We start from the raw sequence: 134031 nt of genomic DNA, 5'->3' as shown, positions 1-134031 counted from the left end.
TACCACTCCGTACAATGGCGTTTTAAAACGTTTTATAAATTTTACTTTTTGAAACCGATACCAATAATTTATTTATTTTAGTGCATTGATCGGCCGATAATATCAGCAGCCCGATATTATTCGGACATCTCTAATACAAAGTATTTCAATGGTTGGACTCTGCGCTTTTGCATAATATCGTAGTTACTATGGTAATCTAAGTCACAGCAGCTCAGACCAGGTACCAAGCAGTGTGGGTGGGTAGCATTTCCACAAAGAATTTCCAGAGCGGCCAGCCTGAAATGCGGTTGACAGGGACAGACGTGGAAGGAGATTTTTACAACACTGTTCCAAAGCTTAGTGATATATCAAATATATCAGATTGTAGGTGTTTTGTCTTTTTTACCTTTCGCATTCATATTTCACTGTGTTTGTTGCGTTTTTGTTGATTGTAAAATATGTCGATCAAGAGGGGGTGTGATGTTCATATGTAGTCATATTCAGTGTTTTATCGGTCACAGTTAATATTGTATATCCCACATTCATTATTTTTATGTACATTCTGGGTGTCTCATTCAGTAAAAACATGTACAACTCCATTCTGTTTTGTAAGGTGGTCTGTCATAACGTATTTAGCATTCAATCAGACATTATTGTGAGGTTTTGTGTTAGTGTTTCTAAAAATCAGATATACCGGCCGCCAGATATATTTTTTTCTCTGGCTTTGCCCCCCTTATTCAAAACAATTGCCCAAGGGTATAATTCAACGTCAAAATGGGCCAAGTTGATGTTGAAAGAAAGTCAATACAATTTTGAATGAAGTCTAACGCTTGTCATTTCCTGAAACTTGGCAGCCCTGACTTTACCTATTATTATGGCAGACCTCCAGCTAAACTGTCTCTGTAATTGAACAACTAATACAGCAAACAATAAGTTCAAGCAGTAAAGTCTCTATTTACCCAAGATGACTTGACATCAGAATTAAAGCATGGAGGATTTGTAGCAAAGTGCAGGGGATTTAGAGACAACTGATTGTGAAAGCGAGATGAGTTAACTGTCATATACTGTAATGTGCTGCTTTTAATTATTATTTCAACATAGTTTTACCTATGTCAATTAGCAAGTTTAAAACCCAGGTTCGGTTAAAGGGGAAAGAAGCCTAGCTCTGTGGTTGGATAAAGATGAGGAACTGTGATTTGTGTCCAAAAGAAGCAAATTGTTACTCAAACTACACTTTGATAAATGTTGATTATATTTCTGAAAATCTCACCCGTTTGTGGTGAAAAAACTTAAATGATGATCTTATTTTACATTTAAAACCATTCTGTGTGGTCTAGATCATTGTTTTTCAACCTTTTCTGAGCAAAGGCACATTTTTTTCATTGAAAAAATCAGGAGGCACACCACCAGCAGAAATCATTGAAAAATGAAACTCAGCAGCCGATATTGACAATAAAAATGTGTTTTACGCAATTGTTGTATATGAAATCAAACCATAACCAAGCATGCATCACTATAGCTCTTGTCTCAAAGTAGGACTAGTGTCACGACCTGTCACATCACGCCATGACTTATTTTGAGTTTTTTGTTGTAGTGTTTTAATTATTGTCTTGCGCTCCTACTTTGGTTGCTTTTTCTCTTTTGTTGGTATTTTCCTGTAGCAGTTTCATGTTTTCCTTGAACGCTATTCCCCGCACCTGCTTTGTTTTAGCAATCAAGACTATTTAAGTTGTGCGGACACTATCCTTCTTTGTGGGGACATTGTTGATTGTCGTGTCATGTACGGATGTACTTTGTGGACGCCATCTGCTCCACATGCTGTAAGTCTTTGCTGTCATCCAGCATTCTGTTTTTGTTTACTTTGCTGCCAGTTCAGTTTTATTTTTGGTTTGCATAGCCATCCCTAAGCTTTAATGCCTTTTCTTAGTGGCACTTACATTTTATTTATTTTTGGTTTAAGTGTCAGATACCTTTTTACCTGCACAGTGCCTCCCGCATATTGTGATCACAACAAACATGTTCCCGACATCTACAAAGCAATTAGCTACCTGCTGCCACCTGCTTGAATGGAAGAGTGTTACACGGTTACTTTGCCGAGCTCTCGACAGCACAGACCGGCAGATTTGCGGATTATACTGTAACTACTGGTTTGCAAAAAATATTTTTAACCAAATTGTATCTCAAACAAACTGTGTCTCACAGCACACTGAGTGTGCCGCGACACAGTGGTTGAAAAACACTGGTCTGGATAATAGATATTCTATATGCTTTGGTCTACATTTTGTTCCTCAGTCACTTTTTTAACTCGTTTTTAAATTTATCTGCAGGCTGGCCGTTTATGTTCCCGGATTGACACTTAATCACGCCCCACCCGCATAAAAAGTATAACTTTTTTTATGCACACTGTTTATATACAACTTGAAGTCCTCAAGCTATTTTTAGCTAAAATTGATATACAGTATATAGATTTGCCGATCATGTCAGAAGGGAAACCTGCACACTTGCGATATATCAGAGTTGCTGCATAGAAAAAGACTGCATGTTGCACATTGCTGTTATATGCATGTGAAGATGACCGGTATAGGAAAATAATACTTTTTTCCTTGGTTTTCCTCACAGTCTTATGCAAAGGGGGGAGGAGCTTCACCCACTCTTCTCCAGACTTGACCAATTGACCAATCTTCCAAATAAGGACGACATCCACCTCATGTTGATGTCACAATGTAGCCAGATTGCAAAACCCTGTGGGGAAAAAAGCATGCAAAACTGCGTGCAAGCATACGCTAAAGTGCAAGAACCTTATAATTTGATTATCCAGCTTTGTAAGATTTATATGTCAGAGAAAACAGATTTCATCACAAGTCCCCTTTAACTCTCAATACGTTAAATGCTAAATTAATGTGTGCCCCACCAGAAGATGATGCTGACATTTTTGTTTGAATATCTTTGATAAAGCGCAACACGAGCACAGACCTATGTTTCAACTCCTAACTTGTGAGTTTGTTGTAATTATGTTATCTCAAAGTTGTAATTAAACTTCAACTTTTTCAACCCGCCGGAAGATGATGGTAATATATGAATATTTCTCTTTCAACTGATACAACTTCTGATTGGTGAGTTTGTCATGAACAATTGTGTGACGTTTGCTGGGCATGGTGAAGCGGGTGCATTCTTTCCAGATGCAGATCGGGCTTGGACACAGCTTGAAGGTAAGAAATAATGGTTTATTTAAACTAAAAAAAGACTAAGGAGAGAAACACTGGTACTAGACAGAAAAGACAAACAAACAGAACTAGCATGGGAGCTAGAAAAGAACCAAAAGCGCTAGCATGGGAGCTAGGGAAATAACAGAAAAAACTTGTATAAGGCACAACAGGCAAATCAAAACTACTAGCGTGGGAGCTAGAGGAACCAAGGCTAGGGGCTGAAGCTAGCAAGAATAGAACAGGTTTACCAAAATCGGGAGTCAGCGTCGTCACTTGTTGTGTAGAACAAAAGCTAGGATGCGAGATCGAAACAACGGAAAAGGCAGGCTTAAATAAGAGACAGTAATTACGAACAGGTGTGCGTCCAAAGCAACTAACAGGTGAAACTAATAGGCAACCATGGTGACAGAACAAACCAGGAAGTGCACAAACAAATTCAAAAGTCCACAACACACATAATCCGGCCAGCGGATCATAACAAATTGCTTATGATGCTGCAATTCAACAACCTTTTTAACCCAGACACACAATGTCATTGTGGCAGTTCCTCTGCCGTGGGTTCCCCTGACCACCACACACTGCACGAGAGCCCCTGTATTCTGGATTCAATAATTTTTGTATTTAGTCCACTTTTCAACCTTAGTGTCTCTTGCTTTTTCTTGTGCTCCAGCGTGTGTCTTTTTCTCTCTCAAACTCCAACAGCGTGTCTCGGATCCGGCTGCTGTTAATAAAACTGCTGTTAGAAAAATCATGCCCAGCTGGGCAATCCAGCTGGGCAATCCACTCATCTGCCGCTGGCTTCGAAGCCGGTCCATACAAACCCCGCTTCGCGGCAGGCCCGCAGACCACGCCCCCCTCCACAGTCATCTTTGTTAAATTGGTACCGCCTTTGATATTAATGATGGTGATGATGAGGCAGATATTAAGACATGTTAAAATTGCTGCTCAACAGACAGCCTTTACCCGGAACCAAATAACAGGAGCCTCTGGGGATCTTGCATCTGTACAGCGCTTTGAGGAACTTAAAACGTGGAAAAGAATCTCTGGAAGAGGGCATTGTTTGACATTCTGGTGCGTATACGGGAGTAATACATAAGAATAATAATGATATATTTGACATTCTATTGTTAGTGCAGCACCTGCATACGGCGACCACCTTCAACAAATGTAAGCGTACATAACAACTCGACTTGGAACGCTGTGCAACTGCATTGGTGAAACGAAAGCTGCTATTTATTTATTTTTTCTTTCCCTTTGTCCCGGTGGTTGGGGACCACTGATCTAAAGATTCAATGTGATTTATTTGAAACATGCGTTGAAAATAAAGTGAGGTTAAGGGACAAATAGTATAAAAATCGGGAATTTCTAAGAAAGCAGTGGGCCAGTCTGGACCAAAAAATCCCAGGCCAAATTTTGCCAAAAACCTCTTCAATAAAAATGCCACACGGCAGAAAAAATCACAAGTTCATTTTCATAATCTTTTTTGTCCAGGCAAAGGTTTCCCCCACTAGTTGATAAACTGGTAGGTACGATTCACTTGGAAGGTGGATAAGAGGGTTGTGGCCACAAATGAACCACATTTGACACCTGTTTGAAAATGACGTCTGATTTCTACCAAGCTGAATGATGATAATGAAAAGGTTGTCAAATATAGTAAAAGGCAAAAAGTAAACTGATGTATCATCATTCGGGCATACTCACTAAATGCTCTGTTTTTCTGTAATCTTGTATTTGCTCCGAAACTGTATGTTGTTACTTTACTCACTGTTATAATTACCCTTTGCACTCACCCATAAATACTTATCACGCCAATGCAATAAACGTGTTGTTAGATCCCTTGCTAGATTTGCAATTTGAATGCTTTCAGTTTCTTCTATTAAGTTAAGGTTCAGGCAGAATATGTTGAAGTCGACATGTGTCTTTTTCTTCAGGGTCACCTGACTGCTGTTTATACCTGACTACAGAGGCCGTTTCAGTATCTCTGATTACGGTACATTTATGCAAATTATTTAAGTTCAGGAAAAATGTTAAGCCTTATCAATTTCCGTCTGCAATGATTGTGTGTGTGTGCTTCATTTCAAGCACTGTCAGCATATTTAGGCAGAGCAAGTTGGGTCAAACAATACATTTTCTGCCTCTGTCCCATATTTTTTTGTGTTTTTATCTTTATCAATCCACCAAAGTTTATTTGTATAGCCCTCAGTCATGAATGTCTCAAAGGCTTGCACAAACCACAACGACATCCCACACTAGGATGCCACATCAGGGCAAGAAAAAACTCAATCCAATGGGAACAATGAGAAACTTTGAAAGGGACCGCAGAAGTGGGAAACAGTATGTTGACAGCACATTTCGGATCGGATAATGTTTAAAGTAAAAGTGGACTTCATTGCATTACGTAGTTGTCTGGTTTTTGTAGCCAGCTGTGCATGACCAAAGATCGTACATTGAGAGAGGATGATGTACCGCATGGTGATGTAGAGCCCACATGATGTCCTACACAAAATATATTTGCAGTCAGTCCTTCCATCTTTTTTTGTCATTCAAAAAAATACCGAGGACATGACCTCGGTGTCTTCAATGGTAGTTACGGCCATGATGGTATCAAATTTTTCTAACAGCATTTGATGTTGGCCACCCAACTTTGAAATTGTATGATTCTATACGAGTATAAAATCTTCATTTGTGACAATATGATCACAAATCAAATCAACTTTATTTATAAAGCACATTTAAAATTTACCACAGGGGTAGCCAAAGTGCTGTACAATGGGCAAGTTAAAAGATAATACGAGAACCGAGCAAACACAACATGACACAAACAGAACATGATCAAAAATAAATTAATACAATAAATAAAATAAATAAAGCATGAAAACCGGTTCACAGCAGGTGTATAATGGGGCGCCATTGCAGGATCGATATCACTCAGTGTTAAAAGCCATGGAATAAAAGTATGTTTTTAAGAGAGATTTAAAAACAGGAAGAGAGGAGGCTTGTCTAACACTCAGAGGTAGGTCGTTCCAGAACTTGGGAGCAGCAGCTCGCGAAAGCTCTGTCACCTGTAAGCTTCAGCCTTGTGTCAGGGACCGTCAGTAGCAGCTAATCAGCTGATCTTAGGGATCGGGTGGGGCAGTAATACTGAAGGAGGTCGGAGAGATATGTTGGCGAGGTTGTTTAGACATTTAAAAACACATGGAAGGAGTTAAAATTGATTCGGTAACGCAGAGGGAGCCAGTGAAAGGACGCTAATATAGGGGTGATGTGCTCACGTCTGCGGGTCTGTGTTAGCAGACGAGCAGCAGAGTTCTGCACGAGCTGCAGGCGGGCGAGGGAGGCCTGGCTAATGCCTACATACAGGGCATTGCAGTAGTCTAAACGATTCGAGACAAAGGCGTGAATTAATTTCTCGAGATCATGTCCTGATAGAAGCGGTTTCATTTTTGCTTTTTGGCGTATTTGATGAAAGCTTTTTTAAGCGACGCTGCTGATTTGTTTTTTCGAATTTAAAATCTGGGTCGAACTTTACCCCCAGGTTTGTGACACAGTTGCTGAGATACGGGGTCAGAATGCCTAGGTCAATGTTGGGGGAGGGAGAGCAATGTACCAATATAGTTTCTGTTTTGTCTTCATTTAGGCTCAGGAAGTTAGCTGAAAGCCAGGCTTTGATGTCGTGCAGGCAGTCAATGAGACGTTGAACCGTGTTATTTTGTGCCATGGGAAAATAGATCTGGCAATCATCGGCATAAAAATGAAATGCAATACCGTACTTCCTAAAAATAAAACCAAGGGGGAGAAGGTAAAGCGCAAATAAGATTGGGCAAGGATTGAGCCCTGGGGGACCCCATGTGGTAAAGGATCTGTGGAAGACACAAAACTGTCTATTTTTACACAAAATCTCCTGTCGGCTAGGTACGACCGGAACCAGTTGAGGGCGGCCCCCTCAATACCCACACAGTTTTCAAGACGAGTGATTAAGGTGGCGTGGTCGACGGTGTCGAACGCAGCAGACAGATCTAAAAGCACCAGGACAACATATTTACCAGAATCAGTTGACAGGAGGATATCGTTAAAAACTTTTAGAAGCGCTGGCTCTGTGCTCTGGAGGGTTTTAAAGCCGGATTGGAACAGCTCAGTGATACCATTATCCTCTAAGAAGGGCAACAACTGACCACATGTGTCAATGTTAACAAGAATCAAATAATTATAGTTGCATAATACTTGTAAATACAAAGTCTCCAAGGCAAAAGTGTATTACAAAGTATCCAGTAACAAACGTGTCTGCCACATTCAACTTACTGTTTTTCATGGCTACCATTGTTCTCTGAGGTATTTCGTTTAAATATACATATTTTCGAACATTTAATTTCACACTACAGTGCATCCAGAAAGTATTCACAGCACTTCTCTTTTTCCATTTTCTCTTATGTTACAGCTTTATTCTAAAATGGAATAAATTGATTTGTGTCCTCAAAATTCTACATGTAGTACCCCATAATGACAATGTGATTCTTAAAATAAAATAAAAATCACATTTTTCTCAATACTTTGTTGATGCACCTTTGGCAGCAATTACAGCCTCAAGTCTTTTTGAATACGATGCCACAAGTTTGGCACACCTATCTTTGGGAAGTTTCGCCCATTCCTCTATGCAACACCTCTCAAGCTTCATCAGGCTGGAGGGGAAGCATTGGGTTTCATCCAAGATGTCTCTGTACATTGCTGCTTTCATCTTAGTCTAGTCAGGGAGGTGACCAAGAACCCAATGGTCAAACTGTCAGAGCTACAGCATTCCTCTGTGGAGAGAGGAGAACCTTCCAGAAGGACAACCATCTCTGCAGCAATCCACCAATCAGGCCTAACTGGTAGAATGGCCAGACAGAAGCACTGTCTTCGTAAAAAGTTTGCCAACATACACCTGAAAGACTCTCAGACCATGATAAACACAATTCTCTAGTCTGATGAGGAAAAGATTAAACTCTTTGGCGTGAATGCTGGCGTCATGTTTGGAGGAATCTAGGCACTGTTAGTCACCAGGCCAATGCCATTTTTACAGTGAAGCATGGTGGTGGCAGTATCATGCTCTGGGGATGTTTTTCAGCAGTATGAACAAGGAGACTAGTCAGGATAGAGGGAAAAACGAATGCAACAATATACAGAGACATCCTGGATGAAAACCAACACTTTCCATCTACCCTGATGGAGCTTGAGAGGTGCTCCAAAGAGGAATGGGCAAAACTGCCCAGAGATAGATGTGCCAAGCTTGTGGCTGTAATTGTTGCCAAAGGTGCATCAACAAAGTATTGAGAAAAGGCTGAGAATACTTATATACATGTGTTGTTGGTTTTTTTTGCAAAAAAACAACAACAAACCTTTTCACATTGTCATTGAGAAGTATTTTCTGTAGAATTTTGAGGGCGAACTTGAAGGTATTCCATTTTGGAATAAGGCTTGTAATATAACATGCGGAAAAGTGAAGAGCTGTGAATACTTTCCAAATGCACTGTAAAAAAATAACAAAAGTGTGTGCTATGGTTTGTGCTGAAATTTAATCGGAATAATATTAGTAACGGCCAATTGTCAAAGCTCCAAAATCATAGTGAAAAGTTGTATTGGGACACCCATCCATCCATTTTCAACTGCTTGTCCCTTTTGGGGTGGCGGGGGGGTCGCTGGAGCCTATCTCAGCTGCATTCGGGCGGAAGGCAGGTACACCCTGGACAAGTTGCTACTTCATCACAGGGCCACCCTAATTTCTATCAGTAATAAAATACATTTTAAAAAACAAGACTGCACTTGAGCACAATTTATATTCATTTTCATCATTGGTATTTGACAGCTTTAATTGATTAGATCTGACATTATAACAAATATGGGGTCAAAAACCAAACTTCTCTGTGTCGCATGAAAAGCAGCATGCCGTTAAAAGGTTTAAAAATGCAGCATTGTCAGGGTTTAAAGAGACTTTTCCTCCTAAAATCATTCGACACTTTTGTATCAAAAGATATTCGGACGTGAGGAAAAAAATATATAAAGGAGTGGAAGATTACCTTATTAAATTCATTAGGCGCAAAAAATAAAAACAAGTCACAGTGAGTCTTATGAATGTCTTCAGGCCTGTTTGATACAAAATAGTTGAGTGATTAACCACAAACTTTTGTGTGGATGAAGTGGAAAAAGTAACACCTTTAAGATGACGAGGAGTAAGTAGAACGACAATACCTTTTAGGACGGCGCAGTTGGAAGAGTGGCCGTGCCAGCAACCTGAGGGTTCCTGGTTCAATCCACACCATCTACCAACTTTGTCACGTCCATTGTGTCCTTGAGCAAGACACATCACCCTTGCTCCTGATGGGTCGTGGTTAGGGCCTTGCATGGCAGCTCCCGCCATCAGTGTGTGAATGGGTGAATATGGAAATAGTGTCAAAGTGCTTTGAGTACCTTGATGGTGGAAAAGCGCTATAAGAGTATAACCCATTTAACTTTATTGAATCAAAACTAGTTACTGTTTGTCAGTTGCAACCACACCAAAATGACTAAATTTATTTTTCAAACCACGCACACACACACACACACACAGGACCCAGCCTGTCACGTTTATGGCCTCACTGACAGTGGGAAATCCCATACACTCCACATGACTCCACAATGTGACCTTTTACTCCATCTAGGTGTGACTGGAGCACATTACACAGAGAGGTGGGTGGAGTAACATTACTTTAGAACAGGGGTGTCAAACTCATTTAAGGTCGGGGACCACATGGAGAAAAATCTACTCCAAACTAGACTGGTAAAATCACGGCACGATAACTTAAAAATAAAGACAACTTCAGATTGTTTTCTTTGTTTAAAAATAGAACGAGCACATTCTGAAAATGTACAAGTCATGTTTTTGTTTTTTACACTTACATGTTTTGGTTAATAGTATTCTATCTTTATTTGTTGTTATTTATACTTTCTGAATAAATGATGTGATAATGTTCATCAGTCAACTCATTTTTTTTAATTTTCAATCTATCAAGCTAAAAAAAAATGTATATCAAAATCAAATTACAGGATATTATTTATGTAGTTTGATCATTTTCCTCGACTGATGTACTAACATCATGTGGTTTAATTTGTGCATATGTAACATCATCTACACAGATACAAAGAATTGGTATTTCGACATCCAGTGGACACATTTAGAACAGCAGTTTCTGTCATTCAAAATTTCGGCTCATTTTTATACTCTGCAAAAACATCCCGGATAAAACCTGTACGTTTGACACCCCTGCTTTAGAGTAATGTGAGTAAAGTAAAAGGGAGTTATCAAATATAATTACTTGAGTAAGAGTAAGTATTATATGAAACAACTCTTCGAGTATTGGGTAACTTCAAACTTATTTAGCAGCTATTTTTAAAATGGTTATTGGATTATAGCCGTAGCTGGTGTGTGGTCAAGTGGAATTTCTGCAGGCTGAAATGTGAACATTTCTCCAGACACAAATGACAGCACATGATATGTTAGTTTGAAAGTAATTATCAAAGATTGCTGCTGCCTTGTCTGACGCATTGTCCCGTTTTACAGTCAGTATGTTTCTACGTTTCAGGTCCATGGTACCTCATGGACCTGTGACTGTTAATGGAAATGAAATTGATGAAGTTAATTAATATATCTATCTGGGGCAGAGATTTAGCCTGAAAGAAAATAGTCAAGAACAGGAGATAGGGAGGAGAATCAGATTGGGCAAGTGCCAATATGGAAAACTGAGCAACATCATGAGAGGAGAAATACATTAAGCTTAAAAAAAAAAGGTCTTTAATCAATGCGTGTTACCAACCATAACATTTGGAGCTGAAACCTGGGCATTGTCAAATAAAATGGAAAAGAAAATAGCAGCAGCACAACACAACATGGAAAGAAATATGCTCAGAATCACATATAAAGACAGAAAAACAAATGAATGGGTGAGAAAACAAATGTCCAAGACATTATGAGAACTATCAAATTAAGTAAGTGGATGTGGGCTGGACATATCAGTAGGAGAACAGATAATAGATGGATTTCCCTAATGACATCATGGAGACCCATGGATGGGAGCAGAAACAGAGGAAGACAGAGTGAGATGGCGAGATGAAATAGACAAATATTGGGGAACAGTGCAGGGGCAGGGAGCAGCTAGAGATCATTAACTATGGCAGAAACATGCTGAGGCTTTCATCCAGCAGTGGACTGAAAACGGCTGATGAGGTTTTTACGCAATAATTCAGTTTCTTCTATTTTCACACCAACATATGAAGTTCTAGTTTCCATGCTCGTATCACTAAAGAGACTGTTTGCCATACGCAGTGTACCACTCGTACCCGCGGGGGCCATTGTAGTCATTTCGGCTTGTTTAGCATGCTAATAAGCTCATGCTTAACTTAAGTAACTTTCAAGCTCTGGTGTTCTGTCAATATCTGCAACCCACCACTACTGAGCATGCACACAAACGCAAATATTTCAATTAGTTACCTCGGACAAAATACCCATTGAAAGCAATTGCCTCATGTGCTTTGTTAAGAAATAAGTGATTTTAAATGATCTTTCTTTCAATCAATCAATCAATGTTCATTTATATAGCCCTAAATCACTTGTGTCTCAAAGGGCTGCACAAACCTTTCATTGTATATTCTGACCAGCAAAAATGTAGACATTTACTGCTTTGCAAAGTTCACATTGTATACTAACAGACAGCAAGCATGTTGACAAACACAGCGTGAGAAAGTTCACATTAGCGCAAACAATGGTAGCTTGCATTTGCGCTTTATTCACTGTTCGTATAGGAAAATGAATTTCAGTGCAAACTAAGGTTGCATTTTCAACGCCGAACTACGGCGAGACGTGCCCGACTACCGAGCAGCTTGTGTGAAACAAAACACGACACCACAACATGACGTGGTAGTGCAATTCAATAGACTCCACTATCAACTTCCGAGGAAGCAGCCAAATTGGACAGAACACTGATAGGCCAAAGTACTTTCCATAGCTACTGTATGTGGTGTTGGTGGTAATGTTTTAATGTGTTCAAATGACACTGGTGGTTATTAGGATCACCAGAATTACACAAAAAGACCACTATTTTAGTCTACTGTTAAGACTACTTAATGTTAATACGAACACTATGCTGTAAATTATTTCAATTGCTGGTTTACATATCAATAATGTTGTCTTAATTTTTGTATTTGGATTTGTCATGTTTGGATCACTAAATAAAGTATAAATAGCAATGTTGTTGTAGATAATCTGAATAAATAAAATTTCTTTAAGTCATATGTAATCTACCGCTAAGTATTGTTACCTGCCGACTAACAAACATACACATATTATAAAGGTAAAAACACATGAAAACAAGAGGGTAACATCAAAGAACCCAAAAGACAGTTAATACAACCAGCTGCCACTTCTACATACAGCTACAAAAGTAAAACACAACAGATGAATAATTAATACATATTGCGCATATACTGATAGCACAATACATAGACGAACAACACATATTAAACACGCATTCTGTACACCGTGGTGACCATTGCAGTGCTACATGCCTTCATCTGTCGCATAAAACAGAACCAACAAAGCAAATAAGAGAGCTGATTCCGTGCTGATGAGCGAGAATCTGTCCAGGGAGACCCAAGTGTCAGATCTATACTCATTGAGCCAGGGCTCTGTGAAGCTCGTCCATCCTGATGCTCTGTTTGCAGTAGTGTAGAGTGGTACTTCAGACTATTTACTTCAGTTTTTGGTTACATCTCCTAGAGTGCAATAGACTTTGACACAATTAAAAACTACAACCACCATAAGAATTTAAACACCTCTGTTAAAGAAGACATTTTATTTTTCCTTTAAAAAGAAAAGGCTTAAAGAATCTGTACATTGTATAACAAACACAAGTGTATTTAAATTTAGTTAGTCTTTAGGCTAAGAAAAAAATCTAATCAGAGGAATTTTCAAAATCGACACAATCTAGCAAAATTAAGGAAATAAATTATAAACAACGAAACAGACAGAAGAATTTCATTGTAAGTCCAAGACGGGAAGCAAATTGATGAAGTCTTCAAAAAGATCAAAGATGGTCATATAACTGTGCAGTAATTAGTTCTTAAATGGACATAAGTCAGAGCTATTTTCCAGTTACATAAAGACGAACAACTAAAACGATCTAAAATTCCTCTCTGATTGGAGCGCAGCCAGAGAAGAAACTGTCATGAAAACTTGTGAGGAGTCGTTTCTTCTTCTTGAGGAAGCTCACAGAGGTTTGGTCTTCCTGCTGATCAACTTTCTTCTCTTCCTCTAGCAGGACAGGCTTTGACACTGACTTCAGGTCTGTCTGGGTGTGTCTTATGTCTCCGATTTCCTCAAGCACCTGGGCAAAAAAACACTTTTATGAGGCACTTTGACTTCCGACACTTAGCGAGGAGACCATTGCTTCAGGGAAGAGCTTACCTTCTTGGTTGGCGTGCACGACGGCGGCCTGAAGAAAGTGGTGTCTGGACTGGCAGTGGTCTGGTCTTGAAGAGATGGAGAGTCTTTCGAAACATTTTCAACCTGACTCGCATTCTAAAACAAATAAAACGAGTCCAACACAGCAAAGTTGTCATTTGCGTCTGAGGAAATAATTACACTTTAGAGAGACAAATCCATATTTTTTTTAAAAACATGTTTAGGGATACTGGTAGACTTTGTGGTACAAAACCGATCAAGTTAAAAATAATAATAATGTTCTTATTATAACCTACATTTTTTTTTCCAAATTGATGAATCTTTTCACTCAATTTGCTTGGTCCGTAGAAAAAATCTGGCCTTTAAACCAATTCTGGATTGAATATAAAGTGTGTGGCGCCTTCAAAAGCATGTCAGAGGTTTTCTTCCGGTCACTCACAGTAACCTGCTTAAACATTGTTCAAAGTTTGGGGAAGTAAGCAATAAAAGATGTAAAAACCTGCTCACTTTTAGGTAATGGTGTGAGCAAAGTCATCAAATCTTGTGATTATTTATTCACGCACGTACCCACACCTACGGTTGGTTACCTGTACAGTTGCACCCCTAGTAAATAGAGTGCTAGTATTGCCAAAATAGATAGTAATACCTACCTACCTACATACATACTGTGGGTTACCTGCACAGTAGCACGCCTAGTAAATAGAGCGCTAGTATTGCCAAAATAGATAGAAATAACAACACTTTCTGACTTGAAACTTCATCATCATTAAATAATTTTTTGAATTTGCATCCAGTGAGTTGATAATGAAAAAACAAACAAAAAATATGCTATGCAAACATATCTGCGATTCTGCGGTTGGACAGAATCGTTCTGTTTGCTGTGTTGACATTGTGGTACATAACACACAAAGAGTGTCTTCATGGGTGAGGTCTGTCAGACAAAAACTTCCTAGGATTTAGAAATATTTATGTGTGTAACAGCCTTAATGAAATCATCAACTGACCTGAGCAAGCGCCTGGCTGTCCATATTCCGACATTTCTCATGATCACACTGGCAGTTCTCCCCACAGGTCATCTTGCCTTTACGACAACGGCACTGCCTGTTGCCACAGCGACCTTTACACGAACACTGCATGCAAAAATAAATATTTGGCAGTGTTCTGATTGTACAGACATGTACTGTCTCAAAAATAACCTCTCAGTAGCCTAGTCTTACCCCAGTGGCTTTTGGCCTCCTCGAGACTCTGCGTCCCTTCTCCAGTTTCTCAGGATGCCACTCGTCCTCTTCGTCGTCGTCCTTCTCGTCGTCGCTGGAACACATCAGGTCTTCAATGTTGATCTGCGGTTTAGCTGTAGTGAAGCGCTTCCCTTTAGGCTTTAGAACACAATCATGGAGGAAAATCAGTCACACATTTGAGAGAAGACAATGGTTTGAAAGACATACCTTTGGAGGAAGGTACTCAAACGTATCATCCAAGCTGTTGTCATTGTTTGTGTTCGGCATAAGGACTTTCTTTCCTGCTGCTATACTGAGCAGCGAGAGTTTCTGTAGACAAAATATCAAATCATTAGTACAGATGAAAAGAACACTTTTTGCACCGACAATGTACCATCTTCAGTGACTTTTAGTTTAAATTAGATTGCAGCATAAATCTGGTCTTGCAGTACTGGATACATTGTTTAAAAAAAAAAAAAGTACTGTTTTCTTGTGGACACTTCAATAGAACATGGTGGACAAAAGACCTATCAACATTTTTTTATGGTTAGGAGTGTTAACTCAATGACGACAACCTTCTTCTTTGTAGAAGTATACTTTACTCAGTGTAAATTCAAGGAACACAATAACAAACTGGCCACCGCCGTTCACATTAACCGACTGCCAACCGGAGCCTGCGCATAGAGCAATGCATGCTGGGAGGTACCGTAAATACACAAAAAAAGTGGCTGAACCTTAAGTACCATAAAAATGCGCAATGCAAAAACAGAACATTTACAATCTCCCACTTTTCTTTTTTTTAAACACAAAGTCAGTCTGTTATTAATGTCCATAAGTATAGAAATGTTAGACCATGGTGACAAAAAAAAAAAAATCCTATACAAAAAAAACTGTCCACAAATGAATAGTCTCTATTTCAGTTTCCACTCTCCAACACTGAGTGCCTTTAGGAGCTGATGTGCGGATGCACTTCGTTTTGTCAAACAGTCAGCTAGCTGCTTTCCTGTAGGTGCCCAGAGTATCTGTTTGATTCTTTTACTCTGAAGAAGTTCTTTGATGCCCCTTATTTCAAGGCAGAGCCTTTTCTCTGTCACTGACTTAGTAGACTTGATGCTGTCGGCAAGGGAGTGGTTATCAGTGACACACACTATTGGTAAGACATGATGTGATACATTCCCTGTGGTAAGTTCTGCATGAAGGTCAGATAAAATAAATGGCACTGTTAACAGCATCGGCAAGAGCAAGAGTTTTTCCAGCAAGAGTGCTTTGTACGACTCTCCTGATCTTTTTTGACTGCCAATACACAGGTGAGAATCTTCCTTCGTCACCCATCAGCAGAATGAGATGTCCCTCTTGAGTGCCTCCATCTGGAAGGTTTCTCAGCGAAGCATCGCAGAACAATATTAGCTTTAGAGAACTCTCTTTTCCCAGGTTCTGAAACTTCAGTGTCATTTGTTCTGATTTTAATTTTCTCACTACCTTTTTTGTGTCATGTAAAGTCTGCATGCACAGTAGCATGTTTTATGTTAGCTGCAAGGATACATGTATCAAACATAATGTCTGGTCTACTTTGTCTGGCAACCCACAGAAGTTGACCTTTTTTTTAATCTCAGGTCATCAATTTCACTTTGTCAAAAGAGCATCCCGTCTCATGGCTCTGGAGATATCTATTTGAAATGGCTGGAGATTATGTATGTAATTGTCCTGATGCATACATGTCACTCCATTTGCAGTGACATACTCCATGACAACATAGCAACAACTGTCATGTCCTTCTCTGCCCACTTGAAAGACAGATTGCAGGTGAGGGATTACTGTTGTTGCGAAAATCTGTGAACCACCCCAGATGAAATTAACATGACAAGCAAGCACCCCAGACACAATACAATTCTTATCCAACCAATAAAATAGAGCAGGGTCAACTTGTGACATCTTTCCTCCAGTTTGCAACATTGTTTCTTTAACCTTATTGTACCAATACAGAGATGCATCATTTAGTCCATAAACACTTTTGTTTAGCTTCCATAGAGTTCCCTCACTCTTAACTTCAGGTGGTGGACAAACAAAAATGTCTCAGGATAACTCATTTCCTTGAAGGAATGCTGACTTAATGTCCATAGAGTGGGGTGTCCATAGGTTTTGACATATCACAGACATGAGTAGTCTAAGAGACTCTGAGGCACATGTTGGAGTCTTTTTGGAGATCTTTTGTGTTTAGCTCTTCAAATCCTCTCGCCACGAGCCTTGCTTTTGGAACTACGCCGTCTGGTGTGTCTTTGAGTGTGCACATCCATCTTGTGGAAATTAATTTTTGTCCCATGTTTTTTACTTCATCAGTTTTTTATTCACATCCTTTGTAACAAGTACATCCTCGTGATCAGATGGCTGTTCCACCATGTCCAATGACTGAATCTGCAGCGTGTCAACCTGTGAAAGGTCAGCTGACCTTTCTGTGCCAGTGAGGCTAACTGGTCTGTGTACTCCAGATTGTACCAGTCCTTGTGTTTTCCAGTTTGATTTCCCGCTCGACCATCCACTTTTGCTGTGTGTGAAATTCCAGTGTTTCTTTCCACATACTTAATGAACTGTCCTGCCTTTAAATTAATACTTTGGTCTGTTCTTATAATAAGAGGTTGTCTGTCGGATGGATCATTATCATGCTCATTGCTGTCTCTGTCATTATTAGAGCCCCCTGCCACATTTTCTGTGTCAGGTACACTGTCTACATCACTAGATACAGTATCGGGTAGATCTTCAACATGTTCAATGTCACATTCTGCTCCAATAAGTTCTGTCTGGCTTTCTTGGCTGTCACGAGACATGTCAGTGCATTGATCTGTGGCCTTGCGCAGTCTACAGCGATGCACCGGGACATAGGAGCCTCCATGTCTAACAAATATTACCACCCCGTCTCGTCCAATTACCACCCCAGGCCCTTTCCATTCATTGCAGTCAATTATTTTGTAGTACACCTTATCTCCAGTTTCGTAGTTTTCATCTGTGCTCCGAAGCTGTGTGCGCAGAGCTCTCCTGATTCTCTCAGAGCAGTAAATGCCTCAGTAAATGCCTCAGTAAATGCTGTCCTTGCTTCATGTAATGCTGAAATGTACTGTCCTACCCATTTACTCATGGCAGTGCTCTCCAGGGCAGGCGGTTTATCAACCAGCACAGAAGGTAAGTTCGGGTTTTGTCCAAACACTAGCTGGTATGGACTAAATCCATGCACATTGTGCATTGTATTCTTCGCCATCAATGCCCAATATAGGGCTGCTTTCCAGTCACAACCAATGCAATCTAGGGCTGCTTTCCAGTCACAAACACTGCTTTTCTTCACTTTTAACAGGATCTCTGTAAGGGTCTGGTTATGTCTTTCCATCAATCCATTACTCCATGGACAGTAAGCAGCAGTGGTTTTTCACTTCAATGTTAAAGTTCGCAGCCATGTCTCTCATTTCCTCATTATTGAATTCACCTCCATTGCCACAACAAATCTTAGATGGGGCTCCATACACACTCACACAGGAATGAATAAAGGGCCTCACAATTTCACTAGATTTTTTTTTGCGGTCACAGCAATGAACCTGGTGAAGTGATCAATCATTTGGAGGGACCACACATTTGGTTCCAGCTCGTGTAGATCTAATGCCACACTTTCATTGTATGTTGAAGCCATTGGTAGAACAACTGATGGCTTTGGTTTGGGCTTGTTGTACTTGAGACATGTTTCACAGCTGCTTACGATGTCCTTCAGAATAGAAACACTCATCATCATTACTTCTAGCAGTAATTAGTACTTTTTTGAGTTTATTAACTGAGGCATGTCCAAACTGCTTGTGAAGTTTCACCAATACTTTGTGTTTTTCATCTTTAAACATGCCATCGCTCACGGCCACAACCTCATCAGTTTGGGGTTCATTCTCATGGGTGGCTGTGCAATCTCTGTCCACTATGCTTACACAGTAGTGTCCTGAGGATGTAATCTCAAGAGGCACTGGTTTCTGAAACATTGTGGCTTTATCATTCTTAATGTCAAGCACTGCTTTTGCCCTCTTAAGTGATGTTTTACTTAGTAGTAAAGGAATGTTCACTCAGAACACCTCAGTCTCTATGTAGCACCTGGTTTGGCCTATTTTAGCTGGGACTTTTACTTTTTTTATGGAATGAACAACTTGTCCATCACCAAACTTAAAAGCTCTTCTACTCTGTGTATTTTCCTTTTTTTTTTGTAACTCTCCTTCAGTGTATGAAAGTAATTGTCCAGTCATTTTTCACCACAGACTTTTCTGGTGCATGCAGTGTCAATTACAGCTGAACCTAGGGCTTCTACCATAAATATTTCAGTATCAGATACTGACTCTTTAGAAAACAATGTGACATTGCACTCTTCAATTGCTTCTGCCTCTTTATTTTCCTCTGTCATTTTTACATGTTTAGCCTTATTTGGTCAGTCCATAGCCCAGTGAAATGTACTCTGGCAAATTACATACTTTGACCTCCTACCGTACCTATCTAGTGGGTTTGAGCCAGTCAATAGCGCACTCTTTTGGTCGGGTTGGGAACGAAATTTCCTTTCGTCTCTTTTTCTTTGATCCACATAGAAAGCAACATCTTCATGCACATGAATTCTCCCGCTGCATGTGGGCGGCTTCATATTGTCTCCAAAAATCCTTTTTAGAGCCGACTTCATCAAATCAAATCAACTCAACTTTATTTATAAAGCACATTGAAAATTTACCACAGGTGTAACCAAAGTGCTGTACAGGTTTGGGCAGGTTAAAAGATAATACGAGAACCGAGCAAACAACACAACACAAACAGAACATGATAAAAAAGAAAGAAATAAAACATAAAAACAGGTTCACAGCAGGTGTATAATGGGGTGCCATTGCAGGATGGATATCACTCAGTGTTAAAAGTCAAGGAATAAAAGTATGTTTTTAAGAGAGATTTAAAAACAGGAAGAGAGAAGGCTTGTCTAACACTCAGGGGTAGGTCGTTCCGGAGCTAGGGAGCAGCAGCGGCGAAAGCTCTGTCACCTCTAAGCTTCAGCCTTGTGTCAGGGACCGTCAGTAGCAGCTCATCGGCTGGTCCTAGGGATCGGGTGGGGCAGTAAGGCTTAAGGAGGTCGGAGAGATATGTTGGCGCGAGGTTGTTTAGACATTCAAAAACAAATAGGAGTTTACATTTGATTCAGTGACACACAGGGAGCCAGTGAAGGGACGCTAATATAGGGGTGATGTGCTCACGTCTGCGTGTCTGTGTTAGCAGACGAGCAGCAGAGTTCTGCATGAGCTGCAGGCGGGCGAGGGAGGCCGGGCTAATGCCTACATACAGGGCATTGCAGTAGTCTAAACGATTCGAGATAAAGGCGTGGATTAATTTCTCGAGATCATGTCCTGATAGAAGTGGTTTCACTTTCGCTATTTGACGTAATTGATAAAAGCTTTTTTGAACGACGCTGCTGATATGTTTTTCGAAATTAAAATCTGAGTCGAACTTTACCCCCAGGTTTGTGACACAGTCGCTGAGATATGGGGTCAGAGTGCCGAGGTCAACGTTGGGGGAGGGAGAGCGACCTGGACCGAACAACATAACTTCTGTTTTGTCTTCATATAGACTCAGGAAGTTAGCTGAAAGCCAGGCTTTGATGTCGTGCAGGCAGTCAATGAGACGTTGAACCGTGTTATTTTGTGCCATGGGAAAATAGATCTGGCAATCATCGGCATAAAAATGAAATGCAATACCATACTTCCTAAAAATTGAACTAAGGGGGAGAAGGTAAAGCAAGGATTGAGCCCTGGAGGATCCCATGTGGTAAAAAAGCTTGGAAGACATAAAACTGTCTATTTTTACACAAAAACTCCTGTTTGTTAGGTACGACCGGAACCAGTTGAGGGCGGCGCCCTTAATACGCACAGTTTTCAAGATGAGTGATTAAGGTGGCGTGGCAGACGGTGTCGAACGCAGCAGACAGATCTAAAAGCACCAGGACAATATATTCACCAGAATCAGTTGACAGGAAGATATCGTTGAAAACTTTTAAAAGCGCTGACTGTGTGCTGCGGAGGGTTGCAAAGCCGGACTGGAACAGCTCAGTGATACCATTAACCTCTAAGAAGGGCAACAACCGACTGTAGACAACATTCGCTAATATTTTTGAAATGTATGGAAGATTAGAGATAGGTCTAAGGTTAGAGAGGAGAGAGGGGTCGAGGCTTGTTTTTTTTAAGTAGGTCGTACCAATCATCAATCAATCAATCAATGTTTATTTATATAGCCCTAAATCACAAGTGTCTCAAAGGGCTGCACAAACCACTACGACATCCTTGGAAGAACCCACATAAGGGCAAGGAAAACTCACACCCAGTGGGACATCGGTGACAATGATGACTATGAGAACCTTGGAGAGGACCACTTATGTGGGCAACCACTGTATGTTTAAACTCTACTGGAACTATTCCAGATGAGAGGTTACTATTGATAATGTTAAGGACACTTGATCCAATAATAGCAAATACCTCCTTAAACAGGCGAAGTGAGAGGGCATCTGCAGGAGAACCAGAGGGCTTCATATGACTAACTGTGTCTATCAAAAAAAGAAAAGGACACCGGCTCAAACTGATGGAAAACAGAAGAGAAATGCAGAGGAACAGAAGGGTCGTATGAAGACTGGGATAAACTGGCTCTAGTTGACACAATTTTGTCAGTGAAAAAATGGAGACAATTTTCACAGAATTCAAAAGAAGCATCAAAACCAACAGATTTGGGAGCATCAATGACAGTGTTAATAGATTTGAACAGAACCCTGGGGTTGTTACAGTTAGAAGATATCTGAGATAGATATATATTCATCTCTGCTTTTACAATCATCTGAAAGGAAAACAGGCTTTCTTTAAAAATGGCAAAGGACACATGCAGCCTGTCCTTTTTTCTATGTTCTCTCTGCTCTCCTACATTCGCGCCTGGCTGCATGAGTGATGTCATTCAACCAGGGCTGAGGCGTGGCTTTAGAACGGCTGAACTTTAAAGGAGCGATCGTGTCCAGTGTTTGTAAACAAATAGAGTTGAACCCAGAAACCAACTCTTCAGTATTCAGACATACAGAGGCTGCAGAATTATCATCACAAAGAGTTGAAAAAAATAGAGGAGAACAGAGCAGGAGACAACAAATTAAACATGCGAGAGCGTTGAGGCAGAGCGCACAATTTAACCGGACACTGAGTGGGAATATCAAACGGGATCGGCATATTATCAGAAAACGCAGAGTCGCAAATGTCCAAATTAAAAACACACAAACCATACGAGAGCACTAAATCGAGTGTATGCCCGCGTTCGTGTGTAGAACCACACACAGACTGTACAAAGTTAAAAGAGTCTGACATTCAGGAAGCTCCTGGATAAAAGGTTCGTCTGGGCGGCAGGTGTGAATATTAAAATCACCAACAAGTAGGACCCGATCATATTTGGGCAGGATTTCGGCCAGAAATTCCGAAAAATCATCAGAAAGACCCAGTTCAACCATGCATAGTTCAAAGCTTGAAAAGGAGGATTGCAGGCAGATCTGACCTCATTTGAAGTCATTTTTAAAAATGACTGCTAATCCTCCTCCTTTTCGGCCGGACGACCGCGGAGAATTATAATACGAGCACACAGAGGAAGTCCAGTCCAGTCCGCGGGAGACGAATAAATCCTACAGGATAAGTGTTTTGTTTGGCAGGGATCTTGCTTTAACAAGACCAAACTTAACGGGGGCCGACGCGTACAAGGCCGCTGCTAATCCGGACGGGGCTCGACACAGAGCCCACAGGTGGCGGGAACACCAGGAGCGAGGCGGGCGAGCTTCCCCCTGCAGACCGACGACAGGAACAATCCAGCACCGGGCGGGATCCAGTGAACGCGGGTACAGGAAGAAACTAGGTAGCGGACCATACCTCCTTCGGGAAGCCACGGAAAGTGAGGAGTGCCCTAACTCTCACCAGCTGGCCGCCATGTTTGCCGCGGCACCGGTGGCGCTTTCGCCGGGGGGAAGGAAAGCAGGAATCCGGCCAGGTGAGAAAGCTGACTGGGACGTCGAAAAACCAACGTCGAAGTTGATCATGACCGTGAGAGAGGGACACAGATCCAACAGCGTTTGGCGATCATACGCGAACAGTGAGTTGACAGGGACAACAAAAGACGTGAACAGCACAAAAACAAACAGAGCTGACAGCGAGAGGCAGCAGGCCACAGCACATACTGGCGCCATCTTGGTTCTTGCTGATGTCATGACCCACTATGCACTTCTCACAGCACACCTAGAGCGGACTTCATGCTTGCAAATATAAGTGTTGAACAAGCTGTAAGCGCAAGCTGTTTATCTTTAACATCGAGACTGGCTATATCCAACAACTTGAATGCCAAAACAACGTCGGGAGGAACCATGTCAAATTTGCGAATTTTGTTGTACCTCTGCTCGCACTGAACGATGTAATCCGCCATGGAAACTTTGTTTTCTCTCCGAATCTTGTCAAAGTCCGTGTATGCATCATAAGCGCTGTCCTTTTCTTCTTTTAAGAATACATTATCCAATGCATTTACATGGGTCTTCATCCCATGTGCTGAAAATTGTAATTTTCCTGAAGGAACTCTCCTGACGGAATAAATAAAGTACTAATCTAATCTAATCCATCTAATCCCATCATTTTTGTTCAAATCATCCGAAGGTATTTCCAAAGCTATATCTCTAGCTCTCCCCCTCAGTGATAAAGCAACAGCTAAGGCTTGTTTTTTCTAATCCAGGTCAGTAACACGTATCCACATTTCAAGTTCATTTTTCCAGCTCTCATATGACTTCTTTTCTTAAAACGCAGGAGGGACACTGTAGTTAACATTATTAGACATCCTCTGCTACCATTTGATAACTCAATAACGACAGCCTTCTTCTTTGTAGAAGTATACTTTACTCAGTGTAAATTCAAGGAACACAATAACAAACTGGTCACCGCCGTTCACATTAACCGTCTGCCAACCGGAGCCCGCGCATAGAGCAATGCATGCAGGGAGGTACCGTAAATACACTAAAAGAGTGGCTGAACCATAAGGACCATAAAAATGCGCAATGCAAAAACAGAACATTTACAATGAGTGCTAAATTTGACACTTTCACAGACAACCATCGCATCCATTTGGCTTTTTACTCAACTAATTAATTCAATTGGCCACTACTACACAAAATTCATTTTCATTTCATTTTTATTTATCTCATTCATTGATGTGCATTTAGAACGATAAATAATTATATCACAATTATACAATTTAAATTCACACAAATCCTGAGAAGGAGCAGGAGCAGTGGGAGAGCAGCCGTGCGCAACCCGAGGGGCCCTGGTTCAAATCCCACCTAGTACCAACCTCGTCACGTCCGTTGTGTCCTGAGCAAGAAACTTCACCCTTGCTCCTGATGGGTGCTGGTTGGCGCCTTGCATGGCAGCTCCCTCCATCAGTGTGTGAATGGGTAAATGTGGAAGTAGTGTCAAAGCGCTTTTAGTACCTTGAAGGTAGAAAAGCGCTATACAAGTACAACCCATTTATCATTTATAATTTCCTGCCCCCTTTGACATAATACATTATCTTACTTCATGAATATCACTTAAGCCGACACATATATCCAAATGTAATGAAACAATCAAAAACAAAAAAACACAAGAAAAACACAACAAGTGCAAAACTTCATAAAGTATAAACCAAACCAAGAAAATAGTAATAATATAATATACACCTCACAGAATGATACAGAGCAAATACAAAACCAGACAAAAAATAAGTAAATTAATAAATAAAAAACAAAATGTAAACACTTATTGCTGTCCATATGATCTTATTGTTCTATATTTATATATGTTTTTCAATTGAAATATATTTTTACAGTTTTTATCTCGTTGTAAAGAGAATTCCACAATTTTACCCCATCACTGATGTACACATTTGTTTTAAAGTTGTCCTTGAATATTGTTGTTTGAAATGACCTTTTCTCCTATGCTCTGTATTCTCAGAAGTGATGACAAACATTTTTTGTAAATTTGCTGGTAATGTTTTACTTCTAGCCTTAAACATGACACACAATGTCTGTAGCTTTACTAGCTCCTGTAGTTTCAATAGTCCAGAGTTATTAAATAAAATGTTAGTGTGTTCTAAGTAATCTACTTTATGAATAATCCTTATAGCTATTTTCTGTAATTGATACAATGCCTTTATGTTACTCTTATAAGTGTTCCCCCACACTTCCACACAGTAGCTGATATATGGCAATATAACTGTACAATACAATATGTGCATTGCCCTATAATCTAACATATATTTTACCTTGTTTAATATAAAAATACTCTTAGACATCTTTTTTCGTACATGTGCAATATGAGATTTCCATGTCAGACCGTCATCCAGTATCACTCCTAAAAATCTAAGTTCAGAAATCCTCTCAATATCAATTCCATCTATCGACAGTTTGATGGTGTCCTCTCTTTTCCTCTTACCAAAAATGATAAACTTTTTTTTTTTACATTTAATGATAATTTGTTGACATCAAACCATCTCATAAGTTTAATCATTTCCTGTTCAATAAGTATTGATAACGCTTTTAAGTCCTGTCCCGAACTATAAAAGTTGGTGTCGTCCGCAAATAAAACAAATTGATACCTCACATATATCGTTAATATACAAAATAAACAATTTAGGTCCCAAAACCGAACCTTGTGGAATTCCACATAATACATCCTCATTTGTTCAGATGTATTACCCAAAAAATCCACAAACTGTTGTCTATTATCTAAATAACTTCTTAGCCATTCTAAAACTACTCCTCTCACACCAAGTGAATGCAACTTGGACAATAATATAGAATGAACTATAGTGTCAAATGCTTTTTTAAGATCGATAAACACACCGATAGTGTATTTCCTATTATCAGTTTCTGTTGCTATATCCTCCATTATATTCATTACAGCTGAAACAGTGGATCTATTAGTTCGGAATCCATACTGGCTCTCACTCAACAGCATGTTCTTCTCAATAAAACTGTCTAATTTTTCTACAAATATTTTTTCAATTCCATCCATCCATTTTCTACCGCTTATTCCCTTTCGGGGTTGCGGGGGGCGCTGGCGCCTATCTCAATTATTTTAGAAAATTGTGACAGCAGTGACACTGGTCTGTAATTAGTAAATACATGTTTATATCCCGTTTTATAGAGTGGAATTACTTTTGCTACCTTCATTCTATTTGGAAAAGTCCCTGTTTGAAAAGAGAGATTAAAAAAATTACATAGAGGTTTGATGATACAGTCAATAGTCTCTTTTACAATTATCATGTCAATACCATCACTGTCTGTTGATGCCTTATTTTTCAGTTTTGTTACAACCGATAGAATTTCATTTCCACTAACATCTCTTACAAGCATGGACTGTAGCACTTTGCTTCCCCCTCTCCATCCACTCTGTATATCTTTATGTTCTTCAATACTCTGCCAATTTGGGTCCAACATTCACAAAAAAAGAATTGAATCCATTTGCTACTTCTTTCATATTTGTTATCATCTTATTATCCTCATTGATAAAATAGCTTGGTGGGTTTGTAGGCCCCGATGTTTTACCTATTACCTTGTTCAGAATATTCTAGGTTCCTTTAATATTGTTTTTGTTTTTTTCTATATACTCTTTAATAGTCTTTTTTAGCTTGTCTCATTATTGGTATCAATTTGTTTTTGTAAACCTTATACTTCGTTTCAGCATCCTTTGTTCTTACTTTTATAAAGTCTCTATAAAGTTTGTTTTTCTTTTTACAAGCATTCTGTAGTCCCTTTATAATCCAAGGCTTTTTATTGTAGCTGTCTCTTTGTTTCCATACATTCGGACAATGTATTTCATACAATGATAAATAAATATTAAGAAAAGCCTCATATGCAGCATTTGCCTCTCCCACATACACCTCATTCCAGTCTGCTTCAAATAAGTCCTTCCTAAATTTATTTATTGCCTCTTCAGTCCTTTTCCTTGTATACCTATGGGTTTTCTCCTCCCTCTTTCTATACATTTGACAGTCATAAGTAAGAAACACAGGTAAGTGGTCACTTATATCATTAATTATTAATCCACTTTTTATATTATTTTCTATGTCATTTATAAAGATGTGATCAATTAATGTTGCACAATTTGTCGATATTCTACTGGGTTTGGTGATCAATGGATAAAGCCCTCTACTATATAACACATCCAAGAAGTCTCTTGTTGATTTATTTCTGGGTGAGCTTAGCAGGTCTTTGTTATAGTCGCCACACATGACGAATGTTTTCTTTTCCTTTACCTTACACAGTAATTCTTCCAGACTATCATTAAATGCTTCAACCTTAGACCCAGGTGTCCTATATAAACACGTAACAATAACATTTCTTTTCTTTTCTATGTCTACCTCCACAGTTACACATTCAAATAAATCATCGATTATTTGGACATATGTTAAAAATAATGCAAATAAATAGAGGCTAAGAAAAAAATGTTTGAGGTTTTTCTGCACTTACCTGTCTGAACTGTTCATTCTGTTCCACCAGTTTCTGGTTCTGCTCACTTAAATTACGCAGTTTTTCCAGCTCTTCTTCCTAATGAAGAAATGAGAAGAACCTCGTCACATAGAAATAGGATTGTATTTGAATTTGAACAGTAGTGTGTTTAGAAACTAACCTGGACTTTAAGACGTTGCAGGAGCTCTCTCTCTTTTGGAGTCTCCTCGTCTTTCTGCTTCCCTTCGTCGGATTCTCCGCTGATGGGTTTGCTTTGGAGCTGGTTGAGGAGATAAAAAACCTGCAGAGTGGAAGGAGAATCAAATATTATAGGTTAAAATGCCTTTAGCTAAATCTGAAAAAAGGGGAACTTGAGAGATTAGAGCGTACCTTCTCCTGGTGCCTCTGCTCTAATTCTACTAGCTGCTGCTGGTGTTCCATATCCATGGTGGACATTACATTTCTCTCATCGGCTATCACTTTCCTCAAGTCTGAACCGTTTCCTTTCTCCTGTTGGAGTTCGCTCTCTAACTTGGCTGTGGTTGTTTTAGCAGACACCAGCTGAAAAAAGGGATCAAATATGGAAGCTCTTAAATATTCATAAAGTACTGTGTAAAAGCCACCACTTATTCTTCGTGTTTTGAAAGCCTATGAAGACATTGGCAGCTAAAGAAGTTAGTTAAATCTAAATTTAAATAAATTAGTACATAAATAAGTTCCATCCAAGTGGCCACCTCATTGAAGCATGGAGTTATCTTCATGGATTTGAGCTCCAATTGAGGAACTAACAGGTAAATTGCGGAAAAAAGAGAAAAAAATTGCTATTAAGTGCTGCCACGCAAACCCTGAAAGAAAATTTTGAAAATTAAGACTACATTTCATGCAATTAGGTGCATTTCCACACTATAGTTAACCTTTACATTTATTCTCATATACCAACCCCTTTTGGATTTCTATTTGACACATGTAATGGACCACAGAAATGTTTTTTTTTATTTTTTTTAAGTAGATACTTACTAACATTATTATCATTTAAAATGCAATGTAAAAATTCTACAACATGCATGCAGAGATCTCAAAATTCTGATTTTGTGACCTCTGTTTACAATCCGTCTTGTCAATATATACCTTCTTGCTGGCTACTGATAAAAACTCTAGAACTACGACTGGTTCGGAAACAACAGCGTTTACAGAGCAGCATGGCGTAGTTGGTAGAGCGGCCGTGCCAGAAACCTGAGGGTTGCATGTTCGCTCCCCGCCTCGACATCCAAATCGCTGCCGTTGTGTCCTTGGGCAGAACACTTCACTCTTTCCCCATAGTGCTGCTCACACTGGTAAATGAATGATGAATGATGGGTGGGATGGTGGTCGGAGGGGCCGTAGGCACAAACTGGCAGCCACGCTTCCATCAGTGCACCCAAGGGCAGCTGTGGCTATGAAAAGTAGCTTACCACTTCTTTGAAGCGCTTTGAGTGTCTAGAAAAGTGCTATATAAATCTAATCCATTATTATTATTTACATGGTAATTATCGAAATATGATTGGCAGCAAAGTGGGCAACTGTCAACGTTGCGGCTCGGAGCGGAAATAGAGGCGACAACAAGCAAGCTACCTCGATGGTAAGCTAACTGGCGAGCTTGTGTCTGTATTCCTGAGATCGTGCCCCTGTTCTGCAAGTCAATGCGACTTTGAGGCAAGAGGAACAGGGATTACCTGTGGTTAAGGCGAGCGTTCAACAAATTTTGTTTGGATTGTATTTTTATTAATATTTTATAAAGGAAAACGTGGAAGTGATATTTTGACAGGGAAATAAATGCATCAAAATGCAGATTTTCACAATTTTGCGTGCCTATTATCTATGTAGGCTTGTAAAAAATATTCTGCATCCCTAAATTGGCAAGTGGCCGTGCCTCAAATAATTTAGCACAAAGATGAGACACAAGTAGATACTTTTTTCTACGATGTGATTACCCCCATTTACATTGGCACTGGAGCTTTTATGGAATGCAGTTTTTGTAACCATTCCCACTGACAAACTCCCAAACAAACATGTGCACAAATAAACAAACATGCTGGAAAACCATAATGCATATACCTAATAAAACAATCTTCAAACCAAACTTTAAGAACCTCACCTCAGCTATCAGAACCCTGACTGCACTCTTGGCATCAACAATGTTTTTGAGGCCGTCTATGCGCTGTTTAAGACGTCCCTCACCGTCTGCAGCAAGGACTTTCTGCTGAAGGTCAGCAATCTGTGCATTCCTGTTTGAAGGAAGGTCACTTAGTCTTGATAGAAAAGGTTATACGTTACAAAAATATGAAATATAGTAAGTCTGCCTGTCAACTAGACAGCGATTGATCGGCGCTGATTCAATAATTCATTGACTGACATTAACTCACCTGAGCTCCATCTCTGTCTTCAGGTTTTCCAACTGTTTCGTTAGAGGTGTCTCCAGCGCCCCATGAGTCTCCAACTCAGATAGGATTAGTGTCCGACGCTTTATGAAAAGATACCACACAATAAGAATTGAAAAAATGGGAAAACAAGGCAAAATAAATGTGTTTAAATGTACTTTAAAGGCCTACTGAAACCCACTACTACCGACCACGCAGTCTGATAGTTTATATATCAATGATGAAATATTAACATTGCAACACATGCCAATACGGCCGGTTTAGTTTACTAAATTGCAATTTTAAATTTCCCGCGGAGTTTGTTAACGTCACGGAATGATGACGCATGCGCGTGACGTCACGGACTGTCAGGAAATATTAGCGCAGCACTATTTGCGGTTAAAAGTAGTCCCTTTTCATCGTACAACTAAACAGTATTCTGGACATCTGTGTTGCTGAATATTTTGCAATTTGTTCAATTAATAATGGAGAAGTCAAAGTAGAAAGATGGAGTTAGGAAGCTTTAGCATTTACCCACACAAACACACGATGATTCCTTGTTTAAAATTCCCGGAGGTGAAGCTTTACTATGGATCAGAGCGGTCAAGCAAACATGGTTCCCGACCACTTGTCAACCGGCAGGTTTCGGTGAAAAAATTGTGGTAAAAAGTCGCCTCTTACTGGATATCAGCTGAGCTTGCGCCGTCCATGCAGCTGCCTTTGACTTCCCTCACAGACTGGCGTCAAGACACCCGTGGACAAACCCCTCCGACTATCAGGTACTATTTAATCTCACTAAAACACTAGCAACACAATAGAAAGGTTAGGGATTTCCCAGAATTATCCTAGTAAATGTGTCTAAAAACATCTGAATCAGTCCCAATGCAATCGCCTTTTTTTTTTTTTAACTTTATTTTATTAATTTTTTTGTAGTCCTTCGCTATCAATATCATCATCCACAAATCTTTCATCCTCGCTCAAATTAATGGGAAAATTGTCGTTTGTTCGGTCCGAATAGCTCTTGCTGCTGGAGGCTCCCATTAAAAACACTGTGAGGACGTGAGGAGCCCTCACCCTTGTGACGTCATCGTCTGCGACTTCCGGTAAAGGCAAGGCTTTATCAGCACCAAAAGTTGCGAACTTTATCGTTGATGTTCTCTACTAAATCCTTTCAGCAAAAATATGGCAATATCGCGAAAAGATCAAGTATGACACATAGAATGGACCTGCTATCCCCGTTTGAATAAGAAAATCTCATTTCAGTAGGCCTTTAATTGATGTCGTTGTAGATACTTTGTTTTTCTCTGCTTGTTTTTTTTTCTTTTTTTGGGGGGGTGGTTGGTATGATGGGTATATAAACAAAAATACTTTTGACATTTAGGGCAGACAACAGCTATATGATGTATGTGAATAGGATTTAATGGATAGAAATGTCTGATGCTGGATGTCAACAAAAAAAAAAAAATAATAAATAAAATTAAATGTACTTGTGATCTCGGAGAGAGGCACAAAGAAAGAAATACCCAACTCACCCTGATTTTGGCTGCACGTCGCCCCCCAGCATCAATCTGCTGCTTAAGGTGATTTATCTCCAGTGCCAAAACTTTTCGGTCCTCCAGTAAGTCATTGAGGTGGCGCCGGGCCTCCTCTGTGCTGACCATCACCTCCACTTCATTGAGAAGCCAAGTCTGATCACATAATGACAAACTAAATTAAAATTTAATAGTTTTGTGCAGTAACCTGAAATGATGCTGTTAGTAGCCCCAGCAGTTCTGCTGCAGCAAAATAAATATTACCTTCACTCTTGCAGCCGCTCCCTCCATCCCTCGGTTCTGAGAATCTTTGCGTTTCTCTGCTGCTTCGCTTCTCTTCTGCAGAGCATCTTTGAGTCGCTTGTTTGCAGCTGCAGCCTGTTGTAAAAAAACATTTCCAACTTTTAAGGATATTTTAACTAAACTTAGCGATTTAGCTCACATTCCAGAATTATATAAACCAAGTAGTGTTTGTAAAGGAAATTGCATTAAGGAAAGAAAGAGGAAGTCTGACCTCCTCAGTTTTTCGCCGCAGGACATTGGCCTGTTTCTGGAAATCCCTCTCAAGTTTAAGCAACTCATATTGGCGTTTACGATCCTGTAAATGGTTTCATTCATTAAAAAAAAAAGCAGAAGAAAAAAAGTGTGGCAAATGATTTTTTGGCAGTGTCAGGAAGTCCATGTACCTTCTCCTTGAGTTGGAGTACTTCTCTGTCCTTCTGGCCTTTCCACTGTCGAAATTTCTCAGAGTCTTCCCTCATCTGCCTCATCAGCTGTGTACGCTGGTTTTTCATTGCCTACACATTAAAAGAGTTTACTGTTAAGACTCCAAGATCATGGAACCATCAATCAGAACAATCAAGTTTTATTTGTATAGGCCTTAACCACAAATGTCCCAAAAGGCTTCACAAATTCACAGCGACATCTACTGATCGAAACCTACATTCAGGTTAAGAAAAACAAACAAAATAACCCAGATGGGGAATACAGATGGCGCCGCAGATGAAGGGACCCTCCTTTCAGGGTGACAGGCTGCAATAGATGTTGAGTGGGTGCAGTAAATGAATTGTTAAATTAATATACTTCAATTGATGTATTAAGTTTGAGTCCATCGGGAAATCCACATGTATTAGGGTGTACACTGCCTTCTGCCAGATTGTAGCTGAGATAGCCTCCAGCGCCCCCCGAAGATAGATGGATATAAGTAATTTCCCAGCATGTTACAGGAAAACAGAACAGCGGGTTGACTTTGAAATTATGCATAATTCAAATGCTTAGAAAAGTGGTACACAATAGGAAAATACTACTTATATTGTGTTTTAGTTTAGCTTGGTTTGCAGCTTACATTTAATGCAGGCCCACTTTAACAAGCATATGGCATGTTCACTGCTAGGGATTATAAAATGGGCCCAGCATATCTTTTTGGTACTCTTGCTGCAGTAAAAAAAGCCCTGTAGAGCTTAGTCAGAGTAGCTGAGACGGTCAGCAGAGCGCCCATTTCCTTGGCACAAGGTCTCTCCCAGAGTCATAGCAAGAGCAGGGCCCTGAATATTGTCAGTGGCTCCACACAGTCTCGCCACATATTTTGAACTGTGGCTATCATGCAAATGGTAAGAAAGCATAAAAGGCAGCACCACAAGACTAATCAGCAGCTTCTTTTCATAAGCAGTCAGAATGCTGAGCTGCTGATCAGCAAGTTGCAAACTATTGCACTCAAGCTATAATCATAGTTATTGTTTCAGTTGTTGAATTTTTTATCTATAGGAATCTATATTTACTGGCATTTTTGTAAATGTGCTGCTTCACGTCCTAGAGTGTGTGTGGGTTCCTATATATATATATACATATGTGTGTAGTATTATATGTACTTGTATACTATGTTCTTTTGCACTGTAAATCTTCTCAATCCAGAGAGAAAAACATTCTCACTTTGTTTCAGCTGCAGCTAAGTCACCAAGTTTGAATAGATTTCTCTGTATAGAGGCCAGAGTACCCAGAGGGAACCCACAAAGTCACGGGGAGAACACGAAAAACTCCAGGCAAAAAGACCCCGAGCCCGAGGATTGAACCCAGGACCTTCGTATTGTGCGGCAAACACATTAACCCTTGTTTCACGGTGCTGCTATTACCTACTAAATTCAAATGAATGATTTCACATTTAAATAACAAGAGACAGATTGTGACAACGCGGGCAGTAGTTGCTCCAGTTCACGGCAACCTCTACCTTCTCCTTTTACTTCAGCAATGAAGAGAACACTCAGGCCAGGATACACAAATATCACAGAGCAGTAAAGCTCAAAAGCTTGCAACCATTTGCCACAGCGCTCCCGTTTTTTCTGTGGGTGAATGTTCAATTGGAGTCAATTGTAGAAAAGTTGCATGTTTTTCCTCCAACCCATTTTCATTCAGTTATTTAATTATAGAGGTTGAAGTTTAAAAAAATATACATTTTGTGTTAAAGTCCATTAATGTCAGCAATTCAACTTCAGATGTACAACTAATATGTGATATTAACTCATTATAAGTAAAGTGAGATATGCCAAGCATTTATTTGTTATAAATTTGAAGACAATGGCTTCAGTTTTTGAAACCCCCACATTTTCTGTGAGACTTCCTCCCACATCCAAACACATGCACCTGGGGATTGATTGACAACACTAAATTGGCCCTAGTGTGTGTGTGAATGTTGTCTGTCTGCGTTGGTCCTGCAATGAGGTGACGATTTGTCCAGAGTGTACCCCGCCTTCCGCCCAAATGCAGCCGGGATAGGCTCCAGCTCCCAGCAAACCCAAGAGGGACAAGCGATAGAAAATGGATAGATTGATTTTCAATTGAAGGTTTTCATAACCTGTGAGCCATAATCATCAAAATTATATCAAAAGAAAGTTTGAAATATCTTGAGTTGCATGTTATGAGCCTATTTCATGTATTAGTGTCCCCTTGTAAATCTAAACAAACCTTTGCACCATATTATATTATTTTTAGTTTTACCAGTATATTTTGTAGGGAGATGATAAAGATTCTCTCCTCTTGAGACCTAACTGTTGGCTTTGTAAGGTCATGTTACCTCTGAACTAAACAAAATTGATGCTAATCTACAGTTTTTTTCCCTTTTTTCCCCCCAAAAATAAAAATCAACAAAAAACAGATAAAGAACCTAATTGTTAAGCAGAATTAAAAGTGCATCCAAACCAAAAAAATATAATAAAATCCCACCCAGCGGAGAATAAAACTTTGATGCACTTCATCCTGGACTCCTGCCTAATTACACATCTCAACATTGATGACCCTTGCATGACCAATGTCAAACGACAACGGGAAGAACAATTTCCAAAAACAACACGGCCAATGTTGGCACTATGTTTACTTCTCCGATTAAGTTATTTACGTACCATTCCCTATAAGTTTGAAAAACAGCTCAAATATCATTAAAACATTCCTCATTGCTTTATTTTGGAAAAAAAAAAGAAAAAAGTGCGTCTAAATTGCCTGTCAAAAGTGTGTCAGCAAGTCGTGCACCTAAACGGATTGACACCCAGCAAAAGTAAGGAGATAAAATTGAAGAGAAAGGTTCATCTAATTAATGCAGTTCTTGGTCAAGCCAGTGTAAACTACCCTAAATCTTTTGACATTACGTCTCCGTTTGGAAATTGCTGTGTGGGTTGTCCCCGTGCATGTGTGGGTTTTCTCCGGACACTTCAGTTTCCTCCCACAATCCAAATATATGAATTATGGTCTACATAACATGTAATGGTGATTCTTTGGTCAAAATGTTAATAAAACTTCGACCATCATTAAGCCGCTTTCTGACCATCGCTTCAGAATGCGCCATTTTGTGGGCGGCTGTATTTATGTGGCTCCACTTCGACAGCGCCTTCTCTCCGTCATCTTTGTTTTACCTGGAATTTTTTATGCACTTGCATATCGAGTCTACAGACAAATAGAAGTTTCAACTATACAATACTTTGTATTAGAAATATAACCAGCTGATGATGCATGTGCATGTACAAACCAGTCTGCCCCACAACAAGAGGATAGAGAAAAAGAAGGCGCTTGCGGACTCACGCAAAGCTCTTGAGGTAAAACTTTACTATAAACTGTATGTAGCTATCCACTGAGGTCACCAATAGGAAAATTCATCACAAATCGGGCAAATTCCAAATGGCTTGTTTGAAGGAAGGCAAGATATCTCTATCATGGTGTGACTTAAAATTTTTGGGACTTATGCAAATCCAAAATACACAAAAAGGTACACAGGTACCAATAAGTAAGACAAGTTGGTTTTGAATAATGTGGAAAGACGTTAATATTTTATTTTCCATGTTAGCATTTAAGTTAGCAGGCTGGCAGACTAGTCAGTTTGTGAGTTTATCAAAAGGCAGTTATCATTAATTTTTTTTCCTATAATTTTTATTTGAACAGTAATATTAACCGTTGGCAGTTTTACCGCAATTCTCATTACAGTCTATCGTTACATCCCTAGTTAAAAATGTAATTAAAAATCTACCTGTATTTCCAGCACAAGCTTGTCGACTCGCTGAACAGAAGACTCCTTGAGCTTGAGCAGTTTTGACTGCTCAAGAAGTTTCTTCTTCATGTCTCCGAGTTGCCCCTCCAGCTTCTGCAGTTGCTTTCTCCGCTGTTCACTCAGGCTGCAGGAGAAGGGTGTACGTGACATAAGAACCATAAACCTTGAATGGTCAATTTTAAAGATGGGATGTTAATTGGTATTTAATGGAGGCAGCATACATAGCCTGGTTGGTGCCTTTCTTTGCAGACTGAAGTGCCAAAACAAGCTTCTCTTTCTCCTTTTGCAGAGAATCCACCGCAGACTGTAGAGACTGTACATTATTCTATAGGATTAAATTAAAAATGTTCAATTATGTCGTTTCACTAAATACATAACGTGATTATTTTTAGGAAAAAACTACAACACAAAAGACATCACGAACAAAACTTCTCACCCAATGTTCTGACTGCATGTAGTCCAGATGGTTGTCATTCTGGCACATCTTCTTAACAAATGCCTCCTTCAAACTCAACACTTTGTTGAGTTCAATCAACTCCTTGGAGAGCTGGGCCTGTCGTAGTGCATGATGGGCTGTAAAGCCATCTGGTGAATCTTTGCCAGCAGTTGCATTGGTATTCTAATGTATAAGAGGGGAAAACACATTAAATTAGAAGACCTTAACAGATGTAGACCTTATGACTATCCTTGTGTTTTCTGCACAGCCTGTCCTCATTAGGGGCAAAAGCGAGCTGGAGACTGTCCCGGCTGAATTTGAGTGAGAAGCAGTGAACACCCTAGACTGATTGTCAGCCACAAAAATAGGTGTCACAAAAACAGTTATATAAACTACTGGTACTTGGACTTTCCAATTAACTTAACTAGCATGTTTATAATGTATGTATAAACACAAAAGCAAAGGATAACATGGAAACTTCCCACAGAGGTGTTTTGACAGAGATTCAAACCCAACTCTTCTCACTGTTAAGACAACTCAAGATAGTGAATATTTTAAATTGAAAAAAATAAAAGTCAACCTACTGATGGAGAATCATCAGCTCCATTGTTATTGCCATCGTCTGGTCTATCTGATGCATCGGCTTCTGGAGCAATGGTGTCAATTGAGGCAGCAATACTCGCACTCTCGCTCTTAGAAAATAAATCATATTCAGTTGAACAGTTCACTAAATGAATACACTAATACAAAGATAATTCTCAGTTTAATGCTCACTGTCATATGTGACAATGTGTTAACTCTTCTTATTCTTTATGAAAATCAGTGGACTTGTCTTTGAACGAATTCCAACTTGAATAATACTACCAGTCTTGAAAACATGACCAACAATAACTTTCATACCTTTAGCTCCAAGATGACATCTTGCAGGTTTTTCATCACCTCGACATTCTCCTTCAACTCCTGATCTTCAAGTGTAGACAGCAGTTTCTCAAGATTCACTGTGCAACTGAAATAAAGCCCGAATGTACGGTTGAGGCAGCTATAAAATATCAGGCGACATGATTCATAAAACGTACCTAAATGAACTACTACAAAACTAAAGTTTATGAAAAACAAGTTCACAAACTTACGCTGAATGGTGCTGCAGTTGTTCCAGTTTGCTTTGTAGTTTCTCATTTGTTTGTTCAGTCTATAACAAAATGATATACAACATGGATACAAATTAAATAAATATAAATACCCCAAACCAATCCAACAGGTGGTTAAGGATGGTCTTGAAAGCAGAGTTTTTGTTTCCTTAAACATATCTTCATTAAAATTTAAGAAAATTTAAGCAGTCAAACAAAATACTAGTATGATCAAGCTCAAGAAACTTTTCAAACTAGGTATTTACAAAGTGCAAGGAAGAATAACCTGACAAAAACATCTTGAACTGTATTAAAACATGAAATTATTTTATCCACGTCATTATGTGTATTGTAACTTTATTTATTTATGAGAACCTTGTCTATTTTTGGATTGGTTTAAAAAAGATCTGCTTCTTTCAACTTCCTTTTTGACATGCTGTAATAAAAACTGGAAATGTGTGATGAACCATATTGTAACATGTTCGAAATAAACAAACACTACAGCCATATCTGACCATAATGATCTTCTCAAACATGAAGGCGGTTTGTCCTGCTGCCTCACTCAGCTCCATGCTCAACTTGTTGTTCTCATCCTGCAGAGTGCGATTCCGTTCAAGCAGCTTATTTAAATTCTGCCCAGATTCCGGCCTGTTAAAAAAAGTGCATGTGAGTAACGACTATGACCTTTTGTGAGGTAATATCCATCCTAACTCTATTCATCATAAATGCTGCAAGAGCTGTGTCTTACCCAGAGAGTACTGGTGCAACCCCTCCACGTGCATGAAGTAGCATCACCTGTAGCTCTTGTACCTGTGGACAAAAGGGATGTTTACAGGATCAATGGCTACGCCTATGCAGACAAAATATATCCAAGCCTAGAAGATCCACAGCTGCTTTCCTCCCTCCATGGAAAATTGACAGCTTACAGTGAGTGCTTCAGGAAAAAAAAATATGATTGTGAGGGATGCATTTCATTTCACGTTTAGGCTCATGTCTTTCATAATGATTGTGAACAAATTGCAAAATTCCACAAAGTGCAGTTCCCCTTTAATGCTCCTAAAAACAAATTATTTTGAGTGTGGCACCAATAAGGATTGCATTCTATTATGCCCATGAAAGCTGTTCTAACCAAAGCAAGAGCTTTATTAAATAGAAATATTGTACTTGAGAATCAAAGACATTTAAAGGTTTTGACTTTTAAAAAAATGCACTGTATAGTGCAGTGCATTTCTGCTGCACGATCTATAATGAATAAAAAACAAATAGCAAATTGTGTTTTTGTTGCCTTTTACACACCTGTTGCTTCAAATGGCTCATTTCTGCCGCCCTGGGGTCAACGTTGACAACAGGCTTATTTTTAATCTTGCGAGCTCGGTCAGCGTATCGTAGCGTATTGATGGTCTCCTCCATGTTGGAGTCTGCAGGACTGACGCATGCAATCATCAGTGTGTGGCTGTTGCCTCCCAATGAATCTGGAGGTGAGAAAAAAAAGAAAAACAAAAAAAAGGGACTCAAATGCAAGTTAATTACGTACCATTTTTGTTGTTGGTTGAAAAATTATGAAAGACGATGAAATACGACTTTATTCAACTAAAGATGACAAGCATCCATTTATCCATTTTCTACCGCTTGTCCCTCTGAGTCGAGGGGGCTGCTGGAGCAGTTTGCACAAATTTAATTTGCCCATGTGAAGGTCCTCAAAAAGGAGGATGGGCCTGAGACTGACCTAAAAATAAATCAAAGCTTACCTTGTAACAGGCGAGTGAGTTTGGAGTCTCGGTAAGGGACAAAGGCATTTTTTTTGCTTTCATCCCCCAGGGCGCTGATCACATTACCCAAAGACAAAAGGCCTCGATTGATGCTGATGCCTGAGGATGAAAATGTTATTGGCAACACTATGAGAGGGCATAGGAACTTCCTGCAGCATACATCAGGAGGTGAATGTCTAATTCAAGGTTACACTAAGCAGAAGCTTATAGGTACTGCACCTTCTTTTAAACGATCACCCTCTGCTTTGGTTTTTTTCTGCCTCTCTGAACCAGCCAGATCCACTAGGTGTAGTTTAGAAATTATGGAGTCACCTCTGCAAAAATAACAGTTGACCTCATATGTATATTTTTACAATGCTTCAATTCAGACATAATGAACACATCACATCGATAAATTAAGTTAAAGTTAAAGTACCAATGATTGTCACACACACACTAGGTGTGGTGAAATTTGTCCTCTGCATTTGACCCATCCTCTTGATCTCCCCCTGGGAAGTGAGGGGAGCAAATTCACTTCACTCAGGGAAAATAAGTAATTAAAAGATAAATGGATTAAATTGCTATATATTTGTATGCTGACTTTTCCATTGACATTAATAAGTGTACAACTAAAAAAGGGTGAACCTTGTCTCCCTCATCATTATTCAAAGCACGGATGCAACCGCATGTTTGCTTCCATTTCTTACACTATAAGGACGTAACAATATGAACATTTCATATCACGGTTATTATGACCAAAATTATCACTGTTGTCATTATCATGTTGTTAAATGTGCTCAAAAAGTATGTAAACACAAACACGGGATACTTTGAGCCAGTTTTTACAAATGTAATAAAATTGATTAAAATATAATTTAATTTCATTGGCAAATAAATATTAAATATTGTTATGGTTTCTTAAACATATTTTTCTTCAAGTGTTTAAATATGTTCATCTTCTTCCGTTTTAAATTAGACAAGCTTTGTGTGCATCACTTCCGGTTAGTCAGGCGAGTTCACTTTCTGTTATTATTCCTTTGAGAATAGCCCCATCACGCTGTCTGACAGTAGTATTTAGGTTCAATGTACACAATTGACTAGTTTAGTTTCTCAGATAGCAGTGTGTTTATACAAGTTTCAATTGGGATATGTCATTTCTTAATATGGGGAAAGATGTTATTGACTCTTGTTTTCATGTTAGCATGTAAGGTAGCGAGCTGGCGGCACTAGTCTGTCCATGAGTTTATTAAAGTACTGCAATCAATCGCGTTTTTTCGATAATTTTAGTTTAAAATGCTAAAACTAACAGTCAGGAGTTTCACCATGGTTAATACCATTTACGGTTACTAGGAATCGAAAATGTTTTTTTCACGGCCGATACCCATTATTAGTAGTCAAGGAGGCAATACTTGATTTTTGGAGCCGATATTCATTTACAGTCAAAGTTATTTATATAAGTGTTAATAGTATGCATCAGTAAACATTTGGACCAAGAGTCATGGATACACGGCATTGTGGGTAATTCTTATGTTGCGTTAATAATGTGTTACAGAGCCGATGTTCTCCCGAAATGTGTTTGTTATTCTTGTTTGATGTGGCACATATTAGTAAGAGTGTTAAAGTTGATTTATATCACAATTATCAGTGTGATCTGTATGGCTGTGGAACAAGACCCCTGGTTTACACATAGTAAAAGCAAAAAAAAACTCCTCCGCCAACTTGAAAATGACGACAGGGGAAGCGTCACTCGTGACGTCACGAATTTGACCCGGCGGTAAAAGTAAGCATGCGCTAATAAATTTGGGGAGCAAGTTTGACCCGGCAGTAGAGATGCGTGGATAGGCAATTATATCATCCGCGTCACCAAAGTTGTCATCCACCCGCCGTTCACCCTAACCAACATTTTATCAGAACCGCAACCGCCCGCCCGTTGAAATACATCAGAGGTCGGCCACCTTTACAACTCAAAGAGCTATTTAAACCCGTTTCACATAGTAAAGAAGACAATGGGAGCTGCTAACGTTCTCGCGAATATCCAATGGTGTTCATCCTGATGACAAGAATAAGGGTGTGCTGTGAAGCAATTGCCTTTGACACCTTCAACAACATGTACAAACTAATTGTTAGTCCAGCAACATGTATGCAGCTTCCGCAATCACACGTACAAGATTGAAAGGCATACTGGGTGATACAGAGTACACTGATGGTTGTGATATAAACAATTTTAACACTCTTACTAATATGTGCCACGCTGTGAAGCCACACCAAACAAGAATGACACATTTCGGGAGAACATCCTCACAGTAACACAACATAAACGCAACACAACAAATACCCAGAATCCTTTGCATCCCTGACACTTTCGGAATATATTTTACACCCCCGCGCCCCCAACCCCGCCCACCTTACCGACGCAAATGGCGGGGGGTTTGCTGCTAGAGGGGTGTATAAAGTAGTCAGGGCGGTGTCATGGATGCAAAGGATTCTGGGTATTTGTTGTGTTGCATTTATGTTGTGTTACTTTGAGGATATTCTCCCGAAATGTGTTTGTCGTTCTTGTTTGGTGTGGCTTCACAGCATGGCGCATATTACTAAGAGTGTTAAAATAGTTTATATCACAACCATTAGTGTACTCTGTGTCACCCAGTATGCCTTGCAGTCGTGTACGTGTGTCTGCCACTCACAACATATTGCTGGACTGGCAAGCAGATCGTACATGCTGTAGAAGGCGACAAAGCCAATGGGTTCATAGCACGCCCTAATACTTATTAACTGGGTGACTGCCGGCAGTCATTCTAGAGAATGTTTGGGTCTCCTATTGTCCTGTTCGCTTTGTGACACGGGTCCTAAATGGCTCTTTGAATGGTAAAGGATACCGATCCCAGAACCATGAATATCAAATATTTCCAAATGGTTCAACCGCCACCCGTCCGAATCTAATTACAATTTATTTTTTCGTCGTGTCACCCGCCCGACCTCCGGTTTATCCGTGGGCTCCGCGGATGAGACCGCAAACCGCGCATCTCTACCCAGCAGTTTTCAAGGCAGGCGCATATTACATGCCCGGCGGCTATTCAAGGAAATACGATAGATATATATATATTTATATATATATATATATATATCCATCCATTTTCTACCGCTTATTCCCATTCTGTCTCTCAGTTGAAGTGTACCTATGATGAAAATTACAGACCTCTGTCATCATTTTAAGTGGGAGAACTTGCACAATCGGTGGCTGACTAAATAGTTTTTTGCCCCACTGTGTGTGTGTGTGTATATTATATATATATATATATATATATATATATAGTACATACAATTTATATTTATTTATCAGTGAAAGAGATGTTCTTTGTCAACATGCTTAAGGTGTTTTAATGAAAATACAAGCATGTTTAAAATATAGATTTTTTCTCTCTCTCATGAAGACAAGAATAAGTTGGTGTATTACCTGATTCTGATGACTTGCATTGATAGGAATCAGACAGGATTCACAGTCCTGTTGATAATTACCACACTTTGTCAGAAGGAGAAGAAAAAAAAAGTCCTCCTTCCTGTCTAATACCACACGAAAGTGGTTGTTTTTTGGCGTCATATTTGTCCAGCTTCCATACTTGTTTTTATACACTTTAGCTTGCTAGCTTGTGTGCGCTAGCTTTTTAAAACTGTTATTTTGTTTGTGCAGGCAGGATGGGGTTGGTTTTAAGGGTGTTAACAGCAGGTACGCCGCGAGAGTCTATTGAATAAAAAAAATGTTTCTCGCCTTCCGCTCAGTTGTTTTTTTCCTTATTAATGAGCTCACAGCAGCGAGCATCATCTCACAAGATCCTCGGGTCCCGTGAAACTCAATCAAGGGATGTCATAGTGAATATTGATAACCGCAAATTTTTATATCTATTTTTTTTTTATTGCTAGGTTTGGTGATTGACTGACACACCCTCCACAATTAACCGGTAGATTGCGATTGATCTAATGGGCACCCCTGTTGTAGACTAACCGAAATGATGCTTGAATCGACAGAAAATCCAACACTAACTTGTCTTTCCCTTTGCGCTGCTCAAGTGTGATCGTGAAGATGGCATGAGAGCGCGATGATGCGGCATTCATTGCCGTGGAGCCAACGGTGCGAGCTGAGTTTCCAAGTTCCAAGCAGCTCACCATCTCCTCAGCGGAGACCACCTGCTTCTCAGTTAACCCCACAATCTGGAAAATGTCATTAAATAGAAATAGTTTTATTTCAATATAAACTATAAAGACAGTGTGGCAAAGATCTCCACCATGTTGGTCACCTACCTTAATACCTTCTTTGGGGTCTTCCCGAATGCTCATAGCAGGTTTATCCTTAGAGGGACATAACAAATCCAACACATCCTCATTGTAGACCTATGATCAAAAAGAAAGCACATGAGTAAAAAGTGAATAGACGTTAAATAGAGCTTTAGCAAAACGTAAATGTTAACAAAACCTCCAGATACGATACTGCCAGGAAGAATTCACGGTCAGTCCTCTTGTCTTTTTCGTCATAGACTCTCCTGATAACACGTGGAATAACGCCAACAGAGGACTCATTCTCTTGAGCGGACGTGTACGCTCCCCCCATGGAAAAGGTCTTTCCAGACCCTGTCTGTCCATATGCAAGAACAGTAGCATGGTAGCCTATAAAAGAGCAAATGAATTCTGAGCATATGTGCCAGTTTAGGTATAATTACCTTAAAATAATTATGTACCTTTAAAAAGCCCACGCAATAAGGGAGACACAGCAGTATTGAAGACTTCCTCTTGCTCTGCAGTGGGATCGAATACATAATCATAGGTAAACGCCTTCTCTGTGCCAACAACCACCTGAAAGAAAGAACATGATTCACTCAATAGTAAATAATGTAACCTCTGTATTTTTCTTGTTCACATTCCGTTTAAACTTAAAGAAGCCAGAGTCCTAATTTATTTACAGTTATTGTATTAATCCTGATTGAATTTAAAAAACATGCCAAGAAGAATTTAAGAACTGTAAAATTAACTGACATTGAATACAGACCTGTGGCTCTCCTGGCACAAAAGTGAGGCAGCATTGACATCCCTCATTGATTTCTTTTAGCACCAAAGGACGACATCTCAAGGCGACCCGCACTGGTATCGCTTTCACATCCTCATTGGCCATGGTGTTCGGTACCAATAGAGTCTTTGAAAGAGACAATAAAAGAGCAGTATAAAAGCGAGCGATACAGAAGATGCTTCATGAGCATTGAAAAGATAACTACACTACCTCATAAAATCACAATGGAAAAAAAGAATGTGTGCATATCAGCCCTGAGGCATGCATCACTTTGGCTCATTATCATCTAGCCTTTAAATAGACCTTTTTAGACCAGTTGATCTGCCGCTTCTTTTCTTTTTCTCCTCTGTCCCCCCCTCCCTTGTGGGGGGGTCCGGTCCGATGACCATGGATGAAATACTGGCTGTCAAGAGTCGGGACCCAGGATGGACTGCTCGTCAGGACCCAACATGGACCACTCGCCTGAGTATTGGTTGGGGACATCTCTACGATGCTGATCCGACTCCGCTTGGGATGGTTTCCTGTGGACAGGACTCTCGCTGCTGTCTTGGATCCGCTTTGAACTGAACTCTCGCGGCTGTGTTGGAGCCACTATGGATTGAACTTTCACAGTATCATGTTAGACCCGCTCGACATCCATTGCTTTCGGTCCCCTAGAGAGGGGGGTTAGGGGGGGTTGCCCACATTTGAGGTCCTCTCCAAGGTTTTCATAGTCATCATTGTCACTGGCGTCCCACTGGGTGTGAATTATCCTTGCCCACTGAGTGAGTTTTCCTTGCCCTTCTGTGGGTTCTTTTGAGGATGTCGTAGTCATAGTGGTTTGTACAGTCCTTTGAGACATTTGTGATTTAGGGCTATGTAAATAAACATTGATTGATTGATTGATTGATCATCTTTGCCTGACGTACAATAATTATGGTATTTGTATGAAGTACGGCCAACAATTCCAAAAATCATTTTAAAAAAACGGCATTACAAGCTTTGCAATAGAAGGTCTGGGGGACAAATCTGACCAGGGAATGACACCATACTGGCCCACACCTTCTATTAAAAATTTGGAAGACAAACATTTTTGCAGTAAATTCCTAAAAACACAGGCGTGCTCCTCTCACATTGACATTTTAACCTTGCTAGCAAACATAGAACACTGGGTTCTGGGTTGCGCAACCGCATTTTGCAAATTTAATGTAAAATCAAATGTTTATTGGATTAATCACTATACAGTGTTCATCCACGACTAAACTACTACCACAACTTGGTTTACTATTTATAAAATATAATAATGTAGGGTTACCTGAACCTGAAATAGGCCACCCAGCCTGAATCCACACTTGGTAGTAGTTTAGTCAGTAGTTTAGTCGTGGATGTACACTGTATAGTGATGAATCCCATAAACATTTGATTTGACATTATATTTGCAAAATGCGGTGGCGCATTTTGCAAATTGCGCGCTATTGGTATTGTGCTTACAACAGTTCCAAACCTGTGTTTTACATAATTGGGGTGTTCTTTAAGGCACCCCTTTAAGTCCTCTCCTCTTTGGCAGATAGACAATTGTTTTCGTAATGTGATTTATGTAATTTTAAGGTGTGGCTGAAGCTTGTTTATTACAGATGCAATCAGGAGTGATTTGGTCAACGTCTTTAGTTATACTAGAGGTGTTCATTAGGGTCCCATTTAAGCCTTCTCTTTTTCATCATTTGGGCAGCATTGGTCTGAAAAAACTTGCGAGAGACTCACATTTTTACAGCAGATTGTTATATCTAGAGTGCTGTCATAGAGATGATCTTTGACCAGGGTTTTTGCAGAAAGTCCTTCTGTACTGTAAAATAAATAAACACAACTCAGTAAAGTATCCTGTTGAGGACACATTTTCTAAGGAATAAACAAAATAAGACAAACAGTGAGGAGGAAAAGTCCGACCCCTGGTCCTTGGCTTTCTGGAAATGTGGACCACAAAAACATTTAGTTGAATATTTCTGGTCCCAAGCAACGTATAATCACCTATATGCGATCATTTAAACAATCTGGTACGATTATTTGTACGCTAAATTCTCTTTTTTCATACGTGTCAAATGCCCGGATTAACGTCATCATTAACCAATTCCTGAAAAATCCGAGACAAAAAGTAGAAAACTGATGGACGGATCTACTTATTTTTAACCTTAAATGCGTGGGAGTGCAGTAAATAAAAGCCTTTTCCATGCGACCTTTTCGTTGTTTTAGCTTAGTTAGTCCGTGCATGGCAGTGAGCAGACTTACCGCTTGTCTTTGTCGTGGGTAACAATGTTTAAATTTCACAGAAACGGGTCCAGTATACGCGGTTAATATGTACCAACAACCTCATTAGTCAGCCTGAATGGAAAGCTCACAGTACAATTCTTATCCAATTTGATATTTAAAATCCGAGTAAGACAATTTCGAGTACTTGACTACAATTTCTGCCCGCGACTTTCAAATTTTGAGCTCCTCCCCTTTATTCTTCGTCTTCTTCTTCGTCGACGGCAAAATCACATGCAGGTAGGTCTCATTACTGACACCAACAGGTCAACGGGAGTACTACCAAACATGACTGTGGCGAGTTCAATTCAAGCAAGCTTTTCATCCAAGATGTTAAAGAACCAGCGTTAAATCTGAAATAACACATTTTGCTGCTGAGTGCAAACTTCGGTGGCTGGTAGGGACAAGCACACAACACACCATAAAACCAATACAATGGGGAAATGATCTACCGTGAATTGATTAACGTGGACCCCGACTTAAACAAGTTGAAAAACTTATTCGGGTTCGTGTTAACATTTAGTGGTCAATTGTACAGAATATGTACTGTACTGTGCAATCTACTAACAAAAGTTTCAATCAATCAATCAATGCAATCACATGAAGGCAGCAGGACCAATAACAAATGCAAAACATCCTGTCTAAGAAAAAAATATATGGATTTAGCTGTGTGTTTGATTTATAAATACCATAAGGGTAAAGATGCATTTTGGAATGTTAGCAGGAAGGACTATTGATAAAGGTTTCAACTAAAAAAATAAAACAGTGACTTATAATTTCCGCTCTCATTGGTTGGATCCTTAAACACTTGTGAGCTCCTTTAACTGCTAAATTCAGAATATCCCTCCCTCAGATTAAACATTTTTCCTTGCAAAGTTCCTATGCTGTGTTCCATATAACAAGAGCCATAAAGTTTCAAGTTGGTAGAGGGTGTGGATTTTCAAATTCAACCAACTTGTCAGGTTGGTAAAACAAACTTCTACTATACAGGTAAGATGCATGATTTATAATCTACCATTAACTTTTCTTATCTCAAAAGAAATACAGATGAAGCTCAGGCTTCTTTTTTACTTTATGGCGGGTCACAACCTACTTTATTAGAAACTAAAGATAGCTAGCAGCTACAGTCGCTAGTGGTCGAAGGAGCAGTGTTAGCAAGGCGATGTCTCACAACGCCAGAAAAGTAGTTCCTCTGTGTTAGCTCTTACACGAACAATGTCACTATAGCTTGGGTAAAAGGCAGGTCACGGTATGTAAATGAAGCGTTGTTGGTGGGGTTTTTTTTGGGATGTTTTTTAGAGAGTTTCAGAGGTTGAATAATTTAAAAAAAAAATGTTTTTGCCTGACATAAGGATTGTGGATGATGGGCATACAACAAAAAATGTATTTTCCAGTTGCATGTGTTTTATGGTGTTTTGTTCTTTCAGGATAATTTCTGCCAGGGCCCTCCTTATAAGCAAAACACACTGTACCTAAGTCCCCACTATTCATTTTGTGTGAAAAATCATGCATAAAATGTAATTTAATAAATGACAGGGTTATTCATATGAAATGTCAGCACAAACATATTTCTTGTCCATTTCTATTCCATCATTGATAAGACAATACTGGAAAATTTACCCAAATTTTCTCATATTGTCTCCTCTGGGGACACATTGTTTGTGCTTGGTCTTCATCCATCCATCCATCTTCTTCTGGTTATCCGAGGTCGGGTCGCGGGGGCAGCAGCCTAAGCAGGGAAGCCCAGACTTCCCTCTCCTCAGCCACTTCGTCTAGCTCTTCCCGGGGGATCCCGAGGCGTTCCCAGGCCAGCCGAGAGACATAGTCTTCCCAACGTGTCATGGGTCTTCCCCGTGGCCTCCTACCGGTTGGACGTTCCCTAAACACCTCCCATCCTGACCAGATGCCCAAACGACCTCATCTGGCTCCTCTCGATGTGGAGGAGCAGCGGCTTTACTTTGAGTTCCTCCCGGATGACAGAGGTTCTCACCCCATCTCTTATCCTTTCGGTCATGACCCAAAGCTCATGACCATAGGTGAGGATGGGAACGTAGATCGACCGGTAAATTGAGAGCTTTGCCTTCCGGCTCAGCTCCTTCTTCACCACAAAGGATCGATACAACGTCCGCATTACTGAAGACGCCGCACCAATCCGCCTGTCGATCTCACGATCCACTCTTCCCCCACTCGTGAACAAAAATCCTAGGTACTTTAACTCCTCCACTTGGGAGTCCCATGCTTGGACTTTGAAAAACTTTATATTTCCCCAAGGGAAATTGATCAAAAGTGCTCAGTAATAAGAAAAAACCGATGAAAAGAACACAGGAAAAGTTGGGAAAACAAAGTAAATAAAATAAAACTCAAAAAAACGGAATGAAATCCTGATTGGGGTTTTGCAAATATGCTTTCATTTCATTGTTTTAAAACCTAAATTATTGAACAATTTATGTTCCCAGGGCAGCATATCGTGACGGTGACCTTAGTGCGTGTGCGTCAAACTACAAAGGTCCTGGGTTTGATCCCTGGGCTCAGGGTCTTTCTGTGTGGAGTTTGCATGACTGCGTGGGTTTCCTCCAGGTAGTCCGACTTCCTCCCTCCTCCAAAGACATGCACCTGGGATAGGTTGATTGGCAACACTACATTGGCCCTAGTGTGTGAATGTGAGTGTGAATATTGTATGTATATCTGTGTTGGCCCTGTGATGAGGTGACGACTTGTCCAGGGTGTACACCGCTTTCTGCCCAAGTGCTGCTGGGATAGCACCCCCCGAGAGGGACAAGGGGTAGAAAATGGATGGATGGATGAAATGTATTTACCATGAATGTGTTTTAGTCCAAAACATGCATAAATCACCTTTGATTAATAAAAAAAAAAATGGTTGATTAAAATAAAATTCTGCTTAGCTTGGAGCAGCCCTGATTTCTGTGTTTGGAGCATTTCAAAAACCCTTCAAACCCTGATTGCAGAGATGGAGCACACTAGTCCTGTTTTATTTTAAATGTTTTAACCAGACCAATAAGCATGTTTTTCCCCCCAAATCAATTAAATAATGCCTCTTAAAGGAGACAGCAGATCATAAAACCCTATCTTGCTATAAAGAGTGACAAAGAGTAACCTGCATGGGGGGCTGTGACAGTCTATCCAAGCGACATTCATGCGCCTTAAGATAGATGTGCTTAAAAAAGAAATATTGCGCAGGATATACATATAAGTGCAGTAGAAAGATGTTTGAAAGTAAGTGGGTGACAAATCATTCTCCTTGATGAAATGGGTTTTCAGCCTACCGTGAAAAATGGGCATGCAGTGACTCTCTCTGTTCTGGCTCGAAGAAAAAGGTCATTAGACTGGGAGCCGGAGGAAAAAACAACTGAGTCGAGTTGAACTGATGACAAGGTCTCTGCACAGAAAACAGTTGTCACAGACTGTTTTTAAGTGTGTTTTAGTTTATCTTTTTGCAATGCACCACCACATTGCGCGTTTGCTTTATTCTTAGACTTAGACTTAGACAAACTTTAATTCTTCACCTTCAAAACTTAATTCCTCACCTTATTCTACTGATTATGGAAATGTCAACATGTTTCACTTTAACACACATACTCATCCATCCATCCATCCATCCATTTCCTACCGCTTATTCCCTTTGGGGTCGCGGGGGGCGCTGGTGCCTATCTCAGCTACAATCGGGCGGAAGGCGGGGTACACCTTGGACAAGTCGCCATCGCAGACAGCTACTCACTGTGACAGATATTTTGAGCTCCACCTAACAAGCAATTACAATTTATTTCCGCATGGTGTGGGTGATGAAAACAGAGATCCATTATGAATTCTCCAGGGACACGGCATTGATAATGCGTTAAAAGACTAAATGATGCAGTACACTGCTGATCGTATGACACTGCAGAGGTCACACACTTAAAATATGCCACGGCATCAGACATAAAAGTCCTGGAAGGAGCTGAAACAGCTCAGCTGAGGTTTATGATCCATCTACAGCGATCATTTCATAATGAAGTGTGATTGAGTAGAATAGTTTTTGAAACATACATCAGAGGTCAATGTTTGAAGTGCCCTATACAGGCTCATCCAGCCAGGGCTCCGTGAAGCTCGTCCAACACGATGCTCAACACCAGCTCGGCAGCCCTGTTTGTTCCTCTGTATCTTCATTGGTCCAAACAACTGAGCCATGGCCATACGGCTACCCTGTGGCAGATCCAAAAGTTCACAAAAAAGCACCAAAAAGCAGTGCAGAAGTCACAAAAGTGCCACCCTTTGTTGTGCAGTACCAAAGGGGCCCGAACCTTAAGGTAAAAAACACATGAATACAAGCGGCAAACACAAAGAACACAAAGGAAAACACACAAGAGCACATAGCTCCTGCAACCAGCAGCCACTACAGTGGTGCCATCTTCAAAAACATACATAAGATACCAGTGACATACTGTCAGGGGAGGCACGTTAGGCAGTGACTCACCTGCCACCATGTGGCTTAACCATGAGATCTTCCAAAAAAAAGTAATAAAATAAAATACGTTTTAAAATTTCTCTTCATTTATCCTTTCTATGTGATTTTGGTGTGGTTCCTGTATATTTTGATAATTTTCATGGTCAAAATCGTGGAAATTCCATGTTTCCTAATCAAAACAATGCAGCAGATGAGAAGTGAGGCAGACACAGGCGGTGCCTCCACGGCTAAACACAGTCTGTATTGGGCGTGTGCGTGCGAGGGGGTGCATGCTTGTTGCCACGTGGAAAAGGCAGGTCTTGAGGAGGCAAGTACCTCTGCCTCAAGGTAGGGGGCGATATATTGTCAACTTGCAGTTCAATGCCTCAGCAGTACTCTGACTCACCACACTGGGAGAAGTGGGGGCGCTCAAGCTAGCAGACACAGGTCTCTCCAGCAGAATCCAGAGTTTTTTTATTTTCTTTTTTTTAAAACTGTATTTATAACAGTCATGGCATTTTTATCAGAGTAAGCCAGCGTTTGTGGGTGTTTTTTGTCAGATGCAAAAATATTGTTTAATTTCTTAGAATGAAATTGAATTGAATGTTTCTGCCAATATGGAGGATTATATACTGTATCCAAGATTAAATACTTCTCTAAACTGGACTTTAAGACAAAATGAATGTGATCATACAATCTATGTTTTTAGAAGGATTGCTATTGCTGCTTCAGATACAAACACAGAAAGGTAATATAAACTCACAATTCTTGATTTATTTTGTTAAAAGCAAATGGGACCAACAAGTATTTAATAACAACTTTATCAAATAGTTTTTGGACCCATTTATCATATCATAATATCATTATGATAACGTTTTTATGAAAGCGAATAACTCCCTTTTTTTCCCTCTGTAACTCTAATCTGCAACCTAAATCAACAATGACTAGAGCGGCACATATGAATTTAAGAAAAAAAAAAAAAAAGTACGTATGCCTCATCTGGTGTTTAGTTTACCGCACGTCACTGTTAGATACATAGAATAATTCTGAGAACTATGGTTTCTGATAGTTTATTCCTTACTTCATAGGTGTCAAACACAAGGCCCGAAAGCCCGATCTGCTCGCCACATCATTCAAAATGGCACGCCAAAAAATTTCAGGTGGCCCACTATATCATTTTTTATGTGACCTGCCATGCACATCATTTTATGTGGCATACTAAGTATTATGTGGCATACTAAGTAATTTCCACATCATTTACCTGGCCTACCACATCATTTATGTGGCTCCCCACAGCATTTGTGGCGTGCTACATCATTTTATATGGCTTATGTCATTTAATGTGGACCGCAACCTCCTCTATGTGGCCTACCACATCATTTATATGGCCCACCACGCCAAATCATATAATACGGCCCGCGATGTTACTTTATGAGGCCTGCCAAATCATTTATATGGCTTGCAAAAGGCTGGAAATAATAGGCACTTCCTGGCTGAATGTAAATGTTCTTTCAATGTTGACAGAAAAAAATACTTTGTGTCAACTGTATATGCATATGTCCATCCATCCATTTTCTACTGCTTGTCTGTTTCAGGGCTGGCTGAGAGGAGGGGACTGGGGTATCCTTTGGGCAGAGGGCAGGGGACACCCTGGAAATGTTGCCACAGGGTCAACAGATAGACAGACGGACAACATTCAAACATTATAGGCCAATTTACTGTTTCCAATCAACCAATTACAAAGTTCATGTTTTTTTGGTGTTCGATTCCTGTCCTCAATTTGTGACATAAATGAAATAAATACATGAATTAACAAATAAACAATCAATGTGAGCTAAATTTGTAACATTAATAGGTATAAAAATAAAATAAACAAACAATCACTTAAATTCTTAGAGATTATTATTCTTAGTAAATATTTTAGTAAATTGTGATTTACATAATGAAATTAATATAATAATCTCATGGTAAATTGATGATAATAATTTGGGAATAAGCTGTCTTTATTATTTAATTTAATTGGAACACAATTGAATAAATGAGTTATCAATGTATTTAGTGTTTCCAATCAACTGATCACCAAGTGCATTTTTTTTTAGTGTTCAATTCCTGTCCTCAATTTGTGACATAAATTAAATAAATAAATGAATAAACAAATAAACAATCAATGTGTGCTAAGTTTGTAACATAAATAAATAAACAATCAATGAAGTTCTCATTAGTAAATATATAAGTACATTGTCATTTACATAATAAAATAAAAAAAATAATCTCGAGGACATTTGACAATAATAATTTGGGGATAATCTGTCTTTATTTATTATTTAATTTAATTTGAACACACATTGAATAAATGAATAATCAATAAATGTAGTGTTTCCAAACAACTGATCACCAAGTGCATGTTTTTTTGGGTATTCAAGTCCTCTTCTCAATTTGTGACATAAATTACATAAATAAATGAATAAACAAATTAAAAAAAATCAATGTGGGCTAAATTTGTAACATAAATAAACAATCGATAAAGTTCTCATTATTAAATATTTAAGTAAATTGTGATTTACATAATGTAATGAATAAAATAATTTCATGGTAATTTGATAATAATTATTAATTGTTCAATTTATTTTGAACACACCCTTTCCATCCATCCATTATCTACCGCTTATTCCCTTTTGGGGTAACAGGGGGCGCTGGCGCCTATCTCAGCTACAAACGGGCGGAAGGCGGGTTACACCCTGGACAAGTCGCCACCTCATTGCAGGGCCAACACAGATAGACAGACAACATTCACACTCACATTCACACACTAGGGCCAATTTAGTGTTGCCAATCAACCTATCCCCAGGTGCATGTCTTTGGAAGTGGGAGGAAGCCGGAGTGGCCCTGTGATGAGGTGGCGACTTGTCCAGGGTGTACTCCGCCTTCCGCCCGATTGTAGCTGAGATAGGCGCCAGCGCCCCCCGCAACCCCAAAAACGGAATAAGCGGTAGAAATGGATGGAGGAAGCCGGAGTACCCGGAGGGAACCCACGCATTCACGGGGAGAACATGCAAACTCCACACAGAAAGATCCCGAGCCTGGGATTTAATCCAGGACTGCAGGGGCTTCGTATTGTGAGGCAGACGCACTAACCCCTCTTCCACCATGAAGCACATTAAATAAATTAATAATCAATACAGTTCTTATTAATAAATAGTTAAGTAAATTGTGATTCACATAATGAGGTTATTAAGATTGTCTCAGGGTAACATAATACTTCTGGGAAATTTGTTCTCTATTATTTTATCAAATTTTTAACATAAGCAAAATAAAATAATTCAATTTATAACACAAATAAAATAAAATAATAAATACAAAACCACTGAAGTTCTCAGGAAGTTATTTAATTCTTAACATAATATAAATAATCAATGAAGTAAGATTATCTCGTGGTCATGTGGTAATAATAATAATAATTCTGGGATATCAAATTTATTGTTCGTACTGTTTTGTAAAAGTAGTAATTTTCCTGTAAATGATCAATAAAGAACTAATTTGGTGTCGTCACCAACGTGGTTTGGATCGATCCCACAGTCACGGGTACGCACGCGCGCTGGAGGAACATACGTCAACAAAACACCCACCCCAAAAAAACAAAAAAAAACAACTTTGCGCATTATATACGTAGAGAGGGGGGCGCAATGTATTTTCCTGAATCCGGTTCCGACGTGGCAACGACACAGTACGGACCGACCGAGCACAGGGCTCTCCTACCCGAACGGTAGCAGCCGAGGGACGGCCTGTGCGGGGCGGAAGATTTCCCGCGGCTGACGGACGAGAAAGCGCTTCGTTATGCACCCTCTCATACAGGATAGCAGCCTCTAAACAAAGCTTTACCGCCAACTTTCCGCTCGGCGTTTGACGCGGGTGTGTGTGTTGTTATTGTGCTTCTACCGAGTCAGGATCCAAGAGCATATATATTTATAAATATACCGCGATGCAGGTGCAAACTGTGGGCTAAATGGTCCTGAAATGTCTCGCTTTGCGCCGACGCGGTCCATTGTGCCATGGCAGCCCTGCATTGACAGATGCCATTTTAAGTCTGCGTGGTCCCGCCGTCCGGAATCACAGCAAAGTGTTGTGTAATTGACAAGTTGTAGAAACACCAGCTGGTGGAACGGGAATGAACGTCCACGGCACTTTATGGGTTTGAGGCTTCCTGTTGAAGAGGCAGCTTCACATCTGGACCGCCCGGCTTCTACCAACCGCGGCCTGCTCGGATGAACTTATTTGTTATTTGGCAACAGCCTCGGAGGGTGTCGTGTTAGCCGAGGGAGAATATATATATATATAAAAAATGGTGGCGTCAGCTATAGCTCGTCACGCATATTAAAGCAACGCCAGCGTGACACTGCAGTCTTTTCACCTCATCGCCCACGTCGACGTTCAAAGGGGGGAAATAAGAGTAAAAGTGGAGTATTGTCCGCCATACGTGTCAACGCAGTGGGATTTCTACGTGTGGTCGGCGTTCACCCCTCCCCACCCTTCCCGCGGTGACGGTTATGGGTCGGAAGCGGTGTGTAGGTGCAGATTGTTCCAAGATGGCGGCCGGGTGCTGCGGGGTGAAGAAGCAGAAGCTGTCGGGATCGCCCGGGTCGGGGGGTCCCGGCGGGGTGGGGGCGGGAAGCGGGGTGGCAGGAACCGGACATTGTGGATCGGAGTTGGGGATTGGCTCCTCCGCGACGGTTGCTGGAGCGGCGAGCGTGAGCAGGGCGAACGGCCTTGGGGGACCCGGGGGTAACGTTAGCGGCGGTGGTAGTAATAGTAGCGGAGGCAGCTGTGGACCAAGCACTCTGTCTCCAGCCCCGGCCGGTTACACTTCATCCGGTCTCTCCCCGAATCTCAGCCCAGGACCTGGATTGGGAAGTGGAGGCAGAAAAATGGTTGTGTCAGCGGAGATGTGCTGCTTCTGCTTTGACGTGCTTTATTGCCATCTATACGGATACCAACCTCCGAGAACACCCAGGTTTACGAACGATTCCTAGTAAGTAAATAACTTCATGTCTTGATGTTTTGCTTTTGCTGCATGTTGTAAGAAGAAAGAAGGCTTTTCACCGCTTCATAACTTTGCCTGCACTGTTAATACACCAAACTGTTCCAATTCTAGGAATATGCTTTGTCTAATCATTTTAATGTGAAAATCCCTCCATTGTGGCTTAATTTGGTTGGTTGGAAGTTGGGGCCTTGTCGGAGATAACCGTACTGACAGCACTAGCCTACTGTACCTCAAAGTAACCGTCTTTTTTTTTTTTTTTTACAATCATTTGACATTCATTATAAACACGCAAGTTGAGCACAGACTCTCGTCTTTTATTTAAACCATTTTCACATTTCGGGAAGAATGAACTATAGTACAATTTAAACGCGGAAGATCGGTGGCTAACGTTAGCTAAGCCGTGCTTGCTATTAGCTATTATTAGTTTACCCCCACAAATAGGGTGGAAGTAAATATAATTTACGTGCTTTTATACAACCCCCTTTAAACAGAACACACACAAAACACTTGATGATGAAATAATGTATATTGCTTTCGTGCTCATTAATCCCGCTAGTTCTACACTCAATGAACTCCATATTGCTACATTCTACACTCTATGAACTCTATTGCTACATTCAAAGCTTGGCTAGCTAAATGCAAACATTAACCTGATAAAGAAGCCACATATTAGATTATCACTACCCAACTGGTAACACATGTCTTAAAAGCCCTATATACGGTTTATTGATTTTCAAACAGATAAAGTACACAAGCCAGCAAAGATGCTTCTTGTCAAGCTATCTCCATATCTTGAATAAATACCTGCATTGTGAATTAAACATGCATATATGTATGAGTGTTACTGGTACTTTTATTGTATGATCATAGCCTTCCAATCCCTCTAAAACACTTTCAAAACCCTCCAGCAGCGGTTCTGTATACATAATGACACAGGAGGTCCTTCATACCGACAGCCATCAGACTGCATAATGCATATGTTCCTTCTTGACTGCACTTAGATGTAGAATATATGTAGAATATATTGATATTATTCATATTTTATATATCATGTATGTAATATATGTTATAAGTTATATTATTTATTAATATTATTGTCTATTTTGAGCGAATTGTGGTGCTGAATATCCCCCAGGGATCAATAAAGTACTTTCTATTCTATTCTTTAATGCAAGCCTGTACATAATGTAGTAACAGACATGCTAATAACAATACGTAATATGTTCAATATTTACTGTATTTTGATTACTTTCATCATTCATCCGTGCATTTAAATTATTTTTTCAAAGCAGCGCACGTCTCACTTCGTGCAACATGTGTGTTCCTACTTCCGGAATCAAACACAAGTGTGTTTTATAATCACGGCAAGGTTGACTATTCTTGGACAGATCATGATTTTAAAACCTTAAACTTTTGAAGCTAAATATATACTGTTGCTTGTATAAACTAGCACGAAGGAAGAGCGAGACGTTGGAGCAGACGGAAGCCGGGAGAGGGTGATGAAAGCTATATTGACGCTATAAAACCGCTGTAAGTATGCAACTTGGAACCAAGCTATTTCTACTGAAATTGATTGCTTAGTCAAAATCAATAGGAAACGTCCCCGACCAGTTGGACCAAACGAACTACTGTACATTGAGTGAGTCCCTTTAATATCGATCATGATATACGCAGCACGCCATGCTTGTTATTACAACCACATTACATACACTGTCTGGCTAGATCAGCTGTGTACAAACAAAACATGAAATGTGGGGTCATAAGCTAACAGATGCGGTAAAATGATTAGTCATGTTTTTCAGTCAGTACAAATTGGTGTCATACGCTGTGTTTTGTGCATTATAACCTGAAACGCGTTTTGTGCTGTAAAAGCTAACTTATCTCATTGTAGTTATCTTTTACGGCTCATATCGAAGGACGCCAAAGTGTTACTACAATAGAAAGAAAATTCCTAGCGCCAACACTGATTAGAAAAAGTGTTCCTCTCTGTTCGTTCTTACAATAACAAAGTCGCTACAGCTTGGTTATTGTTTGGGTTAAGGAATTAATTAATTAATTAAGTATTGTTGATGGTTTTTGAATGCATTATTAGAGTGATTTAGAGGTAAAATTGATTACCTCTAGTTAGGGCTGGGTGATATATCGATATATACGACACATCGCGGGTTTGTCTCTGGGATATAGAAAATGACTATATCGTAATATTTGAGTATACGTTCTCACGCAGTAGCTTTTAGCTGCGGGCATTCAGGCTCTTCTTACTCTTTCCTGTCTCTCACAGACAAGCAGGCGCACATTTTTACATACATCACAACTGTCACGTCATACGTCACACACACGCCCTCGCCCAGCAGAGATGTAGCGGCGTGGCTAACGTTAGCTGCTAACGCAGCCGTACAAGAAAGAAGGTGCGGATCTGGTAACAAATGAAGGAACACTTAATTCCCAATAAAACTAGCAGGGGGTCCATCGTCTGGCGGTGGTTCGGCTTCAAGTGGGAATATGTCGACCAGACAACCGTAATTTGTCAAGTGTGGGGCGAAAGCGTTGCTATAAAAAGTAGCAATACTGCTAATATGTAGCATCATTTGAAAAGTCACTCGCTAGAGAATGAAGAGAATTTAATAACCGTAGTAACCTACCACATAGTGAAGGACGAATACTATTTGATTTCCTATTATGCAGTTCATTTTTATTTGACACATAAAGTGCAAGATTGTCAGACATTTTATGTTTTGGAAATGACTTGAAGGTTTGTGCCATTGCTTAATAACTTTAATAAATATACTTTTGGTCAATTGACTTAGTTGTGATTTCCCTCTCAGCATGAAAGTTTAAAAGTAGCATATATGAATGCAGTATAACTAAAGATAGGGTTGGGCGATATGGCCTTTTTTTAATATCGCAATATTTTTAGGCCATATCGCGATATACGATATATATTACGATATTTTGCCTTGGCCATGAATGAACTTTTGATGTATATAATCACAGCAGTATGATGATTCTATGTGTATACATTAAAACATTCTTCTTCATACTGCATTAATACATGCTCATTTTAAACTTTCATGCAGAGAAGCAAATCACAACTAAGTCAATTTACCAAAACTGCATTTATTGAAGTTATTAGCAGGTGAGTTTTCAAACGATGCTACATATTAGCAGTAATGCTACTTCTGGTAGCAATGCTTGTGCCCCACACTTGACCAATTACAGTTGTCTATTCGACATATTCCCGCTTGATGCCGAACCACCGCCAGACAATGGACCCCGTGCTGTTTTTCTTGGGAATTAATTCTTCCTTCATTTGTTACCATATTCGCACCTTATTTCTCTCGTATTATACCTCGCAACACTTTGCTAGCATCACAGCTAACGTTAGCCACGCTGCTACCTCTGCTGGGCGAGGCCGTATACGTATGTGACGTATGATGTGACAGGATGTGACAGTATGTGACGTGTGTAAGAATGTGCGCTCGCTGTCTGTGAGAAGGAGACACAAGGAGTGGGAAGAGCATGTAGTGTAATGCCTGCAGCTAAAAGCAACTGCGTTATAACGTATACTCGAACATTACGATATAGTCATTTTCTATATCGCACGGAGACAAACCCGCGATATATCGCGTGTATCGATATATTGCCCAGCCCTACCTTTAGTTGCATTGCTAGCCACAAGAGACTGAGCCAATTTTTATACGTTGAAAAACAAAAAAATTACCTTCGTCGTCTTGTCTCTCATAATGATTGTGAACAATAGGCAGAATTCAAAAAAAAAGTGCAGTTTCCCTTCAAGCTTACTATGGAGATAAAATATTTTTTATCTACAAGCACAATGCTCTCTGACTGAGACGTTTGACCCCACCTTGTAGAAAGATTGTAATCTGATATGTTCCATGTGTATTTGCATCCTTATAAAAAGCACACAATTGTCTTTAAAAACAGGATTAGGAGCAAACAATGTCAAAGGCATGGTGTAATGTTGAATCATTGTTGAATTCACGGTCCTATATTTCATTTCGTGGTGTATGTCAGACATAGCTGAATGTCATACAAACACATTCAGTGTTAATGTCCCTTTTCAAGTAGTGCTCATGTCAATTATTCAAGTGTATTGTACAGTACAAACTATCCCAAATTAGGAATTACTGTATACATTGTTGTTTTTGTGCCTGACCATTTCAAATACCTACAATTGTTCCATAAATAAACAATGGTAGCTGCAAATACTTTTCACATTCCTTATAAAAATACTTCTCACAACCATGAGAGTGTGACTAACTTTACCTTTTCATAAATGGAAAATCTAGCGACTTCCACAAATGAAAGACCGCAGAACAAACCTTTCCATGGGTCAGTAGTCGTGCCAGATAGAATTTACTCTCCAATCCCAGTGGCCACTGTAAGAACCAACATCCAAATGGAACATAATGTCCTCTGTGGAATCATGTTAAGTGCGTCATTGCATGACAATGTTTGGGCTGGAATGGTGGAATTCCATGTTGCCAATGTCCGTCACCAGTCAAGCAGGAATGTACGGTGCGAGTAATTTGCTTGCATTTGTGACTAAAAATAGGTTGTGCGTGTATGAAAAAAAGGCACATGTACATACATATTCGAATACAGATTTTAACCCTTTAATTTGCATTTTGCAAAGTTGATCTATAGAGTAAAAATTGTGCATTTTTATAGCATTTACGAAATATACTTTAATTATAACCAAATGAACAAGTGATTGACGCGGACGTGTCACTGATCACTGCATTGCTCGCTGTGTGTGTCTCTCTTCTTTCATGCACACTCAGTTTGCAAACACGGAAGAAACAATGTCTTAGTTGAAGAAACTGGTCAGTTAAACCAGTGTTAATTTTCGTCAATGATCTATTTTCACTTGACAAAATTTGGACGATAACGAATAGAAATAAAAGCACATTGACTAAACCAATGACAAAATTAACTGACACTTTTGTCATTGAATAAAAACGAGGCAAAAATGTTGACAGTGACAAAATCCAATTTTACAAACCCCGTTTCCATATGAGTTGGGAAATTATGTTAGATGTAATTATGAACAAAATACAATGATTTGCAAATCCTTTTCAACCCATATTCAGTTGAATGCACTACAAAGACAAGATATTTGATGTTCAAACTCATAAACTTTTGTATTTTTTTTTGCAAAGAATAATGAACTTAAAATTTCATGGCTGCAACACGTGCCAAAGTAGTTGGGAAAGGGCATGTTCACCACTGTGTTAGGGGTGTAACGGTACACAAAAATTTCAGTTCGGTACGTACCTCGGTTTAGAGGTCACGGTTCGTTTAATTTTTGGTACAGTAAGAAAACAACAAAATATACATTTATTGGTTATTTATTTACCAAATTTGTAAACTATGGATTGATCCTTTTAACATTGGGAACACTATAATAATTCTGCCCGCGTTAATCCACATTAAACTGCCTCAAGTTCTTGCTTAGATAAAATAAAATGACACAACTTTTCTTCTACATATAAAAAGCGCAACATTAAACAGTTTTCAAGTCAACTCATCATGCTTAATTTATTACAGCATTGGGGAAGCCTGTAGTTGATTTTTTATTATGTAAATGTTATACTTGTATCAACATGTGATAGCAGGGACCCTGCCTTTCAAAACTAGGCTACTACATTACTAACAATTAATGTAACTATAGTTTAAAAATAGTACACTAGCAATAGGAGAGACTATCCATCCCTAAACACCATGGAGTTCATGTAGGCTTTATGATGTACTTACATTATTATATACACTATCAGAGACAGAAAGTATTCATTTAACATAATGTCCTTTTTTGCTGCTTCAACACACCTCAATAAACACTGTCCGTAACACACGCACACACCGCAAAATGAGCTAATGTTATGCTAAAAGCTAACTAGCCTTCACCTAAAGCCAGGACTGCGAGTGAGCTGAGCTGCAGTTTGTTTCTGGAAGGTCAACGGGCTCATAGTGATGTTCAGAAAGTAGTTGACTTGGAAGTGTTTCGTATAATTTGGGGTGTCCGTTGCTCTCCTGCTAAACCCCTATCTGCTCGACGCTGAAGCGCTGACTAGATGCACTCTGAATACGCACTGCAGATTGGTTACAACAGTAGCGATAACAAGCCAATCAGATGGTTGTGTGGGAGGGACAATGCAGGGTGCTGTGCAGGAGACAGAGGCAGAACGGAGCGGAGCAGCTTGTTAAGACTTTAGCATAGGCGGCTACTTCATATGTTCGTGTGGAACTCCTTCGGTACTCCTCCGCACCGAACCAGAATCCCCGTACCAAAATCGTTCAATACAAATACACGTACCGTTACACCCCTAGTGTTACATCACCTTTTCTTTCAACAACACTCAATAAACATTTGGGAACTGAGGAAACTAATTGTTTAAGATTTGAAAGTGGAATTCTTTCCCATTCTTGTTTTATGTAGAGCTTCAGTCGTTCAACAGTCCGGGTTCTCCGCTGTCGTATTTTACGTTTCATAATGCGCCACACATTTTCGATGGGCGACAGGTCTGGACTGCAGGCTGGCCAGGAAAGTACCGACACTTTTTTTTTTATGAAGCCACGCTGTTGTAACACGTGCTGAATGTGGCTTGGCATTGTCTTGCTGAAATAAGCAGGGGTGTCCATAAAAAAGACAGCACTTAGATGGTGGCATATGTTGTTCCAAAACCTGTATGTACCTTTCAGCATTAATGGTGCCTTCACAGATGTGTAAGTTACCCATGCCTTAGGCACTAATGCACCCCCATTCCATCACAGATGCTGGCTTTTGAACTTTGCGTCGAAAACAGTTTGAACGGTTCGCTTCCCTTTTGGTCCGGATGACAAAATGTCGAATATTTCCAAAAACAGTTTGAAATGGAAGTATAATTGTTTGTGTATATATAGTATATAATTGGTGCAAAGGTTTAATACGTGTGCAAGGATATTTCACATGCCTTTACTGTGTATATAATTGAACTACGTTCATGTTGTGTATAATGTGTATTCCTAATATGTTGTGCAAAGGACATTTCATAATTTTCGGAAGTTCATTTTGTACTTGACATTGTTTTAGGCACAATAACTGCTGAATTTCCCCCAGGGATCAATAAAGTACTTTCTATTCTATTCTAAGTGTTTAACTTCAGCCTAAACCCTTTCGGTCTGCAACATTTTCATTTTCAATTTATGAATTACAACTGTTTGTTTGTTTTGTTGACCATTGACCGAAGAACAATCAACTAAACTAAATGTGGACTCGTCAGACCACAGAACACTTTTCCACTTTGCATCAGTCCATCTTAGATGATCTCAGGCCCAGAGAAGCAGGCGGCATTTCTGGATGTTGTTGATAAATGGCTTTCTCTTTGCATAGTAGAGCTTTAACGTGCACTTGCAGATGTACCGATTAACGGTATTTAGTGACAGTGGTTTTCTAAAGTGTTCCTGAACCCATGTGGGGATATCCTTTACTGATTGATGTCGGTTTTTGATACAGTGCCGTCTGAGGGATCGAAAGTCACGGTCATTCAATGTTTGTTTCCGGCCATGCCGCTTACGTGGAGTGATTTCTCCAGATTCTCTGAACCTTTTGATGATATTATGGACCGTAGATGTTGAAATCCCTAAATTTCTTGCAGCTGAAATTTGAGAAACGTTGTTCTTAAACTGTGACAATTTTCTCACACAGTTGTGGACAAAGGGGTCTACCTCGCCCCATCCTTTCTTGTGAAAGACTGAGTATTTTGTGAGAAGCTGTTTTTATACCCAAACATGGCACCCACCTGTTCCCAATTAGCCTGCACACTTGTGGGATGTTCCAAATAAGTGTTTGATGAGCATTCCTCAACTTTATCAGTATTTATTGCCACCTTTCCCAACTTCTTTGTCACGTGTTGCTGGCATCAAATTGTAAAGTTAATGATTATTTGCAAAAAAAAAAAAGGTTTATCAATTTGAACATCAAATATGTTGTCTTCGTAGCATATTCAACTGAATATGGGTTGAAAATGATTTGCAAATCATTGTATTCCGTTTATATTTACATCTAACACAATTTTCCAACTCACATGGAAACAGGGTTTGTATATAATTTTGTCTTTAAGCAGGTAGGACAAAATATCCAATCACTGTTTTATGTGGGAGAGGAGCAGATGGCAAAGCACGAAGAAAATCCAATTAGAACTAGCGTCTTTGGAAGGGACATTGTTTTAATTTTTTACCTGGAAAGCAAAAATCAATACAAGACCATCAATACAATATTTCTTCTACAGGAAGAAAGAGAACAGAAGACATATGGACACACTTCAGCTTGGCCGCGTCAAACAACAAAACCACTTGTAATCCCCGTGGTTTAAAATGTCCTTGACAAAAATACAACCAACTTGAAGCGCCATCTGCAGACTAACCATAGGGACAAAGCAAGGATTTGGAAATGACTCATACTGTACTGAATTACTATTAAAGACAGTGGCGCAGGAGCAAGACCGCTTATTATACCACATGTCCGAAAATAAATACTGACTTAAAAACAAACTGCTTTTCTAGTAGGCCATGATTCCCTGATCAGCTGAAATAGTCAATGTTTAGCTGATGTTCTGTTTAGCTATTAACTGCACAACTTGACAACACAAAAGAGCATTATTGTCATTTTTCAAGCTAATACACAAAGAAAGATGTTAGATATAAAACACAGTATGTTAGTTTTATAACACTGGTTGCTTTATTTACACGGGACAGTGGCTAAGACGCCAGATATCATGCACAATCAGTGTAGTTATGCAAAGTATAGAATAAAACAAGTTTGTTTATTTATAGTGTAGTTTTACACAACATAGTTTGTTCTTTATATGACCATAACTATGCACACATTTTCATGTACAGTGTTCTATAGTTTTTAAAAAATAAAAAAGATGAATGCTCTTTTGGTTTGGTCATAATTGTCTAAATCCGTGGTTCTCAAACTCACGTAGTAGGCCTAAGTATTCATTAAAAACTAGGCAAAAGTTTAACAATTATATTTAATATTTTTAGGCCACTGTAACAAATACACACAGTTTGAACTGTAAAACTGTTTGAATATAGGAAAATAAAACACTGTACTTTAATCAAGTGATTCTTTGGCGTACGACTAGTGGTACAGGTACCACCGTTCGAGAATCACTGGTCTAAATAGGACCTACATGATACAATGTACACATAACATTTTAATGATGGAACAGGAAATAGTTATGTTATTGAACATAATAGTTAAAATATGATTTCTCTTAAGCTATTCATTCCATATTGCCAACAGTTCATGTATACAAGTTTGTGTATGTAAATAATGTTAACACTGTACAATAGCAGTTCTCATTACATCCTTTTTGAGATTTGAGCATCAAATACATTTTTATGTGCCACTTCCTTTATTTCTTGTCAATAGATGAATACAATTATTTTAACCTTAAGTTTACACACGGCACTTAATTTAATTTTACACTCCGCTCAGAGCAAGTGAATACATTGTACCCTGCCATGCACCAAGCTCTACTAATGATAGCGGAAGTGCTTTACGGTGTTTGAAGGTTACACTAGGCCTTTATGATGGCATTGTGTTTACAATTACTACACCTGTGTACTTTGAATGTTAATGAAAAGTTGATATTTAAGACAATTCATATTGCTCCTAATTTTTTTCGTTGCTACTAAAATTTTTCTGTGCTACTAATTTAAAAAAAATTGTAATAGTGGTGCTACTATTGAAAAAACTAAGCATGTACACTCCTGTCAAGTGATGCTCTCATATGAACACAATTCTGTCTAATATAATATTACTGTGTACTTTATTATATATCACAAAATGATGGACTAGGAATTATTCATTTTCCAAAAAAAGTGCTTAAAGTAACTGTGTTTTTGGGAATTCTATTTGACTGTGTTTAGTTTTTAAGTGTAATCTTCAAGGCTGAACATTCTCTGTTGCTCTATTCATTTTCCAAAAAAACTGCTTAAAGTATCAATCAATCAATCAATGTTTACTTATATAAAGTAACTGGTGTTTTGGGGAATTCTATTTGACTTTGTTTAGTTTTTAAGTGTAATCTTCAAGGCTGAACATTCTCTGTTGCTCTAATGGATTCCTGTCAGTTGGAACATTTTGTGAAAGAATAATGTAATACCAATAAATAGGAATTCTCACTCTATCCTGTTTCCATTGGACAAGTTAGACTGGCTGCAACCTACGATCATTTTATTAGTTGACTAGTCAGCGACCCCCCCACCCCCCATTATTTGACTAGTCAAACAATTTTGCCAATTTTTCAGTTGGACATTGAGTCCACAGCTTGATTACAATTTTTTTCAAAACCTATTCCAGTAAATCTTATTTTAACTAAATAACTGTTAATTACTGATAAATAAAGGGTTTTACTTTACTAAACAAATTACATTCACACTGAAAAATACATTAACAAAGTGCAAGATAATAAATAATGATAAATGATAAATGGGTTGTACTTGGATATGTTGTACTCCTCCCACCCCCACCAAGTACTGTTTTCCTGCTCCGAAGCAGAACCTCCAGGTTCTGTAACAGTTTCTTCCCTCAGGCCGTAAGACTCTTGAACGCATCATAATTAAATTATCCCCTCGACTCCCCCCAAAATGGATTAACTGGCTGGAATAAAAAATGACAATATACCATACATCCATGAACCTGGATGCATATGAAAAAGTGCAATATATTTATCTCTACAGTGATCTATATATTTATATTTGCACCTTATTGATTTTTTTATCCTGCACTACCAAGAGCTAAGGCAACAAAATGTTGTTCTTATTTGTACTGTAAAGTTCAAATTTGATTGACAATAAAAAGGAAGTCTAAGTCTATTGCGCTTTTCTACCTTCAAGGTATTCAAAGCGCTTTGACACTACTCCCACATTTACCCATTCACACACTGGAATGAGCTGCCATGCAAGGTTCTAACCAGCACCCATCAGGAGCAAGGGTGAAGTGTCTTGTTCAGGACACAACGGACGTGACGAGGTTGGTACTAGGTGGGGATTGAACCAGGGACCCTCAGGTTGCTGGCACGGCCACGCTACCACTGCGCTATGCCGTCCCTAAGATGTCTCGTAAACTAGACATTCAGTAGAAAAAGTATGTGTAGACATTACTGTTAGGATTATTGAGCTGCAATTATTACTTAGCAAAAGTGTCAACATGAACATTCCTGGCCGTCATCCATCCATCTCCTTCCGCTTATCCAAGGTCAGGTAGTGGGGGCAGACAAGCCTGGATTTCCCTCCCCCCAGCCACTTCATCTAGCTTCTCCCAGGGGATTTTGAGGCATTCCCAGGGCAGAACGTGAGACATAGTCCCCCCCCCAACGTGACCTCGGTTCCCCTTGGCCTCCTTTCGGTTGGACGTGCCATAAATGCTTCCCAAGGGTGGCGTACGTGGGGCACCCAGACCAGAGGCCCAAACCACTTCATCTGGCTCCTCTCGATGTGGAGGAGCCGTGGCTTTACTCTGAGCTCCTCCCAAATGACAGCTTCTCACCTTATCTCTAAAGAAGAGCCCCGCCACTCGACAGAAGAAACTCAATTCGGCCGCCTCTACTCGTGATCTTGTCCTTTCGGTCACAACCCAAAGCTCATGACTATAGGTGAAGATAGATATAAGTCTACTGGTAAATTGAGAGCCTCTGCCTTTCGGCTCAGCTCCTTCGTCATTATGACGGACCAATACAGTGTCCGCAACACTGCAGACGCCGCACAGATCGGCATGTCGATCTCATGATCCACTCTTCCCTTATTCGTGAACAAAACCCCACGGTACCTGAACTCCTCCACTCGGGTCAAGATTTCCTCTTCAACCTGGAGATTGTGCCCCATCTTTTTCTGGGCGAGAACCATGGACTCTGACTTAGAGGTGCTGATTCTCTTCCCAGTGCTTCACACTCGGCGGCGTATTGATCCATTGAGTAGGGTTGGGCGATATGATTGCAAACTATATCATGGTGTACGTTTTTTATATCTATATAGATAATTATTGATACTTTTTATGATTTATTCAGGCGTGCCAATAAATACAGTAAAACAATTTCCAACTTACCAAGGGTGGTATTTATCAGTAGAGAACATGTATTGTAGCCAGGTAGGACGAGCGCAGCTAAGGTAGTAAAATAATTAAAGTAGATTTGAAGACACTAGTTGGCAGGTGTGTATAAGCTATTGAACACTACACAGACTAGTTTGAGAAGTTACTAATTAACACATTGGAAGTTTCAGGATGTTACAGCACGTTTGCATTAAAACCAACAATACTAAAGACAGGTTTCTGTTATTGAGTTGATATAATAAGATATTACACTTTCTATTTTTACTACATGCAGTGAATCTACAGCAAAACAGAAAGACAGCGCAACCACACACGTGTTAGGAGAGTAGCGTATGTGTGTGTGCACCTGTAAGAATGGCACTGTGTGCTGTTGGATAAGTGACGTCAGTGAGTGAGTGGAAGAGTAAAGAAAGCAAGCGGTAGCATGCAAGTGCATCTGTAGTGACAACTGGCGAATGTGTCCAATTGTGTCCTGCAGAAATATGGATAAATCGACCAAATTTTCACTAGTCTGTGACGTTGTCATTCCGTCAAGGAAGCAGAGCTTAGTAGATGTCAGGGAAATAATCGAATTTTAGATGTATTGCGACTCGGACATGGACGATTATAAAAAATTATTAGTAAATGTCAATAATTGATTAATGTATTGTAAAAAAAGTAATGTAGACAGTTGTTAAATTTGGCTGACTGCAGCAAGCCACCTCACCCAGAGATCCGACTAGCTCCTTTATTATAGGGCACTTATGTTCCAGTTTTGCACACATTTCCATGATGGGATTTTCTTATTACAAATGCCCTGAAAGAAATATCAATATACATACATTTAGGATTCATCAATCGATTCTTCGTCAAATTGTAGCTCCTAAATCTTAATCCTAATCGAATCGTGAGGTGGCCAAAGATTCCCACCTCCAGAGCTTAGCAGAACCCTTGTCGGGTAAAGTGAAGGGTCTGACCACTGATGAAAACATTGGTCCTGGACGGAACGCCTCTCCTGCGCTCCGCGACTACCATCTGGGACTGTGAGCCGAACATCAGGAGAGGTGTAAATCTCGGTAGTTGATACTGTTACGTGTTTGGCTGTTAGCTTGTCCCTCCCATTGGTTAGTAAACACTGTTAACTGATTGGCAGTTAGTGTGTCCTTACCATTACTTAGTGATGCTTCTTTCTGTTTCCTGTTCGCTACGTTCCCAAAGCGCGAGTGACTTCATGAAACAAATTTTGCTTCATAATTTCTGGTTTCCTTCAACCAAATAATATAAATATATATGAATATTCTATTCAACGCATTTTATATTGATTTTGAGTATGTGTATTGCAATATATATTGATATTGTATTATGACCCCAGCCCTACCATTGAGAGCTGAAGAGCCTGGTCAGATGAAGCCAGAAGGGGCTTAGCATCTTCAAAAAGCATATACCTATTCCAGCAGCCACCAAACCGGATCCCATCAACTGCCTGACTGCGTCTCGAAATTCATTCCATAAAAGTTGTAAACAGTATCGGTGAAAAAGGACAGCCCTTCAGATTCCTCTGATTATATTCCCCTAAGATATCAAGACAGAAAGTAAATTAGATATCAATACAAGCATGGAAAAAAAAATCTAAAATTACAATAAAGATTTAACAATAACCTATTCAAGGTAAAAAAGAATATTTAAGAAATGTCTACCAAAGTAACAGTGCAAAGTGTGAAAATGTAAATCTGGAGAAACCTGAGAAGAAAAAGTATTTGCAGGTCCAGTGCCACAAAGATATTATTTAAATATTATTGCACCAAATTTTGTTTTAAATATAAACATTTATTATATTTTACTTATACAGTCCTGCACTTTAGTTCCTACCTGTTTCCGTACATCCGAATAGGCAACAGACAGGTGTTTTTAAGAAAAGATGAGCTCGGTGAAGGAAACTTATTTCGGCCGCTTGTACGCCTGATCTTGTCCTTTCGGTCATAACCCAAAGCTCATGACCATAGGTGTGGATGGGAACGTAGATCAACCGGTAAATTGAGAGCAATCTGTTTGAAAAAAATCCCAAAAACTGCCATACTGTCTAGGTGACTTTTTCTGTTTTATCCATTATTTCTTCGCTCTTGCAGCACTCACTTTTAATTTATTTCGCTCTGTACAAAAAATTGACAAGCAAAAGTCAAGGTTGCTGCTGTTATGCAATTGGCTGTTCAGAGTGTCCTTCCCATTCCACAACCACTTCCTGTTTGGCGAGTTTACCAGAACGCGAGTGCCTATGTTAATGCAACCAACCAAGCTTTATTCTTATTTTTTTTCCGACCCCCTTACTCCCAAAAAAATAGTTATCGAACGTTTTACCAAACGCATTTTATATTGATATGATTACATGTCCATCATGATATATGTTGATATCGTTTCATCGGCCCACCCCTAGTTTTTCTTCTAGTAACTTATGCAAGGTCATATTATGGTCATATTATGATTTTTTTCTACATGTAAATAAATAAATGATAAATGGGTTGTACTTGTATAGCGCTTTTCTACCTTCAAGGTACTCAAAGCGCTTTGACACTACTTCCACATTTACCCATTCACACACACATTCACACACACTGATGGAGGGAGCTGCCATGCAAGGCGCCAACCAGCACCCATCAGGAGCAAGGGTGAAGTGTCTTGCTCAGGACACAACGGACGTGACGGGGTTGGTACTAGGTGGGAATTGAACCTGGGACCCTCGGGTTACACAAATCACTTTGTTGTGGTATATACTAGGTCGTATGATGGTCATAGGATTTTTTTTCTAGATGTAAAACACTTTGTTGTAGTTTACGTCAATTTTCTTAACCATAGGGCCGAGGGACCCCCAAAAATATATTACTCAGCAAAAATATATATTTTTTCTGCTGTGGTCAGTATTTGCCACAACGTTATTCAGTTGTAATTAGGGCTGGGCGATATATCGAATATACCGTATTTTCCGCACTATAAGGCGCACCGGATTATAAGGCGCATATTCAATGAATGGCCTATTTAAAAATGTGTTCATATATAAGGCGCACCGCATTATAAGGCGCATAGAATAGATGCTACAATAGAGGCTGGGGTTACGTTATGCATCCTTTAGATGGAGCTGCGCTAAAGAGAATGTCAACAAAAAAGTCAGGTCAGTCAAACTTTATTAATAGATTACAAACCAGCGTTCTGACAACTCCGTTCACTCTCATAATGAATAAACAGCTGTTTTATTATTTTCCCGGATTCAATAAACACGTAAAAACAGTCTAATACTGTTACGGTAAATCAAACGTTAGTGCAATCACAATATAGTAACACTCGAAATAGTGTAAAGCAATAATATATCAATAACTCATCGTTGCTCAAACGATAATGTCACACAACACACAAAATAAACACTTTATTAAGTTATTCCTCATCCACGAATCCCACAAATTCTTCTTCTTCAGTGTTATTTTCAAACAGTTGGGCGAATACAGCATCCAACATGCCGGCTCCGTCCCGTCGAAGTCTTCATTAAACGAGTCAGTGTTGCTGCTGTTTATGATAAATTCTCTCGCTGCTACTAATGTTAAATTATCTCGCTGCTGCTCTATTCCCGTGTTCTACTCTGTGACTGATGGCCTTGAGTTTAAACTCTGCGTCGTAAGCGTGTCTCTTAATAGGAGCCAATTTGGGGTCTTTACATAAACACAGAAACGGCACGCCTCCCGCAGTCATATATCCCAGCATGCACCGCGCGCTTCTTCTTGTACGAAGGAAAAGGAAGTTGGTGGCTGCTTAGCGTAGAAGAAGCGCACTTCTTCTTCTATGAGGGAAAATTAAGTCGACGGCTGCTTAGAGTTGAAGAAGCGTGCTACGGGGGTAAAATTAAGTCGACGGCTGCTTATCGTAGAAGAAGAAGTGCACTTCTTCTTATACGGGGGAAAATGAAGTCAGTGGCTTCTTACCGTAGTTGCGAGACCTGTTGTGGCTTAATATTGGTCCATATTTAAGGCGCACCGGATTATAAGGCGCTCTGTCATCTTTTGAGAAAATTTGAGGTTTTTAGGTGCGTCTTATAGTGCGGAAAATACGGTACTCAATATATCGCGGGTTTGTCTCTGTGCAATATAAAAAAGGACTATATCGTGATATTCGAGTACACGTTCTCACGCAGTTCCTTTTAGCTGTGGACATTACACTACAGGCTTTTCTCACTCTTGTCTCCTTCTCACAGAGACAAAACAAGAGCACCTTCTTACATACGTCACATGCTGTCACGCGTGCAACGTCACACGCTCTCACGGAGCAGAGAGGTAGCGGCATGGGTAACGTTAGCTGTGATGCTAACGGTGCGGTGCGAGTGGTAATACGAGAGAAAGAAGGTGCATATCTGGTGACAAATGAAGGAAAAATTAATTCCCAAGAAAAAGATCACGGGATCCATCGTCTGATAGCGGTTTGGCTTCAAGCGGTAAGATGTCAAACAGACAACCGTAATATGTCAAGTGTGCGGCAAAAGTGTTGCTACGAAAAGTAGCAGCACTGCTAATGTGTAGCATCATTTGATAAGAGAATGAAGAGCGCTTACTCAGCATGTCAACATCACAGTTCGGTGCCACACCAACAAAATGCCCAAGCCACCATTTCCACATCAACACTGTATGAAAATAATAGTCAACAACAGAAGGAGTTAACGTCCCCAGTAAACCTACCACATAGCGAAGGACAAACACTATTTGATTTCCTATTATGCAGCTCATTTTTATATGACAGTTGTTGAAATATCTTGTGTGACATCATGCACAAAAGTACACTTTATTCGTTTTAAACTACTGTAGTGACGTTCTGTACAAAAAGTGCACTTTAATTTAGTGTTGTTTTGATATGTCATCTTAATGACATCATGCACAAAAGTGCACTAATAGCTTGTTTTAAAGTGTCTCACAATCTTCTTCTTTCTGTTTTGAAATTACATGAATGTTTGTGCCACTGCTTAATAAATGTTTAATAAATACAGTTTTGCTAAATTGACTTAGTTGTGATTTCCCTCTCTGCATGAAAGTTTAAAATGAGCATATATAAATGCAGTATGAACAATAATTTTTTTGATGTTGTAGAAACATAGAATCATCATACTGGTGTGATTATATGCATCGAGTGTTCATTCAAGTTTAATACAAAATAATGCGATATATATTGTGTATCGTGACATGGCCTAAAAATATCCAGATATTAATAAAAGGCCATATCAGCCAGCCCTCGTAAAACACCTTTCCACTGCTTGTGGCAGTAATGACAATATTAAACAAACAGAAGAAGTCTGGAACTCATAGAGAAGTTTCTCAAACGCAAAAAATATGACTCAGGTGTTGAAGATGTATTTTCATTTGTCACCTTTTGATTGACATTTTAACTTAAGAAATATTCATTATTTAAGAAACATATTCATTATTAATTTTATCACCACAATACTGTATGTAATTGTCATTGGAGTGTCTTGTTGTTATTTGCTTAATACTTATTTTTCTAATCAGCCTGACCTAATGTGTTAAATAAAAATCCTTGTGATTAGGACATGGTTTCACATCATTTGACAAGTTTGTAAACTGTAAGTAGGTTAGCTTCATTACTCATTATGGTCATATTCCAGAGCAAAATTACTAATCCTGTCCTAATATTTGAGTGGACTTCAGGGCCCCTCTGTAGTGGAAAAGTTGAGCCCTAAGGTCAAAAAGGTTAGAAACTCCATGATATGTTATGGTGGTTCTTTGCTCAATTTTGCATACGTTCTGGTTTACAGACCGGCTTCAAGCCGCTTTCTGACAGTCTCTTCAGGATGCGCTGTATGTTGGTGGTGTTATTTATGAGTCTTCTCTACGCCAGCCGTGTTGTAGTTTGTAACACATTCATATTTAGTCTACCAACAAATAATACGTTTGAACAATATGCTACTTTGTATTAGAAATGGCAACAGCGGAGGAGGCTTGTGCATTTACGAGCCAGTTGGCCCAACAACAAGCGGATGAATAAAAAAGGAGCTTATTGACTACAACATCAGACTACAGTGGCGGACTCACGTGAAGCTCTGCGAGTAATCTCTACCATATCTGGAGATATCCGCTGATATCACACTTGGGAAAACTCCAAACGACATGTTTAGAGGAAGTACGAAGAAAGGCAGGATTGTTTTATAAATGTCTTTGCTTTGCCTCCATGATTTGACTTCATATTTTCGGGACAAAAACAGGTACTAATATGTAAGAAAAGTAGATTTTCCATAATAGGTCCCTTTTAACTTAAAACACTAATTCATTGGTAAAACCAACAATAAATGGAGAAAAAAACATACAAAAGATTCCTTGCATAAATGACTCAAAGAAATATCTGTCAGATTTGGCCCAAAATCTATTTGGCGATATACCATACAGCTCAGGGTTCCTCCCAGATTGCCAATATACATGTGGAGGAGTGTGGCCAATATGTCTTCATATATACTGTATTTTTCGGCCGAAAATGCATAATAAAGAAGGAAAAAAACATCTATGTCGCACTGGAGTATAAAATCCAACACCAAGAATAGACATTTGAAAGGCAATTTAAAATAAATAAAGAATAGTGAACAACAGGCTGAATAAGGGTACGTTATATGACGCATAAATAACCAACGGAGATCGTCACTGGTATGTTAACATAACATGGTAAGAGTCATTCAAATAACTATAACATATAGAACATGCTATACGTTTACCACACAATCTGTCACTCCTAATCGATAAATCTGATGAAATATTCTTCCTCGATGTTGCTTCTAAACAACTCTGCTAACTCCAAAGGTATGCGCTGCTTCGTCTTGTCGTTTTCTGCTGCATATTTCACTACATCCACCTTGTGTAATGATTTACTTTTCGGTCCAATTTTTGTTAAGCCTTTCTCAGTTTTCATAAGTTACCGCCAACGATGAAATTATCCATTTCAATAGCTACGCCAGTAGCATATAGCAGTTAGCATTCCATGACCCATAATGCACTTCTGCCATGACCCTCCCCCGCCAAATTCTTATTGGTTGACGTGTATATGACGATTGCTGACGTGTGTGTGACGATTGCTGACATTTTCTTCGTCTCTTCCACGAATGAGATAAATAATATTTTTTGATATTATGTAATCTGAAGTACATGATTTCCTTTTCAGTGCCATTTTTGTTCAGCCCTTCTCAGTTTTTATAAGTTACCGCCAACGATGAAATGACCCATTTTAATAGCTACGGCAGTAGCATATAGAAGTTAGCATTCCATGAACCACAATGCACTTCTGCCATGACCCAGCTCTTCCCGGGGGACACCGAGGCGTTCCCAGGCCAGCTGGGAGACATAGTCTTCCCAACGTGTCCTGGGTCTTCCCCTTGGCCTCCCGCTGGTCTGACGTGCCCCAAACACCTTCGCAGGGTGGCGTACGTGGGGCATCTTTACCAAAGGCCCAAACCACCTCATCTGGCTCCTCTTGATGTGGAGGAGCAGCGCCTTTACTCTGAGCTCCTCCCGGACGACATTGAGCTTCTCTCCCTATCCCTAAGGGAGAGACCCGCCACCCGGCGGATGAAACTCATTTCGGCCGCTTGTACCCGTTATCTTTCGGTAAAAACCTAAAGCTCATGACCATAGGTGAGGATGGGAACGTGGATCGACCGGTAAATTGAGAACTATGCCTTCCGGCTCAGCTCCTTCTTCACCACAACGGATCGATACAGGGTCCGCGTTACTGAAGACTGAAGATACGCCTGTTGATCTCACAATCCACTCTTCCCCCACTTGTGAGCAAGACTCCACGGTACTTGAACTCCTCCACTTGGAGCAAGATCTCCTGCCCAACTTGGAGATGGCACTCCACCCTTTCCCGAACGAGAACCATGGACTCGCAACTTGAAGCTGATTCTCATCCCAGTCGCTTCACACTCTGCTGCGAACCGATCCAGCGAGAGCTGAAGATCCTGGCCAGTTGAAGCCATCAAGACCCCATCATCTGCAAAAAGCAGAGACCTAATCCTGCATCCAGCAAACCGGAAACCCCTCAACGCCCGGACGGCGCCTAGAAATACTGTCAATAAAAGTTATGAAAAAATTGGTGACAAAGGGCAGCCTAGGCGAAGTCCAACTCTCACTGGAAACGGGTCCGTTTTACTGCCGGCAATGCGGACCAAGCTCTGACACTGATCATACAGGGAGCGGACCGCCACAATCAGACCGATACCCCATACTCTCTAAGCACTCCCCACAGGACTTCCCGGGGGACACGGTTGAATGCCTTCTCGAATTCCACAAAGCACATTTGGACTGGTTGGGCAAACTCCCATGCACCCTCAAGGATCCTGCCGAGACTATAGAGCTGGTCTACCGTTCCATGACCAGGACGAAAACCACACTGTTCCTGTTGGATCCGAGGTTTGACTATCCGGCGTAGCCTACTCTCCAGTACACCTGAATCGACCTTACCGGGAAGTATGAGGAGTGGGATCCCACGATAGTTGGAACACACCCTCCCATTCCCCTTCTTAAAGAGAGGAACCACCACCACGGTCTGCCAATCCAGAGGTACCGCTTCTGATGTCCACGTGATGTTGCAGAGTCTTGTCAACCAAGACAGCCCCACAGCATCCAGAGCCCTAAGGAACTCCGGGCGGGTCTTCTACACCCTCGGGGCCTTGTCACAGAGGAGCTTTTAAACTACACAAATTATCAATCACGGTTTTATGATAATTTAATTTAAAACGGTAATGATAACCATTAAGAGTTTTACCGCAGCACATCATTAACATTGTTTATCGTCACATCCAAATGATGGATGTTGCAGCAGTCTTTTTCACCAGTTCCGTCTGTTTGCTTTTAGCCATGTTTTTACTTACTTTATTGACAATGGTTTGCGGCGTGTTGTTGTTTTGTGGTTTCTGCGTAGACTGCTTCAACGTGCATAAAAAAATCTCAATCAGAGACTAAATTATCATTTCTTTTGCATATTATTAATGCAGTGGCTTTTAGGGTAGCCTCCTCTATGGAGTTGCTGGCATTTTAATTAGGAGTAAAGCAATCTGTAAGAGGAGACCGTAAAAGTACACTCACCCTGTCTTTCAAATTGATAAGCGGTGATGTTCAATGATTTGGCCTTTGTCTCCCTTTTATTGAAAATTTCTTCTGCAGCCAAGTATCACACGCAGGAGCTCTTTGTAATTCAAATTTGCTAGTGCCAATAGTAAATCTTACAGTGCAAATTTTAAGTGTGTGTGCCCATTTACTGTGAATCAGTTGAGCACAAGCAATCATTTGTCTTTCAGTCACAATTCTTACAGAATAACATACATACTGGTATACATATGTGGTTTAATAATCTCCCCATTTAGACTATGCATGCTTGCACGTTGCAATAACCGTTGCCTTTTATTCCAAGTTTACCAGGCTTGTTTCCAGGCGGTATTTTGTTCCACTGTCCAAAAAGATGTAAAATCCCCTCAGAATGCTGCTTTTTTGTTTTTACAGCCCGCTGTTTGTCACATGGAAAATCGGCAGAGACAAGCGATTGAGGGGTTGTATAGGTACATTTTCTGCCATGAATCTCCACTCAGGACTCAGGGAGTACACCCTTACCAGGTGAGTAATGGCACAGAAAGTTTATATTTTTTCTTGAATTTGCTATTTATCAAATGTGGAATATTTTCATAGTTATTTGGATAGGTATACACCGTATACACATTTGCATTATCATCACTAGTATGGTTGTCTAGGAATTAATGGTTGACTGCAAAAGCACATTATAAAATGCTGAAAAATTGAACCATTTGTGAATTTTTGTATTCTGCAATGCCATTGTATATGGTATATATACTGTGTAGTTATTTACATTGGTAAGCTATGGGTACCCGTCGTTGTGTTGGACATAAGACACACACACACACACACACACACACACACACACACACACACACGCACACACGCACACGTACACACACACCCAAATTGATACTGCCTTATTGGAATCGTTGATTATTTGACAGCAGCTGGCCTAGAAGTGACCTCCAGGAAAGTTTTATCCAGAAATGACAATTACAATTTTAGTCTTTAGAGCATGGGTGTCAAACTCTGGCCCGCGGGCCAAATTTGGCCCGCCGTTTAATTTAATTTTGCCCTTGAGGCAATATCAAATTAACATTAGAGTTGGCCCGCCGGTAACACCAAATTCACTGCTAATACTCACACTTGCCAACCCCCCCGATTTTTCCGGGACACTCCCAAAGTTTAGTGCCCTTCCTGAAAATCTCCCTGGGCAACCATTCTCCCGATTTCCACCCGGACAACAATATTGGCAGCATGCCTTAAAGGCACTGCCTTTAGCGTCCTCTACAACATGTCGTCACGTCCTCTTTTCCTCCATATAAACAGCGTGCTGGCCAAGTCACATAATATATGCGGCTTTCACACACACATATGCGAATGCCACGCATACTTGGTCAACAGCCATACAGGTCACACTGAGGGTGGCCATATAAACAACTTTAACATTGTTACAAATATGCGCCACACTGTGAACCCACACCAAACAAGAATGACAAAACACATTTCGGGAGAACACTCGCACCGTAACACAACATAAACACAACAGAACAAATACCCAGGTTCCCTTGCAGCACTAACTCTTCCGGAACGCTACAATATACACCACCCCCGCTACCACCAAACCCCGCCCACCTCATTTGTATTTTATTTTCGAATTTATTAGCCTGTGGAAAAAGTTAATGTTGATATTTACCTCAGAAGGCTGCAAATAGAAAAGAGGCATTCATTTTTTTAATTAAATTAAATTAAATTCAATATAAATAAATAAATAAATAAATGGGTTGTACTTGTATAGTGCTTTTCTACCTTCAAGGTACTCGAAGCGCTTTGAGACTACTTCCACCACTGATGTGTTTTCGTTTGTTTTTTGAAAGTTGATTTTGCACTATTACGTTATTTAAGCTCTGCCTGTTCCATGGGAGGAAGCCGGAGTAGCCGGAGGCAACCCACGCAGTCACGGGGAGAACATGCAAACTCTACACAGAAAGATCCCATGCCTGGGATTGAACCCAGGATTACTCAGGACCTTCGTATTGTGAGGCAGATGCACTAACCCCTGTACCACCGTTCTGCCCTATTTGAGCCGTGCTTGTTCAATATTCATTGCAAAACTTGTTTGGGTCCCTGTTAAAAGGTTAATTTGTTCAAACTTGGCCCGCGGCTTTGTTCAGTTTTAAATTTTGGCCCACTCTGTTTGAGTTTGACACCACTGCTTTAGAGCATTACTTAACAAAATGGTGTATGCAGCTAAAAAAAAGTTTGCCGAAATCCTGTCCTTGCAGTTCCTGGCCAAGGTCAGACAGTTGCTTTGTCAAATACACAGTCCATCCATCCATTTTCTACTGCCTATTCCCTTCGGGGTCGCGGGGGGCGCTGGTGTGGGTGGAAAATGGAGAATGGTGATAAAAAGTATGTTAATTTGGAGCCTTGTAAATTATATATTAATGCTGTTGTCTGTGTGCCAGTGCCCTTAAAGACAGCCGCTTCCCCCCCATGACAAGGGATGAGCTGCCTCGCCTATTCTGCTCAGTGTCTCTTCTCACCAACTTTGAAGACGTCGGTGATTACCTTGACTGGGAGGTGAGTGACACACATTGCCTATATTATAAGGTAGAAAACTCAGTCCACACACTTTCGAGGACCATTTTGTTTATTCGACCAACTTACCATGATGTTTATGGCAATTAATCCTTTAAAGGGGACCTATTCTACATTTGTGACTTTTCAGACTTCCTTTAAAAATGTTTTACTCTTGCTATACATAATGTAGAAGTGTAGTTCGTGAGTTTTTAGGTTAGCCCTGGTTACATTTTTGAGGACAACCATCGACTTTGACCAGTCGCGAGGGAGTCTGCAATGGTAAGGGGAGGAGGCTGACCAAATGAGCGAATTTTTTTATAAAAGAAACTTAGTATCGTGGGGTTCAATATTAATTTATTTATTATAATTTTAATCTACATTTAAAACACTTATTTGTGGTCTAATAGGTAATTGGATATACTGTAGTGTAGATTTCAGGCAAATGTTTTCATTTTTATAATCTGTTTTTTTCGTCTGTCTGCTAAAAGTTCGTTTGTAGAGACGTTCCCAAATTGTAAATGAAACCACGCCACGCCCTCTCCAAAAGTAACATCATTTGTCCTTTAAAAATATACAAACCCCGTTTCCATATAAGTTGGGAAATTGTGTTAGATGTAAATACAAACGGAATACAATGATTTGCAAATCCTTTTTAACCCATATTCAATTGAATGCACTACAAAGACAAGATATTTGATGTTCAAACTCATAAGCTTTATTTTTTTTTTTTGCAAATGATAATCAACTTACAATTTCATGGCTGCAACACGTGCCAAAGTAGTTGGGAAAGGGTATGTTCACCACTGTGTTACATCACCTTTTCTTTTAACAACACTCAATAAACTTTTGGGAACTGAGGAAATTATTGGTGAAGGTTTGAAAGTGGAATTATTTCCCATTCTTGTTTTATGTAGAGCTTCAGTTGTTCAACAGGCCGGGGTCTCCGCTGTCGTATTTTACGTTTCATAATGCGCCACACATTTTCAATGGGAGACAGTTCTGGACTGCAGGCGGGCCAGGAAAGTACCCACACTCTTTTTTTTTTTTACGAAGCCAGGCTGTTGTAACACGTGCTGAATGTGGCTTGGCATTGTCTTGCTGAAATAAGCAGGGGAGTCCATGAAAAAGACGGCGCTTAGATGGCAGCATATGTTGTTCCAAAACCTGTATGTACCTTTCAGCATTCATGGTTACCCATGCCTTGGGCACCAATGCACCAATGCACCCCCATACCATCACAGATGCTGGCTTTTGAACTTTGCGTCGATAACAGTCTGAATGGTTCACTTCCCCTTTGGTCCGGATGACACGATGTCGAATATTTCCAAAAACAGTTTGAAATGTGGACTCCTCAAACCACAGAACACTTTTCCACTTTGCATCAGTCCATCTTAGATGATCTCGGGCCCAGAGAAGCCGGCGGCGTTTCTGGATTTTGTTGATAAATGGCTTTCGCTTTGCGTAGTAGAGCTTTAACTTGCACTTACAGATGTAGCGACAAACTGTATTCAGTGACAGTGGTTTTCTGAAGTGTTTCTGAAGTGTTCCTGAATCCATGTGGTGATATCCTTTAGAGATTGATGTCGGTTTTTGATATGGTGCCGCCTGAGGGATAGAAGGTCACGGTCATTCAATGTTGGTTTCCGGCCATGTCGCTTACGTGGAATGATTTCTCCAGATTCTCTGAACCTTTTGATGATGATATGGACCGTAGATGTTGAAATCCCTAAATTTTTTGCAATTGCACTTCGAGAAACATTCTTAAAATGTTTGACTATTTGCTCACGCAGTTGTGGACAAAGGGGTGTACCTCGCCCCATCCTTTCTTGTGAAAGACTGAGCATTTTTTGGGAAGCTGTTTTTATACCCAATCATGTCACCCACCTGTTCCCAATTAGCCTGCACACCTGTGGGATGTTCCAAATAAGTGTTTGATGAGCATTCCTCAACTTTATCAGTTTGTATTGCCACCTTTCCCAACTTATTTGTCACATGTTGCTGGCATCAAATTCTAAAGTTAATGATTATTTGCAAAAAAAAAATAGTTTATCAGTTTGAACATCAAATATGTTGTCTTTGTATCATATTCAACTCAATATGGTTTGAAAAGGATTTGCAAATCATTGTATTCCGTTTATATTTACATCTAACACAATTTCCCAACTCAAATGGAAACAGGGTTTTTACACTGTTTTAGATATATATCACGAAGTCGCCCCTGCAACAGCTTAACGATTCGGTTCCTTAACGCTTCCCTTATTGATTCTTATTTGGGAGAAAGACAAAAATAGGTGGATTAGCTTCAATTTTGTTTCGTTTAGAGGTGACATGACCTTTGATAGCTTACAGTGAGGTCACATACGCAGCATTGAGAAAAAAAGGTACTTTTTTTAAAATGGTACTTTTTTATTTATAATCAAAATATTTTTTTTGCAAAATTCAACAAAACAAATAATTTGGAAATTACACAAGAATGTACAATTTACATGTGATATTAACTTATTACATGCAAACTGGGATCATTTTGATGTATGTGGCTTAAAGTTTATGAAAACCTTGAATTGAAAATCTCAAAAAATGTGGGGTTTGAAAAAGTGTAAGCCAAGATCATCAAAAGGGTAGTAATAAAGGCTTGACAAACCTAACTTTGCATGTAATGGTTAATATCACAATTTAGTTTTACATTTGAAGTTAATGGCTGACATGAACGGACTTGTTTCACCTGTATAATATGACAGACAAAATCTGGTGAGAGGAAAACATGCAACTTTCTTCTGACTACAATTGAACATTCACCTACAAAAAATTAGGAGTGTCTACTGTAGTCAATACACCGCAAACTTAGTTGCTGCTCAATATTGCAGTTTTAGCGGTATATCAGGCAATAGCGGTATTAATTTATGTAGTACTCATATGACGGGCTCGCGTTACTGCTGCTGGGATGAGATTGGAGCGGTTCAAAAACACATGCTGTGTTCAAATGTTTATACATATTGCTGGCATGTCCTCTTGATAAAATAACAGCCTTATAATTATTACAAGTGGTGCTAGTGCAATCATTTCTTGTAAAATGTTGGTGTTTGTTTCGACCGGGCATCGCTATCATCTTGAGAACTGACGTCACTACGCGGTACGCACATTGCGTAATGTCGTTATTCCCACCCACAAGAACACATAAGAATACATTTTCTTGACAAAATGGCAAGCGGATCCAAGGAATTGATAAACTGGGAACCGGTTATGAATAGGACTGGGTATTGCCAAGGACCTCACGATACGATACGCATCACGATACTTGTGTCACGATACAATACGATATTGCGATATTAAAAGTTTTGCGATACATGCGATATATTGCAATATTCTACATAGTTAACTGAAAAATGCATTATGCATCTTAAAATCTGAGTTGTATGTACATCAGATGATAGTGATAATTCACGGAACAAACTGAGGCAAATGTAATTCAAGTTACCCATGCCATTTTATTTTAACTATACAAGCACAAGTTACAACATATTTGCATGAACAACACACTGTCTGAAACACATTGAAAAGTGCAGTGTGCATTATTATTAGTCTCCCTGAGCACAATGACACAAAGTGCAGTGTGGGTCAGTGTCCACAAACTGAACTGAAACCTCAGTGCATCATGTTTCTTCTGAACTTAGATTAAATACTCCAAATAAGTGGACGGGAGGACTTTGACAAGGTCCAATGTGGTCTGCTTCGGGTCGGCAGGTTTCGGCAGCTGCGGCTCTACAAATATGCCGGGGTGGTGTCTTACTAAATGTGTTCGCAAGTTTTCGTGTTGCCTGAGTATCTAATGGGAGCGAAACAGCGTTTGCAAAGCGCGTAGTCTTTGTCCAGCTCACTTGTGTGCTCTCTTTTCCTTTGGAATCCAAAATACTTCCAAACATCTGCCTTAAAGTTCGAGGGCGTCTTTAGTTTAAGTTTACCTTCCATGCTTGCTTGTTTTGTTTTGTTTTTGTTTTTTTTCAGCTCCACTGCCTCACTGCAACAGCCGGGGAAAAACGAGAAGAAGAGTGCAAACGCCTTGCAGTGAGGTAGCGGCTCAGCGGAAAAACATGATTTTTTATTTTTATTTTTATCGATATTCAAACTTTGAGTATCGATATTGAATCGGAAGAGAACGTATCGCGATGTATTGCTATATCGATATTTTTGCCCACCCCTAGTTATGAACAAGAACCAGTTTCCGATCCCCATCCCTAGTTGAAATTAAACCTATTAAACATTATATTGTTTCACCTGGTCACAACATTAGGTACACCAGTACCTCCTCCCCTTCTGGCTGAGAGCTTGACAAAATGTCTATATAAGTACGTCCATCTTGCTGTGACGTCACAACGTAGCTACACCGTAAAACCAAGCGAACAAAGTCATCTAAAATCGCATGCAAGCTCTCGTCCAAAATGTGTGAACCTTTTGATTTGGTGCTTTACATTCTTAAGTCAGGAAAGACAAAAATCCTCATAGGTCCCCTTTAAAATCCCCAGAAGAAAGCAGGATAGGACCCCTTGGATAAAAATATAAGTATTCTGTGTAAGAATTGTCTTATTTTTATAGGTGGGTGTTCACGGTATTAGGATAGAGTTTTTCAATGAGAAAGGATCAAAACGCACCGCCACCTACCTGCCAGAGGTCGCAAAGGAGCAAGGTAAGCTCTTGAATTGCAGGAACTTTTGTGGGGCATGTGTGTGCTGAAAATTAGTGAAACTGTCCCACAACGGTTTTACTCAGCAGTAGTGTTTTAAACAAGAACGCAGCTTAAAGCTTTTTATGGATTTTTACAAAATTAATTTTGGTTTGCGAATGTTCGAGAACTGGACGGACTTTCTTAAACGTATTTACAGAGGATTAATTAGTATTCAGCAGGACTTCGAAGCGCCGACTCCAGCTGCTCACTGGGACTCGTTGTTTGAAGATAAATGTGAAATAAAGGAGGAATTAAGCGATTGGAACAAAGGTAAATCACACCAAACATTAACTATTTATTTGGTTACATGCTTTAACAGTAGTCAGTGACGCACCATTTTTGTAGTCATTAACCTCAACCCGGGTGACCCGAATGCTACAGTAATGCTAACAGGTGAACGCTAAATCTGATGTGTTAATTTTGTCAGGATGATGTAAACACTGACAATAATTCTTTATGTATTGTTATTTACAGCTCAAATGGACCATAAGAACTCGACTAACCCTCATGAATTCATCAATTGCTGAAGGGATGACTTTCTGACTGCTGGACACTGTGGACAAAAGCCTGACTTTTTATGTAAAATTTGGTACACTTTGTTTTTATATCATAATGTTGTATGTTATTGCTCTGTATTTTATTTACTTAAAATTTAGTAAAATACATTTGACCTATTGTTTTTGTTTATTTATTTAAATGGTATCAACGTAGAAATTTACTGTACCACTTATCCATAAATCATCAGCCTGATTTGTATAAAATACTCTGACCTGTGAAAATCGGTGGAAACATGAACCACGCAGGTCTACAGGATCCTAAAGTTTCAGGAACTTGAATTAACTGAACTTTTGGTGAAAAAATAGCTCCTATGGCCTACATAACATGTAATTATAATTTGGGGAGAGTCCACTGCATTATGCTCACCTGCTAAACACATTTCTGCTAACCCCACTGTTTCTCCTCTCTGCCTGCCTCTGCTGTGAGCACTGACTCCATGCGCTCTGAATACTCACTGCTGATTGGCTGTTACCGCTCTGAATGCTCACTGCTGATTGGCTGTTACATACGCTCTGAATACGCACTGCAGATTGGCTGTTATCGCTCTGCGTGTAACCAATCAGATGGTTGTGTGGGTGGGACAATGCTGGGTGCTGCCGACAGGTACTGGCAGAGGCAGTACGAAGCATAGCACCTTGTTAAGGCTTTAGTTTTGCACCAAATGATAGTATACATCTATCCATCCATCCATTTTCTACCGCTTATTCCCTTTGGGGTCGCGGGGGGGTGTTGGTGCCTATCTCAGCTACAATCCGGCGGAAGGCGGTGTACACCCTGGACAAGTCACCACCTCATCGCAGGGCCTGATAATATACATTTAATAAAGTCAAATAAAATTAAGGCAACAAGAGAAGTATCCTACACTTCTCTTTTGTGAAGTTAATCTGAACAGCCGATACGGGCATCTACAACAACTATATGATTTGCCTGAGAAGCTGGACAAGACAAAAAATATATATTAATTTTATTTATTTATTTAAAAAAAAATTAGTTTAGGCGGTGGCTCTTTGTTGTTAAGGCGGCCGCCTTAACAATACGCTGCTGGAAATCCTGTGTATGAATGTATGTACCGTATTTTTCGGATTTTAAGTCGCTCCGGAGTATACGTCACACGGGCTGAAAATGCATAATAAAGAAGGAGAAAATACCTATATACGTCGTACTGGAGTATAAGTCGCATTTTTGGGGGAAATTTTTTGGTAAAATCCACCACCAAGAATAGACATTTGAAAGGCAATTTTAAAAAAAATCAAAAAAGTGAACAACAGGCTGAATAAGTGTACGTTATATGACTCATAAATAACCAACTGAGAACGTGCCTGGTATGTTAACGTAACATATTATGGTTAGAGTCATTCAAATAACTTTAACATATAGAACATGCTATACCTTTACCAAACAATCTGTCACTCCTAATCGCTAAATCCGATGACATCTTCTTTCTCGATGTTGCTTCTAAACAACTCTGCCAACCCCAAAGGTATGCGCCGCTTCGTCTTGTCGTTTTCTGCTGCATATTTCACTACGTCCAGCTTGTAATCTGCAGTACATGATTTTCTTTTCGGTGCCATTTTTGTTCAGCCCTTCTCAGTTTTTATAAGTTACCACCAACGATGAAATGATCCATTTTAATAGCTATGGCAGTAGCATATAGCACATAGCAGTTAGCATTCCATGACCCACAATGCACTTCTGCCATGACCCTCCCCCGTCAATTTCCTATTGGTTGACGTGTGTGTGACGATTGCTGACATTTTCTTCGTCTCTTCTGCGAATGAGATAAATAATATTATTTGATCATGTGTAATTTGCCGTACATGATTTCCTTTTCGGTGCCATTTTTCTTGTGCCCTTCTCAGTTTTTATAAGTTATCGCCAAAGATGAAATAATCCATTTTAATAGTTACGGCAGTAGCATATTGCACGTTGCAGTTAGCATTCCAAGACCCACAATGCACTTCTGCCGTGACCCTCCCCAGCCGATTTCTTATTGGTTGACGTGTGTGTTACGATTGCTGACATTTTCTTCGTCTCTTCCGCGAATGAGATAAATAATATGACTTGATATTTTATGGTAATGTGTTAATAAATCACATAAGTCGCTCCGGAGTATATGTCACACGGGCTGAAAATGCATAATAAAGAAGGAGAAAATACCTATATACGTCGTACTGGAGTATAAGTCGCATTTTTGGGGGACATTTTTTGGTAAAATCCACCACCAAGAATAGACATTTGAAAGGCAATTTAAAAAAAAATCAAAGAAGTGAACAACAGGCTGAATAAGTGTACGTTATATGACTCATAAATAACCAACTGAGAACGTGCCTGGTATGTTAACGTAACATATTATGGTTAGAGTCATTCAAATAACTTTAACATATAGAACATGCTATACCTTTACCAAACAATCTGTCACTCCTAATCGCTAAATCCGATGACATCTTCTTTCTCGATGTTGCTTCTAAACAACTCTGCCAACCCCAAAGGTATGCGGCGCTTCGTCTTGTCGTTTTCTGCTGCATATTTCACTACGTCCAGCTTGTAATCTGCAGTACATGATTTTCTTTTCGGTGCCATTTTTGTTCAGCCCTTCTCAGTTCTTATAAGTTACCGCCAACGATGAAATGATCCATTTTAATAGCTATGGCAGTAGCATATAGCACATAGCAGTTAGCATTCCATGACCCACAATGCACTTCTGCTATGACCCTCCCCCGCCAATTTCCTATTGGTTGACGTGTGTGTGACGATTGCTGACATTTTCTTCGTCTCTTCTGCGAATGAGATAAATAATATTATTTGATCATGTGTAATCTGCAGTACATGATTTCCTTTTCGGTGCCATTTTTCTTGAGCCCTTCTCAGTTTTTATAAGTTATCGCCAAAGATGAAATAATCCATTTTAATAGTTACGGCAGTAGCATATTGCACGTTGCAGTTAGCATTCCAAGACCCACAATGCACTTCTGCCATGACCCTCCCCAGCCGATTTCTTATTGGTTGACGTGTGTGTTACGATTGCTGACATTTTCTTCGTCTCTTCCGCGAATGAGATAAATAATATGACTTGATATTTTATGGTAATGTGTTAATAAATCACATAAGTCGCTCCGGAGTATATGTCGCACCCCCGGCCAAACTATGAAAAAAAACTATGACTTATAGTCCGAAAAATACGGTGTGTATGTATGTATGTATGTATGTATGTATGTATGTATGTATGTATACAAGAATATGTATGTATATATACATGTATATGTATGTATATATGTATGTATATGTGTGTATGTATGTATGTTTGTTGTTAAGGCGGCCGCCTTAACAACAAAGCGCTGCAGGAAACCCTGCATATGTGTGTATTTATACATGTATATGTGTGTATATATATACACGTACATGTGTATGTATATACATGTACATGTGTATGTATATACACGTATATGTGTATGTATATACACGTGTATGTGTATGTATTTTTGTTGTTTAGTTTTTTTTTTTTTTTTTTTTTTCCCCTTTGCCTCAGTCTGCACCCCCAAGGAACTCTCCTGACGGAATAAATAAAGTACTATCTAATCTAATCTAATCTGATCTAATGTATATACACGTATATGTGTGTGTGTATATGTGTATGTATACATGTGTGTGTATATGTGTATGTATACGTGTGTATACGTGTATGTATACGTGTGTATACGTGTATGTATACGTGTGTATACATGTATATGTATGTATACATGTGTGCATATGTGTTTGTATACACGTGTATACATGTATATATGTTTATGTGTATACATGTTAATGTGTTAGGGCTGGACGATATGGTCGATTGTTATCTCAATATTTTTAGGCCATGTCACGATTCATATCTTCATATTTTGCCTTAGCCTTATATGTACACTTGATGCATATAATTACAGCAGTATGATGATTCTATGTGTCTACATTAAAACATTCTTGTTCAAACTGCATTAATATATGCTCATTTTAAACTTTCATGCAGAGAGGGAAATCACAACTAAGTCAATTTACCAAAACTGTATTCATTAAACAGTTTAGCAGTGGCACAAACATTCATGTCATAGTCCATCTTAGATGATCTCGGGCCCAGAGAAGCCGGCGGCGTTTCTGGATTTTGTTGATAAATGGCTTTCGCTTTGCGTAGTAGAGCTTTAACTTGCACTTACAGATGTAGCGACAAACTGTATTCAGTTACAGTGGTTTTCTGAAGTGTTCCTGAATCCATGTGGTGATATCCTTTAGAGATTGATGTCGGTTTTTGATATGGTGCCGCCTGAGGGATAGAAGGTCACGGTCATTCAATGTTGGTTTCCGGCCATGTCGCTTACGTGGAATGATTTCTCCAGATTCTCTGAACCTTTTGATGATGATATGGACCGTAGATGTTGAAATCCCTAAATTTTTTGCAATTGCACTTCGAGAAACATTCTTAAAATGTTTGACTATTTGCTCACGCAGTTGTGGACAAAGGGGTGTACCTCGCCCCATCCTTTCTTGTGAAAGACTGAGCATTTTTTGGGAAGCTGTTTTTATACCCAATCATGTCACCCACCTGTTCCCAATTAGCCTGCACACCTGTGGGATGTTCCAAATAAGTGTTTGATGAGCATTCCTCAACTTTATCAGTTTGTATTGCCACCTTTCCCAACTTATTTGTCACGGGTTGCTGGCATCAAATTCTAAAGTTAATGATTATTTGCAAAAAAAAAATAGTTTATCAGTTTGAACATCAAATATGTTGTCTTTGTATCATATTCAACTCAATATGGTTTGAAAAGGATTTGCAAATCATTGTATTCCGTTTATATTTACATCTAACACAATTTCCCAACTCAAATGGAAACAGGGTTTTTACACTGTTTTAGATATATATCACGAAGTCGCCCCTGCAACAGCTTAACGATTCGGTTCCTTAACGCTTCCCTTATTGATTCTTATTTGGGAGAAAGACAAAAATAGGTTGATTAGCTTCAATTTTGTTTCGTTTAGAGGTGACATGACCTTTGATAGCTTACAGTGAGGTCACATACGCAGCATTGAGAAAAAAAGGTACTTTTTTTAAAATGGTACTTTTTTATTTATAATCAAAATATTTTTTTTGCAAAATTCAACAAAACAAATAATTTGGAAATTACACAAGAATGTACAATTTACATGTGATATTAACTTATTACATGCAAACTGAGATCATTTTGATGTGGCTTAAAGTTTATGAAAACCTTGAATTGAAAATCTCAAAAAATGTGGGGTTTGAAAAAGTGTAAGCCAAGATCATCAAAAGGGTAATAAAGGCTTGACAAACCTAACTTTGCATGTAATGGTTAATATCACAATTTAGTTTTACATTTCAAGTTAATGGCTGACATGAACGGACTTGTTTCACCTGTATAATATGACAGACAAAATCTGGTGAGAGGAAAACATGCAACTTTTTTCTGACTACAATTGAACATTCACCTACAAAAAATTAGGAGTGTCTACTGTAGTCAATACACCGCAAACTTAGTTGCTGCTCAATATTGCAGTTTTAGCGGTATATCAGGCAATAGCGGTATTAATTTATGTAGTACTCATATGACGGGCTCGCGTTACTGCTGCTGGGATGAGATTGGAGCGGTTCAAAAACACATGCTGTGTTCAAATGTTTATACATATTGCTGGCATGTCCTCTTGATAAAATAACAGCCTTATAATTATTACAAGTGGTGCTAGTGCAATCATTTCTTGTAAAATGTTGGTGTTTGTTTCGACCGGGCATCGCTATCATCTTGAGAACTGACGTCACTACGCGGTACGCACATTGCGTAATGTCGTTATTCCCACCCACAAGAACACATAAGAATACATTTTCTTGACAAAATGGCAAGCGGATCCAAGGAATTGATAAACTGGGAACCGGTTATGAATAGGACTGGGTATTGCCAAGGACCTCACGATACGATACGCATCACGATACTTGTGTCACGATACAATACGATATTGCGATATTAAAAGTTTTGCGATACATGCGATATATTGCAATATTCTACATAGTTAACTGAAAAATGCATTATGCATCTTAAAATCTGAGTTGTATGTACATCAGATGATAGTGATAATTCACGGAACAAACTGAGGCAAATGTAATTCAAGTTACCCATGCCATTTTATTTTAACTATACAAGCACAAGTTACAACATATTTGCATGAACAACACACTGTCTGAAACACATTGAAAAGTGCAGTGTGCATTATTATTAGTCTCCCTGAGCACAATGACACAAAGTGCAGTGTGGGTCAGTGTCCACAAACTGAACTGAAACCTCAGTGCATCATGTTTCTTCTGAACTTAGATTAAATACTCCAAATAAGTGGACGGGAGGACTTTGACAAGGTCCAATGTGGTCTGCTTCGGGTCGGCAGGTTTCGGCAGCTGCGGCTCTACAAATATGCCGGGGTGGTGTCTTACTAAATGTGTTCGCAAGTTTTCGTGTTGCCTGAGTATCTAATGGGAGCGAAACAGCGTTTGCAAAGCGCGTAGTCTTTGTCCAGCTCACTTGTGTGCTCTCTTTTCCTTTGGAATCCAAAATACTTCCAAACATCTGCCTTAAAGTTCGAGGGCGTCTTTAGTTTAAGTTTACCTTCCATGCTTGCTTGTTTTGTTTTGTTTTGGTTTTTTTTCAGCTCCACTGCCTCACTGCAACAGCCGGGGAAAAACGAGAAGAAGAGTGCAAACGCCTTGCAGTGAGGTAGCGGCACAGCGGAAAAACATGATTTTTTATTTTTATTTTTATCGATATTCAAACTTTGAGTATCGATATTGAATCGGAAGAGAACGTATCGCGATGTATTGCTATATCGATATTTTTGCCCACCCCTAGTTATGAACAAGAACCAGTTTCCGATCCCCATCCCTAGTTGAAATTAAACCTATTAAACATTGTTCAGCCCTTCTCAGTTTTTATAAGTTACCGCCAACGATGAAATGATCCATTTTAATAGCTATGGCAGTAGCATATAGCACATAGCAGTTAGCATTCCATGACCCACAATGCACTTCTGCCATGACCCTCCCCCGCCAATTTCCTATTGGTTGACGTGTGTGTGACGATTGCTGACATTTTCTTCGTCTCTTCTGCGAATGAGATAAATAATATTATTTGATCATGTGTAATCTGCAGTACATGATTTCCTTTTCGGTGCCATTTTTCTTGAGCCCTTCTCAGTTTTTATAAGTTATCGCCAAAGATGAAATAATCCATTTTAATAGTTACGGCAGTAGCATATTGCACGTTGCAGTTAGCATTCCAAGACCCACAATGCACTTCTGCCATGACCCTCCCCAGCCGATTGTTATCTCAATATTTTTAGGCCATGTCACGATTCATATCTTCATATTTTGCCTTAGCCTTATATGTACACTTGATGCATATAATCACAGCAGTATGATGATTCTATGTGTCTACATTAAAACATTCTTGTTCAAACTGCATTAATATATGCTCATTTTAAACTTTCATGCAGAGAGGGAAATCACAACTAAGTCAATTTACCAAAACTGTATTCATTAAACAGTTTAGCAGTGGCACAAACATTCATGTCATAATTTTCCTGAGAGTAGTCCCCTGAAGGAATCAATAAAGTACTCTATCTATCTATCTGTCTCTCCCTCCCTCCCTCTTTATCCCCCCAAAACAACGTGCAAGATTGTCAGAGACATGTCAAAACAAGCTACGAAGATGACATAAATTTAATTAAAATGCCTTTTTTGTACAGAACGCCACTACAATAGTTTAAAACATATAAAGTGCACTTTTGTGCATGATTGTCGCACAACAGATTTCAATTACTGTCAAATAAAAATGAGCTGCATAAAAGGAAATCGTTTGTCTTTCACTGTGGTAGGTTTCTGCGGACGTTATCGCCTTCTGTTGTCGACTATTTTTTTCATGTGGTGTTGACTTGGAAATGGTTGCGTCAGCATTTTGTGGGTAGGGCACCGGCAGGAGATGTTGACATCTAAAGTTTTAAGCACTCTTCATTCTCAAGTGAGTGACTTTTTAAATAGTGCTACACATTAGCTGTGCTGCTACTTTTTGTAGCAATGCTTTTGCCACATACTTGTAACACATCTTCCTGCTTGTAGCCAAACCACCGCCAGAAGATGGACTCCCTGCTGTTTTTCTTGGGAATTCTTCGTTTATTTGTTACAACACCGCTAGCATCAAAGCTGACTTTACCATGGCGCTATGTGTCTACTCCGCGAGAGCGTATAACGTTGCAACACTGACGTATGTAAGAAGGTGCACTTGTTTTATGTCTGCGAGAAGTAGATAGAAGAGGGTGAGATGAGAAAAGCCTGAAGTGTAATGCCCGCAGCTAAAAGCAACTGCGTGATGACGTATACTCGAATATCACGATAGTAATTTTCTATATCGCAAAGAGACAAACCCGCAATATATGGAGTATTTTCGATATATCGCCCAGCCCTAATATGTGTATTTATATGTATGTATATATGTATATATATTTGTGTATGTATGTATTTTTGTGTATGTATGTATATGTGTACATATATATATATGTATGTATGTATGTATACATGTGTATATATGTGTGTATGTGTATATATAGTGAGGTCCACAAGTATTTGCACACCCTGCAATTTTGCAAGTTCTCCCACTGAGAAATTATGGAGAGATCTGAAATGTTCATCATAGATGTATTTCCACTATTACAGACATAATCTAAAAATAAAAATCCGGAAATCACATTGTATGATTTTTTATTTTTTTTAAAGATTTATTTGTATGTTACTGGGGTTCATAAGTATTTGAACGCATGAGAACATCAGTGTTAATATTTAGTGCAGAATGCAATTACAGAGGTCAAACTTTCCTATAGTTCTTCAGCAGGTTTGCATACACGGCAACAGGGATTTTGGCCCACTCCTCCACACAAATCTTCTCTAGATCTGACAGGTTTTGGGCTGTCGCTGAGCAACACCAAGTTTCAGCTCCCTCTGAAGATTTTCTATTGGATTTAAATCTGGAGACTGGCTACGTCACTCCAGAACCTTGATATGCTTGGTATGGAGCCATTCCTTGGTCATCCTGGATGTGTGCTTAATTTTGGAAGACCTAGCTACGACCCATCTTCAATGCTCTGACTGAGGGAAGGAGGTTTTTGGCCGAAATCCCTCAATACATGGCCCTGTTCATCCTCTCTTTAATAAAGTGCAGTCATCCTGTCCCCTTTGCTGAAAAGCACCCCACCCCCAAAGCATGTTTCCCCTCATGCTTCACTGTAGGGATGGTGTTCTTGGGATGATAGTCATCCTTGTTTTTCCTCCAAACCCCACGAGTGAGTTTATGCCAAAAAGTTATATTTTGGTCTCATCTGACCACATGACTTTCTCCCATGACTACTCTGGATCATCCAGACGGCCATTGGCAAACTTCAGACATGGGCTGACTTAAAGGCCTACTGAAACCCACTACTACCCACCACGCAGTCTGATAGTTTATATATCAATGATGAAATATTAACATTGCAACACATGCCAATATGGACAGTTAGCTTACTAAATTACAATTTTAAATTTCCCGCGGAGTTTCTTGTTGAAAACGTCGCGCAATGATGACGCGTATGATGAAGCGTGCACGTGACGTCTCGAGTTGGAGGGGACATATTAGCGCGGCACCACTTGCGGCTAAAAGTCGTCCCTTTTCATCGCGCACATAGTTTATATATCAATGATGAAATATTAACATTGCAACACATGCCAATACGGACGGTTTAGCTTACTAAATTACAATTTTAAATTTCCCGCGGAGTTTCTTGTTGAAAACGTCGCGGAATGATGACGCGTATGATTAAGCGTGCACGTGACGTCTCGAGTTGGAGGGGACATATTAGCGCAGCACCACTTGCGGCTAAAAGTCGTCCCTTTTCATCGCGCAATTACACTGTATTCTGGACATCTGTGTTGCTGAATCTTTTGCAATTTGTTCAATTAATAATGGAGAAGTCAAAGTAGAAAGATGGAGGTGGGAAGCTTTAGCCTTTAGCCAAACAAACACACGGTGTTAAAATTCCCGGAGGTGAAGCTTTACTATGGATCAGAGCGGTCAAGCGAACATGGATCCCGACCACTTGTTAAACCGGGAAATTTCGGTATGAAAATTGTGGTAAAAAGTCGCCTCTTACCGGAGATCTGCGGAGCTTGCGCCGTCCATGCAGCTGCAGTGACTTCCCTCAGACACTGGCGGCAACACACCTGTGGACACACCCCTCCGACTATTAGGTACTATTTAACTCACTAAAACACTAGCCAGAGTTATCCTAGTAAATGTGTCTACAAACATCTGAATCGCTCACAATGCAATCGCCTTTTTTTTTTTTTTAACTTTATTACTTTTATTTTTTTTCTGGTCCTTCGCAATCAATAACCTCAGCCACAAATATTTCATTCTCGCTCAAATTAATGGGGAAATTGTCGTTTTCTCGGTCCGAATAGCTCTTTGTTGGAGGCTCGCATTATAAACAATGCGACTTCCGGTAAAGGCAAGGCTTTTTTATTAGCAACCAAAGGTTGCGAACTTTATCGTCGATGTTCTCTACTAAATCCTTTCAGCAAAAATATGGCAATATCGCGAAATGATCAAGTATGACACATAAAATCGACCTGCTATCCCCGTTTGAATAAGAAAATCTCATTTCAGTAGGCCTTTAAGCAGGGGAACCTTCTGTGTGATGCATGATTTTAAACCACTGATAGTAGCCTTGGAAACAGTGGTCTCTTCAGGTCATTCACCAGCTTCTGCTGTGTAGTTCTGGGCTGATTCCTCACTTTTCTTATCATGAGTGATGCCCCACGAGGAGAGATCTTACATAGAGCCCCAGTCCGAGGTATATTAGCGGTCATGTTTAGCCTCTTCCGTGTTCTAACAATTGCTGCAACAGCTGACCTATTCTCACAAAGCTGCTTCCCAATTGTCCCATAGCCTTTTCCAGCTTTTTAGAGCTCTACAATTTTGTTTCTGGTCTCTTTGACAGCTTTTTGGTCTCACCCATGGTAGCAGTTGGACCTTGACTGACTGTGGGCTGCAAAGGTTGTCTTTAATGAGCTCAAAGGGGTGGTGGGTGGGTGATTAGTTGTGGGGTTAAGGTGGACTTTTTTAAGGTAAACTGTAAGCTCTTTGAGAGTCATCATTCTTGCCGATTCTCATGTGTGCAAATACTTATGAACCCCAGTAACATACAAATAAATAAATAAATAATCATACAATGTGATTTCTGGATTTTTCTTTTTAGATTATGTCTATAACAGTCTACATCTATAACAAACATTTCAGACCTCTCCCTAATGTGTAAGTGGAAGAACTTGTTAAATTGCAGGGTGTGCAAATACTTGAGGACCTCACTATATGTATGTATATATGTATGTATATGTGTATATATGTACAATGGGGCAAAAAAGTATTTAGCCAGCCACCGATTGTGCAACTTCTCCCACTTAGAATGATGACAGAGGTTTGTAATTTTCATCATAGGTACACTTCAACTATGAGTGACAGAATGTGAAAAAACAATCCAGGAATTCACATTGTAGGAGTTATAAAAAATGTATTTGTAAATTATGGTGGAAAATAAGTATTTGGTCAACTATTCAAAGCGCTCACTGATGGAAGGAGGTTTTGGCTCAAAATCTCACGATACATGGCCCCATTCATTCTTTCCTTAACACGGATCATTCGTCCAGTCCCCTTAGCAGAAAAACAGCCCCAAAGCATGGTGTTTCCACACCCATGCTGCACATTAGATATGGTGTTCTTGGGATGCAACTCAGTATTCTTCTTCCTCCAAACACAACGAGTTGAGTTTATACCAAAATGGACACATGGATGATACAGCAGAGGATTGGGAGAATGTCATGTGGTCAGATGAAACCAAAATAGAACTTTTTGGTATAAACTCAACTCGTTGTGTTTGGAGGAAGAAGAATACTGAGTTGCATCCCAAGAACACCACACCTACTGTGAAGCATGGGGTGGAAACATCATGCTTTGGGGCTGTTTTTCTGCTAAGAGGACAGGACGATTGATCCGTGTTAAGGAAAGAATGAATGGGGCCATGTATTATTATTAAATTCTTTAAAATTCTTACAATGTGAATTCCTGGATTATTTTTTCACATTCTGTCTCTCACAGTTGAAGTGTACCTATGATGAAAATTACAGACCTCTGTCATAATTTTAAGTGGGAGAACTTGCACAATCGGTGGCTGACTAAATACTTTTTTGCCCCACTGTACATACATGTATGTATGTACATACATGTATATGTATGTATGTATATTTATACATCTATATATGTGTATATATGTACATACATTTATATGTATGTATGTATATTTATACATCTATATATATATATGTATGTATGTATGTATACATGTATATGTATGTATACATGTATATGTATGTATACATACATGCATACATGTATACATGTATATATGTATACATACATGTATACATATATATTTATACATGTATGTATACATGTATGTATACATGTATGTATATGTATACATGTATGTATACATGTATGTATACGTATACATGTATATGTATGTATACATGTATACGTATACATGTTTATGTATACATGTATACGTATACATGTTTACGTATACATGTATACGTACATGTATAAAGTTAAAATAACAATGGTATATGTATACATATACATGTATGTATATGTTTACATGTATATATGTTTACATGTATACATATACATGAAATCATATACTGTACATGTATACATATATCTATACATGTATATATGTATACCGTATTTCCTTAAATTTCCGCCGCGGCGCTAATTAATTTAAAACCACTAATTAATTTAAAACTTCTTCTCACTCCTGCGCTTACCAAAGGCATGCAGTAAAAGTAAGCATGTGCTAATTATTTTAAAACCTCTTCTCACTCCGGCACTTACCAAAGGCATACAGTAAAAATTTGATTGTGATGTAAGATTGGACCTTAAATCCTACTGAATAGCTCTTAATCTTCTTCCCTTAATGCAATTTCAAATTACCAGTATTGAAATCAGCCTCCTCCATTTTGAAAATGATGACAGGGAAGTGTCACTTGTGATGTCACGAGTTTGACCAGGCGGTAATACTAAGCATGCGCTAATTATTTAGCGAAGCGAGTTTGACCCGGCAGTAATTCAAGGCAGGCGCATACTATAGGCCCTGCTCCAATTCAAGGAATTACGGTATGTATACATGTATTTATACATTTATATGTATGTATACATGTATTAAAGTTAAAGTACCAATGATTGTCACACACATACTAGATATGGCGAAATTATCCTCTGCATTTGACCCATCACCCTTGATCACCCCCCTGAGAGGTGAGGGGAGAAGTGGGCAGCAGCGGTGCCGCGCCCGGGAGTAATTTATGGTGATTTAACCCCCAATTCTAACCCTTATTCCAACCCTTAATGCTGAGTGCCAAGCAGGGAGTAACTGGTCCCATTTTTATAGTCTTTGGTATTACACGACCTACTGTTCTCAGGGCGGACACTCTAACCACTAGGCCACTGAGTAGGTGTATGTATATGTATGTATACATGTATATGTATATGTATGTATACATGTATATGTATGTATACATGTATATGTATATGTATGTATACATGTACATGTATATGTATGTATATGTACGTATACATGTATATGTACGTATACATGTATATGTACGTATACATGTATATGTACGTATACATGTATATGTGTATACATGTATATGTACGTATACATGTATATGTACATATACATGTATATGTACGTATACATGTATATGTACGTATACATGTATATGTACGTATACATGTATATGTACGTATACATGTATATGTATATACATGTATATGTACGTATACATGTATATGTATATACATGTATATGTACGTATACATGTATATGTATATACATGTATATGTACGTATACATGTATATGTACGTATACATGTATATGTACGTATACATGTATATGTACGTATACATGTATATGTACGTATACATGTATATGTACGTATACATGTATATGTACGTATACATGTATATGTACGTATACATGTATATGTACGTATACATGTATGCGTACGTATACATGTATGCGTACGTGCGCGTGTACGCGTACGTACGCGTGTACGCGTACGTATACGTGCGTATACGTGCGTATACGTGTGTATACGTACGTATGTATACATGTATACGTATCTATACGTGTGTATACGTATGTATATATATGTATGTATATATGTATGTATACATGTATATGTACAGTTGTGATCAAAATTATTCAACCCCCACACAATTTTGGTGTTTTAGCAAGTAGGACATTTATTCCGCATTTTTTTTATAGTCATATCAAATAAAGATGTGTCAATTAGACAAATGCAACTTGAATTACATTATATTTTGTAACATACCAAACAGTGTAATTTCTCATAATATCTCATTGACAAAATCGTTCAACCCCTTGATGATCATAACTCTTAAGAACAGAATTCTAATAAGGTCTTTTCAATCAGGTGTTGAAAACATCTTATGTGATTAGAACTATAACGAGCAACAATTAAACTGATTGAAAAAGACTGACGCTCAGCTTCTTGTAGATGGTCAATGGTGTATTTGCAACATGGTGAAGTCCAGGGAGTGGTCAAAGAAGTCAAGAGAGGAGGTAATTTCTCTTCATAAGAAAGGATGTGGTTATAAGAAAATAGCAAAGACATTACACATTCCAAGAGACACAGTTGGGAGCATAATTCGCAAGTTTAAAGCTAAAGGCACAGTGGAAACACTACCTGGGCGTGGTAGAAAGAGTATGCTGTGTGCAACTGCTGTCCGGTATTTGAAGCGTACAGTGGTGGTGAAAAACCCCCGGGTAACAGCTGAGGAACTACAACAGGACATTGCAAAGGGGGGAATGCAGGTTTCGTCCCAGACAATAAGGCGCGCACTACGAGAGGAAGGCCTCCATGCCAGAACTCCCAGGCACACCCCACTTCTGTCTACAAGGCACAAGACAAATAGACTCCAGTATGCCAAAAATCATCTGGACAAACCCCAAAGGTTTTGGGAAATTGTTCTATGGAGTGATGAGACAAAAATGGAACTCTTTGGGCCTATGAATCAACGTTATGTCTGGAGGAGAAAAAATTAAGCTTACAAAGAGAACACCTTGCCTACTGTTAAGCATTGTGGGGGGTCAATCATGCTCTGGGGCTGTTTCTCTGCCTTAGGTACTGGGAATCTTAGGCGCGTTCAAGGCATTATGAATTCTATTTCCTACCAGGATATATTAGCTGCAAATGTCATGAAGTCAGGGACGAAGCTGAGGCTTGGGAGACGTTGGACCTTCCAACAGGACAACGATCCCAAGCATACCTCCAAATCAACATCAGAGTGGTTGCAGAAGAAGGGCTGGAAGACACTGGAGTGGCCTTCAGTCGCCAGACCTAAATCCTATAGAAAACCTGTGGTGGGACTTGAAGAAGGCAGTTGCAGCACGCAAGCCCAAGAATATGAATGAACTGGAGGGCTTTGCCCAAGAGGAATAGGCTAAAATACCTGTAGATCGTTGCAAGAAGCTTGTGTCCGGTTATGTATGACGTTTGAAGTATGTAATTACTGCCAAAGGATGTTCTACTAAGTACTAAAGATGCATGTAACTAGGGGATTGAATAATTGTGTCAATGAGATATTAAGAAAAATTTCCTTTTTTGGTATTTTGTAAAATACAGTGTTACAATTTAAGTTGCATTTGTTTATTTGACACATCTTTACTTGATATGACTATAAACAAAATAGGGAATACATGTCCAACTTGCTAAAACCCTGAAATTGTGTGGGGGTTGAATAATTTTGATCACAACTGTATGTATGTACACATGTATATGGATGTATACATGTATATGTGTATATGTATGTATGTATACATGTATGTATATTTGTATGCATATATGTATGTATGCATGTATGTATACATGTGTATATGTATGTATGTATACGTGTGTATGTATGTATGTATGTATACGTGTATATGTATGTATGTGTATATGTATGTATGTATACATGTGTATGTATATGTATACATGTATACATTTTTGTATTGGTATACATTTATGTATACGTATACATTTATGTATACATGCATACGTATACATTTATGTATACGTATACATGCATACGTATACATTTATGTATACATGCATATGCATACATGTGTACGTATACATGTATTGTTGGAAATAAACTCAAACCATAACATAGATGATTTTCTTTCATAAAGACACAAATATAAGTTGCTTTATTACCTGATTCTGATGACATGCATGGATTGAAATCAAACAGGATTCACAGTAGTGCTGCTTACGTTCACATTTTCAAATTTACATTGTAGAGGAGAAAAAAAAATCCTCCTTTCTGTCCAATACCACATGGAAGTGGTTGTTTTTTTACATCTTTATTGTCAAGCTTTCATATTTGTTTTTATACACTTTACAATAAATAAATTGATGGCAAACTCTGTATCTTACTAGCTTGTGCACGTGAGCTTTTTCTTATTTGGTTAGCATAGGCAGGATAAAGCAGCACTTTTATTTTGAAGACAGGAACTGTGTGGTCGGTCTTTGGGGCTTTGACAGCAGGTGCGACGCAAAAGTATGTTGAAATAAAAATTGTTTCTTACCTTCCTGTCAGTCGTTTTTTTCTTAATACTGAGCTTGCTGCAACTAGTGTCATCTCACAAGATCCTCGGGTCCTGCGAATGTCAATCAAGTGACAAACATGATGTTATAGTGAAGATTGATGATCGCTAATTTTTAGGAATATTCTATTAATGCCTGGCTGGCGATCGACCAACACACCTTTTACTATGTTTATCTCCATTCATCCGGGTTATTGTTATCTCGGGGCATTCAATTGATCACAAGTGGAGTACTTGGTTTGTCCTTGAAGACATTTAGCCGCCCATCCAAATAGGCTTCATCAGTTTGTGCTCATAGATTGGTCAAATCTAGTCCAGCGGCTTGTGCCAAAATCTTCAAAAAACAGTAGGTTGTGCCTGGGCCAGGATGGTTTCGCCCTATCGTAGTGAGAAAAACAACTGTTTTAATGCAAACGGTCAATCCTAACTGTCAAAGCCAACGACAGTCGTTGGAAGTGTGAATTCCCCTCGTTAGCATTGAGGAATCGTGTGGCAGAACGATCGCTGTGGATCCACTATTACCAGTCCAAAATAGTCAGAATCCCCCGTGTAAGCATTCCATTCAGTTGTTAACTAATGGCACACATGACATTCTGGACTAACTCCTAATATTTGTTGGAAGCTAAATTGCAGAGTCTTGGGAATGGTTGACGGACGGTGTTTTATGTGGGTGACAAGTTGTGTCGCAGACCACCACCTCTGTTCAGGGATAGTTTTTCAACCCATTGATGGCTTCCCTCACTCCTCTTTCGTACCATACATCCTCCCTGTCCAGAATCTGTACATTTTTGTTCTCAAAGGAGTGCTGTTTCTCCCTGAGGTATAGGTAGACAGCGGAGTCTTGGCCTCAAGAGTTTGCCCATCTATGCTGAGCCATGCGTTGGCTTAACGGTTGTTTTGTTTCCGAGATCTAATTTTGTAGGTGTGGGGTATCCAGTTTTTAGGATGCACCAGTCTCTGTCTCAGGCTGTAGCCTGGTTTGAAGTGTTCTAGGATGTTGTGTTGGTTAAAATTTGTTCTGAGTTTGTCAGACCTGATACACATGGAATGACAATATTTTTGCATCTGTCACCATTTTCCTCGTCATCAACTTTGTTCTTCTTAATCCTGGAACTTGATGCACTTTTCACAAACGACCCGCTGGGATGACCACAGGTTTTGAGGGCTTCCCTCAAATGCCTATGCTCTTTCTCTTTGGCCTGTAGCTGGTAGGAACATTATCAGCTCTGATAACACCCAGTTTGTGTTCCAGTTGGTGGTGTGAGACAAAAAGTAGGTATTGATCAGTATATGGGGGTTTCCGGTAAACCCCAAAATGGAAACACTCTGTGATCGACCGGTAGCTAGCAATTGACGTAATGGGCACCCCTGGTCTAGGTTCTCTTTAGGCTGCTGTTTATTCACCTAAATCCGTGGAGATTTGGTCGTATTTTGAAATGTTTAGAGGCAAATATATAAGCCATCATGAAACAATATTTAAAATGGAATGGGATCCATACATTTTTAAGAAATATATTTTTTTTAGGATTTAAACCACCATGACGTTACTGTTCGCCACAATTTAACTTCATTCGACACTAACAGTATATAGAGAAGAAAATATTGGATGCACATCATGTCTTTACATCTAAGGGGTCTACAAATTAAGCATTAATTAGTGAAAGACAAAGTTTATTAGTGCATCAGTAAGTAACGTACAAACCCCATTTCCATATGAGTTGGGAAATTGTGTTAGATGTAAATATAAACTGAATACAATGATTTGCAAATCCTTTTCAACCCATATTCAGTTGAATGCACTACAAAGACAACATATTTGATGTTCAAACTCATAAAAAATATTTTTTTTGCAAATAATAATTAACTTAGAATTTCATGGCTGCAACATGTGCCAAAGTAGTTGAGAAAGGGCATGTTCACCACTGTATTACATCACCTTTTCTTTTAATAACACTGAAACGTTTGGGAACTGAGGAAACTAATTGTTGAAGCTTTGAAAGTGGAATTCTTTCCCATTGTTGTTTTATGTAGAGCTTCAGTCGTTCAACAGTCCGGGGTCTCCGCTGTCGTATTTTACGATTCATAATGCGCCACACATTTTCGATGGGAGACAGGTCTGGACTGCAGGCGGGCCAGGAACGTACCCGCACTCTTTCACTAAGAAACTACGCTGTTGTAACACGTGGCTTGGCATCGTCTTGCTGAAATAAGCATGGACGTTCATGATAACGTTGCTTGGGTGACAACATATGTTGCTCCAAAACCTGAATGGACCATTCAGCATTAATGGTGCCTTCACAGATGTGTAAGTTACCCATGTCTTGGGCACTAATACACTCCCATACCATCACAGACGCTGGCTTTTGAACTTCACGCCTATAACAATCCGGATAGTTATTTTCCTCTTTGTTCCGGAGGACACCACGTTTACGGTTTCCAAATATAATTTGAAATGTGGACTCGTCAGACCACAGAACACCTTTCCACTCTGCATCATTCCATCTTAGATGAGCTCGAGCCCAGCGAAGCCAGCGGCGTTTCATTGTTGTTGTTGATGAATGGGTTTTGCTTGCATAGCAGAGTTTTAACTTGCACTTACAGATGTAGCAACCAACTGTAGTTACTGGCAGTGGTTTTATGAAGTGTTCCTGATCCCATGTGGTGATATCCTTTACACACTGATGTATTTTTTTGATGCAGTACCGCCTGAGGGATCCAAGGTCCGTAATATCATCGCTTACGTGCAGTGATTCCTCCAGATCTGAACCTTTTGATGATTTTACGGACCGTAGATGGTAAACTCCCTAAATTCCTTGCAATAGCTCGTTGAGAAATGTTGTTCTAAAACTGTTCGACAAATTGCTTACAAATTGGTGACCCTCGCCCCATTCCTTGTTTGTGAATTACTTAGCATTTCATGGAAGCTGCTTTTATACCCAATCATGGCACCCATCTGTTCCCAATTAGCCTGCACACCTGTGGTATGTTCCAAATATGTTTGATGGGAATTTCTCAACTTTATCAGTATTTATTGCCACCTTTCCCAACTTCTTGGTCACGTGTTGCTGGCATCAAATTCTAAAGTTAATGATTATTTGCAAAAATATATATATATTTAGCAATTTGAACATCAAATATGTTGTCTTTGTAGAATATACAACTGAATATGGGTTGAAAATGATTTGCAAATCATTGTATTCTGTTTATATTTACATGTAACACAATTTCCCAACTCAAGGAAACGGGGTTTGTATTTGATTGACATAACAAGTGCTGTACTGCTGTGATCATTACGCTAATGGGAAAAAGGATACATTTGTTTAAGTTGAGTAGTCTAGTTGTCTCATCTACAATTAATGTCTGCAGTTGTTTTTATGGTGTAATGTTCATATTTTGTGTCATTATTTAGCTATAGATGTCCCTGTTGTTCAGCAAAGTTTGCTAGCCATATCAAGATTCAGTGCTGTTGAGCCTACAAGAGATTTTTTCATTTGGTTCATTAATACTATTAAGGATATTTTATTGATGCTGATGAATATCACCAAAGACGCTATTAATGTGGTCATTCATGTCGAAATAAGCACTTGGCTTTCCTTCACATCAACAACAAAACTTTTAGTTTCTGGTATGAAAATCGACAACTAAAATATGATGGATTGGACCAACAATCACAATATTTATTACTCAGACCAAACATGACAGTTTATTTGCACAATCAGGTCTTCGTAGTAATACTTAGGCATAGCAACCACAGAAGAACACAAACTAATGCCATGTATTGTCCTTTTCTTACAATATTAATATAGTACAGAATAAAACTGATTGCATCAAAAAAAATTCTCAAACAAATCAAATGTTAAAACATTTTACAAAGTGATTGTTGCAGACACAAGCAGTCCGATTGTATTCTACAAAAGGACAGAAGGGATACTTTTAAGAGCCATTTCTTTTGACACACTTGAGTTTTTTTCCCTGACTTTATTACCTTTATGAACCAATTATTTCGGGACTCTAGGAAATTTCTCTATTTGAACGACTGGAACACTGAAGAACAGGACAGCAACACGACATTTTCTGCACACACTCTCACTTGTAATGCTAGGCTACGCTTGACCATCGTATGAATTAAGCCGCAAAGAAGAAAAACGGATGTGACGTCATATGCACCCCTCCTATAGGGCCCCTTTAAAGGTCTCAGGGACCCTAAAGGATCTGAATTTAATGATTATTTGCAAAAAAAAAAAATGCTTATCAGTTTGAACATCAAATATGTTCTCTTTGTAGCATATTCAACTGAATATGGGTTGATAATGATTTACAAATCATTGTATTCCGTTTATATTTACATCTAACACAATTTCCCAACTCAAATGGAAACAGGGTTTGTATTTGATTGACATAAGTGCTGTACTGCTGTGATCATGACGCTAATGGGAAAAAGGATACATTTGTTTTAAGTTGAATAGTCTAGTTGTTTCATCTACAATTAATGTACAGAATAAATCTGATTGCATCAAAAAAAAATTCTCAAACAAATCAAATGTTAAAACATTTTACAAAGTGATTGTTGCAGACACAAGCAGTCCGATTGTATTCTACAAATGGATGGAAGTGATACTTTTAAGAGCCATTTCCTTTGACACATTTGAGTTTTTTTCCCTGACTTTATTACAAAACTATCTGTCAATTGTTTTTTATAATTAAAAAAAAAAGGCACGTTACCTGTCCTTTGTCAAAGAAAACAGTAGTTTTTATAAGGCCAACACACAAACTATGCATTATTTTTACCCCAGAAAAAATTCAAAGTGCAGTATTTGATGTGAAGTAATTGGAGCCTTCAAAATGAAACTAATTCATCTCAACGATGATTTTGATTCATTATTATTTTTTGAGCAATGACAGTTGTAAGGAAAAACAGCCTGCATCGCAGCTTTTATAAGTGTCCTAATTTAAGCTTTTTCTTGTTACATTACATCGGTTTGCTCTTTTATTTCACTTACGTTTTGTTTTTTTGTAATTGTATTTTTTGAAGGTGCCACAGGGCGTCAAATTAGCTGCGGGCTGCAAATGACCCTCAGGACGCACTTTGGACACCTTTGGTCTAATGAATAAAATCTGTCACTCTGGCCACAGAATGGTTGATTTGGTCAGCGCATTAGTTTGATTGTTGTGTTCACACCTGACAGCTGATGACTGTGTAAAAGCACCCTGACATGTACTCTAAATGAATACCTGCCAATGTATTGTTGCGTGGATCTTAATCATTGGTAAACTCCATCTGTCTTCTGTAGGTTGGGACCACATTCAAACCATAGATTCCTTACTACGAAAGGGAGGTTACAAAGCCCCCATCACAAATGATTTCAGGAAGACCATTAAGTTAACCAGGTAAGCTCACGTGGTTAAATTTACTCATACAGCATACACACAATGGTACTTAAGCCACAATATTAGGCACACCACTGCTGAGAACGTACACATGACCCATTGAAATTCCTTTTTTTCTTGTTTATGATGTGGATGGTAAAGTGCTTTACATTCACATAAAGTTGGTAAGGTATTCAATCATTTTGGGATAATTTCCTTATAAAAAAAAACACCTGACTACCATGTAGCGATCATCCTCGACAATGTTACAGATGAAACTCAGTAAATTAGAATATTGTGCAAAGGTTTTTTTTTTTACCAGCAATTAGGTTTACAAGGTGAAACAAATAAATAATATTAGCTCATAACTTGCAAGTCAATATATTTCAAGATTTATTTTGATATAATTTTGATGATTGACAATTATGGCTTAATAGTTTTATGAAAACCTCGAAAGGAAAATGTATTTAAATTTTTGGTTTACAAAAACTATAAACCATTATCATCAACATTATAACTAATAAATGACTTCATTAAACAAATCTCTGTGAAGTCTGATTATTAATAAATCACATAGAATTAAATGAGGTACTCCTTTTGAAAAATACAATACTTGGTTTGGCAGCAATACTTTAAACTTAGGTAAATATTTTAAGGACAAGCATCCAAACCTGCATGAGGGGTTTAAAGACAGACAGGTAATGTAGTTAACTAGCTCCCCCTGTTGTGCATATGATAAGTTAGATGCCCCAAAGAGCAGGTTTGCCCGTTGCCAATTATTAGCAAAGTCAAAACTAATGCAAGTGAAACGACTGAATTTCTTAACAAATTCTTACAATCTGCACTTTTTAAAAGGGGAAATGCACTTTAAAAAAAATCTTGCTTATCATTCACAATCCTTGTCTAAGAGACACATTTTGTTTAATGCATTGTAACTTGTAAAAGACTAGCAAAAGTCAGCTAACAATGGAGGTAATGGAATCCACACTATTCCGCCAGCTAATCACTCAAAAAACATCCGAAAACCTACTTCAAAATTGTATATACGTGCTGTAAATATATACTGTATATAATGTAGTAACAGGCACATTAATAATAACATGAAATACTTACATATTTTGGTAATTTTCAGCATACAGCGGCACATACCTTTTACAGACGCATCACACCGTTCGCTATAACCTTCAACATCTACTACTAATCATGGCAGGCTTCATGAGAAAGAAGAATAGCTGAATAAACTGAGGTTGTGCTCCAATTTTTAGAAGCTGAGTGATAAGCAGATCTAGCATCATGTGCCCTATGGCTAAGTGCTAAACAAGAAATACAAACTACATAACAAAACAATCACTTACTGTGGACTGTCTGCTCTCAGTGGCATGCTTTCTAATGGGATGTTCATATATTGTTGTCTAGATTAAGAACTATTCATAATCCTCACCTGGGTTAAAAAAAAAAAAAAAGGCCTTAAATGAGTGTCTTTCCCCCATCACTAGGATTAAGTGGAATGACACATTGGACCAACTTCTAGGTTTGTGGCAAAAACTTTTTACTATACAAGTAGAGGCATCATTTATAATCTAGAATGTAATTTATCAATTTAAAAGCAATGCAGTAGGAGCTCAGTATGTCAATGGCAACATAAGATAGTTAGCGCTCTGTGACACGGTGCCGCTAAAAGTAGTTCCTTAATGTTAGCGTGTGGAGTGGTGTTTTTTTGGATGATTTTTAGAAGGCTTTTTTCGGCGCCATAGAAGACTCTGGTTAGCTTCACTGGTAGCCACTTCGTTCTTGCTGTCTATTACAAATTAGAGTGCCTAAAAAAAGAGACGTGACTGGTAGTAAAAATTCCCCCCAAAAAGTGCAGTTCACTTTTAGTAATGTGTGTTTAACCCGCTACATGTCTTATCTGTAGTTTTAGCCAGTATTGTTTTTAGTATTTACACATTATTTTATTTGTCTTAAAGGGGAACTGCACTATTTTAAAAATGTTGCTTATCATCCAAAAACATTATGAATGACATGAACACGGATGGATTTTTAAAATTCATTCTAGCTTATAAAAATATGTCCGCTTAAAGCGGAGCCAATGGCAGGTCCTCTATTTTGCCCATAAAACACAATAAAAAAAAACATTCAAACACCGCCAACAACACTCCATTTACATTTCGTGACTTGAATATTAACCAACTATTAGTGATATTATTATTTTAGCGCCAACCAGATAAACTATTTAAAGCGGCGCTGTGATCACTCGTGTGTGTGTGTGTGTGTGTGTGTGTGTGTGTGTGTGTCTATGTTTACATCATCAAGGGGTAAGGTGCTTCCTTTGCTCGTGAAAGTTTATTGTAGATCATAAATCATGATGAACATTCTGAATTTATTTCATCCATCCGTTCATTTTCTAGATAATGTTATTTATCTCACCATATGAAATATAACGTATTACTTATGGAGTATAGGAAGTGAACAAAAGTGTTATCAACTGCTATGTTAAGAAAAAGGGGTAGGCTTAAATAAGCTTTGCTTCTTCCTACTCCTTTTCGAACATGTTGAATAGAGAACCTGGAAATTGTGATGTATAATGTTGTATGCATGCATGTTCGAGATAAACTCAAATCATGCCTTTCACCTGGTAGTAGAAGGACAAGGATGCAAGTTGGTACACTTTGACAGCTAATTTAGAGGTGTTTGGATGTTTTTAAGGGATTTTAGGCACAATAGAGAGACTTCTATAAGCTCCATTATAAGCTGACTATTATTCGCATTTATTTAATTTTTACAATGCATAAAAAAAGCAAAACATATTCATTCTTGTCTTATATAAGGTTTGTGAATGATAGGCAAAATTAAAAAAAATGCAGTTCTTTGCAGACTAAGAGTGGGAACTATAAATTATGAAACATTTAATACAATGTCAATAAAGCTTTTTATTCTGGTTATACCTAATCCTCGATTATGGCTGGCTATATTAAGATGTAAAATTGTAAATAGTTTTTCAGTGCAATAAGAAAAGCCTAGTATGTTTCATGGCTTTTAATTTTTACTTGAATCTTCCCAAATTGTTCTTTGAGTGCAATAGGAAGCGTATGTTTAATGTATCATACTATTTTCTGTTTAAATAAAGCCAACAATTATTTATTTTTGGTGCCCTTTAATTTTAAAAGTATCGAAATACATATTTGTATCGGTACCAATTCAAAAAAGTTTGTATTGGAACAAAACTTACGACAATCTAAATGTGTGTTTTAAAAAAAACATTATTAGAGCCCTCCTGACATGAAATAACACACACATAGTAACGTTTGGACTAGCTTCACCCAATATAATAGCATTAAGTGTATTTTGGGCATTGCTGGACTCACCGGTAACACAAGTATCCTTCCTCTAAGCGTCATTGCTATGGCCATCACCTGGCCTAAGTCCGGACCGATGCCATCCTATACCAACCTGGGCCTATACTTAAAAATATATTTAAGTATTTTAAATTGTGTCTGGGTTTGCTTCTCTTTGACAAGCACAGCTTTTGTAGTGATATTGTTTTATTGAATCATGAAATTCACTTTCTAAGGTGCATGCAAGTTAAGCCATCTTACATGATACTATTCAGCCAATTGAATCTCTGCATTCCAGGCAAGGCCGGCCCATGGCATACAGGCATACAAGGCATACTATACAGTTGTTTATGGACACAACCACGTGATCATATCCTGGGATTTAAAAAAAAAAAAAAATGTTAGATTTTGTTCTTCAATTTAAATCCATCTGTTATCAAATAAGACATCAAAAAATTTATGTAACATAATTTTTGTTGTCAAAGTTTAAAACAACACTCTTTTGCTAAAATGAAAAATGGTTCATTCCTCCTGGTATTGGAAAACCAAGCATAGAAGTTCAATCAACATGGGTGTCCTAATGTCGGCAAAGCTCATATTTATGCATTCACAGGTAAAAATATACATTTGTAGCAGCATCAGACAAAGTTATGTTTAAATTTTCTCTTTTGCATATCTTAGCACTTAACTGTGTTTTCAATTAAATTAAATTCAAGGACCATTGATTATAGTAAGAAACATGCATCACTTGTTTTTAAAGACAGTGTAAGTTTAACCCATGAATAACAGTTATGACAATGCTGTATTGTGATTTTTATTATCCAGTAATGATAATCCTACATGAATACGCTAATCTCTATTTTACACATTGAAGTAAGGGGAAACATGGATATAATTATATTTCACACATTAAGGTTAAATGAAATGTTTATGGTGAGATGTGAGTTGTTAAATAGTTTATAATGAATAAATAATATATCAAAAGCTAAAATGGGGCCAGAAATTAAATATTGTGTAGGGCCACAAAAAACTTATATTTTAGGCGCTAAACATTCCGACTTTAAGTACACAGACTGACAGACGGAGAGAAGTAAAGTGAGTGACATGGAACAACGCGAGATTGTAAGAAGGAAAAACAGAGCAAATGAGACCGAGCAAAAGAACAGAGAGACAAGTTAGCGTCACAGAGCGAGAGTACAAAGAAACCCTATTTAGTGAATTTGCTTTATTTATTTTTTTAAACTTTAGAATTGGAAATTTTAATTGACTGTTATTTGTTAAGAGTTTCTGTTCTTTCTTCCGGGCGACTTTCCCAACCTGTATTCTTTTTTATTTTTATTTTTTAACTTTCATGAAAACAGCAGCCGCGCTTACTCTCTGCCTGAGCAATTCTTAAAAACAAAAAAAACAAACAGCCGTGTAAATCAGGTCTTCAAAATAAAAGCATGACACTTAATCTAAACAAACAACCCATCAGCATAACACATCCTGTCGCTGTAAATTCAGGCCTTCAAAATGAAAAACGCACAATAAACAACAGAGTTGCACCACATAAGACAGTCCAGTTTTTCATCCTGCAAAATTTGAGTGTTTTTTTTTTTCCTGATATTTTCAAAAGATAATGTAGAGAGGCATTTAAAATCCTTTTAAAAACAGCATCTGATGTGGCCTGACCTGTTTCCCCATCCCCCCGTTTTAGGTACCGTAGCGAGAAGATGACAATGGGCTATGCAGACTACATAGCCCACCGCCAGCATCCTCACTACCAGAATGGCATCGGGCACCCTCTTCCACCCTACAACCATTATTCCTGACAGCGAGCCGCATGACCAATCATTGGACCTCTCTGCTGACCTTTTCCCAGGAGAGCCCGCCCCCTCCTGGTCTAGCTATTTCTACTACTGTACCATTTTATGATGATAGTTTCCGTTGTCATGCTAGCAGTCTCCCAAGATGATGTTAACATGGCAACGGGCTCGATTAAGGCGAGAGAATCCACCTTTTTGTTAATGAGTGTGAGTGTGCGGTTTTTGCAGCATACGTATATCTTATAAATCCCTTTTATTTGTGGTTTTTGTCATTTTAACCATCAAGTCCACTCAGTAACCGAATTATGTGGATAAAAGAAAGTCTTTTATTTTGCAACCATATTTTACTTGGAATATTTTTTTTTCCCTTTCTTTTTCTATCAGACTTCATGTAAAGCATGTAGCAGGGCAACCACAGTTCTCAAAGGCTGTGTCATCTCTACTCTGACTCCTCTCAAAAAAAAAAAAAAAGTTTGTTTTAGCGCTTAAACTCTTGTGTAGTAACTTTGTATCGAGTTGTGTATACTCCAAAAGTTTCCATTGATACCATTGATTAGCTTTTGTTGGCTGTTTTTTGCTGGAGCTCGCAGCCTTTTTAGTTTTTTTGTATGTATTCTTCCTTCCGCCTATAGTCAAGACATTTAAGATGGAGTAGTGTTATTTGTTGTGTTGTCCCAGCAGGCGTGGCCATTTTTAGGCTTGTGTTTTTTAAAACGGGGTAACAGCATTTGATTTAGGGAGGTGTCCTGATACCACATGTATGCTGTTTCCGTTTACTGGCAGGGAAGTCATGTGACAGGAAAGCTTCTTAAAGCCATATTTCTCAAGTCGTCGTATTTTGGATGGCCGTGACCTCCAGCGTATTCAACGCAATATATGTATTCATTCGCACGTCTTCGTCTTTTTGATACGTGTTTTGAGTTTCTTTTTGCGTAGGAAGTTCTTTGTGTGGAGACACAACTGAATTAAGGCCCGAGTTTTCGCGGAGCTTCCGTTTGGTTGGCTGGAATTTTTTTTTTGAGAGGTTCTCTTTCCATTTTTTAAATTTTTTTGGGGAGGGGAGGGGGTGTAACAGCCTTTTAGTTTTTTCTTTATGCAAAAAACGTCAAGGGCTTTTTGGCACTTCTAACCACAGCTAACTCAAAATGAACCCACATTTTTCAAGTTATGTTGCCTTAAAACAGATGATTTTTACCAACAACTGACGGCGAGATGATGCTCTGTTCCTGCGTTTCCACCACCGCAGACACGCCACCAACCCCGGGAGTTTTTTTTACGGAGCTTCCATTTCCCGCTTCATTTTCAATCCCAGCACAACCACAACTGATCTGCTGCAAAACCAAACTGACCCATGCTCTTGAACACACATGTCTTTGTGTACACATGCAATGTGTCTAATTGCATCTATGAGTATGAGACCTATGGTTTTCTCCATCATATATATATTATTATGCTTGATTTATGACTTGGACACTCTTAAGAGATTGAAATGACAAATATGGTGCTATCTGACCTCATATTGGGGTGGTCACGGCCCGTGACTGGTCATGCGGACTCATATCTTACTTAAAAAAAAAAAAAAAAAAAGATGTTACATGTAAGGTTTTCTCTTTTGTATATTGCTGCGAAACGCAGCACATTTTTATCACTGAAGGAAAACAAAAAAAACGTAGCCCCCCTCCCCTCCCCAGCTGTCATCAAATCCATTGTGGTGAGTTCCCTATGGGAAAACGGATATTCCTTCACGTGTAATGAAGACATGTCCCAACGGGCTACGGAATGTACTGTTACCAATCCCGATATATTCCGAGAGAATCTTATGTGTGTTACCTTTTTTGACTCTTTGATATATGCAGATCTGTTCTGTGTTTGCCCGTGCATGTTTGAAAGGACAGGAAGTCAGGCGTGAACTTTAACCACACTCGCACGGCCTTGTCTGTCCAGGTGTCATCGGTCGTTTGCCCCTCTCCATAGGTCGGATCGGATTTTCCTTTAAAAAACAAGACTCATCCAGCCTATGCCAAATACCTGACGAGGTGTGAAATGGCGACGCGTTGGTGTGTACCGATGCAGGGCAGTTGCCTGGAATTCTGAGCCGCCTGAAAGAATATCGTAATGGGCCTCTATCCCAGTGGTTCTCCAAAAGTTTTCACCAAGTACCACCACAGAAAACTCGTTGCTCTCGAAGTACCACCATAAAGACAAATATTATAATACAGTTGCGTAGTAGGCCTATGTATTCATTTAAAACAAGGCAGACGTTTTAGTTAAGTGTATTTGATATTTTTGGCCACTGACATGACACACAGTTTGAACAGTAACACTGAATCTACTTAAAATAAAATTAGGCGACTCTTTGCCGTACCACTAGATGGAGCCCTACCTTAGTTTGAGAATCATTCTACCTAAGTCATTGACTGTTTGGGCCAGTGTGGGCCCTTAGAATTGTTCCCCCTATCACAGCAGCGATACCTCATGGGAGATTTGGACTTGTTTCTCGTTTGTCGTAGCAGTTAAGCGTCAATAAGGGGGAAGAAGGCTCGTAGTTCAGCCTCAGCACTTCCTCGCACGGCCATTTCTCGTACTCAGCTGGCGTGGACTTGTCGTGTTTGACTGAACCAAAGATACTGAGCGGCTGTGTCCCAACTTGCTGCTCTTCTGGCCCGATTTCCTGTCCTTCCAACGCAGTCGACTAAAACCTTAATGTTTGTGCGTCGGTTTATCGAGCAACCCAATTTTTCAATGAAAAATCTCACCTGAAGCCGTTCATGGCATCAAGGATGGTTTTAAAAAAGGTTGCATCTTATTTTGTTTCTCGTTATTATTGCTCTAATTCACACATACACACACCCTCACACAAAAAAAAAATCCCATTGTGTGCCTCGTAGCTTTATGGGTTTATATTTTTTCCCAGAAAACCAGCAGTTATTCTTTGTATAAAAGATGGGATTTTTTTTCTTATTTTTTATGCCATTAAAGATGAAAAGCCTGTTTTCGTTACTCTGGACCCAGTAGCTGCACTGGTGTACAATCGCACTGATAGATGAATAGTAAAAATAAAAACGAATAAAAAAATAATAATAATCATGACAAATGAAATAAGATCTACAATAAACTTGTGTTCAATACTTTTTTATTACAGAAGATAAAAAGGACTGTTTTTGTACGTCATAAATTCTTTCCAAAAGAATATTTCGAATCTTGTTTCTGAATTATTTTAGTGGTTTTCTATGTTCTGAATTTTGCAGACACCGACTTCTATGAGAATATGTCGCTGTACACAATTATTTTTTTCAGTTGCAGTGGCCTGACGGGCAGGGGTTTGCCTGGTGTAACTCCCCATACCAACTTTTTTCCTTTTTTTTTCTTTTTGACTTGTTTGATTCTGCTTTGGTAACTTGAACATGTTGATGGATAAATATGAATCGGGAAAGCGCAAATCCCACCCCTGTAGAAGTAGAACCTTCCTCCCTGAATTGCTGTTGGTGAGACAAGACTTGAAATGGGCATTTTGTTCATTCTGTAAGACCCCCAACATAAAAGAAGTTAGGTATACACAAAAGAAAATACATAAAAACAAAAAAAAAAATGCAAATGAGTTAGGGTGAGGATGAAAATATCTAAAAAAAAAAATACATATATCAATGGGTTATCTTGAGTATGTAAGCAATGGATGTGAAGATAATGTAGTTTTAAACATTGTTATTACCTTTTAAAATCATTTATTCAATAAAAAAAGTCAACTCAAACATCAAGAGGTTGTTTTCTTTTTGCGCAGTCACAATCGGCATAGTTACGGTACACATGCAATTTGTCAAAGATAAACGTCCCAGTCTACATTTCAATCTAAAAGTGTGTTAGCTCCTGTTTGTTCTGTAGAATATGTTCTCCATATGAGTTGGTTAAATTGTGTTAGATGTAAATATAAACGGAATACAATGATTTTCAACCCATATTCAGTTGAATATGCTACAAAGACAACATATTTGATGTTCAAATATATATATTTTTTGCAAATAATCATTAACTTTAGAATTTGATGCCAGCAACACGTGACAAAGAAGGTGGCACTAAATACTGATAAAGTTGAGGGATGCTCATCAAACACTTATTTGGGACATCCCACAGGTGTGCAGGCTAACCGGGAACAGGTGGGTCCCATGATTGGGTATAAAAACAGCTTCCCAAAAGATGCTCAGTCTTTCACAAGAAAGGATGGGGCGAGTTACACCCCTTTGTCCACAACTGAGTGAGCAAATAGTCAAACAGTTTTCTTGCAACAATTGCAAGAAAATTTAGGGATTTCAACATCTACGGTCCATAATATCATCAAAAGGTTCAGAGAATCTGGAGAAATCACTCCACGTAAGCGGTATGGCTGAAAACCAACATTGAATGACCGTGACATTCGATCCCTCTGACGGCACTGTATCAAAAACCGACATCAATCTCAAAAATATATCACCACATAGTCTCAGGAACACTTCAGAAAACCACTGTCACTAAATACAGTCGGTCGCTACATCTGTAAGTGCAAGTTAAAGCTACACTATGCAAAGCGAAAGCCATTTATCAATAACATCCAGAAACGCCGCCGGCTTCTCTGGGCCCGAGATCATCTAAGATGGACTGATGCAAAGTGAAAAAGTATTCTGTGGTCTGACGTGTCCACATTTGAAATTGTTTTTTAAAATATTCGACATTGTGTCATCCGGACAAAAGGGGAAGGGAACCATCCAGACTGTTATCGACGCAAAGTTCAAAAGCCAACATCTGTGATGGTATGGGGGTGCATTGGTGCCCAAGGCATGGGTAATTTACACATCTGTGAAGGTACCATTAATGCTGAAAGGTACATACAGTTTTAGAAACAACATATGTTGTCATCTAAGCGCCATCTTTTCATGGACGCTCCTGCTTATTCCAGCAATGCAATGCCAAGCCACATTCAGCATGTGTTACAACAGCCTGGCTTCGTAAAAAAAGAGTGCGGGTACTTTCCTGGCCCGCCTGCTGTCCAGACCTGTCTCTCATCGAAAATGTTTGGCGCATTATGAAGCGTAAAATATGACAGCAGAGACCCCGGACTGTTAAACGACTGAAGCTCTACATAAAACAAGAATGGGAAAGAATTCCACTTTCAAAGCTACAACAATTAGTTTCCTCAGTTCCCAAACATTTATTGAGTGTTGTTAAAAGAAAAGGTGATGTAACACAGTGGTGAACATGCCCGTTCCCAAAAACTTTGGCACGTGTTGCAGTTATGAAATTCTAAGTTAATTATTATTTAAAAAAAAAAAGAAAAAAAGTTTTTGAGTTTGAACATCAAATATCTTGTCTTTGTAGTGCATTCAATTGAATATGGGTTGAAAAGGATTCACAAATCATTCTATTCCGTTTATATTTACATCTAACACAATATCCCAACTCATATGGAAACAGGGTTTGTATATGTAATGCATATATGTGGGTATATATGTATATGTACAGTGAATAAAATAAGTATTTGAACACCCTGCTATTTTGCAAGTTCTCCCACTTAGAAATCATGGAGGGGACTGAAATGTTCACGGTAGGTGCATGTCGACTGTATGAGAGATAACCTAAAAAGAAAAATCCAGAAATCACAATCTATGATTTTTTAAGAATTTATTTGTGTGATAAAGCTGAAAATATGTATTTTAACACCAACATTAATATTTGGTAGCGTAGCCTTTGTTTGCAATTACAGAAGTCAAACGCCAGCGCCCCCCGCGACCCCAAAAGGGAATAAGCGGTAGAAAATGGATGGATGGAAACGTTTCCTGTAGTTTTTCACCAGGTTTGCAAAGACTGCAGGAGGGATTTTGGCCCACTCCTCCACACAGATCTTCTCTAGATCAGTCAGGTTTCTGGGCTGTCGCTGAGTAACACAGACTTTCAGCTCCCTCCAAAGATTTTCAATTGGATTTAGATCAGGAGACTGGCTAGGCCACTCCAGAACCTTGATATGGTTCTTACGAAGCCACTTCTCGGTTTTCCTGGCTGTGTGCTTTGGGTCATTGTCATGTTGGAAGATCCAGACACGAATCATCTTCAATGATCTGACTGAGGGAAGGAGGTTTTTTGGCCAAAATCTCACAATACATGACTGCTGTCATCCTCTCCTTAATACAGTGCAGTCATCCTGTCCCATGAGCAGAAAAACACCCCCAAAGCATGATGCTACCACCCCCATGCTTCACAGTAGGGATGGTGTTCTTGGGATGGTACGCATCATTCTTCTTCCTCCAAACACGCATAACTTAATTACGACCAAAAAGGTCAATTTTGGTCTCATCTGTCCACAAAACTTTCTCCCATGACTCCTCTGGATCATCCAAATGGTCATTGGCAAACTTAAGACGGGCCTTAACATGTGCTGGTTTAAGCAGGGGAACCTTCCGTGCCATACATGATTTCAAACCATGGAAACAGTGGTCCCAGCTCTTTTCAGGTCATTGACCAAGTCTTGCCGTGTAGTCCTGGGCTGATTCCTCACCTTTCTTAGCATCATTAAGACCCCACGAGGTGATATCTTGCATGGGGTTCCACTCCGATTGAGATTGACCGTCATGTTTAGCTTCTTCCATTTTTTAATGATTGCTCCAACAGTGGACCTTTTTTCACCAAGCTGCTTGGCAATTTCGCCGCAGCCCTTTCCATCCTTGTGGAGTTGTACAATTTTGTCTCTGGTGACTTTGGACAGCTCTTTGCTCTTAGCCATGCTGAATGTTTGGGTCTAACTGATTGTATGGGGTGGACAGGTGTCTTTATGCAGCTAAGGACCCCACACAGGTGCATCTGATTCAGGATCGTACAGTGGAGTGGAGGAGGACTTTTAAAAGCGGATAACAGGTCTTTGAGGGTCAGAATTGTAGCTGATAGACAGGTGTTCGAATACTTATTTTCATCTGTATCACACAAATAAATTGTTAAAAAATCATAGATTGTGATTTCTGGATTTTTCTTTCTAGGTTATCTCTCATACAGTAGACATGCACCTACTATGAAATTTTCACACTCCATGATTTCTAAGTGGGAGAACTTGCAAAATAGCAAGGTGTTCAAATACTTATTTTCTTGACTGTATATGTACACATATATGCATATATATATATATATGTATATATATATATATATATATATTATATCAATCAATCAATCAATCAATGATTATTTATATAGCCCTAAATCACAAGTGTCTCAAAGGGGTGCACAAACCACGACATCCTCGGTAGAGCCCACATAAGGGCAAGGAAAACTCACACCCAGTGGGACGTCGGTGACAATGATGACTATGAGAAACCTTGGAGAGGACCGCATATGTGGGCAACCCCCCCATCTAGGGGAACCGAAAGCAATGGATGTCGAGCGGGTTTAACATGATAAATATGTGTGTTTGTATGTAAATGTGTATATATATGGATGTATATAATATATATACATATATATATATATATATAATATATATATGTATATATATATGTATATATATATATATGTATATATATATGCATATTTATATATGTGTATATATATATATGTATAGATATATATATTTATATATATATATATATATATATATATATATATATATATATGTGTATACATGTGTATATATCCATCCATCCATTTTTCTACTGTTCGTCCCTTTTGGGGTCGCTGTATGTATGTATGTATATGTGTGTGTATATATATGTATTTGTGTTTATATATGTATAAAGAGCATTTTACCGGATTAAAGTAAAGTGCTTTCTCTTACCCAAAATCGGATTGAAAAAAAACACTTCATGTTATGATTTGTTTAAACCCAGGAGACTCATTAGAGTGTCCGCCCTGAGATCGGTAGATCGTGAGTTCAAACCCCAGCCGAGTCATACCAAAGACTACGAAAATAGGACCCATTACCTCCCTGCTTGGCACTCAGTATCAAGGGTTGGAATTGGGGGTTAAATCTCCAAAATAATTCCTGGGCACAGTCACCGCTGCTGCTCACTGCTCTTCTCACCTCCAGGGGGTTATCAAGGGTGATGGGTCAAATGCAGAGAATAATTTCGCCAAACGTTTGACAATCATTGGTACTTCAACTTTAATTTTAATTAAGATAGTAATAAAATAAATAAATACAAAAATCCTCTTTTATAGCGTACTTTTTATTGAGAAGTCGCTGTCCCCAATAAAACACCAAAATTAAATTTCATGAAAATATCGCTTAAAATAGTTTTTAGTTTTGTTTCAATGGTATAATTTTAAATATCTTTATGATTAAGTTTAAACAGAAGTTGAAAGACATATTTCATATAGGTTTCAATTCAAACTTGGGCGGAAGGCGGCGTACACCCTGGACAAGTCGCTAACTCATCACGGGGCCAACACAGACAGACGACATTCACACTAGGGAGCATTTAGTGTTGCCAATCAACCTATCCCCAGGTGCATGTTTTTCGAAGTGGGAGGAAACTGATATCAACAGTTTCCTCCAACCATCCATTTCTACCGCTTTTCCCTTTTGGGGTCGCGGGGGGAGCTGGAGCCTATCTCGGCTGCATTCAGGTCAAGTCGCCACCTCATCAGAGGGCCAGCACAAATTATTTTATTGACCACAACACATAAGGCTTTGCAACATTCCCAACGTCAAGCATAGTATAAGTTAATAAGAAGCAATATGGTTGAGGGACTATGATACAACCTCGCAAACAAAACAGTGGTCACAATGGAAACACTGTGTTTACAAAGAAAAAGTATATTTAGGTTTCAACTAAATATTATGATACTGATAGGTTAAATGCATGTTCAATTCCATAAATCATTAACTCTGAAATCTATTTTTAAAAAAAGATTGTATGTCTATTTTATATACACGTGTGTATATATATATGTATATGTATACATATATATATATATATATATATATATATATATATATATATATATATATTTGTTTAAATATTTTTTATGGATTTTGTTGTGAAAAACCATTATTAAAAAAACTTCTTTACACAAGGTAAGTAAGTGTGATATTAACATAATGACATATTTTATATTCATATATGACGGATATTATTTGGTAGTGACAAATTTTCGGGAGAGGACAAAAGTTCCCAAATATTCTGAAAATACAAAATATAAATTGATTGTTCTTTTTACAGAAATGTGTACTTCAGATACTGTATAATATATAAAGGGACAAAGTTTTGAGAATACAACTTACAAAATGTATATGTATATATATATATATATATACATATGTATGTATTTGTATGTATGTATGTATGTATGTGCATACATATATATGTAAATGTACATATATGCATATATATATACATATATGTATCTATATATGTATATTTTCACACATGTATATATATATATATATATATATATATACAGATATGTATATATATACATAGACATATGTATATGTACATATATATTTATGTATTTATGTACTGTATACATACACATGTATGTATATATATATATATATATATATATATATATATATATATATACTAGGGATGGACCGAATGATCGGTAACCGAATATATTTGGCCGAATATGGCAAAAAAAGCCACATTCGGCCTTCGGTGGAATGAGTTAAAACAAGTGTAGGGAACCTATGGCTCTCGAGCCAGATGTGGCTCTTTTGATGACTGCATCTGGCTCTCAGATAAATTTTAGCTGACATTGCTTAACATGATAAGTAATGAATAATTCCGCTGGTAATCACAGTGTTAAAAATAACATTGAAATTATAGAACATTCTCATGCATTTTAATCCAATCACCCATTTTCTATCGCACCTGTTCAAGAAGTTGCATCAATGGTAAGAAGTATTAAAATTATTATTGGTTAACTTTAGAATAACAATGTTATTTAAAAGAATAAAAGACTTATTATACTCTAAAAATGTTGGTCTTACTTAAAAATGCACGCATTTAGTTGTATTCATCCATCCATCCATCCATCCATTCATTCATTTCTACCGCTTATTCCCTTTGGGGTCGTGGGGGGCGCTGGTGCCTATCTCAGCTACAATAGGGCGGAAGGTGGGGTACACCCTTGACAAGTCGCAATCTATGGCTCTCACAGATATGCATTTTGAAATATCTGGCTTTCATGGCTCTCTCAGCCAAAAAGGTTCCCGAACCCTGAGTTAAAAGCAACACCGAATAGTGGCGTGTGAAGCAATGACGCAATTTTTTGACGCGGTGACGCAATCAACCAACGTGCAGTGACGCGGTGACGTTGTAACCCGGCGCCTTCGGAAAAATGTCAGCAGTGTGGAGATATTTTAAATTGTCGGAAAGTGACAAAAGTATTGCAGTTTGCCACGAATGTTCAGCCAAACTGTCTCGAGGAGGTGTCTCAGCAAAGACCTTCAGCACTACTGCAGCAGCTGAAAGGAGAGCTGGTCACAGCACGAGAACGCCCACCCCGTCCGTGGCCGACGTCTTTGAGAGGACGAAAAAGTTTGGAGTTTATGAATTGGACTTATTAAAGCCACTTGGAGACAGTGAAGTGACGCGCAGAGAGAACAAGAATGCGCACCACAGAGGCAGAGTGTGCGCCCTCATTCTCTGACATGTTTGAAGAAATCCTCCAGGAAAACGACTCAGATTCCAGGCAGACGAGTACGAGTGCAACTGCTCAACAGCTGGACTATTACCTGTCAGAAGTCCTCATCCCCTGGAGTGACAATCCTCCAACACAGTGGTTCTCAAATGGGGGTATGCGTCCCCCTGGGGGTACTTGAAGGTATGCCAAGGGGTACGTGAGATTTTTCTAAAATAGCAGCAATTCAAAAATCTTTTATGAATATATTTATTAAATAATACTTCAGGAAAATGTGAATGTAAGTTCATAAACTGTGAAAAACAAATGCAACAATGCAATATTCAGTGTTGACAGCTAGATTTTTTGTGGACATGTTTCATAAATATTGATGTTGAGAGGATTTTTTTTTTGTGAAGAAATGTTTAGAATTGAGTTCATGAATCCAGATGGATCTCTATTACAATCCGCAAAGAGGGCAAATCAAGTTGATGATTGTGTAGAAATCTTTATTTATAATTGAAACACTTGTTTATTTTTCAACAAGTTTTTTAGTTAATTTTATATCTTTTTTTCTAAATAGTTCGAGAAGGACCAGTAAAAATACAATATTTGGCACTGTTATACAATTTAATAAATCAGAAACTGATGACATAGTGCTGTATTTTACTTCCTTATCTCTTTTTTTTTCAACCAGAAATGCTTTGCACCGATTAATGCAGTGGTTGTCAACCTTTTTTCATTGATGTACCCCCTGTGAACATTTTTTTAATTCAAGTACCCCCTAATCAGAGCAAAGCATTTTTGGTTGAAAAAAAGAGATAAAGAAGTAAAATACAGCACTATGTCATCAGTTTCTGATTTATTAAATTGTATAACAGTGCAAAATATTGCTCATTTGTCTTGCTTGAACTATTTGGAAAAAAAGATATAAAAATAGCTAAAAACTTGTTGAAAAATAAACAAGTGATTCAATTATAAATAAAGATTTCTACACATAGAAGTAATCATCAACTTAAAGTGCCCTCTTTGTGGATTGTAATAGAGATCCATCTGGATTCATGAACTTGATTCTAAACATTTCTTCACAAAAAAAGAAATCTTTAACATCAATATTTATGGAACACGTCCACAAAAAATCTAGCTGTCAACACTGAATATTGCATTGTTGCATTTCTTTTCACAGTTTATGAACTTACATTCATATTTTGTTGAAGTATTATTCAATAAATATATTTATTAGGATTTTTGAATTGTTGCTATTTTTAAAATATTTTTTAAAAATCTCACGTACCCCTTGGCATATCTTCAAGTACCCCCAGGGGTACGCGTACCCCCATTTGAGAACCACTGGATTAGGGGATACTTGAATTAAAAAAATGTTCAAAGGGGGTACATCACTGAAAAAAGGTTGAGAACCACTGCTCTAACATATTAGAGGACCAATCGAGACCGCTTTCCTGACTTAGCACAGATGGCACGCAGGTAATAACAGTTTCACATCACTTTTCAAAACATAACTCCCAAGTGGTTTACAGTGTTTTTTAAATTTTGTTTGTCTTTTAAAGTGGTTTACACTTGTAAAAACAAAATATATATTTAATTAACGAATTATAAAACAACATAGGAATACTACAATAAAGTGCATAAGAGAAATTGTGTTTATAACAATAAGCTGATGGGAAAGGGATTGGTTTATTTTCTGTATTATTTCTTTTTATTGCTTGATAATAATGAGCTGAACCTACAATATTGTTTCCATTTCAAGGTACTTGTCTGCTCCATGCACCAGCACAGACAGTGAGAGGCTGTTTAGTGCTACATCCAATGTTCATAAAGAACCTGCCACTGTTCCTGAAGGAATAGGCTAAGTAGACTTATGCCAAAAGGACAATAGTTCATTTGTTATTTGCACTTAGGTTTTTTCAATGCACTTTAATGCATGTTTTTGTTGGAATGTCTACAGCAGGGGTCAGCATAGGTTCAATCATGGGCCAGATTTCTTAACCTTTTTAGGGGGGCTTGACATACAGACACAGTTTTTGATGTTTTTGTCTGACATCTAAGAAAAATTAAAATTATTTTATATTTCCTTTTTTTTATTCTGAAGCTGAAGTACTGTTATTGACAAATCTGTTCTGGCCTGGGATATGTTGTGTACCTGTATAAGTGTAGAATAATTATGTATATATTATCATCATAACTATATGCTTAAGGGCCGTTACTATAAAGTATTGTCAATTTGTGTTGAAGGGTTTTTTCTGTATTTGTGCAGAGCTAGCAATCTGAGAGATTGCTTGCCTTTCTTTTCTTTGAGTGTTCTGTTCAGATACCGCCTGGTGACTGCCAAGGCCAAACTTTGTGTTCTGGGACCAGCACAAGAACAGACTGGGCGATAGCACCAAGTGTCAACATATTTGCAATTTTGTATAATCATATCTTGTCGAGTCCACTCCCCCCTTTTCCCTTAGTCACAATGATGTAATAGGGATTTCCTTAATAAATACAGGAGGCATGCGGGCTGTGCTTTAGAACGTTGTTTTGGATCTGTAACTAGAGTACAGCCCAAAACACGTGTCTCCTCATGAGCTCTATTTAACCCTGTGTCTGCTTGGTTCCTTGGTTCTTGTCTGATTAATAGATGTCACCAGTGTTTGAACTTGACTTTCTTGGTCCTTCGAGCCGGATCCCAACAAGTCTGACGATTCCAGCCGGGTGAGTAAAATTGGAAGACCATGGCACCCACATCTCCCATTGAGGAGCTGATTTTCTTCACCCCGGGCTGGGATCGGAATGACTGACGGGAACTGAGGACAAGAGGAAAAAACGCAGATTTCAGTGAGTACATTTTGAATTACAAAGAGAAAAAGCGTGTAACAGGGTTATGACGCATAAAAGAAAAAAGCGACGCATAGAAGAAGCATGTAACTAAGGGTTGCGATGCATAGAAGAAGCGTGTAACTAAGGGTTGTGACGCATGGAATAAGCATGTAACTAAGGGTTGCGATGCATAGAATAAGCATGTAACTAAGGGTTGCGATGCATAGAATAAGCATGTAACTAAGGGTTGCGATGCATAGAAAAGGTGTGTAACTAAGGTTACGACACATAGAAAAAGCGTGTAACTAAGGGTTGCGACGCATAGAAAAAGCGTGTAACTGAGAGTTGCGACGCATGGGAAAAGCGTGTGACTAAGGGTTAACGACGCATAGACAAACCCTGTGAATCCTAGGCTCTAAACAGGTAAAGAGTTCAAAGGACGACTGAGTCCGCGGAAACAGAAAATTCAGTAAAACAAGTGTAAAAGGTGTGAAGCGTGTAACTAAAGGTTGCGATGCATAGAAAAAGCATGTAACTAAGGGTTGCGACGCATACAAGAGCGTGTGACTAAGGGTTAACGACGCAAAAACAAACCCTGTAAATCCTAGGCTCTAAACAGGTAAAAAGGCCTAAGAATCAGAAAGACGGCACAGTCCACAAAGAATGGAAATTCTTTAAGATTCAACATTGAAAATAAGCCAAATTAAGGACCTCGGAGTCCACGTAAAAACCGACAATTCTAAAACAGAAGAGGCCATAAAAGGACGACTGAGTCCTCGGGATCCGAAAATTCAAGTAGAAGGAGTGTGAAAGGTGTGAACGTGAGAGTGTGTGGGAGTGATCGCCACTAGGCTATCATTCCATACTAAAGTTGTGAGAAGTAATAGTGGGTTATTGTGGAAACTCTATGTAAGACACCTCCACTGGGGGATAAAACCTCCAGCAGAAGCGACGTGTACCACAATAATAAATTAAACCACTATCTTACAACAAAGACAAAAGTAATCCTTAAAAGTTCGGCTCTGTAGGGGACGACGGATTACTCCAAATTCTCGAAATGGGAAAGGGGACAAGTAAACCAAAGGTTAGTCCAAAAGACAAGTTTAAATGTAAAAACTGGAAAGCAAAAGAAAAAACTAATCCAGAATTACTGAAATTTCTCAACCTCAAAAGATGAATTTACCGGTAGTAGGTGATATCGTAAACAACAATCAAGGTTATTCAGCATTACTAGGTCAGGAGACATCCAAATCTCCAAAGACTACACCAAAAGACAAAGAAAATGATCAGAGTGATCATAAGGTCATACTAAGTTAAAAGATTAAGAAAGACGCATGACATATGGTTTTGGATTGTTGTTGATCTTGTTGTATTTTATAAGACTAATTCGTTTTGAATTGATGTGTTGTTAAGGAGAGAAATAGATGTATTAAATGTAAGTTTTATTGTGAGTAGTGTGGAGAAAGAGAGAGAAGTAAAAATAGATGAAGAATTGGGAAGAAATCAATATATATATAAATATATATGTATAAGAATAATTGAATGCAAAATGGAATAAAGTAATGCGTACGACAGATAATGTGGGGATATTGAAATAAGAGATTAAGAGAATGTAGACTGAAGATATACATGTATGTTTGTGTATATAAACAGCGCTGTTATATATGCAAATATGTATATATGTATATTTTTAAAATAATGGAAAAAATAAAAACATAGATTATTAACTATAATAAAAGTTTATATGTATAGCATGATAAAGTGCTATACATTTTTATTAGCTGAGGAAAGAAGAAGAGGGAAAAGAAAGGGCTAAGAGAAATGAAAGTTAAAGTAAAAAGTAAAGTAGCAATGATTGTCACACACACTAGGTGTGGTGAAATTTGTCCTCTGCATTTGACCCATCTCCTTGTTCACCCCTGGGAGGTGAGGGGAGCAGTGGGCAGCAGCGGTGGCCGCGCCAGGGAGCTTATGAGATAGGCCCAGTTAAGAGAAGAAATAGGCAAATTGTAGGGGAAGATAGTGAGGAAGAGGTACAGACAGAAGCCACCACACCCAGCGCTTCAACAATAACAAAATCCAGATTAGCCTTAAACAAATAAAAAAAAATCCACCGCCATACAGTGAAAGCGTATTGGAACAACCAACAATATATATATATATATAAGATCAAAAAGGGACCCAAAAAGAATGCAGCCAACCAAAATATTAGATAAAAATGACAACGACAGCAGTTATACTGCATGATGGTGTTTTGGGAAAGAAGGACACTTTGTACAAGACTGTCCTGAGAAGAAAGAAAAAAAAATAGACGCTTTATCTCTTGGGATAAGGCGCACACACACACACGTGTGTGTGTGTGTGTGTGTGTGTGTGTGTACGGCGCATTAGGAGTGGAGGTTTGAAAATAGATTTATTATGCGTAATACAATTCTTAGGTTGTATTATAATTTTTTTTTTTACATTTGCAAGTACACAGTACATCTGGGTGCTGAGCTAAGATAAGATAATGGCATAAGATAGAATATAAAAGGAGGCATGGCAATCACAACAGCTATCAGTTAGCTTTAGACTTTTGATAGTATGCGAGTAATAAACGAACGAGAATAAATACATGCTTTTATTTTGTAGAATATTGCACACGACAGGAAGTTAGAGTGCACAAGTGAAAAGTGTGGCATGACAGCATACTGGATTGTAACTGACATACACAAATGATAGTTTAAATAGCCCAAGACGCAAGAATCAGTAAAATAATGACATTTAAATGATGTGCTAAATAAATAGCACCATTTTCTCAGTAGGTGCAAGGGCAGGATAATTACAATAACCATTACAACGTTTTGCTTTGAATATTGTTGAATAATAATTACAAATAAAAAATATAAAGTAATTGAAGAATGTCTCTTCTGAGTTATAAAATTATAGTTTAATTCACATAGACAGTTTTACTGGGTTTAAAATGTTACTTAAAATTACATGAAGTAATAAGTATAAAATTTGAATTTCGAATATTGACTAGTGTTTATTAGGACAATAAATGCTGTAATTTTAAACATCAGATGCAGGATTTGGACACATTTCACAGTGATTGATATCAGTAATGCATTGTTCTCGGTACCAATACATAAAGAAAGTCAATTTTGGTTTGTATTTACTTATAAAGGGAAAAGATACACCTATACAAGACTCAAGGGTATGTGGAAAGTCCGACAATCTATTCACAAGCAATGCATGCAAGCATGTCCAAATTTGACCCTCCAGGAGGAGGACAAAAGTCCTGATATACGTAAATGACATGTTAGCATCACCGGATAAGGAAACCTGTAGAAAAGATACATTAGCCTTATTAAATCATCTACATTGTAAAGGACACAAAGTAAACAAAACAGAAGTCCAATTATGCAAAACAGAAGTAAAACATCTAGGACATTCTCTGAACAAAGATGGACGCACTTTTGTGGAAAGTAGAAAAACAGCAGTACTACAAGTACAAAAACCACAAACAAAGAAGCTTATTATGTAATTTTTAGGCTCAACTAATTACTGTAGAAGTTGGATACCAAATTATGCTGAAATAGTAGCTCCATTAAGTAAATTAATGTATGAAAAAGATCTACAAATGTCAACACCTGTAGAGTGGAATTTAGAAGATAAACCAGCATTTTGTAAAATAAAAATAGAATAGGATGTGCGGTTGTTACAGCAACTGAAGTTTTGAAAGCTATCAAATGACCATCAAATTACTCAATGCAAGCTGCACAACTAGTTGCACAAAAGTATGTCAATTAATAAACGATCAAAATGCTACAATCCACACAGATATTCTCTACAGTACACACATTTGCACAACACTGGCAAAATAGAGGAATGATTACGTTAACAGGAAAACTTGTAAACACATGGAGAACTATTAAAAGAATGATTAAAAGCGGTACAGTTACCAGCTAAAATAGCAATGTGAAAATGTGCGGCACACACCAAAGGAACGGATGCAATATCACGTTTGCAAACAAAACAACAAAACAAATAGCAGAAGAAGAAATTCAAGTTTTTAAACTACAAACTAGTGACATGAATGATGATATACTAAAAGGCATGCAACAACAAAGTACTCCAAAAGAAAAAGATGAATGGATATAAAAAAATAAAAAATAAAAAACGGAAGAAAGAAGACATCTATGTATGTCCAGACAATAAACCATCAATCAATGTTTATTTATATAGCCCCAAATCACAAATGTCTCAAAGGACTGCACAAATCATTACGACTACAACATACTCGGAAGAACCCACAAAAGGGCAAGGAAAACTCACACCCAGTGGGCAGGGAGAATTCACATCCAGTGGGACGCCAGTGACAATGCTGACTATGAGAAACCTTGGAGAGGACCTCAGATGTGGGCAACCCCCCCCCCCCCCCCCCCCCCCCTCTAGGGGACCGAAAGCAATGGATGTCGAGCGGGTCTAACATGATACTGTGAAAGTTCAATCCATAGTGGCTCCAACACAGCCGCGAGAGTTCAGTTCAAGCGGATCCAAGACAGCAGCGAGAGTCCCGTCCACATGAAACCATCTCAAGCGGATCAGCAGCGTAGAGATGTCCCCAACCGATACAGGCGAGCGGTCCATCCTGGGTCTCGACTCTGGACAGCCAGTACTTCATCCATGGTCATCGGACCGGACCCCCTTCACAAGGGAGGGGGGGACATAGGAGAAAGAAAAGAAGCGGCAGATCAACTGGTCTAAAAAGGAGGTCTATTTAAAGGCTAGAGTATACAGATGAGTTTTAAGGTGAGACTTAAATGCTTCTACTGAGGTAGCATCTCGAACTGTTACCGGGAGGGCATTCCAGAGTACTGGAGCCCGAACGGAAAACGCTCTATAGCCCGCAGACTTTTTTTGGGCTCTAGGAATCACTAATAAGCCGGAGTCTTTTGAACGCAGATTTCTTGCCGGGACATATGGTACAATACAATCGGCAAGATAGGCTGGAGCTAGACCGTGTAGTATTTTATACGTAAGTAGTAAAACCTTAAAGTCACATCTTAAGTGCACAGGAAGCCAGTGCAGGTGAGCCAGTACAGGCGTAATATGATCAAACTTTCTTGTTCTTGTCAAAAGTCTAGCAGCCGCATTTTGTACCAACTGTAATCTTTTAATGCTAGACATGGGGAGACCCGAAAATAATACGTTACAGTAATCGAGACGAGACGTAACAAACGCATGGATAATGATCTCGGCGTCTTTAGTGGACAAAATGGAGCGAATTTTAGCGATATTACGGAGATGAAAGAAGGCCGTTTTAGTAACGCTTTTAATGTGTGACTCAAAGGAGAGAGTTGGGTCGAAGATAATACCCAGATTTTTTACAGAGTCACCTTGTTTTATTATTTGGTTGTCAAATGCTAAAGTTGTATTATTAAATAGAGGTCGGTGTCTAGCAGGACCGATAATCAGCATTTCCGTTTTTTTGGCATTAAGTTGCAAAAAGTTAGCGGACATCCATTGTTTAATTTCATTAAGACACACTTCCAACTGACTACAGTCCAGCGTGTTGGTCAGCTTTAGGGGCATGTAGAGTTGGGTGTCATCAGCATAACAGTGAAAGCTAATACCGTATTTGCGTATGACGTCACCTAGCGGCAGCATGTAGATGCTGAAGAGTACAGGGCCAAGGACCGAACCCTGGGGAATTCCACACGTTACCTTAACATAGTCCGAGGTCACACTGTTATGGGAGACGCACTGCATCCTATCAGTAAGATAAGAGTTAAACCATGACAGGGCTGAGTCTGACATACCAATTCGTGTTTTGATACGCTCTAATAAAATATTATGATCGACGGTATCGAAAGCAGCGCTAAGATCGAGCAGCAGCAACATAGATGACGCATCAGAGTCCATCGTTAGCAATAGATCATTAGTCAATTTTGCGAGGGCTGTCTCAGTCGAGTGATTTGCCCTGAAACCGGATTGAAAGGTTTCACATAGATTGTTAAACGCTAAGTGTTCATTTAGCTGCTCTGCAACAATTTTTTCGAGGATTTTCGAAATAAAGGGAAGGTGAGACACCGGTCGGTAGTTTACCATGAGGTCAAGATCGAGGTTAGGTCTTTTAAGGAGAGGATGAATAACCGCTTTTTTGAATGCAAGGGGAACAGTGCCCGAGGAAAGTGATAAGTTTATAATATTTAGCACTGCTGGACCTAATAATACAAAAAGCTCCTTGATAAGTTTCCCAGGAAGTGGGTCAAGTAAACATGTTGTTTGTTTTATTCCATTTACACATTGTAACAATCCTTCTAATGTTATTTCATCAAAACGAGAGAAACTATTTTGGATATTTGCAGTATCCGCTGTATATACAATCGTATCTGTGTTACTATAACCCCGTTGTAGCTGGGACGCATTGTCTTTAATCTCCTTTCTAATAAGTTCAATTTTCTTATTAAAGAACTTCATAAAGTCATCTGCCGAATGGGTGGAGCTACTGGAAGGAGTCCCTTGTTGGGTTAGCGATGCTACTGTACTAAACAAAAATTTTGGATCGTTTTTATTAATGCGGATGAGATTTGAGTAATAATTAGTTTTAGCTAAGGTAAGCATGCATTTATAAGCTATTAAACTATCACTCCATGCTTGATGGTGCACCTCAAGTTTAGTCGTGCGCCATCTGCGTTCCAGCTTTCTACATAATAATTTCTGAGCCCTAGTTTCTTCAGTAAACCATGGCGTACGCCTTTTTGGAGCCTTTTTTAACTTCAGCGGTGCTATACTATCAATGGTTTCGCGCAAGGCGTTGTTAAAGTTGTTAGTGAGGTTATCAATAGAGCCCACATACTTTGGGAACGGTGCCATTACCGAGGGCAGTAGGTCCGCAAGAGTCGTCGTTGTGGCAGCATTAATGTTGCGGCTGCTATAGCAGTTATTATTATTATTAGCTTGCCGAACATGAGTCTGAACTTCGAATTTTATAAGGTAATGATCGGACATTACTTTAGTATACGGGAGTATCATAACTTTGGAAACGGTGATACCTCTGACAAGCACTAGGTCTATCGTATTACCGCTGCGATGCGTCGGTTCATTTATTATTTGTGTGAGACCACAGCTATCAATTACAGTCTGGAGTGCCACGCACGGTGGGTCCAATGGGATATTCATATGGATATTAAAGTCCCCCATTATAATTATATTATCGGCGTGCGTCACTAGATCAGCAAAAAACTCTGAGAATTCACTAATAAAGTCCGAATAGGGCCCTGGGGGGTGGTAGATAACGGCCAGTCACAGAGGCAGAGGTGTGGCAGACTTCATAGAAAGCACCTCAAACGATTTATATTTAATATTTAAGTTAGGACTAAAGTTAAAGTTTTCGTTGTATATTAGTGCGACACCCCCTCCCCTTTTGAGGTGACGGGCAATATGCGCATTCCTATAGTTAGGAGGGGATGCCTCATTTATCGCAAAAAAGTCGTCTGGTTTAAGCCAGGTTTCGCTAAGACCGATGACGTTAAGGTTGTTGTCTCTAATGACCTCATTGACTAATAACGTTTTGGGAGACAAAGATCTGATGTTTAGAAAGCCCATATTATAGGTAGTGGGCTGTTTTAAGGAGTTGTTGATAAAATTATCCGTAGTAGCAATATTAATAATGTTGCGTTTGTTATGCGCAGTGTACTTAAAATAATTACCACCATATCTAGGAATTGATATGACGGGAATTTTCAGATTGTCTACTTGGCGCTGCGATAAACTGAACGCATAAAAATTTGCCACCTCAGTAGAACGCATGTCTAACTCTGACGTAGTCATAGACACAGTAGAAAAAACATTTTGTGAGTTGTGTATTATTCTACGAAAATTGCTATGTGTACAGGGATCATCCAGCCTGGCGCTGGCTAGTTCTAGCTTAACTGACTCCATACCCAGGCTAGCAGGCTCTGTAATTGCCTGTGACCGGGCTTGCTCTAGTGCAGTTAGTCAAATGTGGCTCAATGCGAAGTCTATGTTCCGAGACAAGAGGATGGCGCCTTCCTGGTTAGGGTGAAGGCCGTCTCTCCTCAGCAAGCCAGGTTTGCCCCAGAAAGAGGGCCAATTATCAATAAACGTAAATCCCTGTTGTCTGCAGAAGCTATCCAGCCACTTGTTAAGAGAGACTAATCTGCTATATCTCTCATCATTGCCTCTCCCAGGCAGGGGGCCAGAGACAATTACTCGATGCCTGGACATCTTTCTGGCGAGATTACAAGCCCTGGCTATGTTTCTCTTTGTAATCTCTGATTGTCTCA

General features: G+C 39.0%; 2 protein-coding genes across 13 annotated transcripts; one reads left to right on the top strand and one right to left on the bottom strand.

Annotated features, from left to right (window-relative positions):
• Window positions 1–13027: 13027 nt before the first annotated feature.
• kif4 (kinesin family member 4) lies at window positions 13028–55561 on the bottom strand. Of its 5 annotated transcripts, none has more exons than XM_061897871.1 (32): window positions 55349–55561; window positions 50544–50699; window positions 44202–44345; window positions 43894–44008; window positions 43632–43822; window positions 43460–43549; window positions 43203–43369; window positions 39404–39498; window positions 39164–39283; window positions 38712–38887; window positions 38164–38225; window positions 37931–38063; window positions 37419–37477; window positions 37189–37294; window positions 36873–36980; window positions 36289–36471; window positions 36074–36177; window positions 35832–35976; window positions 32011–32121; window positions 31839–31922; window positions 31589–31702; window positions 31325–31480; window positions 29799–29896; window positions 29531–29660; window positions 27787–27957; window positions 27578–27697; window positions 27418–27495; window positions 15096–15197; window positions 14868–15026; window positions 14655–14780; window positions 13654–13767; window positions 13028–13573 (listed from the first exon to the last, which is right to left on the bottom strand). In XM_061897871.1, exons 2-32 carry the CDS (start codon window positions 50688–50690, stop codon window positions 13370–13372), a joined length of 3912 nt encoding a protein of 1303 aa, XP_061753855.1. In that variant the 5' UTR covers window positions 50691–50699; window positions 55349–55561; the 3' UTR covers window positions 13028–13369. The 5 variants fall into 5 exon arrangements, with proteins under 5 accessions (XP_061753855.1, XP_061753856.1, XP_061753859.1 ...); XM_061897872.1 differs by lacking the exons at window positions 50544–50699; window positions 55349–55561 and adding exons at window positions 45960–46041; window positions 46482–46693; XM_061897875.1 differs by lacking the exons at window positions 50544–50699; window positions 55349–55561 and adding exons at window positions 45960–46036; window positions 46482–46693.
• Window positions 54570–116091, top strand: ammecr1 (AMMECR nuclear protein 1). Of its 8 annotated transcripts, none has more exons than XR_009806471.1 (8): window positions 54571–55966; window positions 77609–77719; window positions 79648–79762; window positions 84353–84443; window positions 84662–84752; window positions 84957–85061; window positions 107124–107220; window positions 112234–112249. XR_009806471.1 is itself a non-coding variant. In XM_061897877.1 (6 exons), exons 1-6 carry the CDS (start codon window positions 55485–55487, stop codon window positions 112346–112348), a joined length of 1011 nt encoding a protein of 336 aa, XP_061753861.1. In that variant the 5' UTR covers window positions 54575–55484; the 3' UTR covers window positions 112349–116091. The 8 variants fall into 8 exon arrangements, 3 of the variants coding, with proteins under 3 accessions (XP_061753862.1, XP_061753863.1, XP_061753861.1); XR_009806467.1 differs by having other exon boundaries at window positions 84652–84752; XR_009806470.1 differs by lacking the exon at window positions 84662–84752 and having other exon boundaries at window positions 112234–112250.
• Window positions 116092–134031: the final 17940 nt, after the last annotated feature.

This window comes from Nerophis ophidion, linkage group LG04 (assembly GCF_033978795.1).
Source record: "Nerophis ophidion isolate RoL-2023_Sa linkage group LG04, RoL_Noph_v1.0, whole genome shotgun sequence".
Taxonomy (NCBI): domain Eukaryota; kingdom Metazoa; phylum Chordata; class Actinopteri; order Syngnathiformes; family Syngnathidae; genus Nerophis; species Nerophis ophidion.
This window is presented reverse-complemented; position numbering and strand designations above follow the sequence as displayed.

Excerpts from the sequence above, each read along its gene's own strand:
- kif4 (XM_061897871.1), bottom strand. The coding sequence starts at position 50,690 with ATGGCCATGGCTCAGTTGTTTGGACCAATGAAGATACAGAGGAACAAA. Across the intron at positions 38,064-38,163 it reads GTTGCACCAGTACTCTCTGG|GCCGGAATCTGGGCAGAATT; the intron begins GTAAGACACAGC and ends TTTTTTTAACAG. Across the intron at positions 31,703-31,838 it reads TGCGGCGAAAAACTGAGGAG|GCTGCAGCTGCAAACAAGCG; the intron begins GTCAGACTTCCT and ends TTTTTACAACAG.
- ammecr1 (XM_061897877.1), top strand. The coding sequence starts at position 55,485 with ATGGGTCGGAAGCGGTGTGTAGGTGCAGATTGTTCCAAGATGGCGGCC. Across the intron at positions 55,967-77,608 it reads AGGTTTACGAACGATTCCTA|CCCGCTGTTTGTCACATGGA; the intron begins GTAAGTAAATAA and ends TTGTTTTTACAG. Across the intron at positions 79,763-84,352 it reads GTGATTACCTTGACTGGGAG|GTGGGTGTTCACGGTATTAG; the intron begins GTGAGTGACACA and ends TTATTTTTATAG.